The sequence below is a fragment of the Nelumbo nucifera genome, chromosome 5, assembly GCF_055504915.1.
Source record: "Nelumbo nucifera cultivar China Antique chromosome 5, China Antique-T2T, whole genome shotgun sequence".
Classification (NCBI taxonomy): Eukaryota; Viridiplantae; Streptophyta; class Magnoliopsida; order Proteales; family Nelumbonaceae; genus Nelumbo; species Nelumbo nucifera.
Window position 1 is genome coordinate 32,446,000 of NC_142653.1, and position 123,906 is coordinate 32,569,905.

The 123,906-nt window shown below is 37.1% G+C and overlaps 2 protein-coding genes across 9 annotated transcripts; both read left to right on the top strand.

The window, feature by feature from the left end:
• Nucleotides 1-15,705: 15,705 nt before the first annotated feature.
• LOC104599963 (protein GIGANTEA-like) lies at nucleotides 15,706-98,925 on the top strand. Of its 8 annotated transcripts, none has more exons than XR_016076213.1 (15): nucleotides 15,706-15,905; nucleotides 16,334-16,690; nucleotides 41,163-41,234; nucleotides 41,458-41,512; nucleotides 41,645-41,787; nucleotides 42,010-42,278; nucleotides 57,013-57,071; nucleotides 82,860-83,100; nucleotides 83,182-83,335; nucleotides 84,165-84,374; nucleotides 86,043-87,596; nucleotides 96,672-96,740; nucleotides 96,857-97,075; nucleotides 98,086-98,290; nucleotides 98,391-98,925. XR_016076213.1 is itself a non-coding variant. In XM_088887600.1 (15 exons), the coding sequence occupies exons 2-14, from the start codon at nucleotides 16,604-16,606 to the stop codon at nucleotides 98,286-98,288; spliced, it is 3,249 nt and encodes a 1,082-aa protein (XP_088743726.1). In that variant the 5' UTR covers nucleotides 15,706-15,905; nucleotides 16,334-16,603; the 3' UTR covers nucleotides 98,289-98,290; nucleotides 98,391-98,925. The 8 variants fall into 8 exon arrangements, 7 of the variants coding, with proteins under 7 accessions (XP_088743726.1, XP_010261024.1, XP_088743727.1 ...); XM_088887600.1 differs by having other exon boundaries at nucleotides 98,172-98,290; XM_010262722.3 differs by having other exon boundaries at nucleotides 98,198-98,290.
• Nucleotides 98,926-111,880: 12,955 nt separating this feature from the next.
• Nucleotides 111,881-117,167, top strand: LOC104599962 (small ribosomal subunit protein uS13z/uS13y/uS13x). The gene is made up of 4 exons (XM_010262720.3): nucleotides 111,881-112,021; nucleotides 112,165-112,325; nucleotides 112,615-112,803; nucleotides 116,800-117,167. The coding sequence occupies exons 1-4, from the start codon at nucleotides 112,019-112,021 to the stop codon at nucleotides 116,903-116,905; spliced, it is 459 nt and encodes a 152-aa protein (XP_010261022.1). The 5' UTR covers nucleotides 111,881-112,018; the 3' UTR covers nucleotides 116,906-117,167.
• The last annotated feature ends 6,739 nt before the right edge of the window (nucleotides 117,168-123,906 follow it).

Genomic DNA, 123,906 nt, shown 5'->3' on the forward strand with positions numbered 1-123,906 from the left:
AAGGATAAGGATAAGAGGAGAGAGAGAGAGAGGAACCGAGTATGGCGAAAGCAAATGGAGTGCTATCGCCGACAACGAAAAGAATAGGAGAGAAAGAAGTAGGGGAGGGGGAGAAAATGGAATTATGAAAAAAATTAATGGACATGTGAAACAACACTAAACTTTTTCTTAATATATGACCTATTTGCGTTAGTAGTTTCCTCAAAAATCTCAGGGTATATATAAGTAATTATCCCTTATTTAAAAAAGAAAATAGGAGACCATTCGAATAGACGATCCACAGATTGGAACATATTCTGTTTTTATATTCCTACTTTTGCTATAAAATGTATTCGGCAATTTTTTTTTCAAAAATATGATTTTCAAAGTAAAAGTAAAACCTAGCATTTGGATGCAACAAAATCCTGCACACTTGTAAATGTCATGCGGCATTTATACGTAATACACACTTGTCATTGAATACATTTAAATGCTATATGGCATCCATATGTATAATGCTACATAACATATATATGCCATTAAATGTTCAAATGCCACGTGTCATCCATATCTATTATCACACTTCATAAATGTGTAATTGAATACATTTAAATATCATATCTCATCCATATATACTAATACATAGCAGACACATGTCATAGTATACAGGTATTATCCATATATCATCTACATATACTAACACCATGTCTTACCCTGAATGCCACATGAAATCCAAAGATGCCACCATGCCATGGAGAGTTTAAGTAACAGATGTGTAGTTGTTGCACACATTTTGAAAAGTAAAAATATTTTAGAGGCCCAAAAGCATAAAGTATTAAAAATTGACTTTGTGCTTTTAATATTTTTCATATTTTTCTTTAATATAAAACACATAAAACAATTAGAAATACTTTCAAGTATTATTAGAAGTACAAAAGTACTTTAAAAAACTATCAAAACAATACCATACACTCCTAAAAAAATATAAAGATTCTCTATAATTGAAACCTTCTCCTAGCTATAAACATGGTGGGATCCATAGAGGTCCATGATAGTTGATAAGATGCACTATATGACAAACAAGCCTACATGATTTGTTAGTATACAACTGGGTCTAAGCAATTCTTGGATACTTCCTCCTACAACCATTGTAAGACATGAATCTTGCCATGGACCTATGTTTCATCATCATTACAGAATGCATCTAGAGCTGCATAAATTTCTTGAGTTCACTCTCTCAAGTTACATATTTCTTTTAAAACTATGTTACAAACCAAGAATTGGATAAAACTCTTTGTTTCGTGTTTGGAAATAGATCTGATCTAGTATGGAATATGTTGTATCAGTTCAAGCAATTATTGGTTGGTTCCCCATAACTGTCCATCAGGTGTGATCCGACTTGGCCTGATTATACTTTTTTTTTTCAAAAAGAGAATCAAGTCAGTGTACCCTGAAACTCACTCATCCATTAACCTACTCAAGATTACAGTCACTGAGTATACATATGAATTAGAAGAAGAGCCTGCTTAGCCATTTTGTGGGCGGCAACATTAATATTGCCTACTCTCAACACCCATCTAATTGAACAGCGAGGGATTTGTGAAATCAAATGTCTGCAATTGAAAATTGTGGATCTAATGCGCTAAGGAGGCTTTGAAGTGCCCTCCAACAGACATCAAAACTACTGTAATACAACCACCCTATAAAATAATAGAAGAAGCATCAACTTGTAGATCTAATTGGAGACCTGCCAATGCTGCAAATGCCAGTGTTTTTGAACCGTCATTCGACCCAATAACCGTTTAGGGAATTGGTTCCGTTTTACCCCAAACTCGGTACTTGGTAAAAAACTGTTGAATTGGTCAACGACCCATTGACCTAGGCAGTCGAACCGTCAACCCGTTCAATGGCTTTTGGATGTTTTTTATTTTAATTATTTTTATTTTTTAGTTGGAATAGGTCATTCGTTCGAACCAGACCGTTGAACGATTGACCTGAAAATTGGTGGCCATAATGGTTCTAGTTCTGGGTTGGTTTTTAAAACCTTGGCAATTTGACCAATTTGATTTGAATGATTGAATTGTTTAGTCACAACTTAAGTAAAAGAATGGTTTTGTTTTTGAATTGGTTTTAATATATATGGGTTTATATGATTAAAAGTATTAGACATAGATCTAATTAGTAGTAATTATTTATGAAAAATAACTTAAATATAGGATTTAATAAGAGAATGAGAATTAATACTTTTAATTTGCAAGTATAGATATTTTAATCAAGAAAATTTCTACACCCTCATTTATACTTTTAATTTAATTAATAAATATGCATGTGTGTTGCACGTGAAAATTTTAGATAATATTAATAATTTCAATATCCTAATTAGAACCATTTAAAAAGGATAAATAATCAAAGCGTGGTGTGCTAGTGGATTTAGATTTTATATTTCATTTTCATTATTAATAAAAATACTTTTTATTTATCATATTGATTTTTGTTTAATATGATAAATATATAATATTATAGATGTGCACAAATTTTATGGACTCATTTTTATGTTTTCTACATTTTCATTTCTATTTATTTTTTGAATATTGAATATAGATTTAATTTGTAGAATTTCTTGGTGAGAAATAAAAATACTTCGCATAAAGTATTTAAGAAGAAAAATGAGAATTAATACCTTAATTAGAGGGAATTTAATGAAGTAGAAATTAATAGTACTTGAAATTACATTTTTTATTCACATAATAAAAGGGGGACTAAATTAATAAATAGGAGTGTTTTAGTAAAAAAAAAGTCCACAAAACTAATTTATTTAATATGCCTTAAATTTAAAATTTAATTAAAGAAAATATGAATTAATACATTAAATATAGAAATTAATGATTAAGAATAAAATGAATTTAATAAAAATAATAGTTCAAAACTTTAAATTATATGTTTTTTATCTTTATGATAAAAGAGAGATTAAGTTTAAAAAATAAGAATAGTTTAGTAAAAGAATTCAAAATCTAAACTTCATTCATACTTTTATGTTAGATTTATATTTTTTTGCTTTGCTCTCATCCATACGTTGTATCTTTTTTGTAGTGAGAAAATAGAAGACAAGAAAGAGTCCATACATTGTATCAACTCTTTCATTGTCAAATCATGGTGCTGCACTGAAAAGCCGAGGGCCCAAGTCAACCCACTAACTGACACATCTGACATCTTACAAGCTTTCTGAATAAGGTTGTGTTGGCCCCATTGCTATAGGAAAGGTCAAGTTGATGTTGTTTGCTTCATGGTGAAGTAAAATCATTCTAGCTCAATTAATTCTCATATCACAATATATATCCCTCTCCACTTAGTATTGATTAACCCAAAAGCCTTTCAAATACATAAAAGCAACAAATGGTATCAAACAATGTCTAACGGATTCTGTTAACGACATTTCTAGAGTGATTTTACTTTTGCCTTTATTATTATTATTATTATTATTAGTATGTATGTATGTCCTTTGTATATGACAATTTTAGATTATCAAAATTATAGTGATATTGTATTTAATTTTTTTTATAAAAATCATGTATTTGTTTTTGTTTTTGTTTTTATTATTAATTGATTGAATGTAGATTGTAAAATCCAAATCTGATTATGTAAATTCCTCATATTGGGCTGCAAAGTTTTAGGTATCATTGACAAGTCTAGTTGTTTTGTTTGACCCTATTTTAGCTTCGTAGTGTATCTTTTTTGTTCATTTATCAAAAAAGTGTAAGACTTAAAGAGAGAAAATTGAATGATGTGAAAAGTAATAATTGAAATTACATTTTAAACCTCACAATTAAATAGATATTAAATTCAAAAAATGGTGTTATTTTAGTTAAAAGAAAGTTCTACAATTTTATTCATGTTTTTAGTAGTAGTATAAATATAGAATTATAGATGTGTTCAATTTCTTTTGTATTTTTTTTATTTCTAAGTGTGTACACAAACTTTGTTTAATACGATAAGTATAGGATATTGTATATGTGCCCAAGTGTTCTTTTTTTTTTTGTAAAACTTATCTATTTTTTTTCATTGTTGTGTTTTTATATTTCATTATTTTTATTATTTAATTATGGCATTAAAGGTTAACACATTTGACCCAAAAGTTGAACTATTGATCTCCATCCAACAACAAAATTATTTCATTTTTGGCTAGCTTAGATTATGTATTTCATTTTCATTATCAACAAAATAATTCTTTTTTATTACTCTTATTTTTAAATTTGATTAATAAAAATATCATAAATGTGCCTAAATTTTTCTAAATTTTTGTAATTTTCTATATCTATTTCTATTTAAAAATTTTATTATCCAACTATGACTTCCTTAGTTGACCAATTTGATTCAGATGGTTGAATTGCTTAGTCATCACTTGGATTATGGTTTTATATTCTTAAGATTATTGGACATATATCTAATTAGTAGCATTTATTAGTGAAAAATAACTTAAATATAGGACTTAATAAGAGAGAATGGGCATTAGTACCTCAAATATATGACTTAATGTGAGGGATTTGAATGAGGTGAAAAATAATAGTTCAAATTATATTTTTTGCCCTTATAATTAAAAAGGGACTAAATTCAAATTACATTTTTGACAATTTTTATATTTCCATGTGTAAAAGTAATTCTTATTTATCGCACTTGTTTTGGTTTAATATGATGAGTATACAATATTAGAGATGTGCCCAAATGTTTTTATTGCAAAGTTTATGTATTTTTTTCATTTTATATTTTATATTTTTTTATTATTTAATTATGACATCAAATATTGACACATTTGACCTAAAAGTTGAACTATTGACCCCAACCAAATAGGAAATCAATTTCATTTTTTGGTTGATTTTAAAATTTGTATTTTATTTCCATTATCAATACAAAGAAATCTTCTTTATGACTATTTAATACGATTAATATAAAATATCAAAGAAATGGCCAATTTTTCTACATTTTTTATTTTGTGAATTTGTTTTTATTATTTAACGATGACATCATGGATTCACCCAATTGACCCCTCACAGTTAAAATAGGGACTAAATTTAAATATAAGGGCGTTTTTTGTAAAATAGAAAGTTCCACACTCTTATTATTGTTTAATATGCCAAATATATGATGTTAAATATGTTTCCAAGTTTTTCTTTATTTTTTATATTTCTTTTTGCATTTTATCTATTATTCATTTTTTATTGTTTAATTGTGGCAACATGAATTGGCCTATTTGACCCAAAATGGTTTAATTTCTTACTAGCACCTAGATGAAAATACTATTTTTTCATGTAGATTTTAAAAGTGTAATTTTTTATATTATTAGAATTATTAATTTATTATGTATAAATTTAATTAGTGGAATTTAGTGATGAGAATAAATTAATGTTTTAAATATATGATTTAATGAGGGTGAATGGGAGTTAATACCTTAAATGTGAGATTTAATGAGAAGGAATAGTATTCAATTTACATTTTCTAGCCTCATAACAAAGGAACCATATTTTAAAAATGGGGTGTTTTAGTCAATAAAAATTCCAGAAATGTTAGAAGCTATTCGTACTTTTTATAGTAGTATAGATTAGTACTAATAGTGTAGTAGTTAATAGGTTATGGTAGATAGGTAGAGAAAATTAGCAGTTAGGGTTGTCACTTGGTCGGGTCTTGATGGACCAAAACCGTTTGGGTCTGTTCTGATTACAGGATGTGTACTGATGGGATGATTTTGGTTTCTAATCTATTATCCTGATTATTATCAGTTCAGATCTGGTTCTTCTTAGTTCCGGTTTAACTTAAACCTGACCCAAGCCCTCTCTCTCTCTCTCTCTATATATATATTAAATGTATAGTATTTCCAATAGATTTATTATAATTAGGTCCATTGGATCAGACCTGATTATCTCTAGAACCGATTAATTCAATTCTGAGTCTAAAATTACAGACCCTATAACATCTAGTTTCAATACTGATCCCTTAATATTTCTTGTGTGATTGGTTAACCCAGATGCAACCTATTGACAGCCATACTATCATTGGGCCCTTGTGAAGAAGATACAGTCAATTGTGCTAGAGCACTTTGCTGTCCTATCTCAAAGAAATAGTTATGTTGAGACAAATTAATATTAACATACAAGTGCACATGGTATGTCAGCATGTGCAAGAAACAAATATAAAATTTGAACATGTAGATAAGATTGACAATTATCGGAATTGAAATTAACATGGCCTCTCTCCTCTTCTTTCTTATGCCGAGTTTAATAGGCAATTTTGTGCAATTTTTTTTAATCATAAACTTTAGATAGAGGGATGGCCATTTTAAAATTTTATTAATCATTTAAGAAAAAAATAAATAAAAACAGGAGAGAACATAGCCCATCTTGCCTCAAATCTAAAAAGATACACACAACCACTCCCTGACTGGCCTAAGGTTTTCTTCCCAATATCACAGCCTATTGGTGTTTATAATCTTAGGCACACACGAGTCATGGCTCATTCTAAATTCCAAGCTAGATGGGTATACTCTTAAGTTTTTTTTTTTTTTTCAAATGCAAAATAAAATTTTAATTTTGCTAATATGTATAATTTTGTTTTCTAAAGCAAAAACAACTACACAAATCATTTTATTTTTGATTTTTTCAATTGTTTTTGTTTTGAAAAACAAAATCATTAACTTAGAAAAAGCTGAACACCCCATCAAAGATTGCTAATCAAGAAACACTCTGACAGTTGTAGGGAGTTTTGCTTAATATGTATTTCTTTGTTTTTAAAATCAAAATCAAAAACGTTTCCTTGGTTTGGAAAACAAATATTGGTTTTAAATAATACAATACGTCTCATCGGATTCCATAAATCATACAGTATCTATACCCCAAAGTTTCAGCATCCATGTTGCAGAATACCCTTTTAACTTCATCAACACCAGCTTTGGGTTTGATAGCGTTGTTGTCTTATGCGGGTGGGCTTTTGGGTGTGTCCATATTCACCATAAAGTTGGTCTAGTTGTAAAAAAAAACAAAAATTGGTCTAGTTAATATATGTTTGAACTTACTAGTTTCTCTCCAATGTGAATTGTTTTTAGGGGTAATAGCATATAAGGGTAACTTTTGTGGTTTAATATGAATAAAAGTAATATATTTAAAAAAATTTTAAAAATAGGTTAACTTTTTAAAAATAATATTAATAAAGAACAAAAACACTGTTCATCTTCTTCTTCTTACCATTTATTCACCAGAGCTGCCGCCCGCTACCACCTGCCACCGCCGTCCATTGACGCTTGCTGCCGCCTTTGCCCACCTCCGCCTCTGCCTCTGGCAACATTGCCAGAGGTGGAAACGGCGATGCTGGTGGTTTCTTTGTCCAACGTTGCCACCTCCGCCTCCACCGACATTGTCGGAGGTAGGCAGAGGTGGTGGCGGCGGCACTGGTGGTCATTCCTTTGCCCGTCGCCACCACCCACCTTTGTCTTCACCCATCTTCGGCAATGTTGCTGGAGGCAGAGGCAAAGGTGGGCGGAGGTGGCGGCGTTGGACAGAGAAACCACCAGTGCTGTCGCCGTCACCGCCACCTCTGCCTCTGGCCACCTCCGGCAACGTTGCCGGAGGCGGAGGCGGAGGTGGGCGAAAGCGGCGGTGGGTAGTTGCGGGCGGTGACTCTAATGAACAAAGGGCAAGAAGAAGATGATGAACAGTATTTTTGCCCTTTATTGATATTATTTTTAAAAAGTTAACCTATTTTTGAAAGTTTTTTATTATATTACTTTTATTGATATTAAACCACAAAAGTTGCCCTTATATGATATAAACCCTTGTTTTTATTGTTGTCAATCCCAAGAATAAAAGACAGAAAAACATGTCCTTGGTTATATGCATGTCTTTGGCTTTCAAAACTAAAACAAAAAATATATTCTTGGCTTGAGAACATATTTTCATTTGGTTAATATTATGTTTTATCAATTATATATATATTATAATTTATATATTATAAAAATATTATTTTGATGGTTTTAAAAACATGTATTTTTTTCTTTTGACAAAATCAACTTGTTTTTTCGTTTCAAAATGAAAATAGAGTTTAAAACCATGTTTTTTGTTTTTTCGCTATTGCTCAGTTTGGAAGAAATACAAATACAAACAAAATAATTAATACAAAATACAAGGCTTTGCACTTTACATATTTGTATTTGTACTTCTTCCAAACTGAACCTACATGACAATTTACAAAACAAATGAAAATAAAACATTCAGGTACTTCTTTCTTTATCCAGATGTTGAAGGTGATATGAAACTATTCTGACAAATACAACATACTATTTGTCAATTCGAATGTACTTTAGTCTACAGTTCATTTTCATAAACAACTAAGCCATTTAAGAGCCGTTTGGTAACCGCAGAAATTGTTGAACTGAAAATTTTTTACTTGTTAAAATAATTAAATAATACATGATATAGTGTTCTACCCAATTTCAATTTCGTGATTTCATCCTCTAAGAAACCCACAATCTCTTGAAAAGACAAAATGATAAGTTTTCAGTTATCATCAAATAGTCCCTTAGCCATGGGGACCAGAAACAATCATCATCAAAGCATAGAAGAACAAGGAAAAGACACAAAGCTCCTCTTTGGCAACTCCAATTTACAAAGTACCAATTGAATGATTGGTAAGGCCTCTAACTGGATGTTATCCTGCATGCACCAGGGTTGTGGAGTCATGGTTTGGGTGATGGGTAGGGGTGAGTATTTAGTTTATTCGGTTAAAAATTTAGTCAAATAAATCAAAACTAAAAATGAAAATCAAACTGAAACTAAATTATAGAAAACTGAAATTCATTAAAATGCACATATATATATATATATAATATTATAATATAATATATATATATATATATTATATTGTATATCATGTACTATATAATATTATATATTATATGCTATATGTTATATAACAAAACTCGTTTAATTCATTTTTTTTGATTAATTAAACTTTTAATTCTGAAATCGAAACCCAAACCAAAATAACCAAAAACTGAAATGACCAAACCAAAACTGAAAAAACAAAACAAAAAACTAAAACCAAAAGTGGAGCGTTATTATTGCCGAAAGGCCCGAAACTACATTATTAAACATATGGCAGAGTTATGAATCCGTGTTAGCTTAATACGAGCAATAATAATGCCCCAAAATCAGCCATAAAGAACATATGCCCCACTACCCGTCCATCTCTCACTTTCTATACACGGTTGACGTAGAATGTTATTATTGGTTATACAGCCCTACATCATATTTAGAAACAATTTCCATTGTCGAAGCAATTAATATCTGCCATCATATATGCTATGATGATGACATAATAGTTTAATTAGTCACTTGGCACCCTTTTTTTTGAGTAGACACATGTTCAAAAGCCCATGTAAGGAAGGGCAGGTGTAGTAAACGCAAGTGGGCCGTTAGGCTTAGAGCCATATTGTTTGGTATTTAGGGGTGTAAATGGATTGGATCATGATATGATTTGATTCAAATTCGATCTTATTTTATCGGATTTTTGGTTTATATAATGGGATTTACTTGAAAATTGGTTGCATTTTTGTAATTTTTTTTTATAAAAAAGCATGTATATATTATTATATACAATAAAAATAGTTGAAAAATACTTATATTTTTTGTTTTTCTTTGTATAAATTTTATGTTTTTTAATAATTTATTAAAATTTTCAAAAATCAAATTGGATTTGATCATATTTGAATATCCAATAGGGATGACAATTTTCCCCATCCCAGACGGGGACCCAACTTCCCCGACCCCATTGTTTTGGCGGGGCGGGGACGGGGATTAATAGGAATCCCTGATCGGGGTCGAGGTTAGGGATTGAGGTCCCCGCTCCACCCCGATCCCGATTATATATATATATTATATATCAAAACACACACATATATATATTTAAGGAACCCATCCCCGTTGGGGAACAGGGATGGAGGACAAATTTTATCCACGGCGAGGATTGAGGACAGGGATGGAGGTTAATTTCATAATCGGGGTCGAGGACAGGGAATATGATCCCCGCCCCGTTGCCATTCCTAATATCCAACATTATTGATGGATTTGGATTTGAAGTGCCATTTGTGAGATCTGATTGGATCTTCATATCACATTGGATCTAGGATATGTATTATCAAATCGGGTTTGGATATATCCCAATTCCCGATTAGTACCCTATACTTTGGGCTTAGTGCTACTTTGGTCATCGAACTTTAAAATGCGATAATTTAGTACCCAAACTTTTAAAACGTGACAATCCAGTACCTATCGTTAAATAGCTGTTAATCAGTCGTTAAGTGGCATTTCAAAAAGACGCAAATGCCCTTCAAGTGTTATCTAATTTTCTTTATTAACCATCTAAATGTTGACAAAAAATTAACAGCCCCAAATCCTTGCCTTTTCCATTCAAGAAAGTCGGGGTCACGTTTGAATGGGCATTCTGGTGACCCCAACTTTCTTGAATAGAAGAGACAAGAATTTGAGATTGTTAATTTTTTGTCAATGTTTGCATGGTTGATAAAGAAAAATAGATGACACTCGAAGGGCATTTTTGTCTTTTTCAAATGCCATTTAAAGTTCGGGTTGCATTTTAAAGTTCGGGGACCAAAGTGGCACTAAGCCCAAATGTGTAATGAAAGGTTTTAAAAGGCTAGAGGTAGAGATGAGGTAATTGGGTTTTGTAAAGGTGATGCTTAATTAAAAATTATGGGCATACTCCATAAACAATCATAACATTTAAAAGAACAAATAACTAAAATTTTGGGGGCGTTCTTTTTTTGGATTTTGAGAGGGGGAAAGTTGGTCAATGGGATTTTGATTCCCATTGACCAAGAATCCCATGTTTTTTTTTCATATCTATGTGGGGACCAAGGGAAATTTATTTTTCTAGGTATCACTTACTCATCTCTTAGGTGGGTAAATAACTTTCCCACCTGAGGGGAAATCTGCCAACACTTGAATGGAACAAAAATGTCCCTTTTAATAATGAATTTTTATGGCTAAAATGGTCATTACCTTATTTATAGGGGAAATAAAAGAACATGGGTAAATGCACTTACCCGGGTAAGTCTTTTTTGGGAAGGCTTTATGATATCTAGAATTCATGGATAAAACAGAATTCACATGATAACTAGAATTCATGGATAGATGTACCATCAAAAAAAAAATCATAGATAGACTTCATGATAAAATAGGATTTAGACATGATAAAAGAGAACTCTTTTTTTTTGTTGCTGTTGAAGAAATATAATCAATTAAATAGGAAAACGGTATTCACATATCACTATTAAATGAACAGTTCACTAATCACTATTCAAAAACAAAGAAAATGAATAGCATAACCAATAAACTCTCATGCAAACCTGGGATCAAGAAGGTAAGGAGATCATTCTATGTAATGAATTTTCATGTTTACCTTCTTACAATCAAGAAGGTAAGAAGGTAAGGATTTATACATTTCTTGTAGTTTCAAAGGACTAAAGTGTTCTTAATTGTTCATTAAATTTTCAAAACATGTCTTCTTTCTCTCTCTTCTTCTTTGTCTTCTTCTTTTTTTTCCTTCCTTCTCCATTGCTGCAAACACCAACAAGAGAAGAAGGTAGTGTCAGAGCTATAATGGATGCTTCTTCTTCTTCTTTTTCTTCTTGGAACAACGATCCTTTCTGAGAGAAGTATGTACATGTACATACACATACAACACAAAAACTTAAGCTATTGGGTTATGGGCCACTCTTATATTCCTTTCTAATTGAGGGGAGTCATCAAAACTAGGGGACCATACACATATATGCACATAAGACTTGCACACAAGAGAAGGGCATCGCATACAACCCATAAGCTTAAGGTATTAGGTTATGGGCCATTCTTGTATATAAATCTTTTACACCTTTTATTCATTTTCAATATGGGATTCTCTTCAACTATTCATACATGAATCCCAACAAGACATTATTGAAGCCCATCATGAATTAATGGAGCTTATCAACAAAAGGTCTCTTTTCAATTGGTATATTCTCAATGTGTTGCCTTGAGAAAATCATTCCTCAAGATCACTCCAAAATTCTCAAGCAACATATGCATAGCCAACACTCTTGTGCAACTCTTGAGAAAGTGAATTAAAGATGCATGAGATAACCGTGGAATTACACTTGATCCGTGCTCTATCATCAGCTATTGATTAATCTAGTTTGGAGTGCGTTGTCATTCTCAAGGCCAAACTTGTTCTTGTTAGGCATTGCATGTCACATGCTGTCAGGTAAAGTAGTTTTCTTCGGTAAGTGGGCAAGACACCAATATGCACACATATACAAAAGATAGTTGGGCCAACTTGGGCAATATGCTATGCCACATCACTAGTTAGTTACAACAGTTTTGAATTCTTGATTTGGTTTCATCCTTCAGTATGGTGGGAGAGAAACCTAATGCTAATTTCGTTAAACCAGTATGGAGGGTCCTTGCCCCCCACCCTCACGTTTTTGTTAAAACGATTATTTTCTTGGTCCCACCCAAACCCTCCCAACTTATTTCTCTCCAAACCTTACATCCTCTACTCCCTATTCCATTCCTTTCTTTTCTTTTTTGCCAAGAAGACTAAGGGAAAAATAATACCAGAATGCTCTCCCTCCCTCTCTCACTTTACTTGTGTTAAAAAGTTAAATAACTTGCCACCCCTTAAAATAAATTCCTGACCTCGCCACTGTTTTTTATGATGGTGTTATAGAGTAGGAATGGTAATAAGGTAGGTTTGACGAGGATTTTCCAAACCTAGAGGTGTAAAATGGGTTGTACTATACTATCATGACACAATCCGCATGTGGCCCACGGGCCATGCCTCTCTCCTTTGTGATATTTTGGGGGGTTGGCCAAGCATGGCCCATGGCCCGAGCCTGTACAGGCCGGTATTGTGTTGTGTTGTGCCATGAGATGGGTTGGTTCATGGGCTGAGCCTTAGGCTTGGTCGAGTCGTGAATTGGGCTAAAGATATTTATTTAAAAAAATTGAAAAAAATCTTAAAATTTTTATTTTATATGAATTTTGATGTATACAATTGTTTATATGTACAATAATTAAATAAAATAGTATAATAAAATTGAAAATAATTGTTTATTTTATTAATATATCATATACTTATATTGTTATATAATTATAATTTATATATATATATAATATAACTATATTAATAAAATATAGGGAAAATTCCCGATAGGTACCCTGTACTTTAGGCTGAGTGCCAATTTAGTACCCGAACTTTACAATGCGACAATCTTGTACCCAAACTTTCATTTTGTGACAATCTAGTACCTATCGTTAATGGACCGTTAGTTATGTATATCATGTGACCTCATATGCGATTTAAGAATTTTGGAAATATCAAAATTACCCTTAAAAAATACATCGTTCATCATCTTCTTTCTCAAGAAAATGAAACAGAGTCCAAAGGGCTCGCCGTTGGCCACCACCATGGCTAGTGGGAGGATAAAGAGTTTAAGACTGTCCATCTAATGGACAGCACACACGTGCTGTTATCATGATCTTCATCATCAGTTGCTCTTGCTTTCCTCATCTCTGTTGGTCTGTTCCGATGGAAGTAGATGCAGGCGGAGTTGCACTTGCAGGTTCCACCTCCATCTCTCTCTTTGTATTTCTCTTCTCTTGGGGCTCTTCTCTCTCTCTCTCTCTCTTTCTCTCTCTCTGTAGCTTTGCAAAGGTATAGGCAAATGAGTTTCACGATGGCATAGCGGCCATGTTGGGTCTCATCGCTTTGGCATTATTGATCTTGGCCTGCACTCACCGAAAGCCTTCCACTAATTCACCTCATCTGCTCCATCATTGGTCCTCTATCTCTATCTGAAATGTAGGAAAGGATGGAGTTTGGTTTCTTGTGCCATTCGTCTAACATCGTAAATGTAGCAAATGATTGTTGTTTATATGTAATGCCGATTGTTAGGGCACAAGTCCGAACCATGGTTAGTTCTGGTGTTTAGTTCTTTTTCTTAGCTCGGTTTTTCTCTGGTTTTCTCTTTTGTGTCTCAGATGTATTGATCTACGTTTTCTGGTGTGTTTGTTAGCAAATGATTGTTGTTTGTGTCTCAAATGAAGCATCTAGGTTATGTCCTAACCTGAACTCAGACAATGCGACAAGAGATGATTCTATTAGCTTTGTTTTGATTTTTTGTCTTTAGATAATGGTAAGGAATAGTGGCGGTGTTCAATGGAGATGATGAATAGTAAAAAATTAGATGAAACTTAAGGGGCATTTGTGTATTTTCCCATGATACTTAATGGTAAGTTAACGCCAGGTACTAGACTGTTGCAAAACGAAAGTTTGGATACTAGATTGTCGCATTTTAAAGTTCGGAGTACTAAATTGGCACTCGACTTAAAGTACAGGGTACCTATCGGGAATTTTCCCATATATATGTGTGTGTGGGGGGGGGGGTGCTAACCCACGGGCCATGAGAGGCACAATCCACACTGTCAGGGCATGCCGACTTAGCACACGAATATGAAACCCCAAGCTCGACATGACTTGTGACAATCGAGACAAGGTATAGGCGGCACGACCCAATTTACACTTCTATCCAAACCCTCCCTACACATGAAAATGCAAAACTGTCTCCAATCCTACTCTCCCCACATTCAAGGGTAAGGTAGGTTGGGTTTAGAACTTGCATATAATTTCTTGTTATTTCTTGTTATATATAGGTAATAAATAGGTAAAATAACATGAACAAACAACAAATTTCCCAATTATTTGATGGAAACATGAAAAAAAATCACATATACTATTAATTATCCTTCACATAAAATTTAAAATATTATTAAATTAAATAACTAACCCAACCCACCTATATGAGTTATAGAATCCCAAAACCTATTCTCGCCCCAAAATCCATCCACGGGTGTAACTTATCCACCGGATATGATATAAATTACCATCTACACACATATCATTGAGTCCCAATCTCCTACCCCACAATAATTTTGCCTGTGTACTCGCATATCATCCTCCTATATATCCTCTTATATAGGATCATGCACGCGGAGATGTTCCCAGATGCACGAAGATGCACGAGGTAGTGATATGTGGCTGTAGACGTGGGCAAAAGTCGTTGGCAGGAGAATTTGATGCTATTATGCAAGGTCGATATGTGTCATGCTCTGGCTCAGCTACGACGTCGACGTGGATGCACGTTCTACGGCCACCAAACTTCCTTTGATAGTTTTGTTATATCCTTCTTTCATGTTTCTGGTGCTGTGAATGAGTTATATCACACGTGCAGCTCGTTTACCCCACCTGATGTAAATGATGAACATGCGTCCATCTCTCTCAGGATGTACGACATTGAGTAGGACATAATCCACGGAAGAGTTGCCAAAAATATCTAAGTAGATTTCTTAAGAAAATTAATTAACTATTCACCACAATCTTATTATCTCATTATTTAATTGCTAAACATCTTCTGAAGGCCAATTTGGTCCTTTCACCGTCCACCCGAACTAGTTGACGGTTTTGACCACTTTGTCTCAGAAATATTTTAATATGGCATGTGGATGCATGTTCATCATGTATGTATGGGGTAAAAGTACATGCAGGTGGATTGATAGACGATGCATGCAGTGACATCCATCTCCAATTGGTTGCAAAAAATATCAATGCCACGTATGCACAGATGCAGAGATCGGGTGTGCCAGCTTGGTTTAACTCGGAACCGGCGAAAGATTTTCCTCTCTCTCTCTCTCCACAATCTCCTTAAAATGTTCTGAAAAAAAATCATTTTCGATTTTTCCATTAGCACAGGCTCAGAGAGAAGCAGACATAGAAAGCAAAGCCGAAAACAACAGAGTTTCGTGACTCTATACGTACTCAGAAAGCAAAACCAGGTAGGCCGTCATCGTCTTTTTTCTTAGATTTTTTTTTTCAGGATTTTTGTCAAGAATTCCGTGATTTTATATGTATATTTTTCTTCTGGAGTTCGGGTTCGGCTGACATTGGTAAGGAGATGTTTCCTTTATCCTTTTCTTTTTTCTGCATTCTTTTGAATCCGGATGCGATGGATTCCAGTTGGAAGAAGGTTCTCTATTTGGATTATAGAGAGAAAAATGTCTCTGTTTCATGTTAGCTTTTGAAGTGGAGGCTCACTGATAGATGTTTTTTTTTCTCCTTTTTGGGCTTTTCTGATTAATTGATATTGTTTTATATTATGGTTTCTTTTACTGTTGATTCTGCATAAACTCAAAGTGGAATTATCTATCTGGATATTTTAAATGGGTTGAAAATTTTGAAGTGTAATTAGATTCATTTTCTGAAGCTATGAAGATGATGAAGATAAGAAACGTAGTTTTATGGAAAGACTCATGGGCGGAAGTTATTATTTTGTAATCGAGAATTGAGATTGATACTTTTGCCGTAAATGATTGTTTCGGAAAGGTGGAAGTGATGCTCTGCTTCGAGTGCCAAAATACAGATGTCTTATTATTGGCTAGTAACCAGTTGAAGGTAAAGCTTGAGGTTTTACCGGCTTCTGTAGCATTTAAATTGCACCCATAGGCTTGGCGAGGTTTTTCTAGGAGAGACTCCCATGTCTAGTTCATGTGAAAGGTGGATTGATGGTCTCCAATTCTCCTCGTTGTTCTGGCCTTCACCACAAGATGCTCAGCAGCGGCAGGTACATTAAATTTCTTAAGTCTCATCTATTATTATATTTATCTTTATTTTGTTGACTGACCATGTGCCAGATTATCTGTTTTACTCTTATATCTATTATATCTTTGATTGGTTAACTGCAAAAATGGAAACAGGTGAAATAGGTTAATGGAATATATGACCATAGCAATTTTATCATATAGCAAGAAGGAATGTTTCATGCTAATTGTGAAGTTCTAGATATCTTCTTTTCAGAAGCAATTCAATTTGGGTGGAGAGGAAAACATAAATTTAAATGTACAGTTCAATTTGGCTTTCATATCAATGCAATATATCTACTGCAAAGTATATGATCGCTCTAAGAAGGAAACTGTTTCAAAAGCTCTATCGTTGGGCAAGCTGTTATATTTTTCTCCTTGTAGTCCATCTGGATATATATGGGCTCAAATCTTGACATTTGCAAGAGGATTTGGTGATTTTATTTTGCTGAGAGAGCTTTTTCTAATAAGTCTAGCAGTAATTCATATCTGACTTGTCAACAGATCTTATTTTCCTGTTCTTCCCCCCCTCAAATAGAGGGATGGATATGGTTCATCTGGATCAAATTATCAGTTGTGCCCAAGTAAGGTGTCTTTGGTTCAAAGTTCAAACTTGCAGATTGTAAGTATAACTCCCTTATACACTAGGGTGGGTGGGCTGCATATTTCCTATTATGAAGGAAGACAGCCTGGGTAGCATTACCTGTATTAGTTGCTTCCATGCAGCTATCCAATTCCTTATCAGGTACCAAGTGGAATAACTTGTGATGCAAGCCCCTCCCCCCCCCCCCCCCCCCCCCCCCCTATATATGTATACTTAGACCACTCTGTACTACACGGAAACTAAATCAGGTTTAATTTGTAATTAACAACCAATCTTATCTAAAAAAGTGGGACCTAAATCCAAGAGTAAATCAAAGGAGGATATGATTGAAGCCATAACAGTTAGGACTGCACATTGGGGAAAGACTTTGGACCTTTTCTGAGAATTCTCAACCAATGACATAATAAGGTCTTGGGATGAAGTGGCACAAACAGTTAGAGTGTTTGATATGTAGAAAATGTAAGATTGGAATGGAAACCTCCAACTTTAAATAGACTGGAGTTGAACTTTGATGGCCGCTTGTTGGGCAATCCAGGAAGAGCAGGCATAGGGGGAGTATTTAGATACAACTGAGGAGTGGTAGTGACCTTGTTTTCAGGACCAATTGGCTTTGGAGACTTGGTTCAGGCTGAAATATTGGCTCTTACAAGGAATAAGATTTGCAGTACAGCATGGAGTGAGGGAATTGGAAGTTGAAGGAGATTCACAATTAGTCATTTCATGGACCAAGAAAATCAATTCAGTCCCTTGGAAATATAGACATGATTTCAGGGAAACTGATCTCCTAGCAAAGAGGTTTAATTCTAATTTCAGATGGGTAAGAAGGACTACGAATGGGCAAAATTGTAATCTGATGTAATTTGGTATGGTGGATCGCTTTAATAACTGTACTAAGTATCTGAATTATTAATGAAATCTTTTTTGCTGATAAAAGAGAACACGACCTAAATCATTTAACATGGTGAAAGTCTTTATGGTGAGTCTTTTATTTGAGATAGGAAATTAAATTAGAAAGGTTGGTTATTAATAACATGGGTCTCACACCATTTGAAGTGGGTACTCTTTATTGAGAGATGGAGGATAAACACCCTTACCTTTTTTTGAGAGTGGAGGTAGCCATATGTCAAATAAAATTTCTCTTAGATTGGATACTCTTTTCTGAAAGGGAAGGTGGCCACATTTGTTCTGAAGAAGCTCTTTGGTCTGAGGTCCTTTGATGAACTAATGTGCTTATCTTTTGCATTTCATTACTTTTAGATTGAGCTCTGCATTGGTCTGTTTGCATTTCTGCTCTCTTCAAGAAGATTGTGCACGATGTGTTTTAGTTGCACTTTCCAAATAGAATACAATATAAAGAGGGGAAGTTATTGCTCTCACTTATGGTTTTGGAAATCACCTATTTGGAAATTAGTTACTGGCAAATAAAATCTGAAAATCATGTATAATGGCACTCCTAATGACATATTAAGTATCTTCCCTTTTATGATAACCGACTGTCCCTGAAAAATTCATGTACAATTGGTACTGTTTATTCTTTTTACCTATGTCCAGTGAACTGGGGTTTTCTAAATACATTTGTTAGGACCATCCACACTCCTAGCCAGGTCAAGTTAGCCAGTGAACCAGTTACGTCTGGACCTAATGCTGAATCCAGAATGAAGCCCCCCATCGAGAAGTTTTATATCTGCAAGCCACATCAGCCATGCCAGCCTAACAGTCCTCCAAATTAGTTATGCGAATCATAGGAAGCTACTGATTTTTGAATATTCTGGTTGTTATTCTGACAATCCGTTAAGATATGTAACGGTCCCTCTGTATATTTCCAGCTTTCTTTAATGAAAGGCAGAATCGTTTTCCCCTGAAATCATTCCCTTTCGAGAAGAGTCTTACCTCCTATTTTGAGTAGTTTGGGGAGATGCAATCATTACAGCCATGTTAGGCCCAATTTGATCCAGCCCTTAAGGCTAGGCCCAAAATAAATTAGAGTGGAAAGCTTACGAGAGAAGGCTATACACCAATAGGTTTTTGGCAGGAGGCCACATCAGCAGGAGTTAGCATAGATCCCAAGGCCTAACCAATTTGATTTGATGTAATAATGATTATATATGAGCGGGCTGTTATAAGGGAGGGTATGAAAAATCAGATCTGAATTCTCTTCATCTTCTCATTTCTTCTCTCTCTACTCCCTCATCTTTGTTTTCAAGAGGGTGGTTCCTCAAATAAACCCCGGTTATGCAATTCCTAACATCTGGTATCAGAGCAAGGTTGATGCCTAACACTAGAGCAATGACTATGGATTCCCATATGGATCAGATGGAGGTTGAGATACATTGTTTTAAAAGCGCAAGGGCCAATTTGCGCCTGAGGCACAAGGTGAGGTGCACGCCTTTTTATGAAAGGCGCAAAACTACAAAAAAAAGCTAAAAATAAAAAAAGTCAGAAAATTCCAAAAAAAATTAAAAAAATGCAAAAATATTAAAAAATATTAAACATAATGCTAATAAAAATATAAACTTAAATTTTAAAATAAATGATTTGAAAAACCTATTATCTAAAATTAAAATACATAAACATAACATGTAAAATGTATTCAAATGAAAATTTAAAAATAAAAGCAAACATATAAAGCATTTTCAAGCATGTAAAACCCACAATCTCTTTTTTTTTTCCTTAATTGCATTGCTTCAAGTAGTTAATGTGATTTGAAACATATTACATTCTTGATTCTATGAGTCGCCTTTGTAGCCCGCCCCTTGAGGCAAGCCTGAACAAGTCTATGTTAGGGTCTGAAATTCTTATTTCTCACATAAAAAGAGAAGAGGTAGCTGCTCAAACCAGAGCAATCCAAACCACTTCCAACTGCAGCCACTCACTTTTGCCTTGAGCGCCACACCCAAACAACCTCTTCAACCTGTAACTGGAAACTCTGTAGTCGGCTAGGGTTTTGGGAAAAAATTCTGCAGTCCAACTTTCTTGGCAATATTCGGCCAGCTTCTGACTCTCCAAACCCTCTACCAACTAGGCAAACAAGATCTCTGATTGATCAGCAATTTATCTCTCCATACACCTTTCAAGTTATTTAAAAGAACAAGTTTGTCAAGTCTACGTTGTGAGTCTTGTGAATTCTCAAAGCATTGTAAAAACACTTATCCTTCAAGTAATAAAATATCAACTATTCCTTTTAATATTGTTCACTTTGAAGTAAACCAGTCTTCTAAAACTGATATAAACTTGGTTAAAATTAGAGAGAAAAGTAGAAGAAAGGTAGAAGACAGCAGTACAAAGGGAGAAGATGGAGAAAAGAAGAGGAAGAAGAAGAAGAGTTCGATAATCTCCTCTCTCCCCTCTCTGATCCTTTTGTTAATCTTCATTCACTAAGTTAATTACAAGTATGCCCTAGATGTGATTCAGACCAATAAAATTAGCAGAAATCTTTAGATTAGAGCAGAAAGAAGGAAGGAAGAAGAATAAGACAGCAAGAAGAAGAAAGAAAAATGGAGAAGAAAGGAGTTCGATAATCTCCTTTCCCCTACTCTAATCTTTTTATTAAACTTACTTAAGTTACATAATTTACAAGGAGTCCCTTAAGTAGGCATACACATCAGCAATACACTTAAAAAGCAAAACAGAAGCTAAAGGCCCATAAAGAAAAAAGGCCCAATAAGAAAACATAACAAGAAGGAACTAATAAGAATGACACTAAAGGACTAGGGCCCATTCGGCCCAGTCTCTCTACAGCCCTTAAGTGGGCGGCCAGCTAAGCAAGAACTTAAAGTAATCTTACAAAAAGAAGTAGCAAGCCCACAAAGACATGCCCATTAACAAACAAATTGATAACACATTACAAAGAATAAAAGGATAGATACTAGGGCCCATTCGACCCAGTCTCTCTACAATAGTCATTTGGGTCATTTATCTTTTTGTTCATTGAGTCAATTGTTTCCAGAGTTATTTAAAAGAATAAGTCTGTCAAGTCTACGTTGTGAGTCGTGTGAGTTCTCAAAGTATTGTAAAAACACTTATCCTCCAAGTAATAAAACATCGACTATTCCTTTTAATATTGTTCACTCTAATGTGTGGGGGTCCTTCACAGCTATCCCCATTCCCTTAGAGGGGTCCTCTTTTGAGGTCTTCCATTCTTGTTCCTCTCCCTCCTCTTACTAGTCCTCCAGTTTTTACCACTCATCCTATTCCCCAAAGGTGGTACTAACAGCAAAGGCTAAGGCAAACATAGGTTGATTCAACACCCTCAGTTGAGTCTTAGGTGCTTCTAATTATCGAAAAGAGGACATGTCCAATATCTTCACCACTAGCACCTTCGTTTTTAGACCTTGACATACCCATTACTTTGAGAAAAGGTAAGAGGAATTGTACAACTCATTGCATTTCCAAACATCTTTCCTATTGCTTGTTGTCCCCATCCTACTATTCCTTTCTAACCTTTTTTTCCTCTCAACCCATCCCAAGGTTAGTGCCAAAAGCCTTAGCCAATTTAGAGTGGAGGGATGCTATGAGGACTGAAATAGAAGTACTTCATAAAAATAATACGTAGGATATTGTTGATTTGCCAGCTGGGGAGGAACCTGTTAGGTGCAAGTGGGTTTTCACTATCAAGCATCATGTAGATGGGTCAATTGAGAGATATAAGGCTCGTCTTGTTGCTAAGGAATATTCCCAGGTATATGAAATAGATTACATGGAGACTTTCTCTCCAATTGCTATAATGACTACTATGAGAGTTCTTTTATCCTTAGCATTGAGCTATGATTGGCCTCTTTATTAGTTTGATGTTAAGAATGCATTCCTGAATGGTGATCTCATTGAATAGGTATATATGTCCCTTCTTTCCGGTATATATGGTAAGGAGATGCAAGGTAAGGTGTGCAGATTGAAGTCACTTTATGGCTTGAAACAATCTCCATGTGCTTGGTTTGACAGGTTTAGGGCTACTCTTGTTTAGTTTGGCTACACTCAGACTTAATTAGGTCATACCCTCTTTGTTAAGAGGAGAAATACTTTGATTACATTTCTTATTGTTTATGTGGATGATATTGTGGTTATTGGCAATGATACAGAAGAAGTTGATGTTCTCAAGAAGTTCCTCAATTCTGAATTTGAGATTAAAGACTTAGGGGAGTTGCGATATTTTCTTGGCATTGAGGTTTCTAGGTCCAAAGAAGGTATTTTTATTTCTTAGCGGAGGTATGTGTTGGATCTTCTTACTGAGATTGGAAAACTTGGTGCTAAACTTGCCTCCACCCCTATTGATGTGAATCATAAACTCTCGGCTAATGATGAAGAGCTTTTAGCTGACAGGGGAGTGTTTCAGAGACTATGGGGAAATTTCTTTTTCTATGTATGACTCGTTTAGACATTTCATACATTGTGAGTGTCGTCAGCCAGTCCATGCATACTCCTAGAGACACACATTTGGCTACTATAGAAAGGGTGCTATGCTATCTTAAGAGAACCCCCGGGAAGGGTATATTATTTGCTAAACATGGCCACATGAAGGTAGAAGCATATATACAGGTGCTGATTGGGCAGATAATGTGGGTGATAGAAGATCCACATCAGGCTATTGTGCTATAGTAGCTGGAAATATTGTTTCTTGGAGAAGTAAAAAGCAATTAGTGGTTGCTAGATCTTCAACTGAGGCTGAGTATAGGGTTATGGCCAATGGAGTTTGTGAGTTATCATTGGCTTAGACCTCTCCTTGATGAGATGGGTGTTTTATGTGACTAGTCACTGATGTTATATTATGATAGTTAAGATGCTATTAATATTGCCCACAACCCGTTTTATCATGATAGAACTAAACACATTGAGGTAGACAAACACTTTATACGAGAGAGAGTGGCTTTAGGAGAGGTATACCTTCATTTTGTTGCATCAAAAGAACAACTAGCAGATTTTCTGACTAAGGGAGTTCCAAAACAAAACTTCAACATTATGTAGGCATGTTGGGCATGATTGATGTCAATGCTCAGCTTGAGGGGGAGTGTAGCGAGAATGGGTTGAATGGACTTTAGTGATTTATTTCTTTTAAGTCATGTATTTAGTTTATGTTCTTTGTAGAGGAGATGGGCCGAATGGCCCATAGACTGTTATTTCATGTTATGTTTATGTTTCCCTCTGTAATGGGCCTTATTTTGGGCCCATACTCTGTAATGTTATGTTTTTATAATTTCTTGCCCACTCAAGGGCCTCTCTGTAATATTTCAAAGATTAACTTAATAAAATGTTTAGAGTGTTAGAGGGAGGTTGAGTTCAAACCTCTCACTCTCTAACTCTCATTGCCACCAGCTCTCTCTCTCTCTCAACTTCTTAATCTTCTCTTGTTCATTTTTCTAGTTTTGCATCTAATTTCAAGCAGTCCTATACTTCAAGAGGACTGTTTTCAACTTGGTATCAGAGCGGGCCAGAGCTTGGCGTGACCCTTATGTGGTTGTAGTCAAGCCAACTGCATGAGGATGTTCTAGGGCTGGAAGTTTAAAGTCATTCACCTGGTTCATGGAGGTCATTGGAGAGTGCTCAAGTCTCTACACACTTGGAGAATAGTTCGGTGACCAGGAAGAATCAGAGAGCAAGGTGTTCAGCCTGATTTGAAATCAGAGAGAAAGGTGTTTGGCCTGGTTTGAAGTTCAAATCAGAGATCCACTTACTGTAAGTTATCTCAGTTATTGATGGGTTATTTTCGTTGCTTGGGAGGGCTGTTAAAGTATTCGAAACCCTCCTCCATTCTGCCCTACTGTTCGGCTATTGCTGGACTGATTCAACTAAGAGATTTCTGGGTTGTTTTGGAGTGCAGTTCGGTTGTTGTTGGACTGTCAAGTTGCTGAAATTGATTTGGACTCAGTGGTACTAGTCCAAAAATTCTGTCCAGCCTTTGTTTTGGATCTATACAAAACATTATTGAAGTGGTTCCTACTAGTTAACAGTAGGGTGTTAACTACTGCACACAGAGTGTTTGTCAAAAGGCCTTTTAAGGACTGTGGACTGTTATTTCTTCTCTTTGGGACAACGGTTGTTGGGGACCTGAAATACTCTGTGTTTGGAGGTCTGTTGGTTGTCCTTTGAAGGCTGAAATAGTATTTCTTACTCTAGAAAGTGCTGCCACCGAGCTGGACTGTCACGGTTATCAAGACTGAACTGTTTTTTGTGAACTGGTTGTTGTTGCCGATTCAGCTCAAACTAAGTTCATCAAGATTCCCTGTACCTTGGAAAACTTATTAAAACCCTAATTGGAGCCTTTGCATGATGGATTCCTTGGACCTTGAAAGCAAGAGTGCTGCTGAATATGAACAGACTTTGGGAACCCCAGGCGATCCTATGTTGGCTGTAACTACAGTTAAACTTGATGGGACCAACTACTTGGCATGGTCACAATCAGTGAAAATCCATATTTGTAGCAGAGGAAAATGGGGGTTTATTTCTAGGAGCAAGAAAGCTCCCCCAGAGAATGATCCATCTTATGAGAGATAGATGCAAGAGAACTACACAGTGATTGGGTGGCTTGTGAATTCAATGCAGCCATAGATTAGTCAACACTATCTTTGGATGAACTCGGCTAAGGAAATCTGGGATAGTGTTGCAGAAACCTACTCCCAAAAATTGAATGTTGCCAGAGCCTATAAACTGAGGAGTGATGTGAAGAATCTAAGGCAGGGGGAGAAGTCACTTGCAGTATACTTCTCAACCCTAAAATCTCTATGGCAAGAGATTGATCTGATAGAGGCTGTGACATGGGATACCCCCAATGATGCTGAAACATACAGGAAATTAGTTGAAAGAAACAGGGTTTTTGAGTTCCTAATAGGGCTGAATCCTGAATATGACATCACAAAGCAGAACATTTTGTCCAAGGAAAGTGTTTCATTGTCACAAGCATATGCTTTGGTCAGCAGTGAAGAGACTAGAAGGCAAGTACAGGTTCAAGGAGTCAGCACCAATGATCAAGTTGCAAATATGGGGGTTAAACCCAAAGGGATTATAGGAGCTCCCAGTGGCATAGGAAAGAAGGAGGTGGTCTGTGAATATTGCAAGAAGCCGAAACACACCAAGGACAAGTGTTGGAAATTGCATTCCAGACTCCTTACTCTTATCTTCCACTCTTCATGTACCTAAATTGAATACCAATTTATTATCTGTTAGTAGCTTGACCAAGTCATTGAATTGTTGTGTAACCTTTTTTCCTTCTCACTGTGTGTTTCAGGATCTGGAATCTCAGAAGGTGATTGGGAGTGGCCATGAAGCGAATGGAATATACTTGCTCGACACTCCTGGCCAATGCCTTGATCATCCCAAGAATGCTGCCTTTGGTTCTACTTCTTCAAAGTCTGTCAGTCAAGTTATGTTGAGTCATTGTCGTTTTGGTCATTTACCTTTTTCTGCTTTGAGTCATTTACTTCCCGAATTGTTTAAGGGAGTCAGTGTGTCCAGTCTCAATTGTGAGTCATGTCAGTTGTCAAAGCATTGTAGAAACAATTACCCTGTAAGAAATAAAAGAGCTGCTTTTCCTTTTCATATTGTGCACTCTGATGTGTGGGGGCCTTACCTCTTATCTTCTATGGGGGGTGTTTCTACTGTTGCTACAGTAGTCCGAACTAGTAAGGAGAAGAAGAAAGAGGAGAAGAAGAAGAAGATGAAAGAACTGTCAAACTTGATAGCTAAACCCTATCAGTCGACCTCTTAATAGTGATTAGGCTCTAATTAAATGTACAAGGACTAAATTGCCCCTACTTAAGTATGGGATAAAGAACCTCTAATAAGATTGCCACATAAGCTCATAACTTAACCAAGGTGAGTTGACTAATCTACTCTTATTCGGCTAACTCTAACACTCCCCCTCAAGCTGGAGAATATATGTCATATAATCCCAGCTTGTTACATATATAGTTCACTCTCCCTGAGCTTAAGGCTTTTGTAAACAAATCTGCCCACTGATCACCTGAGCCTACATGTTTTGTGCTTATCTCTCCAGTAAGAACCTTCTCCCTCACAAAGTGGCAATCAATCTCTATGTGCTTTGTTCTCTCATGAAAAACAGGGTTGGATGAGATATGGAGCGCAACTTGATTGTCACAGTACAACTTCATAGGTTTATCCATGTGGAACCCGATTTCTTGTAGGAGATTCCTCAACCACACTAATTCACATGTAGTGTGTGCCATGGCTCTGTACTCGGCTTCAGCATTGCTTCTAGCCACAATCGTCTGCTTTTTACTCTTCCACGTCACAAGATTTCCTCCAAGAAATGTGCAGTAACCTGTAGTAGATCTTCTATCAGACACAGAGCCTGCCCAATCTGCATCTGTGTACCCAACTACTTCAAGTTTTCCTCCTGGTTTATACAATAGCCCACGGCTCGGGGCTCCCTTCAGATATCTTACAATTCTAAGAACTGCCTCCTAGTGAGATATACGAGGGTTCTGCATAAATTGGCTCACCACACTGACTGCAAAGGAGATGTCTGGTCTCGTGATAGTCAAATAGTTCAGCTTCCCCACTAGTCGAATATACCTTCCAGGATCATCAAATATTTCCCCTGTATCACTGCTCAACTTAACATTTGGTTCCATAGGAGTCTCAGCTGGTTTTGCACCTAACAGTCCTGTTTCGTCCAATAGATCGAGAACATATTTTCTTTGGCATAGGTTTACACCTTGTCTTGATCTAGCAACTTCTATACCCAAGAAATACTTCAATGTCCCAAGGTCTTTTGTTTGAAAATGATTTTGCAGAAAGACCTTTAGTTTGTCGATCCCCAATTTGTCACTGCCAGTTATGACAATATCATCCACATAGACCACTAATAAAATCTTTCCAGCTTCTGAGTCATAGCTGAACACTGAGTGATCAACTTGGCATTGTTTCATACCAAAATTCTTCACCACTTCACTAAACTTCCCGAACCAAGCACGGGGCGATTGTTTCAACCCATAAATTGCCTTTTTCAGTCTGCACACCTTACCAGCCTCCCCCTGAGCAACAAACCCAGGTGGTTGCTCCATATATACCTCCTCTATAAGGTCACCATGAAGGAAGGCATTTTTTATGTCAAGTTGAAATAGGGGCCAATCATACATAACTGCCAGGGAAATTAACACACGGACAGAGCTAATCTTAGCCACTGGAGAGAAGGTCTCCATATAGTTCACTCCATACAACTGTGAATAACCTTTAGCAACAAGTCTGGCTTTCAGACGCTCTACACTACCATCTGGCAAGTGTTTAACAGTATACACCCATTTACAACCCACAACATGCTTACCAGGAGAAAGAGTAGTGAGCTCCCACGTGTGAGTATGCTGAAGAGCAGAGAGTTCCTCCTCCATTGCCTGCCTCCACCTAGGTGAACTAAGAGCCTCTTGGACATTGTTAGGTATGGAAATAGATGACAATAGAGTGAAACAAACTGGCGATGTGAGGCGGAAAGGCGAGATACTAAAACAAAATTGGAAATTGGATGGAGAATAGAACTACGTTTACCTTTCCGTAAGGCAATGGGTAGTTCAAGTCCTGAGGGTTCAGCAACAGGAGCAACGACAGGATCCGCGGACAAGGTAGAAGCTGGAGGAGGGGCCGGTGTCGTTCGACGTGTATACAGTTGTCGAATTGGTGGTCGTTCAGTAGGGATCTGCACTGGATGAGGTGACGAGTCAACTCCAACAGGAACACCCAGAACGGGATCACTGACCGGAAGAGGAAGAGGAAGTAAAGGTGGAGACGAAGATGCTTCAGTTCCTGAGAAGAAGGGAACATACTCAAAAAAGGTGACATCAGGACAGACATAACACTTCCGAGTAATGGGATTGTAACACTTGTACCCTTTTTGAGTCCGAGAGTAGCCAAGAAAGACACACTTAATGGAGCATGCATCCAACTTGTCTATTCCAGGACTCAGATTATGAACAAAGCACACACAGCCAAAGATACGAGGTGTTAATGGAAAGGGAGACAAGGTGGGGAACAAGATAGAGAAGGGAAACCGACCATAAAGAATAAAGGAGGGCATCCGATTAATGAGGAAACATGCAGTAAGTACAACATCACTCCAAAACCATTTAGGAACACTCATATGATGAAGAATAGACCGAGCCGTTTCAAGGAGATGACAGTTCTTCCGTTCAGCCACCCCATTTTGTTGAGGAGTGGATGCACATGAAGTTTGATGAATGATGCCATGCTGTTCTAAATACTGTTGAAAGGAAGTAAGAAAATATTTACGACCATTATCTGAATGAAGAACTTTGATTGGAACACCAAATTGTGTACGTATTTCAGCATGAAATTTTTGAAAAATGAAAAATAATTCACTCCTTTCTTTCATTAAATAAATCCATGTCATTTTTGAACAATCATCAATAAAAGTGACAAAATACTTGTAACCATTATAAGACTCTATTTTGATTGGGCCCCAAACATCTGAATGAACCAAAGCAAAAGGACTCAACATACGACTTTCAACTCTAGGATTGAAGGAAACACGACGATGTTTCCCAAACTGACACGACTCACACTGTAACACTGACAAATGACTCAAAGACGGAACTAGTATCTTGAGTGCCTTGAGAGAAGGATGTCCCAGTCGACAATGCCACTGTAGAGGAGTGAGTGAAGTCTGAAGTGCAACTGACGACCCACCACCGTCAAGATAATACAATCCACTAGCTTCATGCCCCCCACCAATCTTCTTCCCCGTCCTGAGATCCTGAAAAACACAAGAGGAAGGAAAAAAGTAACAGAACAGTTAAGAGTCTTGGTTAATTTACTAACAGACATAAGATTGAATGGAAACTTAGGGACATATAGAACAGATGATAAAGAAAGAAAAGCCATGTCAACATTGCCAACACCACAGATGAGAGAGGAGGAACCATTGGCGAGGGTAATAGTTTGAGATGTGGAAGTTTCAGAGAGAGAAGAGAACACACCTGGAGTCCCGGTCATGTGATCAGAGGCTCCAGAGTCAATAATCCAAGGAGAGGTTTTAGATGACAGGCAAGCTATACCTGAGTGGGCAAGAGTAGCAGTAGTGTGCTGTGAAGTGGACTGAAGGAACCGCTCATACTCATCACATGGTACACTCACCTTCTCCCTTTCGGAAACAGATGTAGATGTGGAAGGAGTTAGGTCTACCTATTGATTATCACTGACATCAACCCCACCAGCAACAACATGATTGGCCCATTTAGAGGGAGGGCGGCAATGGAGATCATAACAGAAATTTACCGAATGTCCTTCCCTGCCACAGTGGGTACACTTCTTGTAGAGCTGCCTTTTTCTTTGCCACGGCCTCCCCCTGAGTCACGACCACCACCACGGCCAAATATGGAACCACCACGACCTCCTCGGGAGGCATGTCCTCCCCCTTTCGTACCACGTCCACCTCCTCTGGCTGTCACAAAAGCTGATCTATTAGACTGTGTGGGATTCTCTGTTTGTTCCAAAGAAATCCTGCGAAGCCGAGCAAACACTTCCTCAAGTGTAGGAAGGGTAGAGCCCCCTAATATTTGGGCCCTAACTGGTTCATACTCTGATTTCAACCCCATTAAGAACCTTGTGACATCTAATTGTTCCCTCTGTTGTTGCTGAACCTTAACATCTGGAGTGAAAGGATGATAGACATTGGGTTCATTTCTGAGGTTCTTCATACTGGCATAGTACTCTTCTAGGGTTTTATTTCCTTGTTGCAGACCAAAGTACTCCTGATAGAGCTGATATACCCTTGTAGTATTATCTTGCCCAGAATACAGCTTCTTGGCATGTTCCCATATGTCCTTAGTTGTATCTAAGAACATGAAGTTGGCACTTATTTTGGGTTCCATACTGTTCCATAGCCATGTCATGGTTTGAGCATCCTCCTGTTTCCAATCATCAAACCCTGGAGAGTCAGCCGATGGTTTATCTTCTTTCACATGCTTCACTTTTCTCTTTGCCTTGAGAAAAGCTTCCATCGACTTGGCCCATGGAACATAGTTCTCACCATTCAGTTTAATTGAGGTCATCTGTACACCTAGATAGTCAGAGGAAATCACCACACTAGGTTTCTGATCACTACAGCCATCTCCCATTGCTGCCATGATACTCTTTCAATGCTGCCTCCAATCTGAATTCCCAATCACCAACTAAGTGCTGCTCTCAAGAGTTTGATGTTCCAGAACCTACAACAGTCCCTAAACACAATGGTAGATACACACGCCTTTGTTCTTATCCACACCACTACTGATTTCACAAAAAACACAGACTACACCGACATTAATTCAGCACTTACTAACCACATGCAAGCTCTCTTACAACTACTCAACAGAGTTTGTGCATCACAAGCACCACCACACAGCCATAGCTGTCACACACAATACAGACCTGCTTTAACGCTTTTAAGAGGGCACCACAAGACCAACAAGAACTCAACTAGTACCATTGCATCACACCTTGCACCATTCGGCCACCTACAGTAGCCTCTACACCATTCGGCCACCAGCAGGAGCCCTTACACCATTTGGTCACTGTAAACACAGCCCGTTCTTGGAATTTTTTCAAGAACCAGGGCAACAACCAACTTAGTTCTCTAGGTTCTGATCAGTCCTCTCAAGTTCTTGAAGATTTTCAACCCAGAAATACCAACAGCACAAAGAGAAGAGATAACCAACCTTCGTTTGAGAGCTTCAGCCAACCATTCACTGCTGAAGTTGTTTTCTTAGGAAAGGAGGTTCTGCGCACCAAAAAAAAAAGAAGAGCTGAGATGTTTCAGGCTTGGGATGAACCACTTTTCTCCATTGACAGCCCAGAGAAGAAAAGGAGAGAACTGAAGCATGAACTGAAGTTGTCACGAACTGAAATAGGTCACGAACCTTGCTCTAATACCATGTTTCTACTGTTGCTACAGTAGTCCGAACCAGTAAGGAGAAGAAGAAAGAGAAGGAGAAGAAGAAGAAGATGAAAGAACTGTCGAACCTAATAGCTAAACCCTATCAGTCGACCTCTTAATAGTGATTAGGCTCTAATTAAATGTACAAGGACTAAACTGCCCCTACTTAAGTATGGGACAGAGAACCTCTAATAAGACTGCCACATAAGCTCATAACTTAACCAAGGTGAGTTGACTAATCTACCCTTATTCCGCTAACTCTAACAGGGGGCTACAGATATTTCATCCTGTTTATTGATGATTTTTCTAGATTCACTTGGATATACCTAATGAAATCTCGTGATGAAGTCCCAAGACTTGTGAGACAATTTCATGAGCTTGTTTTAACCCAATTTGATACCAGAATTAAAGTTTTCAGATCTAACAATGCAAAAGAGTACTTTGAGAAGAGCTTATCCTTGTATCTCTCTGACATGGGGGCTATTCATCAAAGCTCGTGTTAGAACCCCTGAACAAAATGAATCAAAGGAGGATCAACCACTTCATTCATCTTGCCCTAGTGCTCCTATTTCTTTACCTCCTCGTCCTACCCATAATTCCAAGGTGTATCAAAGGCAAAGATCCAGGAATGAGCAAGTTGTTTCCTTTACAAAAGATGAGGCTCATACACTCCCAATCATAGATGAGATAACAGGTACTGCTTCAGCCCCTTTGGAACCATCATTCCCAGATCTTGATGTCCCCATTGCTGTTAGGAAAGGAAAGCGGAAGTGCACTGCACACTGCATTTCCAAACACCTTTCCTATGATCTACTTTCTCCTTCATACTTTGCTTACCTCTCTTCAGTTGCTTCTAACCCCATTTCTAGGTCTGTGTCAGAAGCTCTTGGGATTCCAGAATGGAGAGATGCCATGAAGTCTGAAATGGATGCTCTACACAAGAATGACACTTGAGAGGTGGTGGATTTGCTTGAAAGGAAGGATCCAGTTGGGTGCAAGTGGGTCTTTACCATTAAATACAGGGCTGGTGGGACTATTGAGAGGTACAAGGACAGACTTGTTGCAAAAGGCTACACACAGACATATGGAATTGACTACCTGGAGACCTTTGCCCCTGTTGCCAAGATGACACCTGTGAGGGTTCTTTTATTTCTGGCAGCTCACTTTGATTGGCCTCTTTATCAGTTAGATGTAAAGAATGCATTTCTGAATGGTGACTTACATGAGGAGGTCTACATGTGTTTCCCTCCAGGAATGTATGGGAAAGATATGCAAGGAAATGTATGCAAATTGAAGAAATCACTTTATGGCCTCAAACAATCTCCTAGAGCTTGGTTTGAGAGATTTAGAGCTGCACTTGTTAAATTCGGCTATGTTCAGACACAGTCAGATCATACTCTCTTTGTGAAGAAAAGTGGATCTCTAGCAGTGTATCTCATTGTATATGTTGATGACATGATAGTGACTGGTGATGATGCCTCAAGCATTCGGGCCCTTAAATATTTCCTCCGTACAGAATTTGAGATTAAGGATCTGGGGGAGTTGAGATACTTCCTTGGCATAGAAGTTGCTAGATCCAAGGATGGGATTCTTATTTCCTAGAGGAAATATGTCCTTGATTTGTTGTCTGAAACTGGAAAAATGGGTGGTAGACCAGCTGCAACTCCGATTGATATGAGTCACAAATTTTCAGCTTCGGATGGAACATTGTTGGAAGACAAAGGGGTCTTTCAGAGACTTCTTGGGAAGCTTCTGTACCTTTGCATGACTAGGCCAGATATTGCGTATGTTGTCAGTTGTATTAGCCAGTTCATGCATGCTCCTAGAGATACTCATATGGCAGTAGCAGAACAGATTTTGTGCTATCTGAAAGGCTCTCCAGGAAAAGGAATTCTATTTACCAAGCATGGTCATCTGAAACTTGAAGCCTATATTGATGCTGATTGGGCTGGAAATATTGATGATAGAAGATCTACTTCAGGGTATTGCAGTCTGGTGGCTGGTAATGTTGTCTCTTGGAGGAGTAAGAAATAGTCAGTTGTGGCCCGATCCTCCGCAGAAGCAGAGTATAGAGCCATGGCACATGGAGTATCAGAATTGTTGTGGCTAAGGTCCTTAATGGAAGAACTTGGGATTGATCATGACAAACCCATGATGTTGTACTGTGATAATCAGGCTGCCATCAACATTGCTCACAACCCAGTACAACATGATAGAACCAAACATATCGAGGTTGATAGACTCTTTATTCGAGAAAGAGTCTCTTCCGGTGAAGTGTGTCTTCCATTCATTACTTCGGACGGACAATTGGCAGATTTCCTCACTAAGGGTATTTCCAAGGCAAGGCTTTAACATGACACTGGCAAGCTGGGCATGATTAACATCTATGCTCAGCTTGAGGGGGAGTGTAGAGGAGATGGGCCGAATGGCCCATAGACTGTTATTTCATGTTATGTTTATGTTTCCCTCTGTAATGGGCCTTATTCTGGGCCCATACTCTGTAATGTTCTGTTTTTGTAATTTCTTGCCCACTCAAGGGCCTCTCTGTAATATTTCAAAGATTAACTTAATAAAATGTTTAGAGTGTTAGAGGGAGGTTGAGTTCGAACCTCTCACTCTCTAACTCTCATTGCCGCCAGCTCTCTCTCTCTCTCTCTCTCAACTTCTTAATCTTTTCTTGTTCATTTTTCTAGTTTTGCATCTAATCTCAAGCTTCAAGAGGACTGTTTTCAACTTTCTTTTAGTTATGGGTCTCCTTGTTTTCTTTTAATTATTTCTTTAGTGCTGGCCACCCCATTAAGGGCATCCAGGGAATTGTACTCAGTTTAAAATTAAGAGAATAAAGGACATCTTGGGGGGGGGGGGCTAGAGAGAAAGGATTGAACTCTTCTCTCTTCCCTTCTCTTTCTTCTTCCTTTCCTCTTCTTTTTTCTTGACAGTGTGGCCGGCCAGAAATAAGAGGAAGAGAAGAGAAGAGAAGAGAAGAGAGGAGGGAAGAAAGAAGGGTTTTGCTATGTAACAGTGTTGGCGGCGCCAACCTTTATTTTAATATATATAGGGCGGTAGAAATAACAAGGGAAAAGACCCTTGTGCCCCTGAGTACAATAACAGACATAACAGAAAGAAAAACGAAATAAAAAAACACTTTAATTTTCCAAACAGGCCCTAACATCTGCAACTAAGTTATTTTAACATTATTCTAACACTCCCCCTCAAGTTGGAGCATAGATGTCAATCATGCCCAACTTGTCACACAAATCTTTGTGCCGCACATGATGGAGACCTTTGGTGAAGATATCTGCAAGTTGTTCTTCTGAGCTGACATATGGTGTACACACTTCTCCACTTTCAAGTTTCTCTCTAATAAAATGCTTGTCCACTTCAATGTGTTTCGTCCTGTCATGCAAAACTGGATTAGCAGCAATATTGATGGCAACTTTATTGTCACAGTAGAGTGACATAGGATTGCTTATTGCGAAACCCAGTTTACCTAACAGATTTCTTATCCACATGATTTTCGCAACCCCATGAGCCATCGCTCTATACTCTGCTTCAGCACTAGATCTAACCACCACACTTTGTTTTTTGCTTCTCCATGTGACAAGGTTTCCTCCTACAAAGGCACAATACCCACTGATAGACTTTCGGTCATTGACTGCTCCTGCCCAATCTGCATCAGTATATACTTCCACTTTTAAGTGACTGTGTTTCTGGAACAACAAACCAGCTCCGGGAAACTTCTTGAGATATCTCAAGATCCTCTCTGCAGCCTCAAAGTGAGTTGTCCCTAGGGCTGTGCATGAATTGACTGAGAACACCCACTGCATAGGCAATATCAGGCCTGGTCATAGACAAATACAAAAGTCTCCCCACAAGTCTCTGGAACATCTTTACATCTTTCAAAAACTCTTCCTGACTGTCTCCCAGATGGTGATTAGGTTCAATAGGTGAATCAAATGGTTTTACCCCCAACTTGCCTGTATCTTCTAGTAGATCTAGTACATACTTCCGTTGGGAAATAAAGATGCCCTTGTGAGAACAGGCAACTTCAATTCCAAGAAAGTATCATAAGGGGCCTAGATCCTTCACCTCAAATTTAGTGGCTAAGATTTTTTTTAGTCTCTGGATTTCAGCCTCTCAATCTCCTGTGATCACTATGTCATCCACATACACAATAAGAGCTGCAATTTTACCTTCATCTCTTTTCACAAGCAGAGTATGATCTGACTGGCAGTGTTTGAATCCCATCTGTTGGACTGCTAAATGGAACTTACTAAACCAAGCCCGAGGTGATTGTTTGAACCCATATAGGGATTTTTTTAACCTACACACCTTTTGTTCACTGCCTTTGGCACAGAACCCTGGGGATTGGATCATGTACACTTCCTCTTCCAAGTCACCATTCAAGAAGGTATTCTTGATGTCCAATTGGTGAAGATCCCAGTCAAGATTTGCTGCCAAGGAAAGGAGAATCCGGATAGAGTTCATCTTGGCTATTGGAGCAAAAGTCTCTGCATAGTCCACTCTATATACCTGTGTGAAGCCTTTTGCTACCAGTCTAGCCTTGTACCTTTCAACAGTTCCATCAGCCTTGTGTTTCATTGTGAACGCCCACTTGCACCCCACTGGTTCCTTCCCTTCAGGAAGGTCTACCAACTCCCAAGTACCATTTTTGTGTAAGGCATCAATTTCTTCCTGCATTGCATCTGTCCATTTAGGTTTTGACAAAGCTTCTGCCACAGTCTTAGGAACGGGGACACTATCCACAGAAGAGAGAAAGGCACGGTACGAAGGCGAAACATGCTCATAGGACACAAAATTAGAGATAGGATGATTAGTGGTACAAGATCTAACACCCTTTCTCTTAGCAATAGGAATATTAAGATCATTGGTGACAGGGGAATCAACATTTAAAGGAGCAGATATATCAATGGGAGCAAGTGTACCTGGCTAATGAGACAGATCTGCCTCGGGTGAATCCGATGATGTTGGTTGCATAGTATTTGGCTCCACGGCTCTTGAACCCTGCTGGCTCTTATGGCGACGATGAAAAACCCGGAATGGAGGAGGATCGAGTAAAGGAGGTAATTGAATTTGAGTCGTCGCCTGTTTCTCCTCAACCCTACTCTCCCCCTGAGGAGAAACCGAGAAAAACGGTTGACTCTCAAAGAATGAGACATCAATGGAAACATAGTACTTGCGGGCAATGGGATCATAGCAACGATACCCCTTTTGAGATAAAGGGTAACCAAGAAAAACACAAGGAATAGCCCGAGGATCAAGGTTACCACGAGTAGGGGACATGTTATGGACAAAGCAATGACACCCAAAAACACGCATCGGAATGGCGGACAGTGGGGCTGTAGGGAACAAGAGCTGATGTGGGGCCTTATACTCTAGTAGCTGAGAGGGCATGCGATTGATGATATATGTGGCACATTCATATGGATCAGCACGCCACGAGCAACTTCGAGAAGGTGACGGTTTTTCCGTTCAGCCACACCATTTTGTCGGGGTGTCCTGGCACAAGAGCTTCGCTGAAGTGACCCACTCGAAGCAAAGAACTTCGTGAGATTACTATGGAAATATTCCTTTGCATTGTCCGACTGGAAGATATGGATTTCCGTTTGGAATTGAGTGAACACCATGCGTTGAAAATCTTTCACAATTTGTGGCACTTCATCTCAAGATCGCATTGGGTAAACCCAAGTGTATCTAGAATAATCATCAATCAAAGTAACAAAATACTTATAGCCAGCCGTAGTAGGTAGGGTAACAGGGCCCCAAACATCAACATAAACAATATGAAATGGAAATTCAGATCTTTTATTTCGTAAAGGTAAAGAACTTCTACAATGCTTACTCAACTGACAAGTTTGACACTGTAACTGACTCACTGACAAGGACTCAAACAACTTTGGGAACATAACTTTTAACGACTCAAAAGAAATGTGACCTAAACGACTATGCCATAAATAGGCCTGACTCTCACTTGACGAACTCGTGGACTCTGTCGCCACTAGACCAGCATTATTCTCCAACACGTAGAGACCATCTACCATGCTTCCTCTACCAATCGTCTTCCCCGAGGTCAAATCCTGAAACACACATGAAGACAGAAAAAAAGTGACTGAGCAGTTCAAAGAGTGAGTAAGACTACTAATGGACAGCAAATTAATAGGTAATTTCGGAATGTGCAGTACATTAGGAAGAGTAAGGCCAAGTGGGAGAGGTATGGTGCCTCGGCCAGCTATGGTAGAAAAAGAACCATCAGCCAGTCTTACCTTATCTCTCCCAGAGAGAAGGTTATATGTTTGAAACAAATTTGACTTACCGGTCATGTGATTTGAGGCTCCGGAGTCAATAATCCAAGGAGAATCAGTAGTATGAGATGACACATGGAAGGCTGTGGCATTACCTGATGTAGACGCAAATGAGGTAGAAGGAGTAGGCCCAGAATCCATCTGGCGGAGAGTCCTACCATACAATTCCAAATGTTCACGGAAGGAGTTGATAATATCTTCCTTAGGGTCAGAACTGGGATGTCTCTCCTGAGTTACTGAAGGACTAGTCTTTGTCGATGCCATATTAGCTGAGTTATACCTTTTTTGATTATGCTGGCCTGGTTTCTTGCCCTGATCAGTTGTTGATTTCTTTCCCAAATCCTATGCCCATTTAGGTTTTCCATGGAGATCCCAACATGTATCTTTCGTGTGTTGTGTCTTCTGGCAGTGAGTGCACCAAAGCTTGCTCGTATCATCTGATTTTTTTTTAAGCCACCTCCGACATTTATATCTGAATTTCCTCGGACAGCTAGGGCAACTGACTCCCCTTCTACACCATTCATCACACTTCTTCTACTTTCTTCTGACTGCACCAAGGCATACACCTCCTGGATTGATGGCAAGTCTTTACTACCCAAGATCTGCACCCTGATGGACTCATATGACGGATTCAGCCCTAGGAGGAAAGCAAATACTCGTTGCTATGATACAAGTGACTTATAGGCCTTTGCATCTTCATCACACTTCCAATTCACATTCTGATAGTGATCAAGTTCTTTCCATATTGATGTCAAATCAGAATAGTACGTCGAGAGACTCCTCTCCCCCTGCTTGCAAGTAGAGGATTCAGCTTGTAGTTGATATATCTTGGCATAGTGTCTCTGCTCTGAATAGGTGGACTTCGCTTGTTCCCATATCTCACAAGCAGTTTCAGCCCACATAAAGGTCTTCCTTGTGGCAGCATTGAAACCAAGAGCCAAGACATCACCATATTGTTCTCTTGGTTCCACCTATCATGCTCAGCACTTCCATACTTCGGTTCCTTCACTCTCCCTTTGATGTATCCTATTTTCCCCCTGGCAGTGATGTAGAGTTTTATTCCCCTAGACCACTCAAGGTAATTCAGACCATCAAAGGGAATAACAGCCATGGGAAAGCTCATATCCATTCCCCCACTCACTCCATTGTGGCTCCCTGAAATCTCTGAAGTAGCAGAATTCTCAGTCGACATGTTCAAGCAGTTAATCAGTCCCAAACGCCGGACTTTGGACCCCTCCTTACTCCATAAAACAATGCTCCACGCAGTTAATCAGTCCCAAACTCCGGACTTTGGACCCCTCCTTACTCCATAAAACAATGCTCCACGCAGTTCACACCCACACACTTGGGTTTAACAATCAGGTTGAGCACAAACAGTACCAAACTCCAGACAAAACAGAGGTAATATTCAGCAGATTTCAGACCTGTATACTTTTAACAGTCCCAACCTACCAGAATTCCAGAATGTCTAACAGCCACTAATCAGCAGGAGAGATCCTTCTTACTTATAGTCAACTCAAAACATTGAGAAGACAGGTCATCCTTGACCTACAGTTGTCTTAGCACATGAATAGGATCTCACGATCCAAAAAAACAGGGGTTACACAGGTTCGATAGCATTCAGCCGCCCAGATCGTAGGGTTTTCACTCGGCACATGACCAAGGAGGGTAAAGAAGAGAAAAACAGGGAGAACTGTACCAGTTGTAGCTATTTTTTAGTCCAGAATCAGATTTCTGTTCCACCCAGGTTCTGCTAGTCTGTTCGATCTGCTCTCTGGGTTGATCGATCTGCTCTCTTTAATCAGTATTCCTGCTCTGATACCATCTTGACAGTGTGGCCGGCCAGAAATAAGAGGAAGAGAAGAGAAGAGAAGAGGAGAAGAAGAGAAGAGAAGAGAGGAGGGAAGAAAGAAGGGTTTTGCTATGTAACAATGCTGGCGGCACCAACCTTTATTTTAATATATATAGGGCGGCAGAAATAACAAGGGAAAAGACCCTTGTGCCCCTGAGTACAATAACAAACATAACAGAAAGAAAAACGAAATAAAAAAACACTTTAATTTTCCAAACAGGCCCTAACATCTGCAACTAAGTTATTTTAACATTATTCTAACATTTTTTTATATTTTCTGAATTATTGCAGGTGTATTTCACAACTGAAACTTATATTTCAGCAACTTTCCTCGAAATAAGAAGGTTCTCTTAGAATCCCAAGTGATATTGACCTTGTATGGCATGGGACCCACCATAATCTTAGTTCAAAATAATTTTTAAATAAAATCCAATACCTTATTGGTGTGGGGCCCACAATGGCCCAATATAGTGAATCGTCCACTAGTGTTTTGGGCACAAGTGAGCCCAATCCCAATAATGTCTAACATTATGTACTTGGGTTTTAGATATCCTATGAATGCAAGTCTATTATTCTGAATTGAGAAATGTCTATTAGGGATTAGCTTAATCAAACACTTGTACATAATCTCTCAACCATTAATATCAATACATTGCTGATAGGAAGGACCTCTCCCCACTTGCGAAATGCAGTGTCACACTCCCCATTTAGATGGATCTCAAGATTAAAACCATTTGCAAACCTTTGACAAAATAAACTATTTATTAATATAAATACATTTTGCAAATCTGATTTCAAAACAAGTTGAAATCCACTACTTGTAGTTTTTGGTTTCCATTATATAGTGTAAACCTGGATATTCTATGTCCAACAAAGTCACTGATCCTATCACAATGATCACTCACTCAAATACCATTCTAATCTGCTCCAAATGCCCATGTATTTGACCCAAGAAGGATCTCACTGGTTGGTATATCAAAAGCGGATTAGTCTTACACTTGGTGCAATATCATTATCAAGATAGGAGATCACTTGCAACTACTTTCTAGATAACCCACCATTCTCCAAGGTCCAGGACTAAACTACAAATTGTCCTGTTCAATGTTTCATAAATACCAATTCTTATGCCTTGGGTCCAACCCTAGTAGCCAAGACAAATTGCTCCACAGTCTTGGGTAGTACAAGAATGTCAACCTTGATATGACAAACTCCCCAAGTTTATCCATTGGTTGAGAACATTTAATCTTAAATAATTATCATAAATTTACAACTTTATTCATAGAAATATACCAAATGGCACATGAAGTAATAAATGTAACTGATTTTATACATAATAAATCTCAGTTTACAACACACTATTGGAGCTAAGGGCATATACTGTCTAACACTAAGAACCCATCACATATGCCATTCATCTTAAAAGCTTCATCTGTCCAAGGATTGAAGGACATACTCAATAGTCCAACCATGATATCCATTGGAGTGCTCTCCTTAGGTCTCATATTCAGCCTTGACATCCAATGGTAAAGGAAATAATGCCTCCTTTGACTCGCAATTAGTTCTATCGAGTAGATTAAGCACTCTGGCATTTGCTTCCTTTTACTAGTATCCAGAAAACTTGTGAAGGATTTGTGGTTTCATGCATACTGTGAACAGAAAATATATTTTTATCTTGAAACTCTGGTCTTATTAATTAATGGCATTTATTGACTTACATCTTTCATGCATTTGTGGTTTCATGCTAATTTCTCCTCTTACTCAACCATGTTTCTGCTATATTTACAAACTTACATCTTTCATTTAGGCTCAAATTACTGCCTATGTTGAATATTTTGGTCAGTTCACATCAGAAAGGTTTGCTGAAGATATTGGTGAGGTATGTTGTAAATTTTCTTTTCATTTTTCTGTTACTTTTGGCTAGTTGGTAAATCTTGCAACAGGAATCTACCCAATTACTTGAATCATAATGGCTACAAAAATGAAAACATGCATAAAGAAATTAATGTAACAAAACTGCTAAGAATAAATTGTTACTGATGTGAAGATGTTTCTCTTTCTTAATTTCTTAATTTATACTTTTTCCCTTTTCCAAATTACAGCTTATCCGGTGTCACTATCCATCACAAAACAAACGCCTATTCGATGAAGTTTTGGGTATTGGAATCTTCTATAGATATTATATGAGAACAGATAGACCTCAAAATATCAGTCTGATATTTTACTTTCCATTTCTTGTTTGAGGCAGTAATACAGTACACTGACCTTCCACATGTGCTTGATCTCCAGCAATGTTTGTACTTCATCATCCAGAACATGGGCATGCCGTTCTTCTTCCACTTATTTCATGTATAATTGATGATACATTGGCGTACAATAAGAATTCCCCCCCATTTAGTTCCTTCATTTCTTTAGTCTGCCCAAGCAACGAGGTATTGGAACTACCAGAGCATATTAATCTTAGAGTGCTTATCAATATTTTGTTTGTATTCATCTACGGACTTTATTCTCATAGTGTACTCTAGATTGAGCTCATTGCTTGGGTTTTGAAAAGCTCATGTTTGTGTTGCTTTCGTCGCTGTTTATTTATTGAATAGAGAACAGACAACTTATCGGACAGGAATACATTCTAACCAAACATTTTTTATTTACAGAATGAATATTCTGAACAATGGGCTATGGCATGTGGGGAAATTTTACGGGTATTAACTCACTACAATCGCCCAATTTACAAGGCTGAACACCAAAATAGTGTCGATAGAAGCAGCAGTGGTATTCATGCTACAAGTAGCTCTACAAAGGAGGGAACCTGTTATTCAGCTCTGCCACAACAAGATAAAAAACCTTTACGTCCACTATCTCCCTGGATTACTGATATACTGCTTGCCGCACCTTTGGGTATTCGAAGTGACTATTTTCGTTGGTGAGTGGACTTCTCTTTTTGATTCCTTCTGTTCTTTTACTTTCTTCTTTAATATGGTACAGTTGCATTCATTTAGCAAATGTTTCCTGTGGAGTTATAGCACTTGTAGAAAAATGTCTTGGCCAACAGTAATCTAGCTATTTTCTTTCTTGACATGTAAGATGGGATAAGAAAGCTAATAACATGGTAGGAGAAGTGAACCAGTCCTCTAAAACTGATATAAACTGTTGTGGCAGTCGATCCCTTTGATCTTGATTGTACAACCCATTGCATTTCACACTTTCTCTCCTATAGTGCCTAATCACCCTCCTACAGACATGGGAAATAGTTGATCTTCCTACAGACAAAGAGACAGTCGGATGCAGATGGGTGTTCACTATGAAGTATAGGGCTGATGGCAGTATAGAGAGGTACAAGGCAAGGTTAGTTGCAAAACGGTATTCATAGACTTATGGTATTGATTACCTGGAGACCTATGCACCAATTGCTAAGATGAGCTCAGTTCGGATTCTCTTGTTCCTAACAGCTACCTATTCATGTCCTCTATTCTAGTTTGATGTTAAAAATGCATTCTTTAATGGTGATCTACTTGAGGAGGTATATATAGACATTCTAGTTGGTTTTTATGAGAATGTTGGTAAGAGAAAAGTTTGCAGGCTAAAGAAATCACTATATGGTTTGAAACAATCACCTAGGGTATGGTTTGACATGTTAAGAGAAGCACTTATCCGTTTTGGGTACACAGACTCAATCCAACCATACTCTCTTTGTAAAAAGGAGAGAGGCACTCTTGTCAATATTGATTGTATATGTAAATGATATAGTTGTTATAGGAAATGATCCGAAGGAGATTGATGCACTCAAGAAGTCACTACAACAAGAGTTTGAGATCAAGGATCTAGGTGAACTGAAATACTTTCTAGGGATTGAGGTTGCAAGATATAAGTATGGGAGTTTTATCTCTTAGAGGAAGTATGTGTTGTATTTACTACAGGAGACTGGGAAGCTAGGAACTAAACCAGCTGATACTCTTATTGATCCAAATCCAGACATCTTCTATGTTGTTAGTGTTGTGAGTTAGTATATGCATGCTCATCAGATTCAGTACTAGGAAGCCATTGAGAGGATACTTGCATACTTGAAGAAGCATCTTGGCAGAGGGATTCTTTTCTCAGACCATGAAAATTTAAAGCTGGAGTCCTACACAGATGCAGATTGGGCAGGTTGCTTAGATGATAAGAGATCTACATCAGGGGTATGCACCTTTGTGGAAGGAAACTTGGTCTCATGGAAGAGTAAAAAACAATTAGTTGTTGCTAGATAAAGTACAAAGGCTAAATGTAGATCTATGGCTCATGGTGTTTCAAAACTACTTTGGGTGAGATCTCTACTGAGTGAGATTGGAATAAAAGCTGAGGAGCCCATGATGTTATATTGTGACAACCAAGCTATAATCAATATTGCCCACAATCCAGTTTAGTATGACAGGACTAAACACATTGAGGTTGATAGGCACTTCATAAGAGAAAGGGTGACAACTGGAGAAGTTTGCTTGCCTTATGTTTCTTTTGAACTACAATTGGTTGATGTCTTCACCAAAGGGGTTGTAAAGAACAAGCTTGAATACAATCTACACAAGTTGGGAATGTGTGACATTTACTCCCAACTTGAGGGGGAGTGTTGAGGTTTTATACAAATTGTGTAAACTATAGTGGTAGTTTTTTATTATTTATTGTTTAGGTAGGAAGTGGGGACCACAACATTCTTTTTGAGTCCTTTTTGAGTAGTTATTTTAATTGTTTTATGCTGTTTTATGTGTTAGCCACCCTATAAGGGCATATTGGTCTTTGTACTCTATTATTTTAGATTATAAATAATAGCGAAGAGGGCAGCCAACATGATTGCTCTCTTTTCTCTCTCAAATCTCTTCTCTTCCTTTTCTCCTTTCTTCTCTTCTTCTTCAAGAAATTTTCTTTTCTTTTATAGACCTTTATTTCAACACCTTTTTACTTAACAAACTCAAACAATTTTGGAAACAAACAATGCAAAGAGTTAAAAGAAAGATGATCCAAATGATTATGCCATAGCATATTCTGACTCATTGAGGCAAAGCTATGGTTTAACTTCTAATATCATTTTATGAGCACATGGTTAACATCTAAAACTAGGCCATTGTGTTGCATACGTGGTTCACAATATCAGTGAGATTTGGCAAAATTCTAGCGAAATCTCTCCATTTTGATAGGTGGCATTACAAGGCATCTGTCAACAAGGCGATGAAATGAAGGAGCGAGCTGGAGATTTCCAAGTAGCTCTGAAATGGATAAGGAAGATGGAAATTAAAGCAAAAACTTTTGTACTTGAGGAAGTAACGACCAATAGAACAACATTGATGAAGATCCGGGAAGACAAAAGAGCTTTTATTTTGTTAATAGGAAAAGCCATCGGTTGGCTTAAAGGTTTTGTTGATGGAACAATGCATTTTGTTAAAAAACAAGATTGGAGAAATTCCTTTGGTCTACTGGGAAGAGTTATGAAGTAGAAATGACAAGAAACATGAAAGGATGGTTTGTCGTTATTATAGAGTACTTTAGGGTTAATAGAAAATATTTGATTTGCATCCCAGAGGGTAGGGAGAGAAGAGGCTGAATGGTTTTTGTTGATAGTTTATAGGAGTTGTTGATGAGACAGGAGGCAAATCAGCAGAAGACAAAAGGGGTTTACTGTGAAGATGTGGAGATACCTGAACCGCATCTCTTTAGAAAGGAACCAAAGGGAGAAAATTCTGAAAGTATGAGCTCAATGCTTGTTTTAGCTAGTTCAAATGGAAGCCAAAAATTGTTCTTGAGCGAGAAGAAAGAAGCTTCGAGGCTGCGGCTAGTTCTTACAACTACAAAAGATGTTACAATGGCTGGTTCTCACACTCAAGCACTTGTTTTTGTTATTCCTTTTGATGATCGAAGAGCTATTCTTGATGTTGGGGAAGAAAAGCTTGTAATATCGAATAAAGAGTCGGTGGAGACCTTGGATGGTTCGGTGGTGATTGAACATTAGCACTTATCCTGTAATCAGATGGAGGTTTCTCATGAGAGCTTCATTTTAAAATTATTAGGACTTCCATTCAATCTCTGGAATGAAGATTCCCTAGACAAAATCGTTAAGGCTTTCGGAGGAAATCTTATTAAATATAATTTTACTGATTTGAAGGTGGTGAATGTTTAAATATCAGGGTTAAAGCTGAGTGATATTCCTCAAGCCATTGATCTTTTCTCCAATGGCTTATGGTTGAAGGTTTTGTACTTGACAGAATTTGAAGTGTCTTTGTGGAAGAAGAGTTCGAAGGTTGAAGACGATGGCTTATTGGTGGGATGGGTAACACATAGAGAAGAAATGTTGGGAGAGGTGAAAAGGTTGGAGGGGCAAGTGTTATGGGTAACTGAAAAGTTACTCATAAAGGATTTTTTGGGGGCTCTACTCGAAAAGGAAAATAATTCAAATTGTTTTGAAATTAGAGAAAGGAAAGAGGGTAGGAATTCAATTATAGAAGATTTACAATTTGGGGCCACGTCAGATCTGAGGTTGGGTCCAATTAATAATAAAAAGGAGCAGGTTGGGCCTTGGAGTCCTAAATCAATCGCGATAGGTGAGAAGCATATTACTGAATTAGGCTGGGTTGATGGACGAAGTAAGAGGAGATCACACGAGGCTTTAAGTGGCCAGGCGAGTTGAGAACCCGAGTTATTGTATAGGACATTAGAGGATGGTAATCTTTGTCCATGGTCTTCCCAACCATTTTTTCAGAGAACATCGATTTGAAGAGGGACTTTTTACAGTGCTATCCAAGGGCTGATTCTCAAGGTTCCCATCACACTTGATCAGAAGCGTTTTGGTTTTACCTTAAGGGAGGACAGAGGGTGAGGGCAGGCATGACTAAGTAGCTGAGTGCGAAAAAGGTGATAAGTTTTAAAAACCGATCCCCCTCTCTCTTAAAGGAAAAAGGAAGAGATTTGTGAATGGTGATTACTAAGTTTGTTTGTTCTGGTGATTTGTGTGTCAAAGTGCTCAGAGATTGAGGTATCTTTAGAAAATATTGACTCCCAAGCACTGTTAGTGGCTACTGGAATCGACACTTCACAAGGAAGGGACTACTGATTGATCCAAAAAAAGGGGGGCCTGCTGACAGGATTGGGTTTGTATCTTTTGGGAAAGGTTCTCAGTGTCTTAGACGAGGTAAAGGAAGGAATTGAAAATGCTTCAGATGTGTAGTTTCTGTTTGTTAATGAGGTGGTGGATCAACATTTTAACCTTAGAAGTAAGGGGGACATGGAAGATCATTTGGAGAGAATTGAGGTGGGAGAAAACGCTGAGGAGGAAGGTGATAAAAGAAAGAACTCTGACTTCAATGTTTTAAAGAGTACCCTTTGTCCCAATGAGACTGTTAGCAGGGAGTTGGAGGAGCAAAGTGTTAATGCCGATGCTGAAGTTGAGAATGAAGATGGGATGGGAAGTTAGGAAATTTCAGGTGATAGTGAAGTGATCGGAAACCAGGTTGAATGCTACACCGAGGATGTTCGAAATTATGAGGTAAAGATCGGAAGGTTGGGTGTTGCTTTGGGTTGAAGGAGCAACCTGAAGAGGAGGGGGATCAAATCAATGAGATAATCAGCAAGAAATTGCCTAGTTCAAGAAATCATAATATTGTGCTATGACAAAGATTTTCTTTGGGCTAAAACTCAGCCTGAAAAGAGTAGGGACCTACAAAAAAATACAAATGGGTTTACAGGAGGAAAAGTATGAGAGACAATGGGACACATGGTATTGATCATAGGGGGACATCGGGGCAGTTTCAGTCGTCAACCCCTTGTTGCCGAAGGAGCAACAAGAAAACAAATCGAGTTGTGGTGATTCCAAGTCTGTGGCGAGACAGATGCCGCAAAAAAATAAGAGTAGTGATGGGGAATCAGGTGGGGTGACCCTCCAAAAAATAGTGGATAGAGAGGAGTTTACAGTTGGGAAAAGCTTGGGTCTATTTTTTTGGGGGTGGTGAGGAGTTTGCTAGAAGGGATTTTGAGGATTTTGAAAGGTAAAGAAAGGAAGAGAAGTTGAACAAAAATGCCCATTTGAAAGGAGACAAGGTATGGGATGAGGATGTTTCAATCCAGGATGACATGTTCACAGAGGAAGACTGAAGTCATGGCTACAACAAGGAGGGGTTTATTTTTCTATTTAGTTGACGGGCTGATGGTCTGTCTTATTGGGGATTGGTTTAGGGTCTTTTTCTTGACCTTAGCTTGGAGTTGATTGGGTGTTCCCTTTTGTTAGCAAGTAGCTTGGGTATTGAGCTTTTAAAGGGTCTTTGACACTGCTTTTCTTCTCTAGGTGATATCTTATCACCTCTTTTATGTATCTCTTTTGTTTTTAATAAAATTTTATCATTATTCTTCACAAAAAAAAAAAAATTTGACTCACTGACTTTGATCCATTACTTTTGCTACTAACATGATGACTCTGGTAATTCAGAAACGCATTTAGAAGGTAGACTCCATTCACTTCATTACCATTCCCAATCTTCTCCCTTGACTCTAGATCTTGCAAAACACAATTATTAGGAAGAAAAGTCACTAAACAGGATCACTTAATTAGATGGGAGGTGGTGTGTAGGAGGAAAGTGTGGTGGTCTTCGGTTGGGGAGATTGAAGGAAAAGAATTGGGCTTTTTTAGGGAAATGGCTCTTGTTATCACATAATATAATTCACCCAATTAGACTAATAATTGGGTTTTTTTGTTAATTGGGTAAGCCCCATTCAGGAAATCATGTAGATGTTCCCTTAATTATATCTCTGCTAGGGGCAGAGAAAACCTTTTGATTCCAATTCAGAAGTAAAAATGAATAGACTAAACTATCATTTTTCTACAGAATTTTCCTTTGAAAATTCTGGTATATATTCCCTCTTTGTTTGAGAGAAAACTAGCAAATAAATAAACAAATTTTTTGTACATAACAAGTAAATAGGTATTATAAATAGTCATATTTCATCAATTAGGCTGCAAATGGCCTTTAAATTGTGGTTATGTGCATTGCCATGCTGTGAGGAACCATAATCAGCCAAGTTTCATGAACAAGGCTGTAGATGGTTGTCTCCCTCACATAAAGTAATGGTTTTCAGGGTCAAAATGAAGTAAGGAACCATAATTAGCCAAGTTTCATAGACAAGACTATAGATGGTTATCTCCTTACATTTATTTCAATATGAAACAAGGAAGAAAGAAAGGAGTGAGGAATAGAAAGAATATGGTCTTCCATCTCATGTGGCAGCACAAGGAGTATCATAGTGAAGGGGTGTAGGAAGAAAACAAAATTCCCTGCCTTCCTCTTCCATTTTTTTTATGCTCTCCACACCAATCTTCTTCTCTTTTTTCTCCCCACTTATTTCTTAGTGCTAGAAATCCTGCAGATAAATTAAATATTAGCCAACGAAATGGCATTAGCCCCAAGTTATTCAACAGGCCCCACATATGATTATTGCATCTTTCTTTTCTTTTATTATTTGTTTTTACTACTGCTGAATCCTCAAATATTTAAATAGGATTTTGTCTTCTTCTTTTTTGACTGCTGTTAAAAAAAGCTGAGTCATTAAATCATTAAATACGATTGTTTTTTTTTTTTTTTTAATTTCATCCCTTTTTTTACTACGGTCACCAACAAAAGACTGAATCCTGAAATCATTAAATAGGATTTCATCTTTTTTCTTGACTACTTAACAGAAAAAAAAAAACTGAATCCTGAAGCTATTAAATAGGATTTCATCTTTTTTCTTGATTACTGTCAACAAAAAAAAAAAAGAAAGACTGAATCCTGAAGCCATTAAATAAGATTTCATCTTTTTTCTTGACTACTGTCAACAAAAAAAAAGAGACTAAATCCTGAAATTATTAAATAGGATTTGATCTTTTTTATTACTACTGTCAACAAAAAAAAGACTGAATCCTGAAGCCATTAAATAAGATTTCATCTTTTTTCTTGACTACTGTCAACAAAAAAAAAAGAGACTAAATCCTGAAATTATTAAATAGGATTTCATCTTTTTTCTTGATTACTGTCAACAAAAAAAAGACTGAATCCTGAAGCCATTAAATAAGATTTCATCTTTTTTCTTGACTACTGTCAACAAAAAAAAAGAGACTAAATCCTGAAATTATTAAATAGGATTTGATCTTTTTTATTACTACTGTTAACAAAAAAAAGGCTGAATATGATTTTGCCCCCTTTTTTTTGATTGCTGCCAACAAGAAAAGGCTGAATATGATTCTTCCCCCCCCCTTTTTTTACTGCTGTCAACAACAAAATGCTGAATATTATTCTGCCCCGCCTTTTTTTAATTGTTGTCAACAACAAAAGGCTGAATATGATTCAGCCTCTTTTTTTTTTTTTTGATTTCTGTCAACAGAAAGAGAAATAAAGGCTGAATCTTTAAATCATTTAGTATGATTCTTTTTGAAAGGATTCAGTTCTAATATTCCCCTAATCCTGGAAATTTATTTATTTATCTAATGTTTAAAATTGTGATTTTTTTTATCACTAATGAGAGAGACTTAATTTGATCTTTAACATTGTGCTTTGGGGTTGTTTTACATACATTCCTATTCTCCCTGAGAATGTTTAGGGTTACCCCTATTTTAGTTCAAGAAATTTAGTGATCTCCAGGTGTAGATCACCATTAAAGATGAAAAAAAAAACAGATTAACGATAATAAGATTAGAAATTAGGATTTATAAAAAAATCTTTAAGATCAAAAAGTCTTTAATGGATTTGATGATCTCATTGATAATTAAGAACCCAAATAATTATCAAGGTATAGATGATTAGGGATGAGTGGTTCTAATGGTCTCCAGGTGTAGATCATCATATAGAACCAGTGATGATTAGCATCAAATATTAATAAAAATTATCAAGATTGATTGAGATTAAGGCTCTGATGATTTAAGGAATGATTAGAATCTATCAAGATTCTATAAACAATTAGAATCACTTGTAGGTTCTAATGATCTCCAATTGTAGATCATCACATAGAATCTATCAAGGCTTAAGGAATTATGGAAACAAATGATTAAAATCAATTATAGGTTCTAATGATCTCCAAGTGTAGATCATCATATAGAACCCATAAAGATTGGAATCTAGAATCAATGTTTGAAGAGTTAACAATATAATTGATTAAAATCAATCAAAGATTGACAGTTTTGATAATATAGGCATAGAACCTATCAAGAATTAAATTAATCTCAAAGATTTAAAAGACTTTTTAAACAAATGATTAAGATCAAGTACAGGTTCTGATGATCTTCAAGTGTAGATCATCACATAGAACCCATCTAGAACCAATTTTTTTATCAATATCAAGAATCAAATTGTGATGAACAAAGATTTGAAGATGATTAAATAAATCAATCAAAAATAAAGGTTTTGATGATCTCCACGTGAAGATAATCATTAAGACTCACAAAATCAAGTTTTTTTTCTAATTTAAAAAATCCATTTAAATAAAGGTTGAAGATTAAGAATATGGATGATTAAATGCATAGATCATTATATAGAACTGACCAAGCATTAAAAAAAATCAAAGTAGATAAAAAAATCAAGATTAGAGGTTCTGATGATCTCTAAGTGTAGATCATCATGCAAAACCTATAAAGATTAAAGCAAATGATTAAAATCAATTATAGGTTTTGATGATCTCCAAGAGTAGACCATATAGAACCTATAAAGATTAAAAAAATCAAAGGTTCAAACAATTATCAAGATAGATGATTAAAGATCCAATATTTATAAAGATTAATCGAGATAAAAGGTTCTAGTGATCTCAAAGTGTAGATCATCATATAGAACCTACAAAAAATTAAAGAAAAAAAAAGGTATGTTTAATGAAGATGTGGCTGGACCTAAATATTAGGTTGTCTGCGTACCCATTTGCAATGTTCAAAATATCGATACGCCCGATACGCCGGTAGGGGCGTATTAGGCGAATCGATACTGTTTTTTTTTTTTTTACTTTTTTTTCCTGAAACCGGTTCAGGGCTCCTCCACCCCTTGAACCGGTCAACCCCCGATACAGCCACTATAGGGGCGTATCGGAGGGATCCTGGAATGATACGTATCGGCCGATATGGGCCGATATGTGTCGATACTTTGAACCTTGCCCATTTGGGATTAAGCCAATGTAGTTCATGTGTTGCTCCAATAGTTTAACCATATGAGAGTGATTAGTGGGGTATTTTAGCAGTTTTACCACGTACTAATAACATTGGTGGTTTACCCAAGTAGTTTAGCCACATGTAGACATGGTGGTTTTACTCATTAGTTTAACCAAATAAGAGCAATTGGTGGTTTGCTTGCTTTGTTTTTTTTTTTTTTTTTTTTTTGCCCTATGCCCATGTTTTTCTTGGGCTTATCTCAACAGTTTAACAACGTAAGAGAGATTGGTGGACTCTCTCATCAGTTTAACCACATAAGAGGCATCGGTGGGTGGTGAAGTTTATCTTCACACAAGGATATCTAGTTTGGCCTTCAGGGTTAGGTAACTCATATTCCCCCTTTTGGAAAACTTTAGTGATGATGTATGGACCCTCCCATTTGGGTTCAAATTTTCCCGAAGTCTTCCTTGTGATTATGATAGGCCTTTTGACGATTAGCACTAAATCTCCCACTACAAATGACCGATATCCCACCCTTTTATTAAAGGTGCCTGCAACTTGGGCTTTGGTAGACTTCAAGTCTGTTGAGCTATAAGTCTCGTTTCATCAAGAGCTTCATTTTTAGCAAGCCTTATCTTTACATTTTCTTTTGGATGTATGGGTTGTGTTGCAGGGTTGTGTTGCAATCCTTAAAGAGTCCAATTGAACTTCTAGAGGAAGAAAAACTTCTGCCCCAAATACCAAACTATATGGTATGCATGTAGTGGTTGTCCGCGTTGTTGTTCGATATGTCTAAAGTTCTTTAGGGAGGCATTCATGCCAATCTCTTTTATACTTCGATACCATCTTCTTAAGTATTTTTCAAAGAACTTTGTTGAAAGCTTCTGCTTGTCCATTTGATAAGGGGTTATAAGCTACAGATTTAGCACGCTGGAATTTATATTCCTCAGCTAACTTTATAATAGCCTTGCACTTAAAGTACGAGACATTATCCGATATAATTTTAGAGGGATGTCCATATCTGTATATGATATGGTTTTGAATGAAGTTGGCAACAGAGAATCAGACAAAGAAGAACTAAGTAAAGCCGAGGATGCCCTGATTGAGATTTCTCGAACTCTAGTGCAAACAGACGGCCCAGCCTATGCCCCTTCCCTTTCACCTTCCCAGTGTACCGGTCCTATATCAAGCAACCATCATGAGAAAAGGTAAGAACATTTCCTTCATCAACAAGCTGGCCAACAGAAATCAGTATAGTAGTAAGGTTGGGTACTAAGAGGGTTTTGGAGAGAGGGAAGGATCTGGTTAGTGACAGTTGAAGGGACAGATCATTACTACCAATGATGTCTAATTTTTCACCATTAGCAGTAATAATATGTTTATGGTGAGTTTTAGTGGAAGGGTTTGGGTGATTGAGGTAGGCTCCTGTCATATGGTTGGTGGCACCTAAATTTATAATCCAAGCATGTGAAGGGGAAGAACAATATGCATAAAACTTACCAGACAAGCCAATAGCAGAGAAAGTAGAGGAAATAGCAAAAGATACCAGTTGCCGAACCCTTTCTTCATCCATGACACCTGTTGTCCTTTCACTGAAAACTCACCCTTGGTGGATACAATGTCTGTTGCTTGTCCATTTGTTGCCTGATAGGCCCGGAGCTGAGTCTTTTTCTAAAAGCCCTTAGTTGGTCGGACTGGACAGTTTGGAATGATGCGACCATGTTGCTTGCAATAGGTATAGACATTCTTCTTATAGTGAGATGCAATATGTCCAAAACCCTTACACTCATAGCACTGGGTTTTGGAGAAATCCTTGGAGGTTGGCTTCTTACCCCCATGAGCAACAAAGGCTGTTTCAGCCCCAACTTCAGTCATCTTCCCATCAAACCCGGCTGTAGTGAGAAGTCTAGTCTCTTCCCTCAGAAGTTCCCCTAAAACAGAATCCATATCTGGAAGTGTTCCCCTACTCAGAATGTTGGACCTAATTATCTCATATTCAAGTCTAAGTCTCATCAAGAACCGAGTCACCTTTCTCTTCTTAAAGTGCTTCTGAAGATATTTCACACATTCTACTGGATCCGAGGGTTCAATGTGAACAATCTCATATTCAGCCCATAAATCAAGAAACCAGAATAATACTCCTGTATCCTCCTATCACCTTGGCTGTAAGAAAATATTTCTGATTCTATTTGATATTGTTTAGATACATAGGATTGTTGATAAACTTTTTCTAGATACATGTACATCTCATATATTGTTTTCATTCTCCTCATAGGCACAAATATGTGATAGTCAATAGAACTCAAAATCCAAGAAACAAGTTTACCATTATCCAACTTCCATTGTTGTAAAGCCTTGGCCTTGGTCTCAGTTGGTTTGGTGACCGTTCCATTTAGATATCCTTCTAAACCCTTTCCTTCAACACAAAAGTCAAAGTGGAACTTCCACATCCCATAGTTCTGTCCATTCATCTTCACAAGAATGATATCACCTCTGTCTGAAGCCATTACAACAAGAAAGTAGTACAAAATAGGGTTTGACTGAAGTTTAAAGGAACTAAATTGAAGTAAAACTTGATCCAAAAATGAGCTAAATAAGCTGTAATCAATCCAAGAGAGTAAAAAAACTGAGAAAGAAACCCCTTACTTTCATCGAAGATTGTTTAAGATTCAATGAAAAGGAAAACTTAACACACAGTCCAGAAACATAGGGGTGGCAACGAGTCGAGCTTTTCACAAGCTGTTCAAGCTCAGCTTGGCTCGTGAGGCTCGCGAGCTGGCTCGAATATATATATATATATATATATATATATTTGATATTTAATATATATAATAAAATTATAAAAAATAATAAATATATTATATTTATTAATTATTTTAATCCTTAACTTTTAAATATCAAATAAAAAATATTTTTATATAATTTTTTTTTTATTTTTATAAAATATTTTTCTCAAAATCGAGCTCGAGCTGAGCCAAGCTTGAGCTTATGAATTTTTGACTCGAGCCGAGCTCGAGCTCGAGCTTGAATCCACCCCTATAGAAAAGGAAAGTCTGGGTGCAGCCGCCTAGAAGAAAGGTCCAGATCTCTCTCAAAACTTCATGGATCTCCGTAAAACTTTTAGAATATGTTGAGAAGGGCTAGGCGACAACTCCTTTCAAATCTTGCTGCAAAAGGATGTCAAATGAGAGTGATCCAATAAAATTTCTCTCTCTAGATGTGCAGAAAACAAAAAAGAGGTTCCTGAAGAGATCAAAACAGTCTAGGACCACTCAGTAGAGATGTAAGCTCTCAATAGGTCACGAAAACAAGGTGGATCATAGAGAAAGAGGATCAAAGGGCAACCTGCTCTGATACCATGTGAACTGAATTGAGAGCAAGAAGAAAACAGATTTAGGGGTGTCAAGAATAGTTGACCCCCACCCCAAAGAGTCTCTTTTATATTAAAGAGATAAAAGATATGTACAGTTACAAAAATGCCCTTACAGGACTGAAAGATAAAAAGAACAAATAAAATAATAAGAATACGATACTATACAACAAGGACTACTCTAATAGTGTACATCAAGATATATCTTCATAGTAGCATTACTAAAAATCAAAACTGTCCCATGACCTTTTTCCCTAATCATTGCGTTTTCTAGGATCTAGTGACAAAAAGGGCGATTGGGCAAACATAAGTTGTAAATAGAAGTTTGGGAGATTTACTACGTTGTTTAGTGAGTGATCATGTCACACAATGGGATTTGGTAATGCCTACAAATGAATTTGCCTATAATAGCTCTGTGAACTAGAGTACAGATTACAGTCCCTTCAAGAAAGAAATGGGAATTCAGCCTAAGAAGCTGATAGATCTAGTTCCTTTGCCATCAAAAGCAAGACCAAGTAGATCCATGATGAGGTTATAAGGAAGATTTCAACCATCAATGGAGCCTCTAAGTCTCATGCTGACCTACAATGCAGGTTAGTTAATTTTAATGGAGACATGGTAGTATAAAAATTAGGCTTGAATGTGTACCTAAAGGTGTTTACAAGAACCTGCATTCAAGAATAGGGGGCAATTCATCCAGGTTAGGTTGGGTTGAGATCAACCCAATCCCAACCCAAGTTTTTGAACTCCACCCTAACCTTCAACCCTACCTAGTCAACCCTAAACCAAACCCTCAACCCTACTGACCTAATTCACTTGGGTTGGACCCAACCCAAACTATCTCCTGTCTTCTTAAAATCTCTCAAACTATCTTAATCTTTGATGAGGCCAAAAAAAAAAAGAAAGAAAAGGAGTAAAAAAAAGAGAAAACGTGAATGTATTATGTATTTGTATGTTTTTTCGTAGTAGGACCCCAAATTGTTGCTTTTGGGTAGCTTTGTTGACAGTTTGCATCCAAGGGCATTTTCGTTACTTTAATAATTCAGATACTAGTCAGGGACAGTTGGGTGCACATCTGTTGGATTTCGGTTTCTTGGGTCTTTTTATAACAAAAGTTGTCTTTTGGGCTTTTGTTTGATGTTAGTTTTGTTCTTAAGGAGTTGTTTGTGAAAGGGAAACATTCTAGGGGCTTATGTGTAAATATATTAATTGGCTTCTCCAACAAATCTTTGAGTCTTATAAAAGAAGGGGGAGCTGTTTCTATAGAGGTCTTTTTGGTTCTTTCTCTCTTGTTTGAACTGTAGCTCAACTCCAACTAAGATTTTCAAGTATTTGGAGCTTAGGTTTTAAGGAGTCAACCCACTTTGGCATAGTGTACATACCTCCTATTGTCATGTTTACTTTGTTACTTTTCCCTTTTGTTATTTCATTGGCCAAGAGGGCATTCTTGTAATTATACATACATGGTTAATTTTCCTTTTGTTATTTCATTGACACCCTTTAGTTTGTACACTCTACTCCCCTATTCCACATTCTCCTTGGAAAAACCTTAGTATAGATTTGTGATAGGCCTCCTTAAAACTTATGGGGGAATGGTTCTATATATGTTGTGGTTGGTTGCTTCCGAAAATGACTCATTTCATTTTGGATGTCTTGCTGAATACTACATTTAAATAATAGTTGTGCAATGTATACAACATCAGATGTCTTGCTGTAAGGAATGAAATGAGCCATTTTGGGAAGCAACCAACCACAACATATATAAAACCATTCCCCAATAAGTTTTAGGGAGGCCTATCACAAATCTATACTAAGGTCTTTCCAAGGAGAATGTGGAATGGGGGAGTAGAGTGTACAAACTAAAGGGTGTCAATGAAATAACAAAAGGAAAATTAACCATGTATGTATAATTACAAGAATGCCCCCTTGGCCAATGAAATAACAAAAGGGAAAAGTAACAAAGTAAACATGACAATAGGAGGTATGTACACTAATACTATGTTCAAGCATCTCTCTATTGACATAGTTGACTTGTAACAAGAATTTTTTCATTATCAGTTTTTCTTTCTATCCATCTACCTTTTCATCTTACTTTAATTTTTATCAAATAGTGTATAGTTTGGTGGTAAATATTAATAGTCACGTCTCATTAGCATTTTTGTTTATTAATAGGTGTGGTGGGGTCATGGGTAAATATGCAGCTGGTGGAGAACTCAAGCCACCTACTATTGGTTAGTGAAAAGCATCTTTTATCATTAGTTCATAATGATGTAATTTAATATGTCCTCATTGATATCTTAAGTGGTACCTTCATTGTGCTAATATGGTATATTATTTTTTTCAGCAATATTGTATTTGCATTATCAATTAGGGCATAGTAGGACATTATATTCAAGCATTTAACATTTAATTGTATCATCCATTTTCTTAATTTCATAATTTCTATATGGAGTGGAGTTGAATACCTACTCTAAGTCTCTAACATCATGTATAGTGTTGCATGCAGATAGGATTTAGAGATGTTGTTATAAGAAAGGAATCTAGTATTTTGTATGTAAGAAATAAGAAGCTTAAGAACATTTAAGGACTACCACTATAGAATGGTATAAAATGGTGTTGATGTTGTATGTGTCTATTGTTCTTACAAGTTTTACTTTATTTACTTGTAAGTTGTAAGCATAAATGGTGATTGAATAGAATTTAGAGAAGAATAAATAGTTTTGTTAGAAGTCCACTTAATCCCATCATGGCTTACTTTATTAAGTTTTATACTAATGTAGAAGATTACATAAATACCCTTGATTAGTATAAAACATAAAAGGACAAAAAGGCCCATAACCATAAACATTAACACCCTCAAGCTAGGTGAAAACGTTGTACATCCCTAGCTTGCACAAATTGTCTTCCAACTTCAACTGAGAGACTCTGGTTAACAATCAGCCAATTGATCACTTGACTTTACAAGTAGACAAACCTCTCCACCAGCAACCTTTTCACATATGAAGTGTCAATCAACTTCTATATGCTTTGTATTCTCATATCGAATAGGATTATTGGCTATGTTTATTGTAGCCTGATTGTCAAAAAAATAGCTTCATAAGACCTACAAAATCAATCCTCAATTTTGTAAGAAGCATTCTTATCCAAAGTAACTCAAAAGCTATGTCCATGGCTCTATACTTAGCCTCCACACTCAATTGGGCAATGGAAGATTATTTCTTGCTTCTCCAAGAAACAATGTTACTGCCAACAAAGGTACAATAACCCAAGGTCAATCTTCTATCATCAACCAATCTAGCTCAATCAACATTGGTGTAGGATTCTATCCAAGGTTCAAGTATTGGAAATGCAAGGTGTCGAAAAGGCAATTTTAAGAGACGTATTGGGATACACTAGAAAACTCAAGTAAATCTTAAAAAATATATTAATAATAATAAATACAAGTTGATATGATTATAAATAAGTTATTTAAACATAGGAAACAATACTTTAATGGTTTTATAAAAAGTGTGAAATATCCGTTGAAAAATGATGGAAGAAGTAAAATGTGTGTGTGTATATATATATATATATACCTTAATTTTCGGAAAATCAATATAATTTGTCTTAAAATATGTGATCAACACTACATTGTTGCAGTCCAAACTGTTGTATCATACTACTAAATTGACCAAACCAAACTCGCAGTGATTGCTCCATATACACTTCCTCCTAAAAATCATCACGGAGGAAGGCATTCTTGACATCTAACTAAAATAACAACTACTCATAATGAACTGCCAAGGAAATAATTACATAATAACCTATACCATAAGTATGGGTATAACCACTTGCCACCCAATCGTGCTTTATCCCTCTCCACACTACCATCAGCCCAATGCTTCACTGTGTAAACCTAATGACAACCTACTACCTTCTTCCTAGGATGGAGAGGAGTGAAATCCCTTGTATGATTTGAGACAAGAGCATAAAATTTCTCATCCATTGCCCGCTTCTAGTTTAGTGACACAAGATCCTCCTTAACTGAGCTGGAAACATATACAAAAAAGACAAGGGACACAAACTTCCGATAGGAAAGAAACAAATGAGCAAAAGAAACATAACATGAGATAGGATGTTCAGTACAAGAGCGTTTACCTTTTTGAAAGGAAATAGGTTAAGTCAAAATCAAAAGGATCCTTCAATTGTGAAATCTGTGGTGGCTTGACAAAAGTTGGAGTTGTAGGTAAGGTTAATCTGCATGGTACTTTCATGTACACTTTGAATGGTCATGTAGATGCGTCAATTGTTGAAATTGGTAGGGAAATCTCTATGGTAGGAATAGGAAGAGGATGTGGAGATAAGAGTGATGTAATGACTGAAAAATAGGGAATGTTTTGAAAGGAGACATTAGGAAGAACAAAGGACAGAGGAAGAGTAGGACTATTTCACTTAAGGGCTCAAGCATCAACTTTATCTAGCCTAAGGGTGAAGAGGAAATAGAGACAGAAGGAAAAAGGAGAGAAAAGGGAGATTCACCATTAAGGACCTAAGAGGCATACAATTAATAAGGAAACAAGACATAAGTACAACATCACTCCCATAAATTTTAGGATCCGGCATCGGAATTGGAAGAGCCCAAACACAAGCAATATCAAGTAAATGTCTATTATTTCATTCAGTTACACCATTTTGTTGAGGTGTATGCGAACAAGAAGATTGATGAATAAAACCCTAGGAATCAAAAGGAAAGAAATATATTGAACAATTTTGAATGGGATTTCATTAAATGAATCCATGTCTTTCTAGAATAATCGTCAATAAATGTAACAAAATGTTTAAATCCATTGTATGGATCAATACAACTTAGACCCCAAACATCAAATTGAACAAGAACAAAAGGACTTGATTCTCTTTTATTTTCCCTTGGAACTAAGGATACTTGATGTGCTTTCTAAGTTAGCATGACTCACATTGTAATTCACTAATAGGCACTAAACCATAAGCTAGCTTTTTGAGAACAAGAAGAGATGGATGACCCAACCAACAATGCCATTGTAGAGGTGAAAGTGTTATACGTAAAGCTCTTTGTCAGCTGCCACCATCTAGTAGTACAATCCTCTAGATTCATGCCCGCTACCAATCGTCTTCCTTGTCTTGAGATCCTTAAACACACAAAACACACAATGAGAAGGGAAGATTGAGACATAGCAATTGAGAGATTGAATAAGTTTACTAACATACAAGGGACTAAACAGAAATTTAGGAACATATAATACAAAAGGTAAAGTTAAATTAGAATCAAAAGAGACATCACTTATACCGGAGATGATTAGTATCATTAGCTGAAGTAATGGTTTGGGAAGTGAGGGAGGGGATAGAGAAACAAAATGGTCTAGAGACCCAGTTGTATATGTTTGCTGACTTACAATGGTGATTAGAGCAAAAGAAAGAAAATAGAGAAGAGAGAAGATGGATGGGTGGCAAGTGTGTCCTCAGCCGGTCCTAAAGTAATATTTATATTAAGAGGATAATAACACATAAAAAACATATTTACCCCTGATTAGTGAAAGCATACTTTAACACAAAAAAAGCTAATTTTGCCTAATAACTTCGGGCCCAATGTAGCAAAAATGTCTAAAACATAAAGAGGAAACAACTCACTAATATTGTCACCCATTACAATACTCCCCTTTAAGTTGAGCATATATATCCATCATGCTCAACTTGCAAGCAAACTGTAGAGAAGATGGGCCGAATGTCCCATAGCCCACAACTGTGCTTTATATTTTTTTTATGTTCTGTTCTGTTAATGGGCCTTTTCTTATGGGCTTGTTAGCATTAGTTTTCTCTTGTTTTAATTAACTAGCCACCCTACTAAGGGCTTACTTGTAATTTTTTGATAATTAGTGATTAATCATTTTTAATGAAAGGATTAGGGGAAGCAGTGATGTACAAACAACCCTTCTCACAACCGATCTCTTCTTCTTCTTCTTCTTCTTCTTTTTGCTGCTGCTATCTCCTTTGTTTTCCCCCTTCTTTTAATCAGTATTCTTATTCTTTTGGGACTGTTTTTCTTCTTGGTATTAGAGCAGGTCCCTTTTTCTTTCCCTTTTTTTTTTCTTTTTTTTCCATACATAGTGTGTATGGAGAGTTGAATCAAATGATTGATTGAAGAAGATATTCAGCTCAGTTGGTAGTGGTTTCTTGGAAAAAAAGAAGTGATATTCTTCTCATCTTTTTAATAGTTTTTGGTTTTGCCCCAAAACCCTAATCAACCAGAGAGTTTTTGATTGCGGGTCCCACAAGAAGCTTCACCTTGACGCTCAGTGGCTGAAGGGGATCTTTTGGTTTGCCTTGAAGATCAATCCAAGATCCAAGCTTTGCATAGTTTTGTGAAGCCTACAGGGAGCGACTGCCTTTTTTCTATTTCTCTCGAGTTTCGAGTGAGATGCAGTTGGCTGTTAGGGATATGTGAAGGTTGGTACTTGGTGTTATTTCCTGTCTTCTTTGTGTCATCTGAAACTGTTTTAGGAGTTGTTTGAGGAAGATGGATGCTTCTGGAATTGAAAATAAGACGAGCTTAGAGTTCGAACAGGTTCCGGGAGCACCTATAGACTCTTTATTGGCTGTGACCACAGTCAAGCTTGATGGGACTAACTATCTAGCATGGTCACAATCAGTAAAGATACATATTTGCAGTAGAGGCAAGTGAAGATATATTTCCAGGAGCAAGAAAGCACCATAGGATGATAACATGTCTTATGAGAAATGGTTGCAAGAGAATTATACAGTTATTGGGTGGTTAGTGAATTCGATGCAACCGCAAATTAGTCAGCACTATTTGTGGATGAATTCTACTAAGGAAATATGGGATAGTATTGATGAAATCTATTCACAAAAATTGAATGTGGATAGGGCTTATAAGTTGAGAAGTGATGCGAACAATCTAAGGTAGGGGGATAAACCTTTAGCAGTCTACTTCTCAATGCTGAAATCCTTGTGGCAAGAGAGATCTCATGGAAACAGTTGTCTGGGAAAGTACAAATGATGCAAAAACATATAGAAAATTAGTTGAGAGGAATGGTGTTTGAATTCCTGACAAGGTTGAATCCAAAATTTGATATTATCAGACAGAACATCCTAGCTAAAGACAATGTATCTTTGTCTTAGGCTTATGCCATGGTGGTAGTGAGGAGAGCAAAAGGATGGTTCAGGTTCAAGGGACTAGTCCAGTTGACCATTTTGCTAATATGGGGTTGAAACCTAAGGTGACTATATGTGGTACAGGGAAGAAGGATGTTATATGTGAATACTATAAGAAACCAAGACATACAAAAGATAAATGTTGGAAGCTACATCCAAACCTTATTCCACCCTGTTTTCAAAAGAAGGTTGAAAATGGGAAGATTGGGAGTGCCAATGCAGCCACAGTGTCATATAATGACATGAGTGCCACAGATGAGAAAGCTGCTAGTGAGCAGTTAGCTGTTATGGAGGCAGAGTATAAGAAATATGGGAGGATGATCAGCCACCTTGAGAATGTAGCCACCTCCTCCAACTCTTCAGGCAATCCAACTATGTCTACATTTGCTTATTCAGGTATACGTGCTATTGCCAACCATGCAGCCATATTAGGTAATCATAGGATTCCCTTGGATTATTGATTTAGGTGCTTCTGATCATATGACCAACATTTCTACTATATTCAGCTCTTACTTTCTAGCCGTAATAAGATCATCCTAGCCGATGGCTCTCTTGCCTCTATCTATGGCAAGGGAGTCATCAAGGCCACAAACTCCCTTTCCCTTACTTTTATCCTTCATGTCCCTAAACTGCATGCTAATTTGATGTCAGTGAGTATCCTAACTAAATCTTTAAACTGCAGTGTAACCTTCTTCCCTTCTTATTGTGTTTTCCAGGACTTGAAGTCTTAGAAAGTAATTAGGAGTGGCCATGAGGCGAATGGAATATATCTAATAGATACTCCTGGACAAAGCCAAGGATAGCCTGAAAGAATTGCTTTTGGGTCTACTTCTTCAAAGTCTTTTAGTCGTGTCATGTTATGTCATTTTCGTTTGGGTCATTTATCCTTTTTTGCTTTGAGTCATTTATTGCCAGAGTTGTTTAAGGGAATTAACTTGTTTAGTCTTCATTGTGAGTCATGTGAGTTATCAAAACATTGTAGAAGCATTTATCTTTTAAGTAATAAGAGATCCACTTTTCCTTTTCATATTGTGCACTCTAATGTGTGGGGGCCATACCACTTGCCTTCTATGGGTGGTTATTGATATTTTATCTTGTTCAATGACAATTTTTCTTGGTATACTTGGTTATTTTTTATGAGATCTCATGACGAAGTTTCCTGTTAGAATGTTAGAATGATGTCTCTTTGTATGAGTGTTCAGCTGATAAGAGTTCTTATTAGCCCATACTTAAGTTTAAGTTATCCTATAACTGGGCCTGTGTTAATGGGCCTAAGCCTGTTTAATGTTTTAAGTTAACTGGGTGTCCCATCACTAATCAAGGGCATTCCAGTACTTTCTTGTATCTTGTACTACATTCAAATATAAATAAAAGCATGGTCGACTGGAAAGGACAGTTCGACATTCCAGCATCTCTTCTTCTCCTCTTTTCTGCTACTTTGACTACAGTGGTTCAGCTTTCATGGTATCAGCACATTGAGCACCTTCCTGGTTACAGCCGACGCCATCTCCTCTTTCTTGCTGTATTTCTTCTTTTTTTTTTATCTGGGTTGCTGCTGTGAAACCCTAGGGTTGCAAGAGAACAACACAAGGTTCGACCTAGGGTTTCCCTTGGTTGTAGGGCGCAAGGGAGGTAAGACCCTGAAGTTAGCAGCTATTTGGCTGCTAAGAAGAAGTCTGTATAGGACAGACCTAGTTGAGGACTGATTTCAGCAGTCCTAGTGTTGTCCGTAAGGAGGGGAACTCCCTTTACAGTTGCAGTACTCGAAGTTCAAGTGGAGTCTGCATAGCGCAGGTCGGTTACCAGCCCAGAACACCTTTTGCTGCTGTAACTGAACTGCTTCAGAACTGTGACAGTCTCGGCAAGTCTGAAACTGTGTTGTGAGCTGTCAGGGCCTGCTGAGGTTACTTCGGCTAATCAGAACCTGCATCAGAACTGGTTCAGAACCTTCAGAACTGCTTCAGAACTGCTTCAGCTAGTCTTAAATTAGTGCCATCCACACAGAGGCTGCAGTCAAGATGTCTTCAATATCTGGAGATGTTTCTTCTAGGGATAACAGACCTGCAGCAAGGTCTTCAAATCTGGAAAACCCTAATCTGCACAGCCTGCAGATTACAAGTGTACTACTGGACGAATACAACTTCAGGGAGTGGTCCGTTTCTGCAATGCTGTTTATTACTTCCCGTGACCTCACAGGCTATCTAGATGGGAGCAAGAAGGAACCTGATGTTGGCAGTGCAGATTATGCTGTGTGGCGCAAGGAAAATGCCACAGTTATCTCCTGGCTACTTGCCTCTATGACTCCTCGGGTTGCCAGGACTGTTCAGCACTTTCCTACAGCAGCCAAGATTTGGGAAAAGGTGTCTAAGTCCTATGGACAGAAGAAAAACAATGCTAGAATCTACAGATTGAATCAAGACATTGCTGCTCTAAGGCAAGGTGATATGACAGTTGCAACATACTTTGCAACTCTGGAAGGTCTTTGGGAAGAACTTGACCACCACTTGATATTAGATTGGGAAAATGCCAGGGACAAGGAGAGACATGATAAGCAAATTGAAGAGAGCAGAGCCTTCAAGTTTCTGGCTGGCCTAGACCCAGTATATGAGGGTATAAGGTCACAAATTCTAGGGAGAGATGAATTATCGGAGCTTCACCATGTCTATTACCTGGTGAGGAATGAAGAATTCAGGAGAAGGGAGATGCAAGTTGACTCCCAGGCACAGTCAACTGGACTATCTGGAGAACATTCAACCCTAGTCTCCACTAAGGGAAATAGATATTCAGACAAGAAGTCCCTCAAGTGTACCCATTGTAGTGGTGAGAAACATACAAAGGAGAAATGTTGGGTCTCGTATCCTCATCTGAGGCTAGCTGCTTTGAGAAAGGACAAAAGGCAACATAAGGGCCACACAACAAGTGGGAATCTTGCCACCAACAACAGTAGTGACAACTCACAGAGCACTCCGACAGTGTCCTCTTCCACCACAGGGCAGGCTGCCGACTCCTCTGGACCAAGTACTTTGGGCTTCACAGCTAGTGAGGTAGAGTTTCTTAGCCGGGCATTAGCCTGTCTGAAGAACAATCCTTTAGCTTCCACCTCTCTTGCCAAATCAGGTACAACCTCTGCATTTAGTACGACTAGTTCCATTAATTCTACCTCTTGGGTGATTGATTCCGAAGCCACTGACCATATGACACATATGTCCTCCTTATTCTCTTCATATCATTTGTTGTCTGGCCAGGATAAGATGAGAGTGGCTGATGGGTCTCTCTCCACCATCTCTGGAAAGGGGGTGGTTGACCTAAGCAAGGATCTCTCACTCAAATCAGTCCTACATGTTCCTAGTCTTACCTCAAATTTGTTGTCTACTTCAAAGCTTACAGAAAATTTGAACTGTAGTATAACTTTTTTTCCCTCTCATTGTGTTTTCCAGGACAGATTGACGAGGAGAACGATTGGGAGTGGTCATGAGTATGGGGGCCTCTACTATTTTGATGCAGACATCAGCTCAGCCCTACAAGCTTCTGCTACTACTAGTCCGGAAAGTGTGGAGTCAATAGCTAGGTTACACCTGTGGCATGCTAGGCTAGGTCATGTGTCTTTCTCTTCTTTAGCAATGTTGTTTCCAGAATTATGTAAGGGAATTCCAAGTCAAAGTTTAATTTGTGATGTGTGTCAAATGTCAAAACAATGTAGAACAATGTATCCAATTTCTAGTAATGAAATTCAAGCTCCTTTTGATTTGGTTCATTCTGATGCCTGGGGACCTTCTTCACCCATTGTTTCCATTGGTGGCTTCCGTTACTTTATCAGTTTTATTGACCATTATTCTCGGTGCACTTGGATTTATCTGTTAAAAGGACGTGATGAAGTTCCACGGATAACCATGATTTTTTGCAAGATGATTGAAACACAATTTGAGAAGAAGATTAAGCAATTTCGGTCGGACAATCCAGCGGAGTACTTTGAAAGATCCCTGAACTCATTCATGGAAGATGCAGGCATGTTACACCAATCATCATGTGCTTACACCCCTCAGCAAAATGGGGTTGCTGAGCGCAAGAACAGGCACCTATTGGAGACACAGCTCGAGCCCTACTTTTCCAGCACAAAGTGCCCAAGCAATATTGGTCTCATGCTATACTCACTGCATCATACCTGATAAATCGGATGCCATCTAAGGTATTGGGTATGAAGACTCCTTTCTCTGTTTTGTGTCCCACTTTTCCAGAATTTCCTCTTCCTCTACGGGGTTTTGGCTGTACATGCTTCATACATGTGAAGGATCCAAAGAAAACCAAGCTGGATCCCAAGGCTACAAAGGGAATATTTTTGGGGTACTCTTCTACACAAAAAGGGGTATAAGTGTTATGATCCTGTCTCCAAGAAAAAATGTCACCAGAGATGTCTTTTTGAGTCTCAACCCTATTTCCAGTCTTCCCAGAATCCTCTTCAGGGGGAGACTTGTGGGCTGGAAGAGGATTCTCATTCTTCCTTCCTTTTTGTTCCCCTTTCATCACTTTCCACTACTCCTAGCTGTGACATTCCAGGTCAACCTAGTGAGGCTCCCACTGTGCCAGTTACTTCTCCTGATACAGCAGATGCTCCTGAAGGTTCTAGTAGGCAAGAGAAAGAAATACTTACATACAACAGAAGGAAGAAGGGCCCTCAATCTCATGATTGCAACCAGTTGAACTCAGATCAATCTGTCTCTACAATCCAAGGTAATTCTGACTCACTCACTTCGGATTTGGATCTTCCTATTGCTCTCCGTAAGCCTGTTCGTTCTTGTACCACCCGGCATCCCATTGCTGATTATGTTTCTTACTCACACTTATCTCCTGCCTATCACTCTTTTGTGTCTGCTCTTTCCTCTGTATGTGTCCCTTCCAGGTACTCTGAGGCGGCATCTGATCCAAGGTGGAAAGAAGCCATGAATGAAGAGATGAAAGCCCTAATGAAAGCAAGAACGTGGGAATTGGTGGACCTACCAGAGGGGAAAGGCACTGTTGGGTGCAAGTGGGTATTCACAATAAAGCACAGGGAAGATGGGTTAATCGAGAGGTACAAGGCCAGACTTGTGGCAAAGGGATTTACACAAAAGGAAGGAATTGACTACAAGGAAACCTTTTCTCCAGTAGCAACGCTCAACACAATCAGGGTTCTACTGTCACTAGCAGCAAATTTCTCTTGGGATCTCCATCAGCTGGATGTGAAGAATGCTTTCCTAAATGGTGATCTTCATGAAGAGGTATTCATGGAACCTCCTCCTGGCTATGATGTTGGAAAGAAGGTGTGTAAACTAAGGAAAGCATTATATGGTTTGAAGCAGTCTCCCCGGGCATGGTTTGAGAGACTTTGTATGGCCATGAAGAAAGTGGGGTACACTCAGAGCAGTGCAGATCATACATTGTTTATAAGGAGACAGGATGACAAACTTATGGCTCTCATTGTTTATGTGGATAATATGGTGATTACTGGAAATGATGTGGAAGGGATGAAGAGGCTGAAGGAGTTCTTAGCTTCAGAATTTGAGATCAAAGACCTGGGAAATCTGAGATATTTTCTTGGGATTGAAGTTGCTAGATCAAGAGAAGGAATCTACATATGTCAGCGGAAATATGTGCTAGATCTCCTAGAGGAAACAGGCATGATGGGGTGCAGGCCAGCAGACACTCTAATAGAACCGAACCATGGACTACAAGAATCAATGGGTGAGGAATACTGTGATAAAGAGAGGTACCAAAAATTGGTAGGAAAACTGATATACTTATCCCTTACTCGGCCAGACATTGCCTATGCAGTGCATGTTGTCAATCAATTCATGCACTCACCAAAGATCCCTCATATGAGAGCAGTGGAAAGAATTCTCAGATACTTGAAGACTTGCCCAGGGAAAGGAATTCTATTCAGGAAAAACAGCAGATTTGAAATTGAAGCCTACACTGATGTTGATTGGGCTGGGTCTGTTGGAGACAGAAAATCAACCTCAGATTACTATACATTCTTGGGGGGAAACCTGGTCACATGGCGCAGTAAGAAGTAGAATGTTGTGGCTAGATCAAGTGCAGAGGCAGAACACCGAGTTATGGCACACGGGGTTGCTGAACTGTTATGGCTCATAACTCTTCTTAATGAACTTGGTATTAAGACTAAGAGTCCTCTCAGGCTGTATTGTGATAATAAAGCTACTATCAACATTGCCAACAACCCCGTGCAGCATGACAGGACAAAACATATTGAAATTGATCGACACTTTGTCAGAGAGAGAATTGTTTCAGGAGAACTTTGTGTGCCTTATACTCCATCAGAGATGCAAATTGCAGATGTATTGACTAAAGGACTGGCAACAACAAAGTTCAGGGACATACTTGGCAAGTTAAACATGATTGATATCCATGCTTAGCTTGAGGGGGAGTGTTAGAATGTTAGAATGATGTCTCTTTGTATGAGTGTTCGGCTGATAAGAGTTCTTATTAGCCCATACTTAAGTTTAAGTTACCCTGTAACTGGGCCTGTGTTAATGGGCCTAAGCCTGTTTAATGTTTTAAGTTAACTGGGTGTCCCATCACTAATCAGGGGCATTCCAGTACTTTCTTGTATCTTGTACTACATTCAAATATAAATAATAGCACGGTCGACTGGCAAGGACAGTTCGACATTCCAACATCTCTTCTTCTTCTCCTCTTTTCTGCTACTTCGACTATAGTGGTTCAGCTTTCATTTCCAAGCTTGTAAGGCAATTTCATGAATTTGTTCTTACCCAGTTTGATACAAGAATCAAGATATTTAGGTTTAATAATGCAAAAGAATACTTTGAGAAAAAGACTCAACAGGAACAAAATGGAGTAGCTAAAAGGAAGAATTGTCGCATAGTTGAAATTGCAAGAAGCATTTTTTTGCCTCACATGTTCCTACAAAGTTTTGGGGGGATGTTGTTCTCACTGCAACATATCTAATCAATCGTATGTCATCCAGAGTTTTGGGCTTTAAGTCTCATTTTAATCTTCTTTATTCAAATAAGGACCTTTGTCCCCTTCCCCTTCCCCTTCGTGTCTTTGGATGCACTTGTTATGTAAACATTTCTAGTACCCAGAGACATAAATTTGAACCGAAGGCCCATCAGTGCATTTTTCTTGGTTATGCCTCCACATAGAAGGGTTATTGCTGTTTTGATCCTAGTAGTGGAACTCATTATGTCTCCATGGATGTCACTTTTGCCGAGTCCACTCCTTTCTATGGTTCATTTCAAGGGGAGCATCGTTCTCAGGGGGGGTATTTGTCACAGTTGTTTGCACTCCCCCTTCCTATTCCTGTTGAGTCTTCTTCTATTGAGTCCAAGAGGGAACAATCATCTCTGGATCCCTTCACTACTCTTGTTCCTCTTCCATTGCCTCCTCGTCTTCTTTCTATTCACAGGTGGTACCAAAGGCAAAAGCCAGGAATGAGTAGTTTGTTTCCTCTACACCACATGAGCCTCCTACACTTCCAATTGCTAAAGTGACAACAGGTACTGAGGTCACACCCTTGTAGCCTCCCTTCCCAGACCTTGATGTCCCTATTGCCATAAGGAAAGGTAAGCGAAAGTGTACCACACTTTGCATTTCTAAACATCTTTCCTATGGCCTTCTTTCTCATTCATATTATTCCTTTCTTTCCTCTATTGCTTCTAGCTTTATACTCGGGTCTATATCAGAAGCTCTCTCTATTCCAGAATGGAGGGATGCTATAAGAACCGAGATAGAGACTCTACACAAGAATGGCACATGGGAAGTGGTTGATTTGCCTGAAGGGAAGGATCCTATGGGCTGTAAATGGGTGTACACCATCAAATATCATGTTGATGGCTCTATTGAGAGATATGAAGCTCGATTGGTTGCAAAAGGCTACACACAGACTTATGGGATCGACTACTTAGAGACTTTTGCCCCTGTTACGAAGATGACCTCTGTGAGGGTCCTACTATCTTTGGTAGCTCGTTCAGACTAACCCCTCTATTAGCTAGATGTGAAGAATGCCTTCCTGAATGGAGAATTACATGAGGTTTATATGTCTCTTCCACCAGGGATGTATGGCATAGACATGGAGGGTAAGTTGTGCAAGCTGAAGAAGTCTCTCTATGGGCTCAAACAGACACCTAGAGTCTGGTTTGAAAGGTTTAGGGCTGCTCTTGCTCTTGTTAAATTTGGTTACATACGGACTCAGTCTGACCATACCCTCTTTGTGAAGAGGAGAGGTTTATTGGTGGTATACCTTATAGTCTATGTGGATGACAAGTGATTGGCACTGATGTGATAGGGATTGATAACCTTAAATCCTTCATTCACGCAGAGTTTGAGATCAAAGACCTAGGGGAATTGAGGTATTTCCTAGGTATTGAAGTGGTTCGGTCTAAAAATGGAATCTTTATTTCTCAACACAAGTATGTGCTAGACTTGCTCACTGAAACAAGTAAAATGGGTGCAAGACCAGTGGTATTGATATGAGTCACAAGCTTTTTGCCTTTGATGGGGGAGGATAAGGGAGTGTTTCAAAGGTTACTAGGGAAATTGCCATATCTTTGTATGACTCGTCCTAACATTGCATATGCTATTAGCTGCATTAGCCAATTAATGCATGCTCCCAGAGATACATTGGCAGCGGAAGAGAGGATTTTATGTTACTTGAAGAGCACTCTGGGGAAGGATATTTTTTTTACTGAACATGGTCATATGAAACTGGAGGCCTATATAGATGCTAACTAGGTAGGCAACATTGATGATAGGAGGTCAACTTCGGGATACTGTAGTATGGTAGCAGGCAATATTGTTTCTTGGAGAAGCAAGAAACAATCAGTGGTTGCTAGGTCTTCAGCTGGGGCAAAGTATAGAGCTATGGCTTATGGAGTTTGAGTTACTTTGGTTTCGATCCCTAATAGAGGAATTAGGTGTTGAGTATGGCATACCACTAATGCTGTATTGTGACAATCATGTTGCCATTAACATTTCCCACAATAGTACGACATGATAGAATGAAGCATATTGAGGTTGACAAGAATCTCATTAGAGAAAGAGTGGCTTCTAGAGAAGTTTGCCTACCTTTCATTGCATCTGAAGAACAGTTAGTTGATATTCTTACCAAAGGAGTCTCCAAGGCGAAGCTACAACATGATACAAGCAAGATGGGCATGATTAACATCTATGCTCAGCTTAAGGGGGAGTGTAGAGAAGATGGGCCAAATGTCCCATAGCCCACAATGCTTATATAATTAGCATTAGTTTTCTCTTGTTTTAATTAACTAGCTGCCCCACTAAGGACTTACTTGTAATTTTTTGATAATTAGTGATTAATCATTTTTAATGAAAGGATTAGAGGAAGCAATGATGTACAAACAACCCTTCTTCTTGCTGCTGCTATCTCCTTTGTTTTTCCCCTTGTTTTAATCAGTTTTTTTATTCTTTTGGGACTGTTTTTCTTCTCAAACCATGGAACTTCACTGAATGGAAACCTTTCATTAAAACATTAGCTAGCTACATCTTTGACGGTGTGTAGGGAACACAAAGCTTTCCAGAGATGATCCTGTTGAGAATTTTGATGTATTGTACTATCATAGTCCCTGTTGTACCTTATATATTCTTTTATTTCTTTTGTCTCCCATTCTCAAAAGAGATATGTTTCTAAGGATGTTACCTTTCTGGAGTCCTTTTTCCAATCATAACGTCCTTCTCTTCAGGGGGCAGAATGCAAGTGAAGATAGGACTTTTGTCTTCATGTTCTTGTCCCTATACCTCCTCCTCCTTCCTCTCATCCTTGTAACAATGTTATTCCTTCTTCTCCTCCTCCTATGTATCGGCCTCAGTCCTAGCAGCAGTTATTCATCAAGCACTGTAAGAGGGTGGCTCTTGGAGCTAAATGCCCATCATAATCTCATCTCCTCAACTCACATAATCTTGAACCCCCTGACAATTTTGTTATTGATCTTGACTTTGATCTTCCTATTGCTATTTGAAAGGGAAAGAGGGCATGTTCTAATGCTCTCTCACATTCCTATTGTGCATATATTTTTGACATTTCTTTTGTTTCCATCCCTCGTAGTATTACAGAGGCAACGTAGTTCCCTCATTGGAAGGAATTTATGAATAAAGAGATGGAGGCTCTAATAAAGAACCAAACTTGGGAGATTGTTCCTTGTCCCAAGGATAAAATTCTTGTTGGGTGCAAGTGGGTGTACACTATTAAACACAAGGCAAATGATTCAATTGAGAGGTGCAAGGGTTGGCTTGTGGCCAAAGGATACACTTAGACCTATGGTATTGATTATCTGGAAGCATTGGCTTCTGTTGCTAAAATGAACTCTATTTGGGTGGTCATGTCTCTTGTTGCCCATTACTCTTGGCCTTTATATCATATGGATGTGAAGAATGTCTTTCTTAATGGGGACCTATAGAAAGAAATTTATATGGACTTACCACCTAGGGATAAGCCTTCCTAACAATGTAGGGAAAGTTTGCTTGCTGAAGAAGTCTTTGTACGAGCTCAAGCAGTCCCTCAAAGCTTGGTTTGACAAATTTAGAAAATTTTCATTGGATGCTCTCAATCTCAGTTTTTGACTTGTAGCAGAAAGTGCTGTTTTAGTGGAGTTTTAGAGAAACCTTCTAATCGATGTATCGAAGAGGGACTGTCAATGATCAGTTTATGTGCAATAGTTCATGTGGGGTGTTTCAATGATCTAAAAAGTCACAGTTGTGAATTTTTGGACTTCTTGTAGTCGACCTATTAATAGGTATGCATAAGAAGTAGATTTCCGTGCATTTCATGTTAATAGAAGTGAGTGATAGGTGTGAGTATAGTGATGAAATCAGTTACAACACATGTTCTAGCTGTAGTTGATTGGTTGTGGTATAGTGTGGTGTTGTGAAGTGAGTTTTTCTTTCTTTTTATATACCCATGGCAACCCTTGGAGAGAACAGTGATAAAAAAATCCAGTGTTATGATTCCCCCTAATTTTCTGAATGTACAAATGACATCTATCAAGCTAAATGGTGAGAATTGTGTGCTATGGGCCAAGTCAGTGGAGGTCTTTCTTAGAGCTATGAAGGTGAAACATGTGAAAGAGGAAAAACCCTCAATCATAGTTTTCAAGGTGCCAAGGTGAGGCTAGGCGACCACAGGGCGCCTAGGCATTGGAATTTTAAAATGTTAGTTTTCTTAGTTTTTACTTTATTTATGCTTTTCTAAGCTATTTTATTGGTTTTGTGTGCTAACTAGCAAGCATGTACACTAACTATTAACACTATAAATCATTCAAATGAGTATAAATTTCATGTAAAAAGCGAAAAATATAAAATATTATCAATTTAGCAATTAGCATGTATTCATGACTTCATGTTCAACATTAAATATATTATTTTCAATAAAAAGGAGTCTAAACCAACTAGGCAACTACACTATAAAACTAAACTAATAAGTACTAAAAATATTTTTTAAATTCATAAAGAGTCAAAGACATACCTTTGAGTTTGAAGTGAATGTTGAACATTGTCCTTGAGTGCTCTCTCTTTTCTCATTTTTCCTTTAACACACACAAAAAAAAATCAATAATAAATAAAAAAAAAAGCATTGTAAATTTACAATAAAAAACTGATAAAAAAAATAAGAGTACAAAACATCCTAATTTTATTCAATGAGAAGAAGAAGAATTTAAGAAGAGAAGAGTGTGGTTCGACTGTTTCTATTTGAAAACTGAAAAAAAGAAATAAATGCAGGAACTAGGAAGGGAGGAGAGGAGTATAGGGGCAGAAGAAGGGGAAGAAGAAGAAGAAGAAGAGGAGGAGGAGGAGGGGATTAAGGGCAAAGAGGAATATAGGGGTGGAGCCCCTATTTTTTCAAAACAAAAGAGATCGAGACTAGCAATTGAGAATAGTCAGGGGCGAATGAGTGGAGCTGTGGAGGAAGGGAGGAGTATAGGGGGGGAGCCCCTATTTTTTTGAAAAAAAAAAAAGCAAAAAATGACTGAAGCTGGGCTGGAAGAAGAAGAAGAAGAAGAAGAAGAAGAAGAAGAAGAAGAAACTTACGAACTGAAGCTGGAAGTTGGGCTGGAGATGGAGCTGGAAGCCTTCTGTTCTCCTCCCTCTTCAGTCAAGCAAAAACCCTTGCAAGACAACAAAACAAATGAACAATGTATTCTATTAGTATTGGCTTAATAATAAAATGTTAACATGTAACCAGTTCTATTTTAAAACAATATATAGCCAACAAAAATATCAGAATAATAAATATGAAAAAAAATTCTTAAATTTATTTAGGGGCTCGCCTAAGTCTCTAGGCTGTCACCTAGTATACAAAACCAGGCGTTTGGGTGAGGCGACACTGTAAAACCGCTTAGTCGCCTAGCTGACACCTAGGCACCACCTTGACAACTACGCCCTCAACTTCCCAAGGATATAGTGATTGGGAACAAGAAGATGTACAAATAATAACATGGTTATGGAATAGTATGGAACCCAAAATCAATGTGAATTTTTTGTTTCTTGATACAGCTAAGGAGATGTGAGACCATGTCAAGAAGCTTTATTTTGGGCAAGATAATACTACAAGCGTATATCAGCTCTATCAAGAATATTTTAATCTACAACAAGGAAATCAAACACTTGAGGAGTATTATGCTAGTATGAGAACCTTCAAAATGAGCTAAATATCTATCATCCTTTGACATTAGATGTTAAAATTCAACAGAAACAAAGAGAGCAACTGGATGTGACTAGATTTGTAGTGGGTTTGAAGGTTGAGTATGAACGAACCAGTAGAGCTCAGATTCTAAGAGGCTCTACTCTTCCCTCTCTTGAGAGGTGTTTGCACGACTATATATGATTAATATTGGGTCTTCAAAGAGTTCCACGGTTTCAAATAGATCAGCCTTTGTAGTGATGAGAGGAGGAGGCCATGGAAATAAATGAGGAGGTCGCAGAGTTTAGGGAGGTCGTGGTGGTGGATGTAATGGAGGTCGAGACTCAAGGGGAGGTCATGGTGGAGGTAGTAGTTATGGGCCTAGTAAGTGTACTAGATGCGGTGGTGAAGCAATTGATACCCAGCTGACTGACCAAGCACCTTCTACATCTACTAGTGCTTTTGGGAAGGAGGTGATGAGTATGAAAGGTTTCTTTAGGCTACTTCCCAACAGAATATGACTACTCTTCCCTACTCAAGTATGGCTTGTCTGGCTTCCAAAATTTCACCCTGGATTATGGATTCTAGAGCTACCAATTATATGACTAGGACTCCAGGTTTGTTTTCCTCCCTTTCTCCATCTTCTACATCACAAACAGTTACTTTAGCTAATGTTCTACCTCTCTCATTTGTGGTGTTGGCAATGTAGACATTGCATCATTATCTTTATCTTCAGCTTTGTATGTGCCCAAATTCCCTTTCAATCTTATGTTTATTAGCAAATTGACCAAATCTCTAAATTTTTCTATAACTTTCTTTCCTGTCTCTTGTATTTTTAGGATCTCAAGACGGGGATGAAGATTGGTGGAGGGCATGAAGCCGGTGGATTGTATTATCTTGATTATATTATTCGTTTTGATAATGGGAAAGAATATTTCTATATCCTGTTTCAAGAATACTTAGAACAACACGGAATCATCCATCAAAAACCTCTTGCACTTATACACCTCAAAAAAATGGGGTGGTTGAACGCAAGAACTGTCATCTGCTTGAAACTACTCGGTCCTTTTGCATCATATGAGTGTTCCTAAACGTTTTTGGAGTGATGTTGTTCTTATAACTTGTTTTCTCATTAACCAAATGCCATTGTCTATCTTTAAAGGTCAATCTCCCTTTTTAGTTTTGTTTCCTACATTTGTCTCCCTTTCCCCTTATTCCCAAGGTTTTCGGGTGTGTATACTTTGTTCATAATCTACGCCTAGGAACGGACAAGTTAGATGCACGCTCTACAAAGTGTATCTTTCTTGGATACTCTCAAACGCAGAAGGGCTGTAAGCGTCATAATCCTTCTTCTCAATGTTCTTTTGTGTGCCCTGATATTACCTTCTTTGAATCTATTTCGTTCTTTACAAGTAGTGATGTTTCTTCTTCATCTCATGTGCTTCCACTTCCAATTTCTATTGATAACCCCATTCCTCTTATTTTTGTTTCTCCCAAGTCTTCACTTCATTGCAGGTTCTAACTAAGCGACTTCAGATTAGGCACGCGTATACACATGGACAAATTCTGGCTCCTCTAATTTCTTCTCCGTTAATAGATCCAATAGTTGTTTCTAACCCTATGGTGCCCTCTCAATTTGACCTTAACCTTCCCATTACCTTGCGAAAAGGTAAACATAGTTGTACTTTGCATCCTATTTCTAACTATGTTTCTCTCATTTTTTTTGCTTCCCATCATTAGTTTATTTCCCTTTTGTTTTTTGTTTATATTCCTAAGAATGTCCAGGAAGCTATTATCTTCCCAAAGTGGCGTCAAGCAATGGAAGAAGAACTCTCAGCCCTTGATCACAATCACATGTGGGAGCTCACCATTTTTTCTCCTAGTAAGCATGTTGTAGGTTGTAAGTGAGTGTATACCATCAAATACTTGCTAGATGGAAGAATAGAGTGCCTAATGGCTAGGTTGGTTGCGAAAGGGTACTCTTAGTTGTATGGTGTAGATTATATAGAGACATTCTATCTTGTTTCCAAGATTGGCTCAGTTCGTAAGTTGATATCCTTAGCAACTATGTATGATTGGCCCCTATTTCAACTTGGCATTAAAAATGCCTTACTACACGGTGATCTTAGTGAAGAAGTGTGTATGGAGCAACCACCAGGGTTTGTTGCTCAAGGGGAGGATGGTAAGGAGTGCAAACTTAAGAAGGAAATTTATGGACTGAAAAAATCTTTGCATGCTTGGTTTGGTAGATTCAATGAGGTAGTTAAAGATTTTGGTATCAAGCAATGTCAAGTTGATTATTCGATGTTCAGCTATGATTCTAAAGCTGGAAAGGTTCTAGTTGTGGTTTATGTAGATGACATTGTCATTACAGGTAGTGATAAGTTGGGGGTTGATTAATTGAAGGGCTTTTTGCATGATCACCTTCATACAAATACCTCGGCAAACTGAAATACTTCTTGGGCCTAGAAGTTGCAAGGTTGAAGCATGACATAAATTTTTATCTGAGGAAGTATATGCTTAACTTGTTAGAAGAGATAGGATATAGAACTATGGCACACACAACTTGCTAGCGTGAAGAGTCCTAATGAGGAAGGGGAGTATTTATAGATTTTTGACAAGGGAATGGAGGAGCTGAAATAGGGAGACAAGGGAGATCAAGGGCTGAGGTTTAAATTACTTTTTTTTTTGGAAGGAAATGAATAAGGGAAGGGGCTGTCAAGACAGCTTTGGGGGAGATTCTCTCAATCAAGGCAATAAGAGGAAAATTTCACCAATTTACCTAAATTGAACATTTCAAGTTTAGGAGATTGCCTTGATTGATTGAAAGCTCCTTAGCTGGTTAAATCTTGAATTTTAAGATAGTTCTAGAGTATGGGAGGAAGTTCTGGTCGTGGGATGCCTTAGGTTCAAAGTTGTAGTGAAGAGGATACCAAATAGAAGACTTGAGTAGAGTTTAGCTTCGGGTCTCAAGATGGAGGGGTTAACAGTGTCGGAATTGGACGACCTTAGTACTGTTAGACTCGGAATTTCGAGCTCTATCCATCTCCAAGGTTGGATTTCAGATTTAATGTGGGATATGGTTCAGGATAAAAAATGATCCCAATCGGACGATCAGGATCTGTTCCAGCTTTGGGTCTTAAGATGAAGGGGTAAACGGTGTTGGATTTGGGTGATCTTGGTGTCATCGGATTTGGATTTTCAAGCTCTATGTACCTATGGTTTTGTATTTCTGATTTGGCGTGAGATTAGGTTCAAGACCAAAATGACCCCGATCGGACGATCGACATCAGTTCCGTCTTCGGGTCTTAAGACGAAGGGGTAAACGGTGTTGGATTTGAGTGATCTTGGAGTCATCAGATTTGGATTTTTGGGCTCTACATACCTATGGTCTCGAATTTCTGATTTGACGTGAGATGAGGTTAAAGATCAAAATGACCCTGATCGAACAATTGAAATCGGTTCCAGCTTCGGGTCTTAAGACGAAGGGGTAAACGGTGTTGGATTCGGGTGATCTTGGTGTCATAGGATTTGGATTTTTCGAGCTCTACATACTTATGGTTTTGGATTTCTGATTTGATGCGAGATGAGGTTCAAGATCAAAATAACCCCAATCGGACGATCAGAATCGGTTTCGGCTTCGGGTCTTAAGATGGTGTTGGATTCGAGTGGTCTTGGAGTTGTCGGATTTGGATTTTTGGGCTCTGCATACCTATGGTCTCGGATTTCTGATTTGATGTGAGATAAGGTTTAGGATCAAAATTCCCCGATCGGACGATTAGAATCAGTTCTAGCTTTGGGTGTTAGGATGAATGGCTAAATGGTGTTGGGTCTAGGTGACTGTGATCTAGGTGTTGTCGAATTTGGATTTTTGGGCTCTACGTACCTATGGTCTCGGATTTCTGATTTGACGTGAAATGAGGTTTAGGATCAAAATGACTCTGATTGAACAATCGGAATTGGTTCTAGCTTCGGTTTTCAAGATGATGGGGTAAATGATGTCAGATTTTGGTGATCATGGTGTCATCGGACTTGGATGTACATGAAATGAGGTTAAGGATCAAAATGACTCCGATTGGACAATCAGAATCAGTTCCAAATTCGGGTCTTAAGATGAAGGGGTAAACGATGTCGGATTTGGGTGATCTTGGTTTCATCGGACTTGGATTTTTGGGCTCTACGTATCTATGGTGTTGGATCTTTGATTTGACGTGAAATGAGGTTAAGGATTAAAATGACTCCGATCGGACAAGCGGAATCGGTTCTGACTTCGGGTCTTAATATGGAATAAATAGTATCGAATTTCAGTGATCTTGGTGTCGTTAGGTTTGGATTTTTGGGCTCTATATACCTATGGTTTTAGATCCTTGAGGCCCCATTGTAAAATTCCAAAAATGCCCCTAGGTCAATTGAGTGGTTAGCTAAAGCTTGAAGCTTGAAGTGCTTCTAATTACTTCTTATTGTTCAGAAAAGATCCCAGGGTATTACAATTCTCCTCTTGTATGTGGATGACATGTTGTTGACTGAAGATGATAGAGAGGGAATTCAAGACCTCAAGTTTCTTCTTCAGAGTTACTTTCACATGAAGGATTTGGGTCCTCTTACCTATTTCTTAGGACTTGAAGTTCAAAGGAATCACCAAGGATATTTCATTTGCCAACACAAGTATGCCTTTGATCTTGTTAAGTTGGCCAGCCTTGCTGATGATAAACAGGTTGATACTCCCTTGGAGCTGAATGTTAAATTGTCCAAGTCAAAAGGTTCCTTACTTATTGACTATCAACAACTTGTGGGGTCTCTCGTCTATGTCACTATGACTCGTCCTGACATCTTACATGCGGTTCAGGTTGTAAGTCAGTTTGTTTCTGCCCCCCATCAACCCCATCCCCCATTTGATTGTTGTATATCGGATTATCAGCTATGTTCGGGACACTTTATCACAGGGACTATTCTTCTCTTCGTCCTCCCCTATCCAATTGAGGGCCTATGCTGATGCAGATTGGGCAGGCTGCCCTGACACACGGCATTCCACTACCAAGTGGTGGAAACAACAAACTATCTCCAAGTCATCTACAGAAGTAGAGTACAAGGAAATGTCATTTGTATGTAGTGAAATTGTTTGACTTCAATCTCTATTTAGGGAACTCGGTCACTCCTCTACTCCTATCCCTCTGTATACAAACAACACTATTGCTATAAAGATTGCTTCTAACCCTGTCTTTCATGAAAGGACAAAGCACATTGAGGTGGATTGCCACTTTATCTGAGACTTGTTTCTTGTTGGCTCTATCTCTCTCCCTCATGCCGCCTTCAATGCGCAAGTTGCTTATATCTTCACAAAGTCCATGATGAGATTCAGACATTTATTCCTTGTGGGCAAACTGATGTTATTGCCTTTGCATTAGTTTGAGGGGGAGTGTGTAGAGTCCCAATGATGTATCTTATTCTGTAGTCCCTGTTGTATTGTATTTTCCTTCTTGTTATTTTCTTCTTTAGTCCTGTGAGAACTTTTATGTATATATATATATATATGTTATCTTGGGGAGGGATCAATTGATTCAGTTTTTCACCCCAGAATTGTGTTCTCTTCTCTTGTACGAATTGGTTGTATGATAGTGAGTTAGTGTGATTAATGAACCTCCTCCAAGAGATTGGGTATACACTCAACAATACTATGAAGTCGCATTGTGACAACCAAGCTGCTGTTCACATCGCATAATCCAGTTTTCCGCGAGAGAACAAAACACATAGAAGCTGACTATCATTTTGTAAGAGAAAAGTGCTCAATGGAGTGATAAATACATTATATGTGAACACAGGGAGTCAGTGGGCTGATTTGTTTACAAAAGGGTTGAGTTGAGGAAAAGTGGATTATGTACATAACAAGCTGGGATTATATGATATATACTCACCAGATTGAGGGGGAATGTTAGAGACGACAGTCTAGGGGTATTTGAGTCATTTCATAATGTTTTACTTTAAGTTATTTTATCTATTGTGTTTGAGGTTGAGTAGAGTGCCCCATACATAAAGAGGGGTAGAAAGGTCTTTGTGCTTAAAGTTTGAAATCTCTCTCTCTCTCTCTCTCTCTCTATCTCTCTCTCTATCTCTCTCTCTATCTCTCTCTCTCTCTATATATATATATATATACACACACACATTATTTCTGGTCGGCTGGGAGACAGATTTTTCTCTTTGGAGACCAGCTGAACCATCTCTTCATCATCTCCTCTCTTTCTCTCTTCTTCTTGCTCCCTTCTTCTCTCTTTCTTTTTATTTCAGGAAGTAAACCATGTCTGATTGAAAAACTAACACTACTTCCTTCCTACAAACATAAACTAACAAAATACTATCAAAAAGAGATATAAGATATTTGATGTCATTGTATAGAGATTGTTCACACCAACTGGTGTTTCCTGTGGTTCCTTTCATTTTAGATAAAACAGTTTTTGCATCTGAAAATAACATAGCCTGAGTATCCCCCAGAGAGAGGAATCTTCTGAGACCTCTGATGACTGCCCAGATTTCAGCTTTGGCTAGGGCCTCTTCACAAGGTTGTCCTTCTACAATAATTTGTGCTTCCCGTGAGCCTAAGAAAAGCCATGGACTTCAAAAACCACCTATATCTTAATGAAATGTGCTATGATATTATGTTTAAACACAATGCAGACAAAAACTTTTGTTTCAATTTATCAATCATTTCGTTATGCTTATTTTATTTTTATGGTAATTTGATAAGGACATAACCAAATGCTGGTTCTTGCTACCTGAGATCTTGGAAGGGGTAGAATTGATTTGGACCTAACCTCTGGCATTTATTGCTCAGAATAGATTTTACCTTTGGACAAGAAGAGATCCCCTTTAACAAGGCATTCTAGTTGATATGCCATCATTTTGGTCTCTTGGCCCAAAAGTGGGTCTTTTGATGATTTGTCTATATATTCGATCATCCAAAAGAGATAACAGACCTGATCGATTGCTATTAGGAGAGGTTATTTGTACTCCATCATGGTCAGGTGTTTTTGGTTTCTAGGTGCTGCAGATTTGTGGATGTGAGGGTTTAAGGCTGCAATTTCACTTAGAAGCATTCTTCATTGAAGTTCTTGTCTTTTACATCTAGTTCTTACTGCATTTTTTTAATTAATAGAATGCCATCATCTATTCTGCATAATAATACTCTGTTTTTTTCCTTCGCAATCTCCTTTTCCTTTGGCTCCACGTATCTTGGGTTGTGTCTATTTTGTTCAACTCCTTGGTCCAGGTATAAATTGGATGTCAAGGCTGTAAAATGTGTTTCTTGGCCATCCTTGTACAAAGAATAGAAATAAGTGTTACAATCCTACTTTTAGAAAGTCCTTTGTCTGTTCCAATGTTACTTTCTTTGAATTTATGCCCTAATTTGCTCTTGATATTGTTTGTACTAATGATTTTATGGTGTCTTTGCCTATTCTCATCATCATCATCACCCATGCCTTGTCCCAACTATATGGGGTCAGCTACATGAATCCTGTTTTGTCAATCTGTTCTATTCAATGCCATATTCACTGTTGAATTTTTTAGTGATTAAATCATTTCTTACTACTTCTACCCATGTCCTCTTTGGTCTACCCCAAGCAAGCTCTTCTAGCCCCTTCAATGTGTAACAAATCTCTTTTTCTAACTAGTGCAATAGGTATTTGATGCACATGGCCAAACCATCTTAGTCTACTCTCTCTCATTTATCATCTATTGGAGCTACTCCCAGGTTCCTATGGTAAGTCCATTCCTAATCCTATCTTTCTAGTTTTCCCACTCATCCATCTTAACATTCGCATTTCTGCCACATTCATTTTGCGGACATGTTGCTTGACTGCCCAATTCTCTGATCCATACAACATAGTTCCCCTATCACATAAAAGTCCAAATGTACCCCTCCTTTTTGCCTATCCTTCTCTAATTCTTTGGGTGACATCCTCCTCAATCTCCCTTGTTATGAATTATCTCTCCCCTAGTTGTATCTCTTTTTTTTGGGGCGGGGGTGGGGGGGTGGGGGATGGGGTGTTTTTGAATTGGATGCTTCTCTGTTTGATTAAGGTGTCTCTTCACTATAATAATGTTTTTGACCAGGATATTTATTATGTTAATATGCTTTGCATTTTGACTACAAAGTCAAGTCTCACTGTTTGTAATTGTATTTGCTTTTTAGTATGTGGTGGTGGATCTGGAAAGCATCCTCAGTTTATTCCATCAACTCCAAGGTGGGCTGTTGCTAATGGTGCAGCTGTTATATTAAGTGTCTGTGATGAGGAAGTTGCTCGCTATGAAACTGCTACCTTAACAGCAGCTGCTGTACCTGCACTTTTGCTTCCTCCTCCAACAACACCTCTCGATGAGCACTTAGTGGCTGGATTGCCAGCTCTTGAGCCATATGCACGCTTATTCCATCGGTAGATATCTAGTTCTTTCATTGTTTCTCACTGCTTTTTCCATAATAATATTTCTAATAGCTGTTTTTTTCTCCTCATTAGGTATTATGCAGTTGCTACCCCAAGTGCTACTCAGAGACTTCTGCTTGGACTTCTAGAAGCACCACCATCATGGGCTCCAGATGCACTTGATGCTGCTGTACAACTTGTTGAGCTCCTTAGGGCAGCTGAAGATTATGCATCTGGTGGCATGAGGGTAAGGCCCAAAGGGCACAACCTCCCAATATGCTTGTTTTAACTACATATAGCTTGCATGATGAATATCATGCTGAATAGATGCATTTGCACAAATAGAATTAGATTGTTTTTCCTGATAAGTTTTCGCTAGGGGTGATGTTTATTTTATGTCTTGAACTCCATGTTCTTGGGAGATCCAAGGTTCCTATGAAAACCTCATAATGCAGGATGTCTAAGGGAATTATATTAAGCTGGTGTTGGACAGATTCATAAAGTAGACAACATCCACTCTAAATTGGATTAGGGTGGTGAAGTCTTGGAAAGGTGATGGATCATGTAACTCATGTATCCACGTTTAGATATTGAATCTTTGAACTTTGAATATGGGGAGGGAGTTGTCCATCTCTTTATGTACATTTTTTCTAAGTGTTTCTGAGGTTTGGTTAAGTCAATAGTAGTACTCGTAGTCAAATGGAATGTTTATGGTGTTCCTGGAAGGCAGGAATAGAAAAGCAACTACTGCCTTTGTTGGTTAGGTCAATTGATAACTTAGTGCTTTCAAGCAATTCTGCCTTAGCTGAGTGACAGTTCCTGGTTTTATTGGGCGTACTTACTTCAAGTCTTATTTCCATTGTTGGGTTGACCTCATCTCGCATTTTTTACCTAATAAGAGTTGTTTCATGGAAGTACCAGTTAAACTCCATTTCCCCTTTAGTTTGTTAGTTGCATTTCACTTGTTTTACTCTTTTTAGTACCGGAATGATAATATTATAATACCATGAGAAAAGTGCAGCCTTTGTTTTGTATTTCTTCCGTATGTTCTTTGTTGTCTTGATTTCTTGATACAGCTCCCAAGGAATTGGATGCATTTGCATTTCTTGCGTGCAATTGGGATTGCAATGTCCATGCGAGCAGGTATTGCTGCAGATGCAGCAGCAGCTTTACTTTTTCGTATACTTTCACAGCATGCATTGCTTTTTCCTCCACTGAGGCAAGCTGAAGGAGTTGAGGTTCAACATGAACCTCTGGGTGGTTATATTTCATGCCATCGGAAACAGGTAATTAAGTCCATTTATTATTTGTACATGACTCTTACATTCTAAGGATTCAATATAATTTAGGATAAAATATAAAAACATCCCCTGGATTTTCTGACAATCATATAAACCTCCCTTGTGTTTTGACTGTAACATAAACCTCCCCAGTAGTTTTGAAAACATGTAGAGTTACCTTCCTTTCGTACTGACGTAATGCATTTTCAAATATCAGATTTACCCTCGAGTCAAGCTGACATTCTACCTGATTAACTTTAATAACAAATAAATAAACAAAAATGAAGAATTGATTTCGTTTTCTCATGCTTGTTCTCCTCTGTTACAGATGGTATCCTTCTACCTCTAAAATTCCCTCCAAAACCAGGTTTGCCCAAGTTCAAATTGAACTCATCCCACCTCCCCACTCCATCTGGTACAACTTCAAAAGGTTGTTCATCTACTAACTCCTTCCTGGCACACTTTGTTCTTCTATATTCATCTTTCATGTTTCTCCAACCACTCTCAACAGCAGCTAATTCCCCCCCCCCCTCTTATTTTTTGGATGTGGCCTTCTACTACCACGATTTACCACTGGGAAGCAGCCATCTCCTAGTGCTGGGTCCATTAATTCCTCAGCACATGCCTCTCTTCTATACTTGGTTCCCAAACCACTCTCATCAGCAAATGTTTCCAGTCAAGTCTTGGAAATGGCCTTTCCGCAATATCATTTGCTGCTGGATGACCCATCAATCTGTGTCCAAAGTTATTTCTTTTCTAGTTAGAATCCATGTTCTCACACTCTTAGATTTCTCTCTGAACTGACGATACATTCATGGCCTTCATGTTATGTGCTGTCCCAACTGATCAACATATTAGTCCTCCACGTTCTTGGGAAGTTAGAGATGTCTCTGAGACAAAGGAGCTCAACTACTGATAAGTCCTAGCCCATTGGACTTGTTGTAAGGCCACTACCTCCCCTTGTCATGGATCTTATTCTCTGACTTTGGATGTGGGGTTCATTTTGCCTCATGCTTTTGGAAGCACAGTTGATGATAATCCAATCCATCAAAGTTGCGAGGATGCTGCCGCATACCCTCCATCAATTCCATGACGTTTTTAGGTGGATACATCAATTGTGGAATAGAGGTGACAAGATTCGAAATAGTTAGAGGCCACAATGGAGCAGCTCTGTTTCTATCACAATTCACAACCATATCTTGTGACTTTTTATTCGAGGAGGTGTTCCAACAAGGTGGGCAATGGAGATTTTGGAGAAAAAATGATGAATTTGCAGCAAACAAAAAGAAATGCTTGGAAGCTAAAGCAAAAGATAGGCATGAATTCAAAAATAGAACTAAATAGAAAATACAGTTCATTTGAAGACGGTGGTTGAACGTCAGCTTGACCCCAAGGGTAAAACTGGTATTTTAAAAATAAATGCATTACCTCAGTAAGAAAGAGAGGTAACTGTGTGTTTTTTCAAAACTATAGGGGAGATTTTTGTTACAGTCAAAACAAGGGGGGTTTTTGTGATTGTCAGAAAACCAAGGGGATGTTTTTATATTTTACCCTATAATTTACCTGGCTGTAATTATTTCATCATTTTGATGTCATTGTCCTCATGTCTGCTTGATTTTCCAAGTCAGTTTGATGGAACTGTCATTAAAATATGTGAAAGTGTCTTCCAAGCAGATAGAAGTGCCAGGAGCAGAAGCCACTATTGAAGCCACAGCCCAAGGGATTGCATCTATGTTTTGTGCCCATGGCCCTGAGGTTGAATGGAGAATTTGTACCATCTGGGAGGTTGCTTATGGCCTGATTCCATTAAGCTCCTCAGCTGTTGATTTGCCAGAGATAATTGTTGCAACCCCACTGCAACCTCCTGTTTTATCATGGAACCTGTACTTACCACTGCTGAAAGTGTTAGAATATCTTCCTCGTGGTAGTCCATCTGAAGCATGCCTTATGAGGATATTTGTTGCTACAGTGGAAGCAATTCTGCGAAGAACATTTCCTCCCAAATCCTCCAGAGAACAAATAAGGAAATCAAGATTTTTGCTTAACATTGGGTCTGCCTCCAAGAACCTTGCTGTGGCAGAACTTCGTACTATGGTTCATTCACTATTTTTAGAATCACGTGCCTCCATAGATCTTGCTTCACGCCTTCTGTTTGTTGTGTTAACTGTGTGTGTCAGTCATGAAGCTCAGCCTAATGGGAGTAAGAGACCAAGATGTGATGATATTTATCCTACAAATGAAGTTACTGAGGACTCTCAGGTGATAAATGAGAAAAATGGGGAGGTGAGAACTAGAAAAGTGAAAAGACAAGGGCCTGTTGCAGCATTTGATTCTTATGTTCTTGCTGCTATTTGTGCTTTAGCTTGTGAACTGCAGCTGTGTCCTTTGATTTTAAAAAGTGATAAACGCTCAAATTTTAAAGATGCATCAAGCACACCCAAGCATGAAAAAGTAAATGGATCATCTAATGACTTGCGTAATGGTATGGGAGCAGCAATTTCTCATACTCATAGGATATTAAGAATTTTAGAGGCACTTTTTTCTTTGAAGCCATCTTCTGTTGGCACCTCATGGAGTTATAGTTCAAATGAGATTGTTGCTGCAGCCATGGTTGCTGCTCATGTTTCTGAACTTTTCAGACGTTCAAAGGTTTGTATGCATGCTCTCTCTATCCTGATGCAGTGCAAGTGGGACAATGAGATTTACACCCGAGCATCTTCTCTTTATAACCTCATTGATATTCATGGAAAAGCTGTTGCATCCATTGCTGTGAAGGCAGAGCCCCTAGCAGCACACTTGGTACAGGCACCATTATGGAAAGATTCCTCAGTATGTAACACTGGTAGAAAACAAGTAAATTATTCGAAGACTAACTGCTTCAAATCAGAGTCATCATCAACTAGTTGGCCTGAAGGTGATAATGATTCAACTCATTCAAAAAGCTTCCTAAAATGTGAGAAAGCATCACTTTCAAATGACAGAATTGTGAATACAATGGCAAAAAGTATAGAAAATTTTTCAATGGACGCTTCCGATTTGGCCCATTTCCTGACAATGGACAGGCATATAGGACTTAATTGCAGTGCAAAAGTTCTTCTAAGATCTGTGCTTGCGGAGAAACAAGAATTGTGCTTCTCTGTTGTTTCACTTTTGTGGCACAAGTTAATTGCATCCCCAGAAACACAGCCAAGTGCCGAAAGCACTTCTGCTCATCAGGGGTGGAGGCAGGTACTGTTCATCTACACTGACATACACATGTGGCTAGTTCTAAGGTTGTTCAAGTTTTTTCTGGTTGATGTAAATGAAAAAACAAAATAGATTTCTAAAATGAAAATATTGGAATTTTTTCACAAAAACAAATGTGATTCAGTCCAATAAAAATCTGTAAAATATTTTCAGATTATAACAAAGAGAGAAAAAGAAAGAACAAGAAAACAAGAAGATGGAGAAGGGAAAAAAGAAGTGTTCCATGGTCTCCTGTTCCACCTCTCTTGTCTTTTATTAATCTTACTAAGATTGAGCAAATTACAAGTCTGCCCTTAAGTGGGCGGCCTGTTCATCAACATACTTAAAAAGCACAAAAGGAATTAACAGGCCCATAGAGGAAAGGCCCATTAGCAAACAAAGCAACTAGAAAGAACTAATAATAAATACTGATGGGATAGGGCCCATTTGGCCTAGTCTCTCTACACTCCCCCTTAAGCTAAGGATAGATATCAATCATGCCTAGCTTGCTTATATAGTGAATCAGCTTTCCTTTAGGAACACCTTTTGTTAAAACATCAACCAACTGTTCTTCAAAAGCAATAAATGGTAGGTAGACTTCTCCTGAAGCAACTCTTTCCCATATAAAATGCTTATCAACCTCTATGTGCTTAGTTTTGTCATGTTGAACAGCATCATGTGCAATGTTGATAGCAACCTGGTTGTTAGAATATATTTTTTTTTTATTGGACTGGTTGTCAGAATATAGCATCATTAACTTCTCACAAACAATACCCAATTCTTTTAAAAATGATCTTAACCACAAAATTTCTAAAACTCCATGTGTTGTTGCCCTGTACTCTGCTTCAGCCAAGGATCTAGCCACTACAAATTGCTTCTTACTCCTCTATGACACAATGTTCCCTACCACCATAGCACAAAAACCTGAAGTGGATCTCCTATCATCAATACATCCAACCCAATCAGCATCACCATATGCTTCTAACTTCATGTGTCCATGTTTATCAAACAAGATACCCTTCCCTAGAGTTCCTTTCAAGTAACACAGAACCCTCTCTGCAGCTGCTAAATGTGCATCTCTGGGAGAATGCATGAACTGATAAATGACACTAATTGCAAAGGAAATATCTGGCCGAGCCATGCAAAGATATAATAATTTCCCAAGCAGTCTCTAGAACACTCCCCTATCAGTCAGTAGTCAACCATCAATAGTTGAGAGCTTGTGATTGAGGTCTATAGGAATGGATGCTGGTTTACCACCTAGTTTGTTAGCTTCTATAAATAGATCAAGGGCATACTTACATTGAGAAACGAAGATACCATCCTTAGACCGAGCAACGTCAATTCCCAAGAAATATCTAAGTTCACCCAAATGTTTAATCTCAAACTCAGTGTTAAGAAACCTTTTGAGATGAAACACTTCCTGAGCATCAATACCAATAACCACAATGTCATCAACATAAACAATTAGAAGGGTTACCAAGGAAACTTTCCTCTTAACAAATAGGGTATGATCATACTGAGTTTGTACGTAACCAAAAGTAACAAGGGCAGCCCAAAATCTCTCAAACCAGGATCTAGGAGACTACTTGAGGCCATAAAGAGACTTCCTCAATTTACACAATTTCCCTTGCATCTCCTCCCCATACACCCCTGGAGGTCTCCATTCAAGAAAGCATTTTTAACATCAAATTGATGAAGTGGCCAATCAAAAGTAGCAGCCAGAGATGGCAAAACCCAAACTGAAGTCATTTCAGCCACAGGGGCAAAAGTCTCCAACAAGTATATTCCATTCACCTCATGGCTACTTCCAATCGTCCTTTAAGATTTCAAGTCCTGAAAAACACAATGAGTAGGGAAGAAGGTTACGCTACAATTCATTGATTTAGTCAAGCTACTAATAGATAAAAGGTTTGTATTGAGTTTGGGAACATGAAGAACAAAGGACAATCAAGGGAGTCAGAGGCTTTGATATTTCCTTTGCCGGAGATGGGAGAAAGAGACCCAGCAGCAAGGGATATCTTCTCTCTACCTGACAGGAGCTGATATGAACAAAAAAAAAGGTTAGACACACTGGTCATATGGTTAGATGCATCAGAAATAGAGTCTTTCTATTTCTTGCTAGCCTTAATCTCGAGTATAACATTGCAAGGCAACATATCCTTTCCAGAGATAGTGTTACTCTCTGTCAGGCATATGCCTTTGTATCAGGAGAAGAGAGTAGGTGGAATGTGATGATGAAGCATTCGGATCTTGATCAGTCGGCTATGGTTAGTACTTTGAAACCTAAACAGAGTGAAGACAGGGGTGGAAATGAAATCAGGAAGGAAGATAATAAGGACCAAATCTGTGACTATTGTAAAAAGCCTAAATACACGAGAGATACCTACTAGAAGCTTCACCCTCACCTTGTGCCGAATAGACTCAAAAACAACAAGGGAAATGTGAACATGGCAGTAATTGGTGACTTACCTGGACCTCCTACTACAGCTACTTTGGAGTCTGTTGCAACTACTACAGTGAGGGCCGAGCTTGAGAGATATGGGCAGTTACTTAGTCAGCGAGATACAGTCAACCCTAATCCATTATCAAGTGGACATCTAGGTACAAGTGGATCTAATGGTGGACATTCTACTTCTTTTGCCCATGCAGGTAGTTCACATGCCTCTACAAACTATGTTTCTACTACATGTAAGGAAGGACCTCCTTGGATTATAGATTCTGGAGCCTCAGAGCATATGACCCATATTTCCACCATTTTCTCCTCTTACCAACTCTGCTCTAGTAGAGATAGAGTTTCAACAACTGATGGATCTCATGTTCCTATTGTTGGGAAGGGGTCTGTCAAGATAATCGATTCCATTTCCCTACCCTTTGTCCTTCTTGTACCCAGATTAAGTACTAACTTGTTATCTGTTAGTAGTTTGACCAAGAATTTGAATTGCTCAGTGTTTTTTTCTCCTGGCCATTGTGTTTTGCAGGATCTGGTTTCAAAGAGGACAATTGGGAGTGGTCGTGAGGTGAATGGAATCTACCTTCTGGATGCGCATCTCAGTCATCAGAGTCATCATGTTAGCAAGGATTTTGAGTCAGAGTCTGTGGGTCAGATTATGCTTTGGCATAATCGGTTGGGACATTTGTCTTTTTCTTCTTTGTGTTTCTTATTTCAAAAGTTATTTGAGTTTGTTAATTCATCCAGCTTAGAGTGTGAAGGTTGTTAGCTTGGAAAACATTGTAGACATTCCTTTAATAGGGTTCCTTCTCATTGTTGAGACATTCCTTTAGAGTGTGGCAGAAAGGAAGAACAGAACATTGTTGAGATTGCGAGGAGCATGATGATAACATCTACTATTCCAGTTCGATTTTGGGGTGATGCAGTTCTCACAGCAGTCTTTCTGATTAATAGGGTTCCTTCTCATGTTCTTGGATACGGCACCCCATTCAGACTCCTTTTTCTTGAGGGGGAGATGTTCCACATTCCTCTCAAGGTTTTTGGTTGTTTTTGCTTTGCACATGTTCTTGGTCCTCCCTGCTCGAAGCTTGATTCGAAGGCAAAGAAGTGTGTTTTCCTTGGGTATGCAGAAAATCAAAAAGGATATTGTTGCTATGACCCAGTCTTTGGGAGTCGGTATGTCACTGTGGATGTCACCTTTTTTGAGTTCACACCTTTCTTCCAGAAGGGTTCTTCTCAGGGGGAGTGCTTTGGGGAAGGATGTGAGCAGTGTTTTGGAGAAGGAAGTGAGCAGTCTATTCCTCTTCCGGTTCTAGTCCCTGTGTCCACTCCTGTGTCTTACTCTCCTGTGTCTAATCCTCCTATGTCACCTACTTTACCACCTCCCTTGCATCCTATTTCTCACGACAACGCCTTCGACTTCACAGGGAGGTTGATTCCACAACAGGACCCACATCACTTCCTATTGGCTCCTTGGAGACTCCAAATTCGGCTAACACTGACTCGGGTATTCCTCTTGCTCCCTCTGATGTTTTAGTTCCTATTGATTCCACTAACCCCATTACAAATGACCTTGACCTTCCTATTGCACTCAAAAAAGGGAAGAGAAAGTGTATTGCTCATTGCATCTCATAGTATCTCTCCTACAGTGGACTTTCTCGTTCTTATCGAGCCTTCTTTTCTTCCCTTGACTCTGTGTCTATACCCAAGGGGGTCAGTGAGGCTCTCTCCAAACCTTGGTGGAAGACAGCTATGCAAGAAGAAATGGAAGCTTTAATTAAAATTAATACGTTGGAGATTGTGGATCCTCCAAAGGGCAAGGACACAGTTGGATGCAAATGGGTTTATATAATTAAATACAAGGAAGATGGAAGTATAGAAAGGTATAAGGCAAGACTAGTTGCAAAAGGGTACACTCAAACCTATGGCATTGACTACTTAGAGACTTTTGCACCAGTTGCAAAAATGAACTATGTTCAGATCCTTCTCTCTCTTGTTGCTACATACTCTTGGCCCATTTTTCCAACTTGATGTGAAAAATGCCTTTCTTAATGGGGACCTACAAGAAGTATATATGGATCTCCCTGTTGGTTTCTACAATGATGCTAAAAAGGGAAAGGTATGCAGATTGAAGAAGTCTCTTTATGGTTTGAAACAATCACCCAAAGCGTGGTTTGACCGGTTCAGAAAGGCCTTGATTGCTTTTGGTTATACTCGGACTCAATCAGACCATATTTGATTTGTAAAGTGGAGGGGGTCCCTTGTGTCAATTCTAATAGTTTATGTGGATGACATTGTAGTTATAGGAAATGACCTAAGTGAGATTGATAGTTTGAAGAACAATCTGTACAGAGAATTTGAAATTAAGGATCTTGGGGAGTTGAGGTATTTCTTGGGCATTGAGGTAGTGAGATCAAAACATGGCATTTTTATCTCACAGAGGAAGTATGTTCTGGACCTTTTACAAGAGACAGGGAAACTTGGGACAAAGGCAGCTAGTATTCCTATTGATCAAAATCACAGAATAAATGCATCAAAAGGTGAGCTGGTGAAGGACATTGGAAGATATCAAAGACTAGTGGGGCGGTTGTTATATTTATGTATGACAAAACCAAACATCTCTTATGTAGTGAGTGTGGTGAGTCAATTACATGCATGCCCCACGAGTTCAGCATTGGGAGGCTGTTGACAGGATTCTTGCTTATCTGAAGGGACACCCAAGTAAAGGTATACTATTTGCTAGCCATGGATAGTTGAAGCTAGAAGCTTACACAGATGCTGATTGGGCTGGATGCTTAGATGATAGGAGATCTACATCAGGAGTTTGCACTCTTGTTGGAGACAATCTGGTTTCGTGGAAAAGTAAGAAACAAACAGTTGTGGCAAGGTCAAGTGCAGAAGCTAAATACAGAGCCATGGCACATGGAGTTTCAGAGCTTCTCTGGATCCGTTCCTTGTTAGGAGAAATTGGTATTGAAGCAGAAGAACCTATGTTGTTGTACTGTGATAATCAGGCAGCAATTAACATTGCACACAACCCAGTTCAGCATGACAAGACAAAGCACATTGAAGTGGACAGACATTTTATAAGAGAAAGGGTGACTTCAGGGGAAGTTTGTCTTCCATACATTGCTTCTGATTTGCAGTTTGCTGATGTTCTTACAAAAGGTGTTGCAAGAAACAAGCTGGAGCATGATCTACGCAAGTTAGGAATGTGTGACATCTACTCCCAACTTGAGGGGGAGTGTTGAGATTGGGCCGATTTTAAGTTATTTGGCCCAACTTTGTTTTATTTTTATTTACTTAATTCAGTTAGGAGGTTATTGGGCCTTAGGCCCATTAGTTTATGTTAAGTTAAGTTGCGACTGTTCAGCTACTTCAAGTAGCCGACCTACTAAGGGTATCATTGTACTTTTCTATTCTTTTTATAAAGTATATAAATCAAAAGGAGGGCGGCTAGATCTGTTCAATTCTGGCGACATCCCATTCTTCTCTTCTTCTCTTCTTTCTCTTGCTGAAACTCTTCAACTTCTTCTTTTCTTCACAAAGATCACACTAAAACAACTTTCAGCAACTTCTACTAGAAGATGTTGAGTCTTCAGTAGTCATTAGGCAAACAATTTTACTGCTGGTTTCTCAAGGAAAATTAAGGTTCTAGTTCCACACCCCTACACCACAGTTACAAAGCTGTAACAGTCCAAACCAACCAAACCGAAAGTGAGGACAGCACACCGAATGAGGGAAAGACAGTGCCTTTGTCAAACTTCATCAAAAAACCCCAAAAGGAAGCAAACACAGCATCTGTAAGCCCTAGCCGAATAGATAGCAAACTCCCACAACTCCAAACTGTAACATTCACAGCTTACTGCACATTTACAGCTTGAATGTAACAGTACATACCTGGAGTAGAAAAAAGGATCCCATGATCCACCGTCCAAAAAAGGAAGGGCACACCCCAAATATGCTAATCATTGCATTTGGCTGTCACCACAAGTACCACAGCACCTCTTCTTGGTGTAACAACCAAGAGAGAAAAGAAAAAAAAAAGGTGCAAAGAGTGTGTCTAGATCAGTCTGATGGAGTTGTCTCCCCTTCCAGCCAAAAAAGGTAAGTTTTAGTTAGAAATCTCGATCTGAAATACTTTATCCCAGATCAAATGCTCTGATGCCATGTAATCCTACAAGGAAAAAGAAGAAGAAGAGAAAGGAAGAGGGAAGAAGAAAGGAATAAGAGAGAAGATGATGGAGCTTTTGATAATAACAGAACTGTGAATGGCCCATTTAAGCCCATTAAACAAGTGTATACCCGGGGGCCTCGCAAGATGGCCCATTATGGCTGAAAAGGGGGTAACCGGCATCTGTAAATAGCCCATGAAATAATGAGAAAGGCATCAAGCCATTTTCAGAATTCTCTCTCTCTCTCTCTCTCTCTCTATATATATATATATATATTCTGATTTCAGGAGGCAGAGTCTCCCTCGAAGAAGACTCCTGTGGTGAGCAGGTGTTATCAGTGCAGTGATGGAAGAGAAGAGGAAAAGAGAGAAAAGAGAGAAGAGAGGAGAAAAGATTGAGAGTCAAAAGCATGCTGGCGGCGCTAGCTATTTTGTTATATATATTAGGGCGACAACAACTAAAACATAAAAGGGGTAAAAGTACAATAGTACCCCTGCGGTACTATACTTAGGAAAATACAAGCTTTCAACACTCCCCCTCAAGTTGGGACATAGATGTCAATCATGCCCAACTTGTCACATAAGTCATGATGCCGTGAATGGTGTAGCCCTTTTGTAAAGATGTCTTCAGGTTGATCCTCAGAGCTGACATAAGAAGTACACACTTCCCCTGTGATAACTTTCTCTTGATAAAGTGTTTGTCGACTTCGATGTGTTTAGTTCTATCATGCAGCATTGGATTAGCAGCAATGTTTATGGCTGCTTTGTTATCACAGAATAGGGTCATAGGTATGTTCACTGGAAAACCCAACTCACTCAACAGATTCTTTAGCCACATAATTTCAACCATTCCATGAGCCATTGCTCGATATTCAGCTTCAGCACTGAATCTAGCTACCACATTCTGCTTTTTGCTTCTCCAGGTAACTAGGATTCCTCCTATGAAGGCACAGTAGCCACTAGTTGATTTTCTATCATTTAGGGATCCTGCCCAATCTGCATCATTGTACACTTCAACTTTTAAATGTCCGTTCTTTTGAAACAACAAACCAGCGCCTAGGAACTTCTTAAGATATCTGAGAACTCTTTCTGTTGCTTTAAGGTGAGTGGTCTTGGGAGCATGCATGAACTGGCTAAGAACACCAACTGCATAAGCAATGTCGGGGCAGGTCATAGAAAGATATAACAATCTTCCAATAAGTCTCTGAAACTGTTTCACATCCTTGATAGGTTCGCCTTGGCAGTCACTTGTTGTAACTGACACCTCCTACTTGATCAATTTATTGTAATAGGATAAATTGTAACTAATGAATGCTGTCAATGAAGGAAAAATGAAATCAGGCAATTATGCTGAATCCCCCCCTCCTACCTACTCTTCTTTTAGGAGGATGGTTCCCTCAAAGAACTCTGAGTTTGGCAGGTACTTAACATATTCTTACCAAGGGAGTCACCAAAGTGCATCTATTGGAGATTGTAAGCAAGTTGGACGTGATAGATATATTTGCCCCAACTTGAGGGGGAGTGTTTGAAGTATTGGGAGTCTTATATTCATGTATAAATGGGGTATTTTGGTAATTTTATATGTAATGGGCTGAGGAGGAGATATACCTCTTAAGCCCTGTTCACTTTTCAGTAAGTTACTTACCCATGTTCTTTTATTTCCCATGTAAATAAGGCAATAACCACTTTAGCCATAAAAATCCATTATTAAAAGGGGCATTTTTGTCCCATTCAAGTGTTGGCAACTTTACCCTAGGTGGGAAAGTTATTTACCCACCTAGTGATACCCAGGGAAATAAACTTTCCCTGGTCCCAACATAAATCTGATAAAAGAACATGGGTTTCTTGGTCAATGGGATTTTGATTCCCATTGACCAACTTTCCTCCCTCTCAAAATCCCAAAAAAAAAGAACGCCCCCTTATTGTAAGGGCAGAATTGTACTTTTACATGTGATTCTTAGTTGGAACAGAACATACTGAAGGGGTTAGGTGGAACTCATCAAACCCTACTCAAAACAAAATCAGATTAGCTGAACAAAATGGTTGTTCAGCGGGCTGTGGAACCAATGATAACACCCCACACCAGTAATAAAACACATGGGCCCACAGTAAGAAGTTAAATGGTTGTGGGTTTGATATATTTTATTACTGGCATGGAGCATTATCATTGGTTCCACAGACCACTGAACAGCCTAATCCTTTCTCACTCAAACCCTAAACTACTGCTTCAAGCAGACATAACAAGTTTAACACTCATCACTCAAGTTTGATCCTAAAGCCACCAAATGCATTTTTATTGGTTGTGCACAAGGGAGCCTACTGAAATAAAATAATAAAATAAAACATGGTAGTAACTTTGCAAATTACGATCTCCCTCAATCCAATACACAACTTATCATATATTTTGCTTTGATAATGTGTATGAGTTGATTAACATTCATGTTGTATAAAGGTAATCGATGCCCTATGTAATGTTGTCTCAGCATCACCAGCTAAAGCATCAACAGCAATTGTTCTTCAGGTAAAATTTTCTTCCTTGTGAATTCTGAAACTGTTATAAGAGCTAATTCTGTTAATTTCTTTTTTTTAATCACTTCATTTGTTTAGTCACTTTTGGTGGCCATGTATCCTTGTTAGGCGGAGAGGGAATTGCAACCTTGGATTGCTAGAGATGATGAGCAAGGCCAAAAGATGTGGAGAATTAACCAGCGAATTGTAAAATTAATAGCAGAGCTAATGAGAAACCATGATAGCCCTGAATCCTTGGTAATTCTGGCAAGTGCTTCAGATCTTCTTCTACGTGCAACAGATGGAATGCTCGTTGATGGAGAAGCATGTACTTTACCTCAGTTAGAGGTAATATCCCAAGAAATTAGATTTTATTCTTTCTATTATGATTTCAAAGATAGATGCTATATATATATATATATATGGTAGCTCTTGGGTGCAAATGATTTCATATCCTGGTTTTCTTTCTTTTTTTAACATGGTAAATAATCTTTTCTAGTTTGGTTTTTACCAGGGTACTTACAAGTACTTGTTGCCATCTCATATCTAAATCTTAATGTCGTCTAGGATTGCATATGAGCCAAGCTAGATTGACTTGTTTGTGAGCTTAGCTTACATGAGACAGACCTCAACTCATTATTAAGGCCCCAAAGCCAAGCCTGAACATCAACTTAAGCTCATTTAGATAAATGAGCCTGAGCCAATCATTTGTGTGCTAGGCTTGGTTTAGGATCACATTGTTAGATGCTATATATTTTATATAATTAACATCACATATATAATAAATTATAATTTCTTGGTACTTTTCTTTTTCTTATGATAATTATCAGGTTAGGATCTCAAAATCATGGGCCTAAAAAATAATTGAGTTAAATGAGCTGAGCTAAGCCAAACCCAAGCCTGGCAAAAGCTTGATGATCTGAGCCTGAGGTCAACTGCTTGGCTGAGCAATTCTGACCTCATCTTAGCTTGTCTGCACCCTAATCAGTGTTACCTTACTACTCCCCAAGGGTGAAAAGCATTCGGGTATCAAGGTGTCGGGCACATCAACCTCCAAAAATTATATCTTGGATACATAGAAATTTGCATATAAAATTTGAACAGTAAAAAAGAGAATCAAGAAATCTTTTGATGTTTCCTTTCTCATGATATCTTATCTGAGTGTCAAGGTTCTTTGTGGACTTCAGCTTGGAGTATCATTAAGATGCTACAAAAAGTTTCATGCCCAGCATTACTTCCCCTAAATTATATCTTATCATTTCAACACTTTTTAATGGACCTCCATGGTTTTCTTTGATAACCTTTGGTCACGAAGATAACACCCTGTAGTCTGATTTACTTTTTGTATGTCTTTACAGTTACTGCATAGTTGGAAATCTGTTAAATTGTGGATTGATGTACTTGTATGGATTACTGACTTCAATGTCTACAATTGCTTTCTGAGATTTACTTCTATACGGAAATGAGCAGCTACTGGAAGCAACAGCAAGAGCTGTTCAGCTTGTGGTGGAGTGGGGGGAATCTGGTTCAGCCGTTGCAGATGGCCTCTCAAACCTGTTGAAGGTAAATACAAGCCTGAGCGAAAATATTTTGATCTATTTCTTCTTAATGTAGAGAGGTTAAACCCTTGTGGCATTCATACGTATGGGGCCCTTGCATGCAGTGTCGCCTACCAGCTACTGTCCATTGCCTTTCTCGTCCAAGTGCACATGTCCGTGCACTTAGCGTATCAGTTCTCCGTGATGTGTTATATATTGGTTCAAATAGATCTAATTCTAAACAAGAAGGCATACAGGCAATCCATGGTACCCGTTATCCTTACTTGAGTTTAGGCATCATTGATTGGCATGAAGACATCGAGAAGTGTTTAAAATGTGAGGCTCAGAGCAGGCATGCAAGTGGAATGAACATAACATTTCTTGGCGCCGCTGCCAAGGAGTTGGGCTGTACTATTTCCACTTGAGATCCCCTCCGAGGACCATCTAAGATTTGTTCATTCAGATGTATCACAAATTGCCAATATATTTTTATTTTATAGTCAATTTGTAGTTTCTTATGGGTACATTCATTCAAGTGAAATTTAGAGACAGAAACAGATAATGATGTATTTGAAGGATTAGGCCAAAGAAATAATGACGCTATTGTATCTCTTGTCATTGTCAATCGGAAGTTCAGGTCCTCTTGCGTTCTTCTAACCATTTTACATGGAAAGGTGATAATAGTGAGAGGGGGAAGGGGGCTGTTTGTCTAATGCTGTGTTAGTTTTATTTTATTTGTCTCGTATTCCTGTGTGTTATAAAACTCTCTCCCTGTTCTGAATTGCATAAACGTAGAATGGATCCCTGTCTAGTTCCCATTAATTATGTAATAATATCTTTCGGTTCCAGTCTAAGTTATTGTTAAATCAGTACACTGATCTGTCATCTATGTATAAAGTGCAAATTTGGTTTGAACTTTGAAGTAGTTAAGATATTCAGACATGGAAGAAGAAGAGGTTTTGTCGAGAGCAATTGATGTGTTACAGTTCACACCAAGAAACCATTCATTAACATATTGAGTAAATTTTCAAAGAGGCCCTTGAATAGGTGCCCTAATTCAAAAAAACATAAAATTGCAAAAATGCCCTTACACTTTCAACACTTTCCCTCAAGCTGAGCATAAATATTTGTCATGCGCAGTTTTGTTCAAACTGTTGTCAAGCTTTGATTGGAACACCTTTAGTAAGACAATCAATTAGCTGATCTTTAGACCTCACAAAAGATAAATAAATTTCTTCAATAGCAATTCTTTTTCTAATGAAGTGTCAATTAACCTCTATATGTTTTGTATTATCATGTTAAATAGAATTGTGGGTTACGTTTATGGCAGTTTGATTGTCACAATATAATATCATTGGAACATCAATTTGTATTCCCTTTTTTGTCAACAAGTTTTTTAACCACAACAATTTAGAAACTCTATGAGCCATAGCTTTATACTCTGCCCCTACACTAAATTGAGCTCCGATCGATTGTTTCTTACTTTTCCAAGATATAACATTACCATCCTCCAAGGTATAATAGCCTAGAATAGGCTGCCTATCATCAATAGAACATGTACAATCAGTATTAGAATACGACATTCCTTTTTTCTAGATGTCCTTTCAAATAGACAATTATTCTATTCACCACTTGCATATGAAATGATCTAGGCTTATGCATATATTAGCGGTTAATAAGTCTTTGATACTCGTAGGAAATATCCATCATTAACTCTCAATTTATAGTTGAGATCAATTGAAGTTTCAATTGATTTACAATCCAACTTTCTTGTCTCCTAAAGCAAATCAATGACATATTTCCTTTGAGAAATATAAATGCCCCTCTTTGGCCCTACGACCTCAATCCTTATGAAATACTAAAAATTCTCAAGGTCCTTGATTTCAAATTCAATAGAAAAAGAAGACTTTATTTCAACAATTCCAAAGATATCATATGATAACAATATCATTGACATATACTATCAACATAGTCATTTTTTTTTAATTTGCTCTCTTAATAAACAATGTATGGTCTTAAGATTGTAAGAAACTAATTTTAAAAAAAGTTTTTCTATGTATGTCAAACTAAGGTCTAGGGGATTATTTAATGCCATAAAGGGATTCTTCAAACAACAAATATTTCCTTCACTCCTAAGGATGTTCACTCTTAGAGGAGGTATCATGTAAACTTTTTCTTGAAGGTCACCATTAAGGAAGGCATTTTTAATATTTATTTGATACAAAGGCCAAGAAGACTAAGTAGCAAGAGACATGATAACTCAGATTAAATTCATTTTGGTTAGCAAAGTTTTCCTAGTAAGGAGCTTTATACCATTCAATTAAGCCATCAGCTTTATGCTTTCACTATGGAAACTCACTTACACCCAACAAGAACTTTGCCTTATAGGAGAGAAATAATTCCCATGTCTAGTTTTTTTTAAGTGCCTCCATTTCTTGGTTAATAGCATCTTTCCAATGAGGGACTACACTTTCTTAGTAACACTGTGAGGGATAAAAAAATAATCAATGGAAGAGATATAGGCACAATAAGACGGAGATAAGGTATCATAAGAGACATAATTTGAAATAAAATATTTAGCACATGTCCTTTTTGCTTTATGAACTTCAACAGAAAAGGTCATGGTTAGGACCCACATTAGGAAGCTCAGTAACAGATTCAACACAAGCATATAAACAAAATGAGGTTTATAATCCAAGTTACCTAAATCTGAGCAGTCAGATTATAATGGACATTCATTCTCTAGAGTCATCCTCTTTTCATTTGGCGAACCAATGGTGCCAAGACCGAAGAATAAGAAGAGGCAAAAGAGGCACAAGAAGAGCAGAGGAAGGATTGACAACATCAATTGTAGATAGAACAAGAATCAACATACTAAAAGGAGTCTAGTCTTCACTTTCTCCCCTTGAAAAAAAATGACAATAGAAAGAGAACAAGGGAGTAAACTCAAATGATGTGACATCTTTGGACACAGCTTTTTTCAGAACATGGGTCATAGCAATGTTACCCTTTTTGAACCGAAAAATATCTCAAGAAAACACACTTAATAGACTTTGAATTAAATTTCACCTTAGAATGACTCATGTCATGGACAAAATAGATGCACACCCAAAGACCTTAAGAGGAAGATAAAAGGCATTCTCATCAGGAAAAATAAGCTAATGAGACTGGAGATGAAGGGTCTATGAAGACAGTTTGTTAATAAGATATACAATTGTTTGTATAGCATGCCCCCAAAACAGAGTTGGGACATGCATATGGAATAAAAATTCTCTGTTAACTTCAACCACATGTCTATTTTTCCTCTACGATACCACATTTTGTTGGTGAGTATGAGGATAGGAACTCTAGTGAATTACACATTTCTCTTCAAGGAAAGTTTGTAAGTGCTTCTCAAAGTATTCATTGGCATTATCAAATTCGATAATCTTAATATTCTTTTCAAATTGTGTCTCCACCATACTAAAGAAGTCTTTTATAATTGAAATTTATCTCGGCTCTTCATCAAATACAACTAAGTATATCGCGAGTAGTCATCAACAAAAAGAATGAAATATTTATAGCCACCCATACATGGAATAAAATAAGGTCCTCAAACATTAGTATGTATTAAATGAAAAGCAACATTTCTTCTCTTATTACTTGCAAAATATGTGGTTCTACATTGCTTTGATAGTTGACAAATTTCACACTATAGACCAAAACTAGACAAGGACTCAAACAAATTAGAAAACAAAAACTTCAATTAACCAAAAGACGCATGCCCAAAACAGTAATGCCACGATTTCAATTGACTTACTTAGATTAATACATTAACCCTAACTTTGGAGACTGATTAAGAAGATAAACTCCATCGACTTCATGTCCACTACTAATCGTCTTCTCCATACTCATATCTTGAAAGGCACAATAAGGTGGAAGGAAGGTTACTGAACAATTATGAGACTTTGCAAGTGAGCTAACATATAAGAGATTTCTATGCAGTTGTGGGGTGGAAAACAAATTTCAAAGAAAGGTGATTAGTAAGTTTAATTTCATTCCAATCCGAGATTGGGGTCTGAGATCCATTAGCAATAATAATCATACATTTCCCTAAACAAAGTTTATAAGTGGTAAAGTAGGAAGGCCAATCATATGATCATTGGCTCATGTGTCAATATCCAAGAGCTAAAGGGTGAGGCATGACAAGCAAGTGCAATACCTTCATATGAAATTTCTTGAAGGCCCACTTCCAACAAATGAAAAAATGTGGCTTCTGTGGATGAGGAATTCTCATCCGCTCAATTCCCACCATGGTAATCTCCAAATAACAAACACATACGAAAGGAAAACACATGAAAGAAAGGGCATTTCACTAAATGTGCCATAAATTACAAGCAGTGTCAAGAAAAAGCCCCAGTCGCACAAAGTCATTTTCTTCCTCTCACTCAACGGTTAGTCAGTTATCTTCTCTCAAACCTCAGGTAAGTTTCTCTTGCATTCAATTTTTTTTTTAAGAAACAACTTCGGTCGTCTTTTCATGGCAACTACCTCTGTGTTAGATCTAAGTTCAAAATTCCATATTTTATACTCCATTTCATTTTCCTATCTAAATCCCCAAATAGATTTTCTTCTTCTTACTTCTTTTCCCGCTCACGATCTCATTTACACGCTTACATCCCTAGCAGCTATCTAGGAGCCATGTCCCTCAAAGAAGTTCTTGATCCACTTGGCCTTTAGCAACGTGGTAAGTGCTTAAATTCCTTTTGCTCTTTGTGCTCTAAACATTGTTGCTTGTTGAAAGATGCCGAAGGCTCCATTTGGAAGGAGTATAAATACAAATATGTACTGTGCAAATACATACAAAATAATACAAAATGCAAGATTTTGCGCTCTACATATTTGTATTTGTACTCCTTCCAAACTGAGCTGAAAGGTCAGGGTTTATAATCAGAACTGGTCTGTATCTGATGCACCTAATGTTGGGGTTTGTGGTTTCATCCTCCAGCATGGCCAGCGAGGTCGCTTACATTGGGCTTAGGGGAAATTCTCATGTGTGGTGGAGTAAGATCTGCTCCATCTACAACAATTCTATCGGCATGTTAGGAGTTCTGTTGCAATCTCTATTTGCTTCCATTATCCTTGTTTTGCCCGTTATGCTCTCGATGTACTCCTTTTACCACTCCAAGAAATCAATCAGATTCCTAAACTATAAATCTTTAACTAGCGGGAACCCATGCGACGCACGGGATTTATCAAAATTAATAAATCTGATAATTATAATGTTGTTTCAAACAATTTATCTTTATTTTTGTTATTTGTTACAAAAATAATAAATTACTACTAATTACTTAATAAAATATTTATTTTTCCATATTATCCATTAGTATTCTATTTTATTTATTTGATTTATTAACAAATAAATATTATAATTTTTTTGTAAATGTTACTTAAGTATTAGTAAATACATAAAGTTAAGTTGTAGTCATAATTAAATTAATGTAAGCCTGAGCTTGAGATTTAAAAATTCGAGTTGGCCTTTGGTTGATCCTCAACCTAACCCAACCCCCTAAGTTGCAACCTCAAGAGCAATGTGACATTTGTAAATTATTTGAACCAAACTGAGCTATGGGGGAAGGGCTACCCCCCACTGTGTAGCCCAATGAACCAAAAACACAAAAGATATTGGGCCAGATTTTCTTAGTGTATTAATAATTTTATAGGTTGCCTAGATAGATTTTTTATAAATTTATTATAATAAACTAAAATTAAACAAAATTTGTAATTTATAAAAGAAATCATAGTAGTTTTATAATTAACAATTTAACACAGGCAAGCTTCTCCCTATCCCAAGCCCAAACAAATATTATTACACTTGGGGTGTGGGTCGAGTTGGGCAAGGCAACCTTAAAAACTATTAATACAATATTAAAATGTAGCCCAAGATCTTTTATTTTTTAGTTCAATTGGCTACACAAGTGGGGGTAGCCCATCCCCCATAGTTCTTTTAGCTTGAAAATTAATAATTTTTATCTAAAATTAGTTAAAACCTCAAAAATAATGTATGGATGGGTTGTCCTTGTTTTAGTTCAATCCAATTACGAATGCCACATTTCTCTTAGGTGTGCAACTTGGGTGGATTTAGTTGAGTTGAGGATCAACAAAAGCCTTACTCGTAGTCTTGAAGCTCAAACTTGGGCATAGATTTATTTAATTATGACTACAACGTAACTTTATATATTTACTATTATTTAAATATTTTAAATATTTAAGTAACAATTTAGTAATTAGCAATAATTTATTGTTAGCTATACTTGTGTTAATTTTTATTAACTTTCTATTATTGTTTATTAATTTTCATCATGGTTAGATAAATTGTTATTAATTTTTATAATTCTAAACTGAATTTAAATGAATGTTATTTTTATTAACTTCTATTAATTTGTGTTATAATTTTGTTTTAATACTAATTTTTATTAGATTTTATTCATTTTCATTTATTTTAAGTGGAATTTAAATATATGTGCACTATACAAATAATAATTTCAAATTAAATGGCTAATTTAAACATCTATTAAAATATTACACATATATACTTATTTTAATTTTCATAACTTATCTTAGTAGTATTTTATTGTTACTGACTTCATTTGTTGGTATTATTAATTTTTATCTAATTTTTTATTAATTTAATATCTTAACATGGAGGAATTTAAGAATGGAAATAGGGCATGGACCACACTCACCTCCTTGTCCCCAATCCCCATTGGGGAGGAAAATGAAACCCCATCCCCAATGGAGATGGGTTCTCTATGAGGACCTGAAGCCCTGAATTTTTTTTTTCAATTAAAACTTACTTTAGGAAAAAACTATTTACTTAAGAGAATAAATTGAGGAAGATGAAAAAGTTTAATTTCTCCAACAAAGCAGAAATCACAATATTCCAACCCTCTCATCAAATTCTGTAGAACAACTACAACATAAGTATGAGGAAGATTATTGGCTACCCAAGTATTCCTTTTTTTAGTTTGTGTACCACTGATATAGAACCAATTTTCATCAATCATTCAACATAGAGTTGAAAAGTTACAAAAGCTAAAAATAGAATTAAAAACAACAAAACTCAAGTCTCTAAAGCAAAATAAATAAATAACATAATTAAAGAAATAAAAGTTTTCCAAAAGGCTAAAACCTACAACTATGAAAAAGTTTAGTTTGCTTCTTCGATGATGTACCCAATCCCATAAGCCCCTCATGTGGAACTTTTGCAACTTTTACCAACGAACAAAGCTCATCGACATCTTCCTTATCATCCCTCTTTCGATCAATGAGAACTTGAACTCATCTTGTCACACTCTGGACCCCCTATTGCTTTCTATGTAAACTTTTTGATTTCATGTATGGCTCTATGGAAAGTGAAATAATGGAAATACATCATAGTAAACACATTTTTTCTATTTTCCATTGTAATACTATGAACTAATATCATCATAGGAAAGGATTATAATGTTTACAAAAAAACAAATGTATTTTAAATTCACTATGAGCTAATTACATTTATTTCTTGAAGATTATTGATAATTAGTACATATTTTCAAAAAGTAATTTTAAAGGTTATATATTTTTTAATTTTTGGTAATTTATCATATTTATTAGAAATCATGTTAATCCATTTTTGGTAATTTCTTGGATAATTTTTGGTAATAATGACAAAATTATTGGTACTTTATTTTTGGTTATTTTCTTGGATAATTTATGTTCATTAAATGTAATTTGTTGCTATTTATAGCTTAAATTAATTTAAATATAATTACTTTTAACTTCAATTTAAAATTTAATTATATTATTTACAGTTTCAAATATAATTTAAATAATATTTAAAATACAATTTATATTATAACTTACATTAATTAACAATTTAAAAACTATTAATTAACAAATTAATAAAAATATTAATATTTTTAATAAATACATTATTTTAATAAACACTATTAATTTATAAATATTGTAGTTAGTAATACTACAGTTATTGAAAATACTATAAAATGCGGTTAATTATTAATAATGTAATTATTAAAAATACTATTAATAAAAAATACATTATTTATAATAAATAATGATAGTTAATTAAAATACTATAATTATTAAAAATGTTGCAATTATTAAAAGTACTATATTAATTAAAAATATTGTATTAATTAAAAGTATAGTTAATGTTGTTAATTAATAAAATACTGTAATTATTTAATTAATAAATACTGTAATTGTTAATACTGTTTTTTAATAAATTATAACTTACTTTATATTAATTAAAAATAAATTATTTAATACTAGTTTTTGAATAAACACTAATAATTATTGAAAATTATTATAATTATTAAAAATGCTATTAGTTAATAAATACATTATTTTTAATAAAAATGGTTAATACTGTTAATTATTAAAAATATTATTATTATTAATATTGTAAATATCTTTTTTAAATGTAATAATAACATGCATTAAAATAAGATGCCTTAGAAAACCCAAAGGTCTTTCTCTCTAATAGTGTGCAACTTTATTAATCTAATCAAGATAAGCAATGATTACATTTTTATATTTTTAAAATAAAAGAAAATAAGAAAAATGCAAAAAAAAATGAGAAAATAGATAAATAGCTTCTCTCAAAAAGTAATTTTAATAGTTATATTTTTAATTTTTGGTAATTTATCATATTTATTAGAAAGCATGTTAATCTATTTTTGGTAATTCTTGGATAATATTTGGTAATTATGACAAAATTATTGGTACTTTATTTTTGGTTATTTTCTTGGCTAATTTCTATTCATTTAAATATAATTACTTTTAATTAAAGTTTATAATTTAATTATATTACTTACAGTTTCAAATATAATTTAATAAACATTGTTAATTAATAAATACTGTAATTAATAATACTGCAATTATTGAAAATGTGTAATTATTAAAAGTACTATATTAATTAAAAATACTGTTAATTAACAAATTCAGTATTTCAATAAATACTTTTAATTAATTAATAATACTGTAATTATTAAAAATACTGTAAAAATTAAAAGTACAGTTAATACTGTTAATTAATAAAATACTATAATTATTTTATTACTTTTAATTAAAAAATACTGTAATTGTTAATACTATTTTTAATAAATTATAACTTAAATTATATTAATTAATAAATGCATTACTTAATATTATTTTTTGAATAAATACTAATAATTATTTAAAAATACTACTAATTAATAAATAAATTATTTTTAATAAATAAAATTAATACTATTAATTAATAAATATACTGTTAATTATTAAAAATATTGTAATTATTATTAATACTATGAATTTTAAAATACAATAATTATTATTACTACTCCCTCCCTCCCTCCACCCTCTCTCTCTCTCTCTCTCTCTCTCTCTCTTTGTTAAATATCTTTTTTAAATATAATAATAACATGCACTAAAATAATAGACCTTGGAAAACCCAAAGGTCTCTCGCTAATAATGTGCAGTTTTATTAATCTAATCAAGATAAGCAATGATTACTTTTTTATTTTTAAAACAAAAGATAATAAAAAAAATACAAAGAATTGAGAAAATAGATAAATAGGTTCTCTCAAAGGAGAGACTTGCTGACATATACCATCCAATTTCATTATACAGTAAGAAGTGTATTCTTGTTGATCAAGTGTTTGAGTTTATGCGTGTATGGTGTAAATTAGTGCCTTTTCGTATTATTGTTATTTAATTCTAAGAAATGCGGTTCTAATTCTGAGAAATAGGAATCAAGTAAATGTGTCAAATACATCTGAAAATTCTCTAGATGAAAATTCTCATAATCCATTCTTTTCTAGAAGGATCCTAGGAATATGAATTTTCAGAATTGATGCCAAACATGGCCTAAGTTTCCACATTTTTTTAATTCTTTGATTTAGAATTGGATTTGCTCCACTAAGTTCCTTTTGGAGAAATTTCTTGGTTGAGAATTTACCGTTAGGAAACATTATTGGTACATAATTTTTACAATTGTATGTGGGTGTACACATTCCATATAACTTTATCCTCATTTCTATGGAAAATATGAATTCCCAGTATTTTCGCAATTTACCCAGATTGTAACAAATTTGACAGAAGATGAGTGTCATAGTTCTTTGTTTCCTGGGAGATTAAAATCTCTCCCTTGGATCTTTTGACTCTCTAGATGGAAGACCCATAGTGCTATAGAAACCTTGAAGCTAGTGTTTTCCAATTGTCTAGAATAACTCTTTAAGTTTTGAAGCTAGTGTTTTCCAAATGGAGGACCCATGAATAGGAAATTTCCTTGGCATACACTAGGGATTTGGAAGATACTTACATTCCAAAAGCTACACCCATAGGTTATTTTTCTTCTTGAGGAATCTCCAAGCTAATTTACATAGAAGATCTTTATTCATAGCACCTAGGGGTGTTCACATTAAATGTCAAACTGATCAAACTGGCCTGACCTAACCCGAGTTGGTCAGTTTTTCAAAACCACTGGTCAGTTTCGGTTTGTATGAGAAAATAAACCGACTACTCAATTCGGTTTCGGTTTTCATACATGAAAGCCAAAACCAAACCAAACCGAACCGAACCGAACCGATCCTATATATTTAAATAATTATTAATTAGTCCCTACCCTATATGTTAAACGTTGATATATTATATTTGTATTTTGTTTGAACTTTGAAAAAAAAATTGGTTATTTATGATAAAAACTAAAAACGTAAAACCAATACAAATATAATACAATGGTATAATATTTAATTCAGTTTTGTATACATTTAAATATATATTGACAAAAAATCACTTTTGCATAAAACGTAAAACCAATACAAATATAATACAATGGTTATCAATTCCACTTGTTTTCTAAGGGATTTTTAGCTTCCATTTGATGCATTTCACTACGAGCAGGGAATCCCCTTCTATTATTATGCTATCTTTGTGCGTCTATAGAGTTGCCCAGATTGTTTCCTTTGCCAGTCTCACCTCCACCACTTATATGGAGCACAAACTGATCTTCATGTGTGTAGTTTTACAATTTAACCTCAAAAATATCTTTCCACCCATCCTATGGTTTGTACCACTCTTTCTCTTTCTTCGACATAGGAAGCATCAAAGTGTATTTTGATTTGATTGTAGCATGGAAGATTCGACTTGATAAAATGCACAATTTTAACAACATTGGATGTATTTGAAGATCGAGTAATTTCAGTTTTGCTTATAGTTCTTTACAAGTGAAACAGAATAGAATATACTGCAACGTTGAATTACTTGCACTTATGGTCGTTTTGGCTAGACTTCATTTTGTTGTCCTACCTTACTACTTTTTTAATTGAAATGATCTATGGTAATACAGGTTCAACTATATATGATGCCAAAAAGACATGAAACTGGAAAAACTTAAAACCAATCAATCAACATCATAAAAGTGATAACCAATCAAGTGTGGGTTTTCATCAAAATTCAAGTGGAGACTTGGTTGATCAAAGCTTTTCCGGTATCATAGATTTTTTTCATGAGAACCCTAGCTATGTGTAAAATGGCGAATCTATATCTATATCTATACTATCTATACAAGTATTAATTAAGGTGCAAACGAGAGTATGGAACATTTGTTTGACTAAAATACCCCAACTGTTTATTTTAGTATCTCTCTAATTATAAGGATAGACATATAATTTAAACAACCACTTGTCTCCTTATTCAAATCACTCTCATTAAGTCTTATGTTTAAGGCAATAACTCCCATTAACATTCATTAAATCATATCTTTACTAGAATACCTTTTTTTTAATTTGGTTCCTCTCTAATCGTGAGGCACAAAATGTAATTTGAATTATTACATTTCTCCTCATTCAATTCTCTTTCATTAAATTTTGTATTTAGGGTATGAACCCATTCTTTCATTGAGTCTTATATTAATTAACAATATTAAAAAAATATGTGTAACAAAGAATAATTGTTTTTATTGATGATATAAATAAAATACAAATGTAAAACTAACCCAAAAAATGGAGTTGTTTTCCTATTTGGTGGTCAGCCAACAATTCAACCTTTTGGGTGAAAATGTGTCAACCTTTGATGTCATTGTTAAATAATAAAAATTAAAAAAAAATGAAAATAATACAAGCGTATAAAAAATACAAAAAAATTTGTAAAAACATTTGAACGCAATTCTAATATTGTATATTCATCACATTAAACAAGAAGTGTGACAAATAAGAATATTTTTATAGAGATAAAAATATAAAAAAATATAGACAATTTTAAAAATATATCATTCACTATCACCATCATAAAAAAATTGCTACTGCAAAGTACATGCATACTTACTAGTCTATATAAGAAAGAGGAAAGAGAAGAGGCAATGGTCCTCTCACCATATTGCTTACACTTAGGCATAGCTTTTCTTAGTTCTTACACGATTGAGTTTTCTATATTGAAAGTACCAAAATGATACTTTTTATGTCCATAAATGACCTCTCAGTCCTTTTCGGCCTCCCTACTATAAATGTTTATTTCTTTCCTTTTCAGATAAAAATTCAATGCCAAAATCCATTCTTTCCTAAAAACACTTTCTCTCTCTTACACATACATACACACTCCCTAAAAAGTAATGTATGCTCAATTGCTCTAATTAACCATTTAATCTTTTCAAACCTTCCTTCCCTTTGACCTCTTTCATCATCCCTTCTACTTCCGAGCTCTTTCCAATTGCCATGAACAATGAAAATTTTAATGAAAATTCCAAGCTCTTTCTAATTTAATATAGTTTTGTTTGATGGATTGTGCACTTAATGTGAGCCTTCGGTTATATTTGTCAATTTAATTTTGAAATTATTTTTTTACTTGGTTATTGATCTCATGTTGAGCATATTTTTTGGCATTACAAGGCTACATAATGTGGGGTAACTCATTCCATAAATCTTTAACCCCAACCTTAGTGGCATTGGGATTTGATCGCAAGTCCCACTACAACCAGCCAAAGAACCTACCAATTAAGCCACCATCATGCTAAACAATTGATTTATGTATTTCTCACTATGTATATATAACTTATATAAAAAGGAATAAGTTTGAAGCTCAATAATTAAAAGAAAATTATTTTTCTTCTTTCTATATGTAAAGAACTAGAAATATATGTAACTGTTACTTCATTTTTGTCCTTAAAAATAAATTTTTAAACAGCAGCCCATGTGATCACTGGTCACCACTAATCTTTAAAAACTAAACAAAATATAAAAAATTTTCTAGTAGGCACAATATAGTAAGCACGTTTAATGAGCACTTGATAAAATATTTTGACAACTGTAAAAAGTGATTTTTACTCCTTTATAAGGATAAATTAGGGGTGTTTTAAGGGACAGGTGTTAAAAAATTTTCTAAATGCTCATTAAACATGCTTACAATATTGTGCCTACCTGATCCGAGATGGGAAGGGAGTGGGGATATGCCGTTGACTCTATGGGCGATCATTCTTAGCCCGGCCCGGCCCAGCCCGCAAATTTCTGGGCCCCGTTTGTCTTAGGCCCAGCCGGTATGGGTTCGTCTTAATCCCGGAAATTTGCAGGCTGAACCCGAGCCCAAGCCCGACAAAATGGCTTGACGAAATACAAAACCCTAAGCCGTTCTCTTGAATAAGAATTGCCAAACCCTAATTTTACCCCCTCTTGGCTCTCTGTGCTTGCTTGCGCGACGCGAAGATCCAATCTATCTATCGAACGATCTCGCCGGCAAAATGGTGCTTTTCCGTTTGTCATGTCTTAACTTTCTTGTTTGATTTTCGTAGGCTTTATATGCTGATCTGTCGTTCATGTTACAGAGATTTATGTATTCTTTTGATTGTCTTAGTAATTCGATCTGAGTTCGTTTGAATATTTTCAGTCTCTGGTTGCAAACGAAGATTTCCAACACATTTTGCGTGTTCTGAACACCAATGTGGACGGAAAGCAGAAGATTATGTTCGCCCTTACCTCAATCAAAGGTATTGGGAGGCGATTCGCTAACATCGTCTGCAAGAAGGCCGACGTAGACATGAACAAGAGGTTGGTTTTCACTTGAACTTTATTTGTTTATTTTCCCGTGCTATTTTATCTTTCTATGTATTTTTGTTTTTCTGATTTTTACTAGTTTCGAGCACTTTATTTCTTTCTGTTTATATGCAAATGTTAATGACCTTTTTTTTTTATTTTTTTCGTTGTTATTATTTAACGGGCATCTTTTCTTTTCTTTTCTTTTTTATTTTTTTTTGGGTGGGGTTCTGGTAGTTCATTACAATTTTTATGGTTTGATTTTTTGTTAGAGATTAAGGAAATACTGGCATGGTTTTGTTAGGGCTGGTGAACTGTCCGCAGCAGAGCTTGAGAATCTCATGGTGATTGTTGCGAACCCCCGTCAATTCAAAATCCCAGACTGGTTTTTGAACAGAAAGAAGGATTACAAGGATGGGAGGTATTCTCAGGTGGTGTCAAATGCATTGGACATGAAGTTGAGAGATGATTTGGAGCGTTTGAAGAAGATCAGGTAATTTCTATTTTGCTGTACGGTTATCTACGAGTGAAATGGAATTTATTGCAATGTTGAATTATTTGCACTTATGGTCGTTTTGTCTAGATTGTGTTTTTGTTTTTTTTTTTTCTGCCTTGCTGTTCTTGCAAATTACAATCGGAGCATTTTACTCGGTGATGATTTCTAAACCTCCGGGCATGAAATGGTCTATGATACCCCCGCTACATGTAGGTGGCGCTTCTTGTTGGGTTCTTCAATTTTACTGTAAATTCTAGCTGCTTCCTTGCCAGATTTTTGTAACATAGGACATGATTCCTTCAAGCCTTTTTTTTTTTGCATTATGGCTTTACTGTTTAGTGCCAAGGCATTCTAGCATTTTCTCTTTCTTTTTTTTTTTGAGAAAAGGTAACATATGATTATATTAATAATAGGTCCTGTGTACATTGAGAAGCTGTACAAAAGAAGGCCATCCTCAAAAAAGTATAATCAGAAAACCTATCTTTAAAAACCGTATGTATAGACATTCAACTTTCAAAACTTCTATTGACCAGTTAATGACCTCCGCTTCTTTAGAAGATTGTTTTTCAAAAATCCTCTTTTTCCTTTTTGACCACAGCCCACAGCACTGCCAAAGGGATGGAGTTCCAGCATAATTTTTCTTTTTTAGACATCCCCTGAATCTGCCATTCATCAAACAGAGCTCTAACTGAGGCTGGCATACACCAACTTAGATTCAGAGATTTGAAGAAGTGAGACCAAACTGCAGAACTAAACTTGCAGTGGAGGAAGAGATGCCCGGATGATTCCACTTGCTTATTGCAAAGACAGCACATCCAATCTGACAAAAGATCCCTTTTTTCATCAGCATTTCTTTGGACAAACACCTGTCTAGAATCGACACCCAAACAAAAAACTTGACTTATGGAGAAGCCAAAGTCCCCCAAATTGCCTGACTAGGGAGAGGGGTTTCAGACCTCCCTACTACAAAATTGTAAAATGATTTGACTGAGTATTCTCCTGACTTCGACGATTTCCACACTCTTGAGTCTTGCATCTGAACATCTAGTTGTTGGTCTTGTAACAGATTGAGAAAATCTGCTACCTGCTGAATTTCCCAGTCATTTTCTTAAAACCAGTATTTTAGCCTGCTGCTAGTTATGGTCTTTCATGTTAGTAATATAGAAAATCTCAGTGAACAACATGGCTCTATTATTTAGTACTAAGGTTGCTTCCAATTGCCTTTGGCCTTTTCCCTCTTAAAGCAAGAACTTGAGTGTAGTATCATTATCAAGTTCTATTAGTAAAATCTGATGTTGTCATTGAGATGGACCACTGTTCAAAGTGGAGTACATTTTCTGTTCTCTACCCACTTTCTAACTTCTTTTTCGTTGTTGTGACTTGTATTCTTGTATCATGCATGCTATGCTTTAATGAGTTAAGTCTTGTAAAGTGATAGTAATAGGCTAATAGCATTCTTTCATTTGAAGAACAGGAAAATTTAACTAGAATCTTTAGCCATGTTACCCAGATATGGCAAGGAAACAGATGGGTACCATATCAGATCTGAAATTTACACTAAAAATGAAGCATCCAACACAATATTAGCACCCTTGTACAAGTATCCAGGTATTATAGATAATTAGGTAGTAGAAGTAGATTTGGTATGTCATGTGTGCTCATGTTGACATGTCACCTAGGCAATGGGTTTGGGAATGGTTATTTGAAAATTAAATGTTTATTCTAATAAGCATTCATGAGTGTTTGATGAAAAAACACTTATTTCACACAGTGGTAGTATAGGTATTTTCAAAATGACGTAGCAGGCCAAGACAGACCAGAAACTAACTCAGGAATAAGCACTTATTCAGGCTTATTTCCCAAACGCAAATAAGTGCTTATTGGTATGGTCCCAGCCCAAAACAAGTGCTTATTCAAAATAGTGCTTATTTTTAAGCACTCCCAAACTTAGCCTAGGGTAGTTCCTTAGGTTTCATAGTAATAAATAGGGATCTTTAACTAATAATTACCATAATCCTCATGAAATAAGTATAAACCCCATAACAAAAGATAGAAAATCAGCATATTTATGAGAAGAAAAATAATAAAGGAAAGAAAAATACAAAACATAAGGGTCAAGCCCTTGTTTTGGTCCTAGGAGGAGGAGGAGAAGTCCTATTGATTATTCTTGTGTGTCAATTGGATAACATCTTCAAGTGATTTCTTACTTGTAAGTGAAGGGTTCATGACTATGCGACTGACTTGTGCATCAGTGACAATTCCTAGAATTAGTGATCTAATTCTTCGAGTCCTATTTCTTGTGCATTGATTGAACCCATACAAATAAGAAAATAATAAAAAGAAACTAGTATAAAAATTAATAATATAAATACTATAAACCCACAATATGAATAATTTAGTCTAATAATATCTATTGCACTGTTATTAATAACATAAAATAAAAATATAAAAATATTGCATGATGTCTTACATATAAATATGTAGACGTTTGGGCGAGACAACCCTCCAAGAATGCCTTGTTGCCTAGGTGTCACCTTGACAACTATGATTCTACATTAGGTATAGAAACTAGTATCCTTTATCAAACCACGGCAAATATATCATATTTATACTACACAAAAACAGTACTAAGTACTAACTACTTGTATATTCACCAGCTCTGGCCCATGTAGTGTCTTATCATGCTGGGTCTGTATATGTTTTTTTTTTTTTCAAGTAATGAAACAATACTTCTTTCTCAAAATAAAAAAAAAGTACATTAACTAGTTCTGAACTTGGAATGGGAAGGTTGAAGCTGAAGGAGAGGGGAAATAAGGAAAAAATAAAGCGATTTTTGGGGGGAGTAGGAGAAGGATCAGTGGAGGATCATTGATTTGGTTGATAAAAAAAAGGATCATTGATCTGGTAGTTGGTCTTTTAGGTGTCTTAGTGTTTTCTTTGTAATGTAAGAAGGTAGTGCCTGCCTTTATTTTTTTGGTGAAAGTTGATTTTTTTTTTTGTTTGTTTATTCAAATATTCTGAGTATGGTGGGGTGATAGTTGTTTGTTTTCTTTTTTATGATTCTTTATCACTGCTTCTTGTACCCTATCTTTTTTTTAATGGATTTTTTTCTTTACTGTCAAATAAAAAGGGAAAAAAGATGTTCCCAATTATCAACCTCACAGCCTTGATCATGAAAATAAGGTGATGGATGCTAGTTTATCCTAATTCTTGTCTGTTACTTTTGTGTATGTAAATAGGTCTTTGCAAATAAGTTGGCCTACTCGTTGGCTCAAAAAGGTCTATCTGACTCTGGCTCTTTCTGTTTTGAGTGTCCTAGGTGGTTGGTGATTTTGTGAACCCAGACTTGAATAGTCCTTGTTAGTGGTGTTCCTTCTGTTGTCTTCAATATGTGATCACTTATTTACAAAAAAAAAAACTCAGCCTTAATCCCAATTATTTGAGGCCAACGAATCTTGTCCTGCCATTGTTTACTATCAAGAGCCATGACTTGAATTGGCTCGAGGTTTTTATGTTGGCTGCCGACTTGACACAACCTTCTTTATCTGGGATTGGGGTTGCTGGTGCATAACAACCTATTACTGCTGGAAATTTAGGGTTCCTATCTATGTATTCAACCTTTTTTCCCCATTTGTTCTTAAGCCTTCTTTAGGTGTATCACTGTGTCTTTGTTCTGAGGGACCCCAAAATTGTCAAGAATTTGATGTAATGTCTCATTTTTACTTTACAGTTAATACTTTCCTTCATATAACTCAGCTCAACTCAACCTTAACCGCAAGTATTTGGGTTCGGCCGCTGTTTTCTTTCATGTCTTTACTATGTTTAGTCCATTACTTGGGTTTTGCTTTCCAGTTAACTGCTGCTTTCCTTCATACAATTCAGCTCAACTCCACCTTAATACCGAGTATTGGGGGTTGGCTGATGTTTTCGTCCATGTGTTTACAATGTTTACTTCATTATTTGGTTTTTTACTCCTTATTTTCTATTACGCAGGAACCATCGTGGTCTTAGGCACTACTGGGGTCTTCGTGTCCGTGGCCAACATACCAAGACTACAGGCCGCAGGGGGAAGACTGTTGGTGTTTCCAAGAAGCGTTGAGATTTTTGTTCTAATCTTTATTTTGAATGTCATACTATCTAGGTGATCGGGTGAGGGTTCTGTGTCATGAGTTTTCAAACTGTGATCATTTCTTGAAATTTTGAGATGCTATTTGCTTGTGGTGTAGTGATTGACCATGGAAATACACTAGAATTAGTGATAGGTAACTGTGGATTCATTACTTTAGTACCGTAGGTTATCTTTATTTCTAAGTTTATATTATACATGAAATCTTCCGTTCAACATACTTTCATATTTATTATGTCTGAGTACATTTTTGAATCTACAATAGTTCTTTTTAGTTCCTTCTATTTTTCTTGACCGTAGCCTGTAGGGTTGTGATTTTCATTGCAAGCAAATGGCCAAGGTTTTAGAGTCCTGGATCTTAATGAGCGGCAACCACGGTTCATACTTGAAAGTATCTATACACAGATACGCTAAAATTGCGTATCATCATGTGTTTTGAACGAGTGATACACTTGGATTAAAAGAAAAGGAATTACGTTTCAGGAGTTGAGCCAGAATTCTCTTTGGAAGACCAAGAGAGTTCTGCCAAACTCCATGTATTTAGCGTTTTGGGTATCTTAATACTTCGATTCATTGAACCTTGGGGGCAACGGTAACCAAGAATTTGAATCAGTCAGTGACTGCGAACATATGAATAGGGTGTCCAACCCAAAACCAATCAAATTCGATTAACCATATATTTCGGTTCTATTAGCTGCCCCATCAAATGGTTGCTCACCCCTCCATCAGATTCAAAGGAAAACTAACCAAATGGGAAACAGTCATGGGTCAAAGTTGGAACGGCTCCGATTCTGACGATGACTATTTCTTGTAAAATCAGATTTGATCCTCATAAAACCATGCTCACACTTTGCAGTCTCTTGCAGTTTTGCATTGGCATGAAGAAAAAGCATGATATTCCCAATGCACGGTTTTTAAAGGCTGTGAGAACGGGGATCTTGCGAGCACTCAAGCCCATCTCATTTCTTGTTCACAGTGGAGTTCTCTTCTTAACCTGACATAGATTACCCTTATACGTGGAATCATTTCGTTGGCCTGTTTGAGTGGAAAAAAAAAAAACCCACCTCAATACAAACTTGTGAACCAAAGTGAACTGATGAGTTCAATCCCAACGCTCCGGGTGAGAATTATCAATTATGCACACGGAAAGCCAGCAGCCTCATATGCCACCAAATGTTCTACCAGATAGAAGTTAAGCCATTGGTTGGCCCAAAACAAGCCAGAGGGAACAGCAAACGAATCCATGGCCGGCTTGTCCGTCTCGCCTGTCTTAGTGGCTGGGTCAGCTCTATATCCAGCTATTGGGGTGTCTTGGTTTAACCCAAACAGAGCTTATTACAAGTAGGGAAAAGGAAGAAAGAAACAAGCGAGGCCATTTGATAGACCAAAGTGTCTGTGGTGCATTATTCTTTTTGCAGATGCATTGACGGAAAGGCCCACACACACCCAACGCAAGTGGAGGCTTGGAGGTTGGAGCAACTCTGAGTTACCATAGCATTCTCCTAATACAACAAGCAGAGATATGGGATGGAGAAGTCTGCCATTTAGTGAACAAGAGACTAAGTGATGTCCTCTTTGTTGCAGTAGGCTAGCAGCATGTTCAGGGTCCCAAAACCCCACCTTCCGGACTCCGGCCCTCAATCTTCCAACTTCCACTCTCTCTTCACTTCTTAAATTTCAGTCTGACGTTTCATTCTTCAATGGGGTATTCGTCATTATGTATGCATATGAAAGTTGAAGCAAAGTTCTTAATCCTCCATTCCAGAAGAGTGCAAATCCTCCAATAAAATTCATTCCAACATGATCTCACACTGCACATCTCATACATCGCGGGTTGGAACGTATGGTGTTAGATCAAGTTGATAGAGGGTTGGAACGTGTTTTATTGGCAGAAGGATCCCTATTGCAATCACCTCCTTTGAACTTTTTAACATAATTACACTTAGACCATCTTTATTATAATTTTCTAAATAGAGGCATAAAAATGTCTAAAATACCTATACAATTGCTTTTGACAAAAAATGTTTATTTTTCAAATCTTCTCTTCATATGAAATTTCTAGACCAAACCCTTCTAATCTCTTTTCTGAATTTGATTTATTTTTCAAATTTGCCCTTGATATTAATTGCTCAAAGGTAAAGTTGCAAAATAAGGCTATGTTTGGTTTGAAGAAAAAAGTAGGGAAAAGAAAGGAAAGGGAGGGAAAACTTTACAAACCTTGTATAGATTTCCCTACCTTTCCTTTCCTTTCCCTATCTTTTCCTTCAAACCAAACATGGCCTTAAGTTCTCTATTTTTCGTTGATTATAAAGTTTGTATTGTTTTTTTTAGAAACCAGCCTAACATAGGAATACAAACAGACTGCGTGTAAAGTCTTGTTTACCTTTTTTTTTTTAGATTTGATTTTGTCTTATTTGTTTGCAAGAACTAAAATAAACTAGTACCCACTTTATATAAAAGAAAATGGAGGTTGGAATAGGAGTGTTACTTGTTTAAGAATGAGGTAGGAAGTAACATGATGTAGTTCACTGAGATAGAATCGAAATAGGAGGAAGGTGAAGCAGATTTTACATCAATTTTTTAAATACAAAATTTGCACTGCTAGTGAGTGCAAATGAGACATAAGCACAATTTTTGTATCATGAATGAATTCAAATCAATGTGACAAACAAGAATTTGGATTTAGTCCTTACAAAATTCATCCTCACACCATCCTCACATACCTTACAACCATGCATTGGGAATATCTCCCCATGAATAGAAACATACAAGTTTGGAGATGTTTGTGATGCACAGTTGTAAAGGCTGTAAGGATTGTATGAGGACAGATTTTCTAAGGACAAAATCCAAAATTCCACAAACAAAAATAAAAACTGAACTAGGTTCAAAATTTGTACCCAATTCAAATTTACACTACAAATGATTAAAAGATAAGGCGTGTGTTTTATTCCATTGGTGTTTCATTATAGGTATTTATCAAAATGCTGTCATGTCATCATCAAATCAACATTTAGCCCATCATAATGATCTGTACACGCATAGATATTCACAAAAGCTGGCATTGATTTATGGGCACGCCTGCTGTTGGGGAAGCTTCATTTGCTTCCCCCAACGGTTATGTGTTCATTCACAGTTCTGCTAATGTGACACCTACTTGGCATAAACGGTTGATATCATTACTTTTCTCGGTTTTGAAGACAAATCAAATACAAATGTTTAGTTAATAAATGGAAGCTCTACCAAACACATACAAAGAATCTCTCTTGTTTTATATCAAGCAAAAGATAGCCTTAAAGATGATACTTTACACTAAAACCCAAAAATCCCTTTCCTCATATTTTTCCCTCAAACCAAATACAGCCTAAAGGTTAGATCACACACACACACATGAAAAAGGCCATTTTTGCTTTCAAACTATGATAAATTGCCATTTTAAAGTAAAAACATATGATATTAGAGATAAGGTTCGATTAGACATATAATAACATAATAAGGCCCGCTGATGTGGTATTGTTCAAATCAAAAAATTATGACTTCTTCTTCTTCCCCTACTCTCTCTTCATTTTTTGATTTACTAATTACTATCTTATTAATAATTCGTTCATAAATAATTATTTTCATTAATAATTAATTAATAAAAATAATTATTTTGTTTTTATTCTTTCTGAAATGTGAATAAGTGGGAATTTTGGTGGGATCCACCTGCTATTTTTTCCCTAGAAATTACTTAAATTGAAAGAGCAGATTTTTTTGTTTTTATTAATAATTAATTATTAATAAAAATATTTTTTCTTTTTATTCTTGACCACATCAGCGAGCCTTATTATTTTATTATTTGTCTAACAATACCATCAATGTCTCTAATGTTGCAGATTTTTGCCTTAAATAGCTTTTTCACCATGGTTTGAGGGCAAAAATGGCCTTTTTGAAACTTTAGGGGCCCAAGTAGCCTACTTGCAAAGTTGAAGGGTCATCAGAGCCAAAAATCCTAAATAAAAGACAATCTCTCTCTCTCTCTCTCTCTTGACCCCCTAATGCACATATATCACTAAGGGTATCTGATTATCCAAATTTAACTCCAAAATTCAATTTGATTAATCTGGATTTGGATTTTAAAAACCAGATCTGTTAGTGGTTGGATCAGACCTCGAACTAAATGATAATCCCATCCAACTGAGATCTGGGTATGAAAATATCGGTAATATATACATATGCGTAATGTGTATATAAAATTAATATATATTTATTGATAAACTCCTTTTAAAAGATATTTTTGTTAAATGATGCCATTTTTGGTTTTTTAATTTTATATATACATGTATGTATATATAAAATGATCTAAGTTTGATCAAAATCCGACAGATAAAATTCAATTCAAATTTGAATATTATCAGGATATGATCCAACTGGGTAGCTTGGGTCCAATTACAGCCCTAATAGCGGCCCATTTGTTTTTTCAGGCAAAACCCTGTGAGCCCATCCAAATGTTATGGACCAAAAAGACTGGGCCAGAACAACCCAACCCAAATGTTGGGAATCGGGATGATCCAGAGTAGTCTGCATTGTAGATATGATGATTAGAGCAAGATACTCTTTCCATACATCACCTCCATGTCCCCCATATCAATCCTATCACTGACTCTCTACTCAGACATGATTCAATGCAATCATATTAACCACACGAGGGGCAGCGTTCTCTCAATGGAATTGCCCAAATCCACTTTGTTGGCTAAAAAAGTAACAATCAACTGAATCAAAACTAGCATCATTGTGTCAATGGAATTGAATCCCTAATGCAAGCATTTCATCAAAAGAAAGGATAAAGTTCAAATCATCTCCAGGTTCCAGGTATAAATATAAAACAAGTCAACAACACTGCTTTTCTAGCTTTGTAGGCCACTAAAAGCAAGTAGGAAGACAAGCCTAGTTATGCCTTCTATCATTGTTTCTGAGCTCGATAAAAGCAAGTAACTAAAATCACTTATTTTCCGGTGACAAAAGAAAGGAAAAGAAGAAAAGGGGTTGATCTGTCTGTGGACTGTACGAAGTCCGACAACATAACCAAACACTTGTTGTGTGTAGGGTACCATGCATGAGATGGATAGTCCTGATCCAGACCATTCAAACGGCTGATCTGATGTTCTTGCAATTTGGGGCTTCTGGGGAGCTTAAAACATTGATAAAAAAGGGATGCCCACCTGTGGCTTCAAATTGTCCAGCTTGGTTTGAAGCTTGTCTGATCGATGGTGCTAAAAAAAGTATGGTTTCTGGAAAGTTGACACCCAAAATTTTCAACGACAGCCATGACTGCTTTCTGGGTAGACTTATCCATTGATGATTTCACCAAAAACAAAGGAGAAGAAAAGGAATAGGAAGGATTTGAACTACTTTTGTCAAAATTTAAAAGGGGACAATTTGCCAGATGGATTGTTAGCAAAGAGGACAATCTGATCTGACCAACCCAATAATCTTACTTTCCTTGTGGGCAGCTAGGCAGTGGCCAGGGGCCCCGTGCTCTAGCTAAGCAGCTAGCTTCCATGCTATATTTACTCATGATGGGTTGGGACCTGGAAGCATAATTCTAGCCCTACATGACACGGCAAATGGAAGCTTCTCCCAGGGCCAGGAACCAAATTTCAACAGTTGGGAGTTTCCAGGAAACCAAGACTGATTTCAAGATGCAAAGCTGATGTCTACTAAAACATGGCCAAATGACCAAATTCAAAGCTTAAAGGAGAAGAATTAATACATGATCAGAGGGGGAATGGCTTGGGTCCAAACCATTTGGTAATACCATTTTTTAGAAGCAAGTAGATGTGGGAAATTTTATGGGAGGTGATTTCCTAATTTGGTATTGAGTACCCTTATTTAAGCTTAGCCTTATTGTCTAGGTACACCAATCCCTCAAATGTAGTATCTTTTCTGAGATCTTTTGAAGGACTATACAATGTAGGATAGCCCATCCCCCAACCCAGGTGCAGGCAGGATTTGATCCTAAGTCTCCGTTATGATCAGTAGGAGATCTTATCAATCAGGTGATTGGCATCTTACAAGTTGCAATCCCTCAAATGTAACAATAGGAAAACAAGTCAATTTTCTGATTTTCCTCTGGTGTTTTATTTTTTATTTTTTTTTCAAATTTCAAATCAGAACTATGCTTGAGAAATGTACTACTATTAGTATTGGGAGATACGAATCAAAGTAAGCCTAAAAAAAGGGCTTATGGGAAAATAGAGAGATGTCATTTTCCTGAACTTGCTTTCTTAAAATCATTTTCCATATGGCCTTTCCAAAGGGTGGGGGGGGATTCATCAAAATAAAAACAAACAGAACATACCAAACCATAGAACTAGAATAGTATTGAAATAATCTATTTCCTAAGCAAAGGTGAAAAGTGGAATTCTTGGCCAGAGAAAAAAGTAGGATCCTTTCCTTAAAGTTGATAAAAAAAGATATGGAGATTTGCATGTTCCCCATCTTGAGATTCCATCCCAGATGCACATCCAAAAGCTCTGATTAAAAAATTAAAAAAAGAATCAAATTTGCCATTTTATCTGCATAGGTGTTGCCGAGAATATACTAAATGATTCCCTTCCGAAATACCTTAAAAAGCCCTTACAGCCCAATTCAATCCCATGTTAGCCATGAACCTTCTCATCTAATGAATTACTGCTCAAATTACAAGAATTAACCTAATCTAATTAGGGTTTGAATTACACAAACTCACCCACAGAAACATTAAAAAAAAAAAAAAAGCTTCATGTGCCAGCTTCTTCATTCTCAACAAAGTGAACCCACCATTAACAAAACCTCAGTGACTCTGTATTTCAATGCAGTACACTAACCCACGTGAGACCTACTCCTGTTTCACATTATAAAACCCACGTACATACAAAACCGATCCAACCCAACGAGTTAAAATAAGCACCTCGTAATGGCGCAGATAAAGACTAAAATAACTACTCTCTCTTCAA

What these genes read in the sequence shown, in the direction of transcription:
- LOC104599962 (XM_010262720.3), top strand. An exon ending in GACGTAGACATGAACAAGAG is followed by an intron (nt 112,326 to 112,614) that starts GTTGGTTTTCAC and finishes TGGTTTTGTTAG; the next exon opens with GGCTGGTGAACTGTCCGCAG. An exon ending in GAGCGTTTGAAGAAGATCAG is followed by an intron (nt 112,804 to 116,799) that starts GTAATTTCTATT and finishes TCTATTACGCAG; the next exon opens with GAACCATCGTGGTCTTAGGC.
- LOC104599963 (XM_010262722.3), top strand. Translation starts at nt 16,604, where the DNA reads ATGTCTAGTTCATGTGAAAGGTGGATTGATGGTCTCCAATTCTCCTCG. An exon ending in ATGCATCTGGTGGCATGAGG is followed by an intron (nt 83,336 to 84,164) that starts GTAAGGCCCAAA and finishes TTCTTGATACAG; the next exon opens with CTCCCAAGGAATTGGATGCA. An exon ending in CAACAGCAATTGTTCTTCAG is followed by an intron (nt 96,741 to 96,856) that starts GTAAAATTTTCT and finishes TATCCTTGTTAG; the next exon opens with GCGGAGAGGGAATTGCAACC.